This window comes from Coptis chinensis, chromosome 4, assembly GCF_015680905.1.
Source record: "Coptis chinensis isolate HL-2020 chromosome 4, ASM1568090v1, whole genome shotgun sequence".
In the NCBI taxonomy this organism is placed as follows: Eukaryota; Viridiplantae; Streptophyta; class Magnoliopsida; order Ranunculales; family Ranunculaceae; genus Coptis; species Coptis chinensis.
The window spans coordinates 47,907,224-48,051,402 of NC_141459.1; the positions used below are offsets into that span (position 1 = coordinate 47,907,224).

A 144,179-nucleotide genomic window follows, 5' to 3' on the forward strand; every position below is an offset into this window, starting at 1 on the left:
TTCGGACCAACTAATCCGCCGTTGCATTCCATTTGGGAACACAACAATGTGTTATCCTTACGCCATGAACAATCTTGTGGTGGTCATTTTAGTGGTAAGAAAACTGCGGCCAAGGTTCTACAATGTGGTTTTATTGGCCAACACTGTTTAGAGATGCACATGAGCATTGCAAAGCATGCAATCGTTACTTGGCAGGTTAGGTCGCATTATTACTCAACGCAATATGATGCCCTTAAATCCCATTCTAATTGTGGAAATCTTTGATGTATGGGGCATCGACTTCATGGGTCCATTTCCAAATTCTCATGGCTTCCTATACATACTTGTAGCGAGTTGACTATGTGTCAAAATGGATTGAGGCATTGGCATGTCGTGCTAACGATCATAAAGCGGTAGTTTTGTTTGTAAAAGAAAATATTTTTCTCGATTTGGTGTTCCAAAAGCTATAATTAGTGATGGGGAAAACATTTCGCAATAAAATTTTTGAATCATTAATAAAGAAATATGGAGTCACGACAAAGTGGCAACTCAGTATCATCCTCAAACCCGATTGGTCAAGTAGAAGTCTCTAATCGAGAAATAAAATCCATTTTGGAAAACTGTCAATCCATCTAGGAAAGACTGGTCTCTACGATTATCGATGCCTTGTGGGCATCGAAGCGACTTTTAAGACACCTATAGGGATGTCTCCGTTATCGCCTCGTTTTTGGAAAACCTTGCCATCTGCGGTTGAACTTGAGCACCGTGCTCTATGGGCCATCAAAAGCCCCAATTATAACACTAACATGGCAGGCTTAAAAAAGAAAATTGCAGTTAAATGAGCTTGAGGAAATTGGATTGATGCCTATGATCTCCGAAATCCTATAAAGCCAACATGAAAAGAGTGCATGACAAGCACATATTGCGAAAAAGAGTTCAAAATCGGTCAAAAAGTTTTGATGTACAACTTCAAGATTACACATTTTTCGGAAAATTAAAACTTCGATGGTCCGGTCCTTTCATCGTCTCTGTCACCCCTTATGGGGCTATCTCTGAAAAAGCGTAAATGATGGTAGCGAATTCCAAGTAAATGGCGGCGCCTTAAACATTATCATGAGTTGCGCTTTCCGGATGTCGAAGAGACTCTTCTCAATGATCGATCTACACAGACTAATAGATTTCTTTGGTGTACTTCTTTCCATGTATTTAAACAAGGAAAAGTATGCCATTAGGGTAGCAGGCCCTCTTCTATTTTCTTTTCTAAAATTCCCTAGAGTGTGTGGTTTGCAAGCTCGGAACCTTAGTCCACAAAAACTCTAATTCAGAATCGAGTATAAATGTCTTCGATAATGTCGAGCAAAGCGTGCCTCCGGGAAAACAATGGGTACCAAAATTTCAACTCCTTCTTTCTTTCCCTTTTTATTCTCTTCCTCGCGAACTCCAACTCATCATTTGGTCCAAATCTCACCCGTCGAATTGGTAATAGTGCGTAGTACTTTTGCTTTCGAAAGCGTGGCGAAAGGATGGGGTGGTGTATGGTATCAAATTCTTCCACTCCAACATCAACACCTTTCACATACCACCCAACGTCTACCCAATGGATACTACCAATAAAGACCACCCACATCTTTCCCTGCAGATTAATTTAGGGTTGTCCACCACTAAAACTACCGGCCCGCCGAAACCCATGCTTTGCCCTCCAACTACGAAGACAAAGGTAAGGCACCACTGACGAAAGACTCTTCCACCCCACAGGACCGCGATCTTTTTACCTTCATATGGTTAAAATATTCTCCCTTTGGATAATCCCGGATGGCATTACTTTTCAATGGCATAACAGTTTCACTCTAATGGGGAAGATACTTGTGGACAAAACTGGTACAACACTATCAAATGGATCTCACTACAGCTTGGGACCCAATTCGACCAGTTAAATCAATGGTATACCGGGGAGGCCTCTTTGAATTTGTGTTCAGGAACAGGAGGGATACGAGTTCATCCTAGAAAATCAGCCATGGAATCCGGCAAGAACTACTTTACGGTTAAGACCATGGAAGAATTACTCTCTGGATAGAGCATTTCCTAAGCTATCTTACGGATTTATCTTGTAAACCTCCTCACTGCTATTATGACGAACAATCGGTTCATAGTATTCTTGATCAACAAAGCCGGTCCCAAAGTGTGGCGGTTCTTTTTCATTAGCATTCCCTCACCGGAAAGGAAGACGATGCACCACCTCGTTGCATGGTGAAAGCAAAAATTAAAAATAGCGGTGGATAAACCAATAGCAGTTGTGCGACACTCCCATCCACATTTGGTGGTATTTGGGTTGAATATGCATATGAACATCTACCTCAGGTCTGTTTTGATGTGGCATTCCGGGGCACAGCTACAAACAATGCATTGCAAATATACCCTTGGGGCTATCAACGGGTTGACCCTTCCTTGGAACAAAACCTCTCTTCACATCAAACCTCGGTTCAAATTCCAACAAACATCACCACACCCCCACCAATGATCGACACCCTCTCGATCTTCCACAACCCCATGAAAACTGTATGCGGACAGCAAAACATAACTAATAATGCACATCCACGGTAACCGGAAATTCCTCGAACTTGATCAATCCCGTCCCCCCAACCTCAATCAACACTTAGTCAACGCATCATAACCGGAGGCTGTCACGGAACATCCACCTTTACCTACTACCCACTCCACATGTGTAACACTCAAACCACCTGATTTTAGGGTGACATCACATGCACTTCTGCTTCAGGATCTGGGCCAAATCTTACCAATCATGCACCCTCTGCTTTCAAGGATCCGGACACTTTCCCCACACCACCAAACCACTTCGGTCGAGGAAATATAAGCCAAGACTTGCATCCAGAATCTTGAGGGGGCAAACCGATCACACAAAAATCCAAAATCCCACCCCAACTCTCGCCACACAGCCTATCATACCCCACAACTTATCTCTCGAACCAAATCAAACATTTCCACCTTTCCTCGACTTCATCCCCCGACACCCACCTATAGAGATGCAAATGACGGCTCATGTTCACAGCTGTACCCTCATCCATACCTACGTAACCATCACACTCTTTTGTTCAACATCTATTTCCCATCATCCCTCACCTTCACACATCTCACCCACTTCTGATATCGAATTGCTCTTCGAGGCAAATGCCGATACCCATCTTCAAGGCATGAAGAAACGAAACTAGATGCTTCAAAAATCAAGTCATCCTAGATGTTAACCAAGTTCTAGAAAGTTTGTTTTCTTTCAATCATCAAGCCTCAAACGAAAAATTCACTCTCATGAAACTTTCGAGGACAGTTCTACCCAATGCATCGGTCTCCCTTCACGAATCCATGACGATGATACCATTTCGGAGATACCCGAGTGTCTTGAAAGCGGTCTTTGGCGGCTGGCGTAAACAGCCCCCACCCCCAAATGAGTCTCCTCTCATGGAACTGTCTAAGGGTTTGGTCACCCTTGACAAAAAGGATTTTGCTTAAGAAAAATTAAATTTCGGCGGAGATGATTCTTATTGTTGAAACCAGTAAAATCTCCAAAGATATCCCCAAACAATCCAAAGACAAGGGTTTGTGTAAACTACTTTCATGTCCCCTCAAATGGACGATCCGGGTGGAATGAGTTTGTTATGGACAAATAATCTTCGGTGACCATGTCAACCGATTTGGATAATACATGGTTACGCTCATTGTATCGCCACACCAGTTACTTGGACCTTCTTCTCGTATATATGCCCACCCAAAGCATCATGGAAGAAAACTTCAATGGCGACTACTTTTCGGCTATTGGTATACACATCCGAGGGTCCTTGGGCAATATTTGGTGATTTCAATCGTGCTTTCCCGGAAGACAAGATGGGTGGTGTCCCGTTACACTGAAGAAGAGTCGATTCCTCTCCACCGTGACATGCTAGATAATCAGAATCTAATGCGATGCACCTCACGTAAATGCTTCAGTTTGACAAACAAGCGCGATGGACTAAAGCTTCGAGTTGCTCAAACCATTGATCACTTATTTTGTAAATGTGGAATGGCATTCTTTATATCCAAATTCCCAACTTAACTATGTATTCTCTCGTAAATCATATCACAAAGTCTTGGTTTTCACTAGTGTCATAAACCCACTTTCCCATTAAATTTCACCGCGCTTTGAAAATGCATGGCTTTTTACATCATGACAACAAATCCCCAGTACAAAATAACTGGAATCAAAACTTCAAAGGTTCTAGTTCCTATCAACTCTCACAGCGACTAAAACTATGCCAGAAAAACTTCATTCGGTGGAAAGCTGATGTTTTTGGAAATTCNCGCAAAGAAAATATGTGAAATTGAGGAAATACTTATCGATATCCACCCCTCCTTCAAGCCCTTTTCGAACTCACGGACCAACGAGAAAAGGCCTTGGCAAAGATCCTTTGCCAACTTAGTGCTTTCTTGAAGAAAGGCGTGAGCAACAACGGCTTAATACTACACCGCACCAAGATGGCGATGATAATACAAAAATTTCCATATGTCCGTTATCATCAACGAGACAAGCACACGGCATAACCCTTGAATCAAAGACCACCTGGCGCAGGCTATGGCAACATGAAGAAGAAGCCATCTCAAGGTTTTGTGGAACATTTCCACAAATCCTTTGATAAAGTCGGATGATGACCGACAAGCAAAATTTTCAACTCCTTTACATCACGGGTATGCAGACTTTGACAACATTGACATGATCAAAATCCCAAAGGAGGAAGAAATCAAGGTAGCGACTTTCCAAATTGGAGCAAATAAATCGGCAGGACGGACGGTTTATCGAAAGTTCTTTCATACTTAATGGGATACCGCCGGGTCAAGATGTCACTAGCTTCATCCAACAATTCTACATCACTACTCAATTCACTAAACCTCTAAACCACACCAACATCGTCCTTATACCAAAAAACTAAAACCTCGATCATCCATCGCATTTTCCCCTATCGACCTTTGTAATGTGGCTATAAAATCTTGTCCAAAGTAATAGTGAATCGACTTCGCCCCGCTGCAAAGACAAGATTATAGGACCTTTCCAAAGCGCTTTCATTCCCTCTCGGAGCATCCATGATAACATCCAAATTGCAAACGAACTATTTCACCACATCCACACCAGAAACAAAAAAGCTTCGCAAAAATAGGGTGCCAAGATAGACTTATCCAAAGCCTATGATGATCAGATAGGTGGAATTTCCTTAGGAAAATTCTTTCTTCTTTTGGCTTCAATGACCACCGGGTGCAATATGGTGATGTTCGCGGTGCAGTCCGGTATCCTACTCGGTCATCGTCAATGGTAGACCTTGGCGGCTACTGCCATTCAAAGCGAGGTATTCTTCAAGGGGATCATTTGTCCACCATACCCTCTTCATCCTAGGTATGGAAGTCCTCTCCACTCATCTCCTTCATACCCAACGGTCCAATTTGATAAAGGGAATCTCCATTGGCCATGGTGTGCCAACTATAAACCCACCGCTTCTACCATGCCAGATGATCTTGTACTCTTTGGCAACAACGACCTCAATGAAGTAAATGAAACGATTATTTGCCTTGAAACTTTTTGTCAATCCTCGAGGCCATCAAATTAATTTTGAAAAATCTGATATGCTCTTCAGCCCCTCATTCAACGGTAGATTTCAAAGCAATGGCCGATCAGATTTGGCATCAAAAACAGCTACCAATCACAATCTATTTGGGGAGCCCCACTTGCCTCAGCAGAGAGTTACAAGCAAGTCCTTCCACCCAATTCTTCCGAGATTTGCAACAAAAAGACTCGGATTATGGAAGGCATCTACCCTCTCAAGCGGGTAGATCGACACTCATCAACGCGGTTTGCTCCGGCTATTCGAATCACCAAATGGCGGTTTTAAACTACCGGAAATGATCACTTTCAGCCCAATTGATGTCCATCGGGCGCGCATTCCTTCGGGGCCATGACATCAACACTTTCGCAGTGCTTTCGGTTAACCGGGATACTATTGAAAACCAAAGATTGAGGGGAGGTTTGGGAGTCCACAATCTTCAACATACAAATCTCGCCCTTCTAGCAAAAAAAGCATGGGCAGTCATTGCAAGCGGCAAGTCCCTATGGGTTGATATTGTAAAGGCAAAATATCTCCGGAAGCATGATTTCTTAACAGTCTGCCCAAACCCGACTGATTCAAGAGTCTGGAAAGATATCCTCAAAGCTCGCTCAGTCCTACATAAAGGCTTGGGCTGGAAAATAGGTGATGGCACTTCTATAAACCTTTCCACCGACAGCTGGATTCCAGGAAACGAAGGTGTCATCGCTCCAATTTCCTTGACTAACAGCATCAGCCCCCTCTTCGTCTCCGACCTAATTGATAGTACAACGCGAAAATGGCGTTCAAACATCATCTACCACTGCTGGCCGGAAGATATTGCCAAACAGATCATCTCCATCCCACTTTCCCTCAGCGCCAACCCTGACGAAAGAATTTGGACTCTTTCAGTCAATGGGAAATATACTGTCAAATCAGGCTACCACGCCCTCCACTCCACCAACACAACACCTCTCTTTGATTGGAGGATCATTTGGACACTCAAGTGTCCTCCTAGAGTGAAAGTATTCATGTGGAAACTCTCCCGAGATGCTCTGAAATCATCCTCAAATCTATTCCGATTTGGGTTGAACATTAACGCCGACTGCATCTTTGTCAGAACAACCACCGGACACAGCACAACACCTCTTTCATGAATGCCCTTTTACCCGGACCATTATGGCAAACTAGTCCACTTCCCCAAATAGTTTCTGTCCCCTTCAATTTGAGACCCCACAAATTTGGATAACAAAAGATCCAACAGTTTACGCGGGAACGCATGGCACTATCCCTTTGCTATAGAATTATTTGCCATCCTCTGCTGGAGCATCTAGAACAGTCGAAACGAGAGACTGTTTGAGCAAAAAGGGTAACACCACAAGGCACCTTACGGCGAAGTGCGGCATTTTGAGAAGTACAAAGGAAGCCCAAAAGCTACTCCTTAAACCCAAGAGAATGAAACAGCTAGTCCACCCCTGCTGGAAGCCGAATGCACCTCCACACATCACTTTGAACACAGATGGCGCCTGCCATGGAAACCCAGGTCCTTCGGGTTTGGGTTGTGTTATACGGACTTATGACGGGACTTTCATCGCTGCAGCAGTCGATTTTGTCCCTATCTCCACATCATTCATTGCAGAAGCATTGGCAATGAGACTTGGTCTCTCTCTGGCGGCCTCATACAACATCCCACAGCTACACATCCAGAGCGACTCAGAGGCGCTGATTAGCTGCATTAAAGGAAATGACAGGGACACTCCATGGGCGGCAGCTGGAATTATAGAGGATATCCGCAAACTATTTTCCTCCTTCACCAATCTGTCTCTTACTCACATCTACAGGGAGGCAAACGCCACAGCTGATACTCTAGCACAGCATGGAATTTCTTTAGCTCGTTACATGAGCTGGCATGTCAGGCCACCTGCTTTCATTTGTAAAGATCTGTATTACGACAATATCGGCGTATCAACGGCGCGTTTAGTATAATAATATGCAAATCTTTGAGGAAAAAAAAAAAAGTAACAATGCTACAATCTCAATGTGCCCTCTTGCAACAACAAAATGAAGAGGGGAATTGAGACCACCAAATGTAGAGTACTTAGCAAGACATGGATTGAATTCCAGTTGCATCTTCGCTTCCACTAAATCTCCATCTCTCTGCTGATACCAATCTATCTCCTGAAACATAACCTTTCCCTTCACCAGTGCTAGTGTTTTAGTCAATGCGAAAATGAGTTAGTTCGCTTTTGCTGCTTCTTGAAATTGCAACCAACAAGAGCTGAAGTATTGCTTTGATTGAGTATCCTTAAAGGGGCTGTTAAAGGAGTGTACCAGACCAAATTTGGGAGACTACCAACATGAGAAATCAGACAAGCCCCAACAATTTCACCAATAAGAGAAGCGGAATTAAGTGTGTTGTCATTCATTTCATTCATCAAATATTCATGGAGCCTCGTTCTGTACCCAGCAAGTATCATGACCTTCCCGACAAATTGTTCAACATTGATCAATGCCTTTATAGAAAAATCTTGTCCTATGGGGGAGGCTGCTTCTACAATTTCCCTTTCCAAAATCGAACTTCTCACCAATTCAAAAAGTGGGGAGCACACACGGCAAAGTAGAAATGCCACAAACTCTTGCACCAAAGGGTCACCATGCAGAGGATGAATGTGACTTGGAAGGTCTAAAGTTTCCAAATTAATTCTTTCACCATTATCAAGAATCCATTCAGTATTAAGCTCGAAGAAAGGAATTTGCCTCTTAAGACCATACCACATAGATGAGCTCTTATAGTATGAGATAGGTTCCCCTGCCCTGATGAAGAAGTTCTTTCGCCTGAAATTAGACCATTGATTTCTCAGAATCATAAAGTCCCATTTAAGTTTCAGCACGGAGGTACGATTAAGATCTGACAACTTGTGAATATTTATTCCCATTTCTTCAGTCGGATCACAGAGCTTGTGTGAAACAACTATAATCAAAGGCTTTTGGTTTGGATCATCAGTCCAAACAAAGCTACCAATCCCAGTATCCATTTTCTTGAGCAAATGAAAAGGCCATGAATAAATAGAGAAACTAAAGATCAACTGGATATGGATCACAGATTTGACTAGGTGCACTGTTCCCTTCATAAAGAATAAACGCCATTCCCAGCAAGAGAGTTGTGTTCGCACTTTATCAGCTGTTGGCATTGGCATTACTTGAGCTGTAGTTGGATTACCAATATAAATTGGTACACTGAAATACTTCAAAGGAATGGGGCCCACTCTCACACCAAAAGCAGAAATAATTGAGTCTTTACGAATCCCAACTGCTTTACGAATGAGCACTTGGCATATTTTGTCACTAATGATTTGCCCAGATTCGTCTCCATACAGTTGAAAAAGATTCATAAAATCTTTTAAGAGTAGAATAACTCCCATACTAAATACCAACACAGCATTCACATAGAGCCTTTGAGTAGGAGAATTAGCACCAGGTGAATACTTTATTTGAGTAATGAGTGGGTCTTGAGTGAGTCTGGAAAATCCTTTACTCAGGACATCGTCAACAAAACATAAAAGAAGCAAAGGTAAAGGGTCACTTTGAAGAGCTTGAATCCAAGGAACAAAAGTATCACAAAACTCAAAAGCTTGTAGTGTCCTGATAAAAAGACCAATCCAAAGTGCCAAAAGCTTTACTTAATGTGGAAGTTTATGCCCATATTACCTCCATAAGAATTTAGATTTAAACTCTCGAAGCGGCTCCAATACAGTGTAATTGGTTAGCATGATTATGACTTGTACCAGTGATTGCACCTTCTTTCGAAACCATGCAACTATCAATAGAGACAGCCATCAATCTCATCTTACTCATCTGCTCAGCAAACCAAACCCACAACCTTCTTGACGAGAAATAATTGGCCAAAACTACCACTTGATTCAACAATTGTATATTAAGTGCCACCAACAACTTATAATACTCTAAAAGCTCATCTTGCAATGCAGCACACAAAACTTGTCCAACTGTTCCAACATCTTCAGCTAGAAACTTGTTCATTTTCTCAGAAATATAACATTTCCCTTTATCAAACAACCACCTTAATTCACAAAACTTCCAAACCATCATGGTCACTTTAACCGAATCTAAAACAACACCCCCATTTAAATTCTTACAAATTTTCCTGCACTTCCCATCAAATAAAATCGGGAGTCCACAGTTATAGGTCGATGCAAAGCCTAGAATCATATTTCTTCTCATCATTTTGATCTTTACAGACAACTTTAAGTAAACCACCCCATTTGTTTCTAGCAATACCAATTCCATTATTTTTACAGAAAAACTGACATATGAATCTGCAAAAGTTAAAGCATATGATGATATACCTTCGCTGACTAGTTCAATTGATTCTGCAATTGGTGATTCATCGATTGGAATTGATGGTGTTATCATTCCACTAGTTAGATTTCTCTCTGCATATTTTGGTGCTTTTTCTGAGTCGACTCGATGAGTTGGAATTTCAGCTTCAGTGAAGGTCTCTAATGGCGTCTCTGTGTTTGACGAAAGTCCTCCTTCAGCTTGTTTGTCCATTTCTACATACCCCATATCATTTAGCAGCTTAAATAGTTTGTCAAATCGCTCATCCATCCTTTTCTCATAACTCTCCCATGCTTGAGCCTCTCTCTCCACTCTTTCTGCTAGTTGAGAAACCTCGTCTTGTATCTCTGTCATCTTTGCCAAGGATTGAATGCTCTTGATACTATTGTAATATTAGTCCTATTGGGCCTATACTTGGGCCCAACCTATGTACACTGTAACTCTGTTATTATAAATAGAAGATGGGTCTTACTTTGAGACCTAACTTTTCTTTCTCTCTTTCTACATGGTATCGAAAAAAACAGAAGAAGAAGTAAGGAGATCAAACCCTAGTCACCACCCTTAGCCACCACCCTAGCCGCCACCCCTTCCTTCTTCCCTCGGTGCTCGGCGCGACGTATCATACCGACGCGCTGCTGAGTCGCTTCATCCGGCTGACTTATCTTTGCCTCCCTGTTTTCCGGTAGGTTTCGGCGTTTATCACAGTTTTTCCGGTAGGTTTCGGCGTTTATCACATTTTTTCGGCGGGGTTTCGGCGATTATAACTTTTTTTTTTCTCACATCAAGGTACTATTCTTTTGCACTATATCCCTTATCATGACGGATAACGACTCTAAAGGTACGGATGATGTCTCCTTGTTGAATAATTTCTCTTCTTCAAGAAAATTACTACCGCTTCTTCTTAATGGGCGGAATTTCCCTCTTGGGCTCGCTCGTTCGCTTTTTTGGGGGCCAAAGGGAAGATGGATTGGCTTGTTCCCAACAAGATGATTTGTCCAATTAATACAGACTTTACCTACAATAGTTGGTCCATGACCAACCGTATGATTCTAAGTTGGTTGTTCAACTCTATGGAGCGATGTCTATGAGATGTTTACCTTTTATGAGATCGTTGATGGTTTGGGGCTGCTCTCTCTCGAAATGTATGCTACTACTTAACAATGAGGTTGAATTTATGAGCTCACCGTGAGTTGGGTCGCTACACGAGGGGGCTCTTTTCGCCTTAGCTTACTTTGGGTACTTGAAAGTTACGGGAGGAGCTTTCTACTTACACTTCCCTATCCAAGATATCGGTATGACACCTACTATTATGGCCGCTCTTGAAGCGTGAGGAGAAAACAGAGAGTTCATCGGGTTCTTATTGGTCTTCACTCGATTTTGAAGCCATTCGACTCAAGTTACTCAATCGCACCTCTTCCATCTCTTGGTGGTATGCCATTATTGAGAAACATGAGCGCCGTGGTTCGATTACTTCTTCTCCGATTGGTTTCGATGCACCGCCTTCCTCACGATCGGATGGCGTTTGTTACTTACTTTCGACCCGAGTGGGTCTTCGTCATTGGCTTTCGTTCTCTTTGTTCCATCCGAACACTTTCGTGGACGCTTTTGCGATCATTCGCGGCAAAGTGGCCACCTTATTGATAGTTGCTATCGGTTGCATCGAGCTCGTCCCAAGAGGGGGTCGAGGGGCTTAGGAGGCAACAAACCTCAGATATTTATGGCTATTGCCGATATTTCTCGTAGTCATCATTCGTGGGGAGTTTCGAGGATTCGGGACTTTTACCCAAAGACAGATTGATCGCCTTATGCATGCTATGTCTCTACGTGGGGGACATCTAGTACTTCGCCATGATCACGCCGGGTACACTCCATATGCGTTCCATATTCGTTCGTTTCCTTCCATCCGGTTGGGTCGCGATTCGGGCAAATGATCATACGGTGAGTCTAGATTATTGTCGATAGCACACCCTTTTCACATCATGTCCGCTTTGCGGGATGGCTCATACACCACTATTACCCGTAAAGCGGTCTTGTTCGATTATCCCCCGCTATCTCTTTTAGAGTCGGGCCTTTACATGTTCCTCACTTAGCACTTAGCTTTTGTTATCCGGTTAGTCGCCTTGCTAAAGATTATCACCGCTCATTGTTTTCTTACCCCATTCTTGTTATCTTTTAACCCGAAAGTGCTGAAGCAGATTTTTGGCGGGGGGCTATGAGCATCTTGGACTATACTACTTTGGAGATCCCCCTTGTCTTGTCGACTGCACATTTCCACCGATGATCGAGTTTGCATGCTAGTGTGTTGCCGTGGTCGGGCCGTTATTTGTTTTTCACGAAGTCTTTGAAAAGTTGGCATGCTTTCGGTTGGGCCATGTCAACTTCAAGTATCTATGTACTTTATTTCTGAATTAATAAAAGCATGCAAAAATACTCTTTTCATTGTGATACTTGTTCTTTGTCTAAACATGTGCTGCAATTTTATATTCCTCGCCTTTCTAGATCTCCTTGTATGTTTGATGTGATTCATACGGATGTTTGGGGCCCTTCTCTGCGGACTACCCTCTCCGCCATAGTACTACGTGACCTTTATAGATGACCATACTCGGTGTACTTGGATCTATTTACTTCGCAAGAAATCCGGGAAGTTCTCCTATTTTCACTCGGTTTCCAACTCATTAAAACTCGTTCAATATCGTGGTTCGCGGACTTGGTCCGATAACGCGAAGGAGTATGTTTCCAACCGAATTTGTCGCCCGCCTTAACTAATGGGGTATCCTTCAAAGAATCGACCTGCCCTTATACACCGAGCAAAATGGTGTTGCCGAACGAAAAAATCGGAGTCTTATGGATGTAGTTCGGTGTTTGTTGCAAAGGTATGCATGTTCCTCGATCCCATCGGCATTACGCGGTTCTTACATTTGTCTGGTTTTCGAAACCGCGACACCCATAGAGTTCTTAATGGTAAGGCCCCTCGCAAGTTGTATACCCCGCCGTGTTCTCGTTTCCCATTATTCCGGGTGTTTGTTTCGCGGTTTGCTATGTTCATGATAAAAGGCCTACGCGAACCAAATTGGATGATAAATCCATTTGATTGTGTCTTTCTAGTGGTATTCCCCTATGTCCAAGCGGGTATCGTTGTTATCATCCACCTAGTCGTCGCTTCTATCATACCTTGGATGTCACATTTGTCGAAAGCATAGTGCATATTTTGGTCCTTATACATCCGTGCGAGGAATCTTTGTCTTTGCAGGAGGCGTCTTCATTTGTTTATCCTATTCCGCCTTTAATACTCCTTTGGTGGTCCTCCTACTAAACCTTTACAGTGTATACTCGCCGCTTCTCTTCACCCTCGTGCTCATGCTCATGCTCATGCTCATGCTCTTAATCGCCTCGGGTAACATTCCTTCACCTTCTAGTGATCTACCCATCGTGATTGCTCCTACCGTTGACTCTATGATTGCTCCCGTTGATTCTCCCTGTTGTTGAGCCCCCGATTTCCTTCCGGGACCGGGCATCCCCGGACAAATCACGGTTTTCCCTATTAACCATCCTATTGCGCAGCTTTGTCTCTTATCGGTGTATCTGCTTCCTATCGGACATATCGACTTCGGTTTCCTCTGACCGGATACCGCTGATCGGTTTCGAGGCTCTGTCGGATCCGTTGGGTAGCCGTATGCGAGAGATGAGCGACCACTTGGAGCGAATCGGACTTGGGAAATGGTTGCTTTACCTCCCAAGACTACTGCCTGTTGGATCAAATGGGTTTTACAGGTGAAGTACTTGGCGGATGGTACCGGTTGAACGATATAAGGCCGTTTGGTTGCTAAGGGATTTTACATTGTGTACGGGCGTGACTTTGGTGCGACGCTTTGCTCCGGTAGCCAAGTTAAAATCTGTTCGACTTCTTATTTCCCTGGTCTGCCTCTTATGATTGGCCTCTTCATCGGTTGGATGTGAAGAATGCCTTCCTTCGCGGAGATCCGGCCGGCAGACGATTTACATGGATCCCCCACGGGCTTTCGTGGTGGGGAGTATGCTAGGAAAGTTTGTCGACTCGTAAGTCCTTATATGGGCTTAAGCGGTCACCACGAGCCCGGTTCGGTAGATTCAAATGAGGTCAGGCTAAATATGGATTTACGGGTGCCACTCGGACCATACATTGTTTGTTGGGGGAACGGGGGCGACTTATCCGCTTGTATATGTGGACGACATTATTATTACAGAGAGGATCGATCGGGCATTGTACAAATTAAGGAATCCGCGGGAATCTTTCGAGGTTAAAAACTTGGGTCCTGTGACGTTACTTTCTTGGCATCAGATTGCGACGTAGTCGAGGAATCTCTTTATCTCAACGAAAGTATGTTCTAGATCTTCCCGATCTGAGGGGATCTTTGGGTTGTCGACCGGTTTCTACTCCTATGGTGCCTAACACCGGTTAGTTTGGCAGACGATGGACCATTATTGTCGGATCCATCGACTTATCGGTAGCTTTGTTGGACGCCTTATTTATCTAGTTAATACTAGACCCGGACATTATTGCTTATCTTTGTGGCAGTTAGTCGGTTCATGCATGCTCCACGCCAATCTCATATGGATCGCGATTGGGCATATTTCAATTACCTAAAATCTTGCCCCGGCTTAGGTCTCTTCTATGCGGCCGGTTCACGTGGTCCCGCAGAATGCTACAATCGACGATTCGATTATGGAGGTTCTATCGACAAATCGTCCACTACCGAGAACATGTGCTTTTTCGTGGGAATCACCTTATCTCATGGAAAAGCCGAATAAATCTGTTGTCTCGGATCATCTGCTGAAAGTATCGCGGCCCGGCTTTGGGGCACTTGTGAGATTATGTGGTTGCGATCTATTTTTGGGAGAGCTTGGTTTTGCCGATACCTGGATCATCCGTCTTCTTTTGTGACAATCAAGTCGCCATCCATTTAGCTTGATTCACCCTACATGAGCGGACTAAGCACATAGAGATTGATGTGCATTTTCGCGGGGAGAAAGTTAGATCTTTGGGATTGTCTCCCCGCCCTTTGTTAGGACTAAAAGGCAATTCATTCGATACTCTTTACCAAACCAAATGGGACCTGGCGATCTTGGCTCTTCCATTTCGCAAAAATTTCGGGTCTATTGGATATCTTCGCACCACCGGAGGGGAGTATTGTAATATTAGTCCTATTGGGCCTATACTTGGGCCCAACCTATGTACACCTTGTAACTCTGTTATTATAAATGAAGATGGGTCTTACTTTGAGACCTAACTTTTCATGTCTCTTTTCTACGGATACCAATTGTTATAAACTACACCAAGATCGTGAATAGTCGACCGAAGTTCGCGAACCTAGTTCATTGAATAGTAAATGGAAACGACCGAAAATAAAGGATAAACAAAACCATCTCTAATTCAAAAGAATGCAGAGCCCAATCTCGCTTTTCAAACTAGAGCCCGAAGTTCTTAACTATTTTCTCCTTAGCTTTTCTATCATTTTTCATTACATATAAAGACTTTGCTTTCTCTCTCTTCTACAACCTCATGATATCTAGGCCATACACGCGGCATCATCTAGTATCACCTAACTCTAAAAAGATGAAATACTAAACTACCCGGTCAAGATTTAAAGTAAGACACACATAACCTTTGCCATGTCTTGGGACATGACATCCACGAATAGGAGCGAAGGCGTTAACAGGTGGATTAGAGATCTTGATTACTGCTACTCCATCACTTCCAACTTCCATCGTTACACCAACTTTCCACATTCTTTCGATCCGAACCGATAGATTTTTGTAGAGAGAGAAAAGAGAGGTGGACTTCTGTGTGTTAAAGTCGTCGTTGGATCTCCTGTGCCACGTAGGGAGTGATGCGGCGGTTAGGGCAGATGTTGGAAGAGAGATTAGAAAAGAAGATCTGATCTCATGGATCCAGACGTTATGAATGGAAGTAGCATACCAGGTGGGAGTCATTCTTTTTGCCATGTCACAACTTGCTAAAAGACAATGACAACCATTGGATGGAGGCCCCGTGAGGCCCTCACCATTGCTTTTTATTAGATAGATTAGTAACACTTTGGGCTTATAAGTTGCTACAAACATCTACCACTGCATTTTCAACTAGCCACATTGAGGTTGAGGGTTTTAGTTACATGAATTTCTTTTCACCGTCCTCGACCAGTGGTATCGTTAAGGACTTGAACCATTTTTATTGACTAAAGGCTTCTGCAAAATTTCGATATCATGACAAGTGGTATAAGCAATGGGCAGATTCTATACATAACATGCTATCATATTTACATTTCTAGTACTACAGTTGTAGCTCCACTATCTTATATGCAACAGTACCCATCTCTAGTTCATTATGACCACCAAACGTCTGCAGCTCTGTGAATCATAACAGCATCAAACAACATTATAATAAAAAATCTGGCCCAAAGAATACTTCAATGCTCTCTTTGAATGCCCACAGATTGAAGAAGAAAAAGGTCATACAGAATTCCAAATGCAGCTTATGCAACAACTCGAGAGATAATTCCAAACACCTCCTCTTGGAATGCCCATGTAGCAGGGAAGTCTGGTAAGGTGTTAAGAATGCACTTGGAGGAAGAATACAAAGAGACCATAACAGAGAATGGACGATATTCATGAAACTATGTTCCAGAAATGATATAGAAGGCTTAGAAGCTCAGATACTTAAAACCTACGTTTATGCAACTGTGAGCCACTTGTGGACAGAAAGAAACTTCAGACGGTTTAGAAACACAAGCCAACCTTTTATTTTCATCCGTGAAAAGTTATATTTCATTAGCAACAAAAGTGTACAAACAAGATAGCTAGCACTTAGCAAGGAGCTAAGCATGGCTCACTACATTCCGACATGATTCCCAAATACAAAAAAGAGAAGTCAACCTAGCAGCATAGTGAGAGAGAAACTGATCAGTGAAATGGAAACTTACCTGCAAAGCCAAGTATAAGAATTGAAAGACACAATAGAGGAAAGAGTCCTCATGGACAAGATTGGATTACAGGTCAACTACAAGACAAGAAAACCTATCCTTTGTTCATGGATGCTATCAAGATGCTATCAAGATGAACCCGGATGGAGCCATGACAGATACTAGAACTGGAGTTGGAGTAATCAGAAACCCAGAGGGAGAAGTATTACTTTCCCATACAGAAGAAGGGGCATGAGATCAGTCTTATACCAAGAGATTCAGGGGATACTTTATGGTAAACCAGGTGTGTTCTACTAAAAAAAAGAAAGTGGTGTCTGCTAACTCTCAGATAGCTATAAACATCCTGAAGGGGTAATAACAGACACCTTGGTACTATTTGAATACAGGCCTAGAAATCACAAAAAATATACAAGAATGTTGCAAAATTTCTTTCATTCATGTGTACAGAGAAACTAATAGGTAGCTGTCCCAGCTTACGTTGTGTTGAGAAATGAACCTACTTTATACTTCCATTAGACAAGAAACTTATGATGTGTGCATGGATGATAAAGAAGTAAATATAGACCCTAAACTATGAAAGAAAAGAAACGAGGGAGGGGTGTTCATTTATTAACATAACTGATCTTAATGTTTGACCATCATATTTAGACTTGGTAATTTTCATGAGGATGAAGGTTTTTGAGAACACCTTTCATTTATTAACATAACTGATTTTAATGTTTGACATCATATTTAGACTTAGTTTGTTCAGAATATGAGAATAGTAATTCATTGACTTAGTTTATCCAGAATAGTAATTCATTGATGATAACAAACCTACTTGGTTATCCAGATAAGATGACAATAATAATGGTATTATTGTAACATTTTCAAATTTTGGTGCCATTTTTCTGACTCAAATATATTGCCAGCAACGACTACATCAGTCTCAAATTAGCACAATTTGCGAAAACTGCATGTTTAACTCGAATATGATTATCTATACTAATTGCCCTACTTTGCCATTATATGCCTTATCATATGCATTAATTTCATTCAAGTTCTATTCCATTCACCTTATCTAATTTTATCTGTGAGCTATACCCTGAAGTTTCAACTTATCTTATGTAGTCAAACATTTCATTCGAGTTCTATTTCAGTTTCATGCATATTTAATTTTGACACTGCTAAATCCTTGAATAAACGTGTATCAGTAGATATGAAGTTTGGGACAAAAAAAAAATTCAGAAATTGTTACCCATTTCATGTTTTGATGCTCCTTTGAGTTCCTCCTCCTCCACATACAGGTCAGTTGCTTTCACCACTCTGTTTCCATTTTTTTCCCAGTTGTTTCTATGCGTGCATAAATAATAGTGTATTTAGACACCATAGACACATTTGAGCTAACCAACCATAACACCCACTACCATCATCAGCATTTCAGCTCGTGTCAAACTGTCAAATAGCAGTATTAGTTGAAAATTGACTAACAAAAATCTGTGAATCAATAAGCTTAGCAATAGAAATTATTTACCAAGAAAGCAAGAAGAGAAAAGTAAAAGATTTGAAGCAATTGTCGAAACGAAGAAGTGATCATTATTAGATCAATTTACCTTGAATATCCTTGAATTGAGGAACCCGAATGCCGATACAAAGTGAAGTGGAGTTCTTCTGTTGTCATCTGCTTCTTTGACAAGTTCGAGTTTTTTCTCCAGTAATATTTTTGCTATACCTATAAAATGCTGAAGATTTATGAAAAGCAATAGTAGGTAGTCAGAAACATTAGTAGACACCATAGACACATTTGAGCTAACACAAATCTGTGAATCAATAAGCTTAGCAATAGAAATTATTTACCAAGAAAGCAAAAATAGAAAAGTAAAAGATTGAATGCAATTGTCGAAAACGAAGAAGTGATCATTATTAGATCAATTTACCCTCAAAACCGTTGAAACTACATATTATTATCGAATCTCATGGAACACTAAGAACGGTAATGATAAAACAGTGACCAATTTATCTGTATAGTACCACTCTTAAGTTTCAACTTATCTTATGCACTCAACCTGTCAAGCATTTAATTGAATTCTATTTGAGTTTCCTGCATATTTAATTTTGATAACCAAAAAAAAAAAAAACAGAAATTGTTACCTGTTTGCGGCTTTGATGTTCCTTTGAGCTCCTCCTCCTCCACAAAGAGTTCAGTTGCTTTTAAGTAATCTCCTCGTAATCAATGGTGATTTTGGGAACATGGGAAAGGATGCTCCAGTCCCTTCCTTCTCCAAACCGCTCTTTCAGAATAGGACAGTCATTGATTTCCAAATGTTGAAGCATGGTGAGATGGTTCAACTCCTTGAGCTCGAAATCAAGTGTGTCACAACGGTGAAGAATCAATCTTTGAATTCCTTTGAGTTTGTTGAAACCCTTGGGGAGTGACGAGTGCGGTGAAGCGAAGATGTAAACAGTTTTGAGATATGGGTAACTATTGTTGTTGTTGTGGGAGCATTCGACATCACATACAGGTAGTGAGTTTGATAAAAAACCTACATTTCCAGAGAAATTGAGGTACTCAAGGAGTGGAGGAAGGCAAGGCTGGGCCCTTCCAAGTTCTGGACAGTCCATTATTTCAAGTTGTTTCAACGATTGAGAAAACATGTAGTGAGGTATTACTTGTAATTTATCGCATAAGCGAATGGTAAGTTGACGGAGAAGAGGCATAATAACCACTCTGTCTTTCTGGGAAGGCAAATTCGACCCCCGCCACATTCGCAGAACAGTGATTTTCAGATTTTTTAAACTTGGGAATAATACTTCTTTTTCTTCTTTTTGTTGCACCTGTGCAGACCCTCCTCCTGTTGTTTCAGAATTTCCGAAACAGGCAAGAAGACCTCCCATTCGTTTTACCTCTGTGTCCAATTTTGATAAACAGAGACAACCAATACTTCGCAATATATTTCTGAATGTGATTACTCCCTCTTGTGTTGATTCTCCGTCGCCACTGCTTATTGCACCTTCGTCTTCTGTAGAGCAACAACCATTGTGTACATCGTCATCATCTGAAATTCCTAAAAAGTCACCAACCATTGTGTTCTCTATCGTGAGGCTTTCGAGAGATTTTAACTTTCCAAGACCTGGTAATGCCCTCAACACTGGACAATAAGACAATTCAAGCTCGCATAGACAAGGCATTATTGCCGGTGGGGTATCCCCCATGCTGGTTGTTGAAATTGGAAGCTCCCACTCTTCCCACTCTTTCATACTCCAAAATACAAGTTTCTTCAACTTTGGAAATGCTGCTGTTATCACCTCACCACCAGAGCTACTGCTATCAATGCTGTCGACTCCACAAAACTCACTTCCAATTCGTTTCACTGCGTCCAGATTGTAAATGATAAGAAGTTCGAGGGATTGTAGTCTTCCGAGAGCAGGTAGTTTCCTCAACTTTGAACAATCTTCCAGAAGGAGCTCTATCAGCTGTGGCATGACATTTATATCCTTAGAAATTGGAAGATCCCAGTCATCCCATTCAACCATATCACGAAATAAAAGTGACTTCAGCTTTGGGAATGCTACAAAACTACTGCTGCCACCAATGCCAACCCCATAGAACTCACGACCAATGTGTCTCACCGAACCCATTCTGACTATTTCTAGCTTTTCAAGGCATTCCATCTTCCCCATAGCAGCAGGCAATTCTGTAAATGTTCCACATCTGTGAAGTTTTAAACTGACTAGATTCGACCCGCTTGTGATCCAACTAGGGAACTGGAGGCCAGGATACCCCTTTATTTTCAATTCTTCCAAATTTTCATGAGGATGAAGGTTTTTGAGAACACCTTTCATCTTTTCCACATCCGCTTGTTCTAAGTCTCCAAAATTTAGAGTTAGTCCACGAAGGCGGTTCTTCTTCCTCAGTTCTGCTTCAGCCGCTTCATTCATTTCTACCACTCGTTCCAATCCTTCAATCTTCAAATTCCCTTGAAGAAAAGTGAGAAGTTTAAGTTCTCCTAGATTGCATCCCATGCTTGAACCACGCACAATGAACTTACTTAATGTTCGAAGGAAGCGCAGACTCCCAATCCCTTGTGGCAAGTAACCCAAAGCATCAGTTCCTCCAATACCAAGGTGTCTCAAATTAGTTAACTTTCCAATAGTGCTAGGTAGTTTCTGGATCTTTTTGCACTGAGAGAGTTCCAAAGTTTGCAAATTGTACAGATTGCATATAGTCTCGGGCAACTCTGACAAATTGGTACCACATAAATCAAGGTATCTTAGATGCAGTAATCTTCCCACTTCATTTGGTAGTTTGTCGATGTGACTACCACCTAAATCCAGTGCCCTAAGACATGTTAATTCCTGATATAGCTCAACAGGAACCGTATATATTGGTATAATGGGTGTTAACAAGGTTCGCAAGTTCTTCACCTTACATATCATTGCGGAAATCCCCACATTTCCTGTAGTAGCTAAATGACGAACTTTGCTTTCATCAAATTTTGTGTCATATGTCTCCAGAATGCAACATTCACTCTTTGAGAGAAATTGGGCAAAATCATGAACAAGATCATGCATCTTACAGTGTGTAATGTTGCCTTCGGAATCTCTTTCGAAATCCTGAAAAAATGAGCGCATAGCGAGATCATCGTAATATTCATTTCCAATTTTTTCAAGATCTTTGCTTCCTTCTGAACCGAGAAAACCTTGTGCCATCCATAACTTCACCACCGTATCTTTCGAGATTTCCGTATCTTTAGGAAAAATCGCACAATACATGAAACAATGCTTCAAAATTGAGGGCAAAGGGTTATAACTCATGAAGAGAGAAGGTAAAATATTTTTTTCAGTATGTTCCATATCCCATGTTTCACTTGTCAAAACATTGTTCCAATCCGTTTTTGTTTTCTTCTGGCGCATAAGACTTGCTAAAGTCTTGGTAGCAAGAGGGACACCCTTGCATTTCTTTGCAAGTTTCTTACCAATTCCCTCAAACTTGCTAAGATCTTCTTCTCTTCCCTGGAAAGCAATACGACTAAATAACGACCAACAGTCATCCTCAGACAATTCTTCCAACCTATGTTTATATGTAGAGCCCATCATGTTTGCAACTTTTTCATTACGCGTGGTGACCAAAATTTTACTTCCTACAGCACCATCGTCTAGAGAAATTTTCAACAGGTTCCAGTTTTCGGCATCTTCTGTCCAAACATCGTCCAGCACTAGAAGAAACCGTTTTCCCTTGACTGAATCGCGCAGAGACTTATGCAGAGTTTCCCACCCAGAGTCATTTGGGACCTTTTCTCCAGCTTGTTCAGTGATCTCCTTGGCAACCCTTCTAAGATCAAATGGCTCGGAGACACACACCCACATCCTCTTCTCGAAAGCCATCACTTTGTTTTCTTCAAGGACTAGTTTGGCAAGTGTTGTCTTACCAAAACCACCAGTTCCAACTATGGAGATGACTTGAGCGGGTATTTCTTGACGGCTACTTTCATCTAACAATCTATTCAATATAATTTCTTTATCATGATCCGCGACCATATATCTCGGATACATCAACTAGAGAGCTAGTTAGCTGTCTAGGTTCCTCATGATGGGTAGTGACAATGAGATTGTGTTGGTCCTTATTGCGGGCAATCACATCTAGGCCTTGTCATTATTTCTTTTATCCTCTTACCAATGTCGTGGTGTACAACAACTGATTTAAAACAAAAGCAAGGAGAGAGCAAATAAGAAAGAACCTGATTGCGGGTGCCACGATTGACTTGGACATCAGGTCCTTGGTTTTGCGTGATGAGAGTTCTAGTATGCCATTCATCCAGAACATCGTCAGCAGCATAGGCAATGTTTTTGAGCTCCTCCAACCAAACCTTCACTGCTTGCTCCTTAAATTGTTTCTCCTCCGCATCGTAGAGCACAGCTTGCACCATCTTGAGTGTGTTGATCAGCTTTGCAACTTCTTCGCGAACACTTACTACAAGTTCCACCTCTTGCTGGACAAACGAGGCCAATTGCTCCAACACAATGGAAATTAGAGAATCAGCCATTTAGAAAAATAAAGAGATATTAAACAACAAAGGAAGACACCCAACACTCCAACTTGCGAAATTGAATTGGTAATATTAGTTGAAAGTTGAAACAAGTATTGTGACAAAAACAAGATAGTTGAAAAAAGAAAACTGGATCACACTTGAGTGTAACGTTTAATAAAGAGAAGTTTACTCTCTCAACACTCCAACTTATTCGCCTCTCTCAACACTCCAACTTATTCGCCTCTCTCAGAAGTTCACATAGGTATCATATTCCCTATCATTTACAAAACCTTGTTGTGTATCTTTTGAATAAGACATAAACATGCATTTGCATTACCAGCATTTTCAAACGTGGCTTAGACAAGTTTAAAGAAAGCATAAACTTTGATTGCAACTATTACAATGATGAGCTTCGCTTGCAGCTATTGTTCTGGTTATGTGCTTTTCTTTTTCTTTTTTTACAAAAATGTAACTGACTTTGATTATGGTTGAACCTTTGAAGTCACGCTGTTTATGGTAACGGACCTAGACCGGGTTTGAACTCGAAAATTCATATATGTTATGGGTCGGGTCTGGACCTAGGTGTGTCATGTTCAGATCCGACCCATTGACAGCCCTAATTTAATCTATCTCTATTAGTAGAATATACTATAATTAACATGGACATTTAAATTGAACCAACCTTTTTTCTACCATCAAATACCCTTGATAAAATATTTAAATCAATTATTCAATGCCTTTAAGAAGGACTACTTTGTCATTTCAAAATTTAATATCTTTTATACCCTTAAGATTACATAGTCACTTAAGGATGTATGTGTAAATTCAGGTTGGAAATCAAATATACGCTCTTATTCCCTTATTCAATTGTTCGCGGCTTACCTTTTATTCCGAAATTAAATTAAAGAAACCAACCGCTCTCTTCTTCTTCTCTCTCCCAAATCTCCATAATTTGCTCTCCCTTAAACTGAAAACCACAAAAAATTGATCTTATTCCTCTCTTCTCGCTTTCAAGAGACCAAAAGAGTTATGTCTATTCATGTTTGTGCAGTCTATTGGTTTTCTGGGCAAAAACTCCAACTATTGCATCTGCTTGGCTTGCTGTAGCTGTTGGCTTGAAGCCTTTCAACCACTCTGGCTTCCTTGTGAATTTTCAAGTTTGTGGTATACTAGAATTTAAAGAACCGACTTGGAACTCTGCAACTGACTTATTTCTTACGTTTCTGATCTTTTGCTCCTTTGGATGTAATCAAGAAATCTCTCCGCTTATTCAGGTGTTATACATGGTAATACTACCAATTTCTATCTTATTTTGATATTCAAGCGATGCTCTCTCTCTCTCACTACCCTTTTGCATTGGCAAGCGGGAATATCAAATCTTCTTTGGAACAATAGTTTGTTATCATAGGCTTTGTTAGTGCGGATGAAGCCCTATATGGAGATGAGGATTTCTTTGGATGCCATTGTGAAAGGTGTAGTTGATGTGGTATTAGGATCGGATTGGAATGGCGGCGATGTTAAGAAGAAATTGGGGAAGATGAATGTTCAATTATCGAGAGAATGTCTTATTAGAGATCTTTACGGTAGCCGAGGACAACCTTTTAAGGCTTTATTCTTTTTCCGTTGGGTGGAGGAGCACATGGGATATACACACAATCTTTTGTTACTTATAATGGTATTTTAAAGGTTCTTGATAAGCAAAATTCAATTAAAGAGTTTTGGGATGTCGTCAAGGAATTGAAGAGCACCGGTCACGATATAGATAGTGATACATATATAAAGCTCTCAAGAACTTTCCAAAGGAGGATGATGTTGACAAATGCAGTGGAACTTTATGAGTTAATGATGGATGGCCCTTATAAACCTTATGTTTTACATTGTGGTTCACTTTTACGTGCAATCTCATTGGCCAACACCCCAGATTTGGATTTGGCCTTTAGAGTTTTCAATAAGTATGAAGCAACAGGGCATACATTCATTAAGTCTGTATATGACGGGATCCATAGGTCTTTTTGACCTCTGTGGGTAGATTTGATGAAGCTGAAAAGTTTTTGGACAACATGAGAAATGCAGGTTTTGAACCGACCCGACAACATCACTTACAGCAACATAGTGTTTGGGTTCTGTAAAGCAGGGAGGATGTACGTCTTACCATTATTATTGGCGATTTCATTATGGAAAACTCTGTTTCATACCTAATTACTATATTCTCTCATCTTCTCTTGATTTTATGATTTTTTTGTCACAGAGAATAACGATATGAAGCTTTCAAGATCGATATAAGGGATTTTAATGGAATATCCCTGTTTTTGTCTATTTTCTTTGGAAAGTCAGAAGTAACAGGTTAGTTTATCTCATTATCTTCTTCTCCATCCTTTTTTAACTATTAATTTTCCATGTACTCCGCTATTTTGTGAACACCAACTGAATTCTCATACCAAGCAAAAAAAAATATGTAGCTTAATTTCATATTTGGAACAGACAAAAGGTTAATTTTCTTATGAGTGTTCGTCATGTTGTATGTTTAGCAGTATGCACTCTTTTTCTCGAGGTAATATTTATTTAACACTTGAAGTTTTGTTCTTTTTTAATAAGCACATTTCTTCCTATATGTTCACTGCAAAAACTAGAAGAATTTGTCTTGCAAAGCTTTGGTTATGATACAAAATAGTGTTTGAAGGGTCGTGTTGTTGTCTTGGTTTAGGGTCTCACTCACGATGCAACATCCGGAGGTGATATACTAATTAGGAATCAATATAATTAAATGCCTCAACATTAATTGGAATTCAAATTAATATACATAGTTAAAAGCATATTGATATAGCTTCATATAGCTTAGGCGATTGGAAACAAGAGCGCATGAAAGGATGGAAAAAGAAGGCTAGAGAGCACATCTGAAGCTATTATTTTCTTCACTTCTTCTCGCTTGCTTTATCCCCAAATCTCCCCTTTATTTTGGTGCGGACATCGTTTCTAATATCACTGTCTCTCCAAATCTCACTCCCTCTCCCTGCAAGAAGAAGAAAAACTATCTACTTGAACTTTCTCACTATCTTGATTTCAAGAACTTGGTAAGTTTACTTGATTGATAAGCCTCTTTTATTTATTTTCTATGATTTTCTTGAATGGATTTTTTGTTATTGTTCAATTCTATACATGTTTTGTTGTTGTTCTCGATGTTACAATAGGTTTGTGTATTTCTGTTGGTTTTTAGTTTTTTTTTTTAGTTTTTGTTGTTTAAATTATTAGGGGTGCTCTAAATTGGTTTCTCAGATCAGTTTCTGTAATCGGTTTAGTTTTGTTTGTCTCAGAAAATGACTTCATCTTGGGACACGTTGGTAGAGAAAGCAGTATCTAAACTAGATACACTGAATCTACTTCGTTCACTCTGACCCATTTCAGTCTTAACAACAACTACACATGAAAAAGATTTCAAGACTTTCGATGGGTTATAATCATGGGACCGTTCTTGGTTGAAATTCAACTCTCGAATTCACTTTCCGGGGAATGGGTTCATAATGTTCCTAGCTCTAGTAAGTAACCATTCATTCTTTTTTAGATAGTTAGAGTAAATTTTGGGTTGAAAGACAATGGCTCTTGTGATTTTTATAGGAGGTAATGGAAATATGAAACCACCCGGGTCGTTGCGAAAGCTTATTCACTTTTCAGGAAATGATTATCCAGGCTTGAGTTCTCATCCAACGGTCTGTAGGGCGGCTGCAGAGGTATGCTTTTCTTTGTAAATAATTTTTATGTCATTTGTTTAGACATTGTTAACCTTTGTATTCAGGCAGCACTACAACATGGGATGGGTCCAAGAGGTTCTGCATTGATATGTGGATATACAGACTACCATAGACTGCTAGAATCTTGCTTAGCTGATTTAAAGAAAAAGGAGGTACTTCTTTGTTAATAAGTTTATTGACATTATCTTTTCAGTGGTTTAGTCATTGATAAACAAGAGGTAGAATACTTCAATTTAAGGGACATTCTTTAAGGGTGTTTTTTTTGTCTTAAACTTTCTATCCTTAGCAAAAATCATACATACAAATGCATTTTTCTCTCTTATTAAGTTTGTGAACGAATAGACAAGTTTTGTGGTCTTAAAGATCTATAAGGCCATCTCTGAGGAGACTATTTTCTCCCTAAGCCTTTTAGTCCCATGCGGATGCTCATTTGGAGCTTTGTAGCTATGTTTTATTGTCTTTCAATCACATATGAGATCAATGTCGTTCCTGCGATTTAGAAATCTATGAATGTATCCCTCTGTTTGTATTACCTTTTTTAAAATCCTCAATTTGTTCTTTACTTCTTTACTTCATTGTCTATGTACTCACAATCTCACATGCCGCTACTAACATGAAAACATGCATGTCATTGAACTTCTTCATATTTGAGTTAGGTATTATTTGAATTCTAAATATCTACTTATGATAGCAGTGCCTACAGCCCAAAGTTCATATTGTAATAATGTGCTTCTATTGAATTAAATATTTGTATGACAACCAGCCTTATGTCAGAGCCTGGTTGGTGCAGCTTTGGGTTTGAGGTCATAACACTACACTCAACATTAGGTTTTTAAACCCTCAAGCAAAAGAAAAAAGAAAAAAAAAACTTATAACAAGTTTTATTAGTATGGAATCACGTCGGAGGGAATGACGGATGCAATGGCCTTCTGAAGAAAACCTACACATCATTTGCACATTTAGTTGTTCACATTATTTACATGGTATTAGAATTAGCCTTAGTTTATCATTGGTGTGTTGATTGAAGTTGCTTTCGCCTTTAATTCACATCACATATGTTTATGTAGGATATAGAATCAATAAGTATATTACAGCACTAGACTACAAAGTTCTTCCTCTGTGGACATATATTTGCAGCAATGGAAATTTATGTAAAAATGACTCGTGACATACTAATGATATCAAATCGGAAGTATATTAGAGTACAAGACACAAAGACACAAAGTTGTTCACCTGTTAGTATGTTTAAATGCTCCTAAGTTGCCTAAGATGGGAGAGAACATTTTCAATGCATGAATTTGGAACTTTTTAAGTCTCGCAACACGATCTTACCTTACTCTTCTTTGGCTGCATAGCGACCTCATTTACATGAAAGCTTTTAGTACAATTGCTACAACGGCATACATGCTTCCTTTTTAGTGCATCAACACTTTGTAATTTGGCGATCTATAGGTTATTTGTATCTTTCACCATTTAATCGACGACTTTAATTTGCTTGCTTACAAATATGAATGATATTTGTGTAAAGTATTGCATTAGATCCTGTATGGCTTTCTATAAGGGTCTTGCCTTATTATTCACATTACTCGGACTTTGCAATTATATTCTCCCTCTCTTTTGATTTTTCTCCTCAAACAAGTCTTTGCTCACAAATTTGGACTGTATGGATCGTATGTATTTGCAACACCCTATAGGGTGACACTGGGACTATTACTTTTCTGCTACGGAGCATACATTGGAGATTGAGTCATGGGAAGAGCCTGCAAAATTGGAATATGTATGTTCTTCACCTTCTCTGTTGCTTTGCAACATATAAATATCATTATGTCTGACAAAGAGGATAGTTTTGGTGCTTTTTCATCAGGTAAAGCAGCATGGAATATCTGTGTTTCTTATGCCATCAGGGATGCTTGGAACCTTGATGTCTCTGATCGATGTTTTACCTCTCTTTTCAAACTCTGGTTGGGGTCAGAACCGGAACATAGCCTTTTTACAGAAGCACATGGGAGCATCATTTGAAAAACTTGTTAAGCCTTGGATTACAACGATCAATCCAGACAATGTCCATTCCGGTGATTTCCTCGCAGTCTCAAAGATTCGTGGTCGATGGGGTGGATTTGAGACATTAGAGAAATGTGTAAATCGCTTTTCTTTGGGGTCACTTCTTGATCTGTTTAAAGGATGATATGGGGAATCTCTGGGTTGGTGAATCAGGACATGAAAATGAGAAGGTATGCTAATAGCATCTTGCGGGATGCTCATCCTAAGAATTCCTCAGAAGTAGAAGAGTTAGGATTGTAATATTATCTACTCCTTAGTGATTTCGTACTGCATAGTTGCATTAAGATGATACTTCTATAACGAGGCTATTTGAGATTTTTTACTTTCAAAAAGAAAAAGAAGTAAACAGTTCTATTTGTTTCACTAAACTTTTTTTTATATCCTTATGATTTTTTGTCTTTAATGTATAGAAGCATATAAATCATTATAAGTAGAAGTGTGCTTTGGTTATTTGACAGGGACAGGAGATCATAGTGGTAATTCCGTGGGAGGAGTGGTGGGAACTAGCATTGAAGGATAACTCTAATCCATAGGTAGCATTGCTCCCGTTACACCCTGACTTGCGTGCAAAGTTTAACGCCACTGCAGCATGGGCTTATGCTCGGAGCATGACGGGAAAACCTTATGGCTACCATAACATGATATTCAGTTGGATTGATACCATAACTGATAACTGTCCACCTCCTCTGGACTCTCACTTGGTAAGTTGCTATACAGTCTTAGATGTGTCAAGTTTCTCTAGAGGATTTTTGTGTTTATATATGATTCATGAACTACTATATGGATTTTAGACCCTTTTCGTGTTTTTCAGTTTTTCACCCTGTTTAACATATTTTATATTGTGGAGAACATGTATATCTATGACTTAAGGGAAGTTTTAATCTCCATCTATTCAAGCCAGTGTTCCTTTCCTTGGCTGTGGAACAACGGAACTGATTATGTTGTACTATATGCAGTGATATGTCATACAACAACCTCTGATTTTTAAATCCTATAAGGCCATCTCTATGGAGACTATTTTCTCCCTAAGCCTTTCAGTCCCATGCGGATGCTCATTTGGAGCTTTGTAGCTATGTTTTATTGTCTTTCAATCACATATGAGATCAATATCGTTCCTACGATTTAGAAATCTATGAATGTATCCCTCTGTTTGTATTACCTTTTTTAAAATCCTCAATTTGCTATATTTACTTCTTTACTTCATTGTCTATGTACTCAACAATCTCACATGCCGCTACTAACATGAAAACATGCATGTCATTGAACTTCTTCATATTTGATTTAGGTATTATTTGAATTCTAAATATCTACTTATGACAACAGGTGCCTACGATCCAAAGTTCATATTGTAATAATGTGCTTCTATTGAATTAAATATTCGCATGACAACCAGCCTTATGACAGAGCCTGGTTGATGTAGTTTTGGGTTTGAGGTCATAGCACTACACTCAACATTACGTTTTTAAACCCTCAAGCAAAAGAAAAAAAAAAAAAAAAAACTTATAACAAGTTTTATTAGTCTAGAATCACGTCGGAGGGACAGACGGATGCAATGGCCTTCTGAAGAAAACCTACATGTCATTTGCACATTTAGTTGTTCACATTATTTACATGGTAGTCTAACTGGCACATATACTTGCAGGTGGTGAATAAGAACAACCAAACAAAGGGACCAACAAAGATAAGAGAATGCACCAATAGGTTATGGAGTGACGTTGGACTGGCGACACATATGTATATTTTTATAGTGTGAAGCTCCCCAATTAGGAAAGAAGAAGGTGGAAATCGAGCAATACATCTCTGGGTGTGTACACTACTGTTCCATTTGGGACTGCAGGTTTATCTAATGGACTTAGCACAAGTGCTACTTTATTAGACCACCAAATGTTCCTACAACTTCATCACATGACAATTGACAAAGGAAGGACTTCATCGGTTTACTTTTTGAGCATGCTCTTTGTTTTGTATTCGTTGTTGTAAAATGATTGGAGAAAGCATGGACAAACAAATATTTTGCTTTAAAATGGTGATTGTTTTTGTTCTATTTTACCATGTTTGGTTATAAAATTGGCAAAAGCGCATATGCGTAGTGTTTATGCTTTTCGATCTTTCTCAATGGCTCCCAATTGGCTTACAAACAATCAAGTTTCTTAAAGACTCATTCTATTTGCACCCAAAGGGCGTGCTATACATAATATATTATATACATATAAATGTTAAAAAGCTCGAAATGCTTATCAAAAAGTATCCACGTAATAACTAAACCAGTTTTGTCAATTTGAAATTATTATTAATCTTCCCGTCAAATAAAGCACAATAAAAATTTTCTAACGCATGAAAATTCAAACTTTAAACTTTTTACAGAAATGCCAATGTGAATGGTTACTGAGGGTTTTTTTTAAGGGTTTATTTGGTTCTAATCCGTGTCTTCACGCACAATATCATATATACTTAAGTTTATGTACACGAAGGTCTATTACTACTGTTATACTATTTAGTTGAGGTTTCCACCCGTTTTTTGTTTTTCTATTTTTCGATTGTTACGTACTTTGATTCGAATGATATTTCATTTGATTTTTTAGATAATACAACGAAGGTCAACCTAGGTTTACTGGTGAAGTCCTGTTAATGTTAATAAGTAGCAGAGATGCAGGGTAGTTGGCCATAAGCATATTAGGATATGTGTCAACGTCATAACTGAAGAACATCCCAACTCTTCTGTTGTAATTATAGATGTTAAAATGTAACATGAAAAAATTGATTGGGTATTTGGGTGACCGAAAGAATACCCCGAGTCCTACTGCAAGCAGACCTTGGTTTCTGTTTAGCTACTCTTACCATCTCATATAATATGATTTTACACTCAAATTTTCAGTAGATAGTAAACTTAATTGTTTTTAAATTGTAATGAAATAGTCGGTCATACCTCATGAAACCTTTCCACCAACAAGGGCATGGAACTAAAATAAGCCTACACTTCCCCCTTTCGTGTGTGCCAAGTAGGACTATCTAATGCAGGACTGATGATCCTTCAGAAATTGTGTGGGATCCAAAGTACACTGGCTTTGTACAAACCGCACATAGATATTGGAAGATGTAATATATTAATTTAGGATGTAATAGTGTGTTCAAACTATATTCAAGATGTCATACTAATTGTAAGATGTATGCCAATGATGGTGTTTTGTTAACACTTTTTTTATACTTTCTGGTTGTTGTATTGAAATGAATTGGATCTTGGAAAATATTGCACAGATATACAAGTATACACATTTTTAATCTTAGATAATGTGCTTACACACATCAATGTGTTATTTATTTATTGTTTTGGTTAAGATATATTACATCAACGTGTTCTCATTTATAGGAGCTGCAACAAAATAAGCAAATCTATAATGTGAGTTTCCAAGTACGTATCTACTATCTACCTAAAACTATTATATTTGTTGTGCTTCTTATTTACTTTTCAATATTAACCACGTGCTAGCACGTGCATTTTACAAGTACTAGTAATGGACACATGTATTTCATATGTTACCAAGATAGGGAAATTTTTATTTGGAGGGATGTCAATAACGTGTGCTAGAAGCCTAAAAGACACAAAATGTCAGTGAAAATTTTGCAGACAAATTCTAAGTGGGTGCATCATAACCTGAGAAAAAAAATGTTGTATTATTATTCTGTCAAAATATTTATGGTATTTTTCTTACTTTTTTCTGAAATTATTCAACTGGAGGAAATATAAAATATTTTGCAATTGTGTCTTCAAATTGCACTACTATAACAAACAGAAAATGCATCCAAAGTTTTCCAATAGACTTCATTGTACCTAAACCTGGAATGAACTTCAATGTAATAAATATAGATTACATATGGAGATGACAATGTAGAATTCAATTTGAAAAAACATAACAATGCCTTTAGCCAAAACAAAACATCAAATCTCATGTATCATCACAAAGTGAGATATACATGCCAATATCATCTGCACATCTGGGTTAGCAGAGATGTATATACTCGAGCAATTTCTTCTATAGCCAACAAAACAACGATTTTTGGTAGTCCGAGAAGCTAACGGAGGATTGATTATTAAATTTGTTGATATGCATCATGGAGCTTTGTACGTGGGGGGCCTCGATATCGTGTCCAATGTGAAAAAAGTTTCTCTGAAGGATGTCAATAGTAGGTTTGCTGCCTTAGTGACTATCGCGGTGAAAAATCCACTCTCTGTTTCCAAATCAAGTTTTAACCTCAAAATGAACCATTTTTTTTTCACATTACGTGACATGCCTAAGAATCACAAAGAACATATAGTTCATCTGTAAACAAAAAGGTCCTACGAATATGGAGAAGTAGATACTTAAGGAACATAAACAAATAGATAGGTTCATAACTCCTCCGCCTTAGTGTATAAAATCTTGGTCTTCATTTTAATATGACATATCGACAAAACTAAAGTATGAAAAAGTATAAAACTGGAAGTAAAATTACTATCATTACCTATCACAATAGCTGGTTTGACATCAAATACAATGAAACACTTCGACTCATTCATACAACATTGTGACCACCACTACTCTCTCCATTTCTCGCAATGGATAGATTATCACATGCACACTACCAAGCTACCATATGCACATGTAATATTTAATAACCATGTAAATATTAAATAACCACGTCAATATCTACATGCTTGTCATGGTCAGCCGTCAGCCATATGTTGATGAAGCACATACTGACATGGATATGATTCCATAAATCTTTGCTTGATAGCATCTTCAGGAAGAAAGATCCATTCAATATACCCAGGAGAACAATTTGTCCTTGTAAGCTACTAAGCTTCCCTAGCCATGTGGCGTATTTTTCAGCTTCCCATCACTATTAAATTGAACTTTTATTTTCTGACGAGGGGACTCTAATTAATTGTAACATCCATTGTAAAAGAATAGCAGTTTAATTAAATAAAACGAAATAGACTGCTAATACTTTCAAATAGTAATGATCTCACCTTCAGTCTTCAGACTCGTAAGATTGCTCCTCTAAGGTTGGGGTTTGATCTGTAGCAGACTAAATCATAAGGTAAACTGAGAAAAGACTAATCAATATGTGAAATACCCCCGATTGCTTATCTGTCCAATGATTTCTAAATGGTCAATCCAAATTAAGTACTTTTATGAAGATGTTCTAATCATAATCTTCACAAATACCTAATCAGAAGTAGAGTTGGTAGTGATAATGTTTTGAGACAAACACTGAAAACTAAAAATGTATTTTTCATTTCTTACTTTCAATTGTTACATAATACTCTTTATATACTAACTCTTACAAAGTTGTTACAAGTTGTTATCAATACATAGTTGTCAAGATTCTAACTGAATCTTGTTTGTTACACTTGCTGACGTGTCCTCTTTACCCTCCCTCAAGCTGAAGGGAGTTTGTCTCACTAAAAGCTTGGATATAAGAAACTTGAAGCGTGGAGCAGACAAGCCTTTTGTGAAGACATCAGCAAGCTGGTCTCGTGTACATAGATATTGAACATCTAAAAGTTTTTGAATTACCAATTCTCTGATGTAGTGGTAATCAATTTCCACATGTTTCGTTCGACCATAAAACACAGGATTTCTAGCTAACGCTATCGCACTTATGTTATCACAATAAACCAAAGGAGGTGAAGGCAACATATATGATTCTGAGATCCTTGAGAAGATGACAAATCCAATAAATATCAGCTGCTGTATGGGCTAAGGCTCTATATTCAGCTTCAGTAGATAATCTAGCAACTGTATGTTGCTTCTTTGTTGATCAGGATAAAAGATTGTTACCTAAGAATATATGCAAAACCCTGTGATTGACCTTCTATCCATAGAGCAGCCAGCCCAATCCGCATCAGAGAATGCCTGAAGTTTAAGATTAGACTTAATTTGTAAACCAAACACCGTGATCAATAGTACCTTTGAGATACCTCAGAATTTGTTTGACAGCTTGCATATGTGGTAGCTTAGGATTGTGCATGAATTGACAGACCATATTCACAGCAAATAATATATCTAGACGCGTCCAAGTGAGATATTGAAGTGCACCCACAATTGATCTATATTCAGTGGGATTAGGCATTGATTCACCTGAATGAGCATCAAGTCTGCAACTAGTAGAAATAGGCGTACTACATGGTTTTCATCTGACATCTTTGACTTTTGTAAAAGATCAAATATATATTTGCTCTGTGAAAGAAACAAACCTCTGTGATCTCTATGAACTTCCAGGCCAAGAAAGAAGTGTAGTGAGCCCAGATCTTTCATTTCAAATACTGAGTGTAATTGCTTGATGATGGACTGATACACTGAAGCATATATAACTGCTAGTTATTAGAATGCCATCGACATAAACCAAGACATAAGTGATGGAGTTGGGATCCTTCTTAACAAATAAAGAATGATCTGCTTCAGAGCTTTCAAATCCAATAGAAAGTAATACTTGATAGATATAACCTCTCATACCATGCACGAGGAGCCTGTTTCAAGCCATATAAAGATCTCTTTAATCTACATACATGATTCAGTTTATCAGGATTCACAAAACCTTGAGGTTATGTCATAAAAACCTGCTCCTTTAGATAACCATGCTAAAATGCATTTGACACATTGAGTTGTCGAATGTCCCAGCTGAAATGCACTGCAAGAGAGAGAATCAATCTAATAGTAGTAGGCTTAGCTACTGGACTAAAGGTTTCATTATAGTCCAATCCACTCTTTTGATGATACCCTTTAGCCACTAACCTTGCCTTGAACTTGTCAATACTTCCATCTGATTTCTGTTTGAGTCTGAAAACCCATTTGTGATCAACTAAATTCATCAGGTGAGAGAAAGGTACTAGATCCCATATATCATTTTTTATCAGTGCATTAAACTCTTGTACCATAGCTTTCCTCCAGTTTTCATCCTTAATAGCTTGAGAGTAACATGTTGGAGTAGAGGGAAGAGATGACAATGTTGTGTGTAATGCATATGGTATAGGATGATTGGTGGACAAAAGTGCTTTTGGTTTTGTAATACCACTTTTTAGTCTTGTTTGCATGGAGTGAGTATTAGAAACAGACGAGGGAATGGATAACGGTAAAATACTATTCGAGGATGAGGAAGTACTAGAATCAAAGTTAGAACTGGGAGACTGAAGGATTGTGTCAGAATGAATAGATTGCAAAGAAATGTCAGAAGACTCAATTGGAGAAGTAGGTTTATGAATAAAAAAGGTATCTACAAATTGATTATACGGAGAAAAAGAAATTGTTAAAGAAGTAGATGATTTAGACTGATGAAAAGGAAATTCTTGTTCATTAAAAACTACATGCCGAGATAAGTAAACTCTGCCAGTATCAAAATCAAGACATCTGTATCCTTTGTGGTTCAAACCAATGAATATGCAAGGTTTAGTTCTAAACTCAAGTTTGTTGGTTGTGTAAGGCTTTAACCAAGGGTAACATCTACACCCATATGTTTTAAGAAAAGAATAGTCTGGTACTTTGCGGAAAAGCTTCTCCCAAGGTGAGATATTATTTAGAGATGGAGAAGGAAGTTTGTTTATGAGATAGACTGAAGTAGAAAATACTTCAACCCAGTAGCTTTTGGGTAGGTGGGACTGAGAAAATAAAGTTCTAACCTTCTCAACAATATGACGATGTTTTCTTTCTACAATACCACCTTGTTCTGGTGTATGTGGACATATAAATAGATGCATTATGCCACTAGAGGTTAGAAAAGATTTGAAGGTAGTACTTATAAATTCACCACCACCATCAGTATGTATACACTTTATTTTCGAATTGAGATTATTTTCATAAAGAAGTTTAAATTTGACAAAAACAGCTGAAAAATATGATTTTTGATGAATAGGAAAGAACCAACAGTATTGACTAAAATCATCAATGATACTCACATAATATCGAAAACCACTGATAGATTGAATTAGAGAAGGTCCCCACAAATCAATATGTAACAGTTGTAAAGGAACAGTTGATTTACACATTGAACTAGAAAATGGCAGTTTATGCATTTTGCCTAAAGTACAATGAGAACAAAAAGAAGTAGCAACAGGGCCTGCAATGTTTATAGAATTAGCTTGATGAAGCTTTTGAAGTACAGTAGAAGTTGGATGACCCAATATGTTGTGCCAGGTAGAAGCAGAAGCTTTTATTGCAACCAAAGCAATAGAAGGTGAGGAGATCTTGTGTGATGATGTGTTGGAAAGTTGAAGTGGATAAAGACCATTGTCAGTTGGGCCTTGGAAAAGCATCTTCCCCGATGCAATATCCTTAACATGAAAAGAATTTGGTGTGAAAATCAAAACACAGTGATTATCATTTAAAAACTTATGAACTGACAATAGATTGTGAGTGATATGAGGAACATGGAGAATATTATTTAACTGAAATTCATGAGATGATGAGGAAGATTTAAAGGTAGTAGAACCACTATGGAGGATAGGCAAACCTTGTCCATTTCCCACAAACACTTTATCTTGACCTTTGTACTCTGAATGTCTTTGAAAGATTGGATAAGTCTGAAGTAAGATGATTTGTAGCTTTTGTGTCGAAGATACCAATAAGACTCTTTTGGAGCATAGTCGAATGGATGCTTCACGATGCTAGCTAACATGGCTAATTTTGCGAGGGAGGAATGCGAAGTATATCGACCAACATAAGAGTGATTAAGTCGATTATAACAATCAATTTCGGATGCCCAACTTTGTTACAAATTTGGCATTGTGGTCTTCGGATGTATTGCTTCCATAGCTCTCGAGTTTTTGAACCAATATAGTTGCTTGTAGAACCACTTTGTAGTTTTCGAACCATTATAATTTCGAACTATTGAAGTTCCCGGCTGCTACCATTTGAGTTATTGTAGTTTCGAACCATTATAACCATTAGAATTGTTGTTGCCTATATAGTTGCCTCTTCCTCTGCCTCCATTTCTTCCATTTCCTCTATAATTCCCTCTATAATTTTTCTATAATTTCCTCTGTAATTTTCTCTGTAATTTCCTCTGTTGTTACCTCGTAATTCGGAAAATTATAGGAACCGAATTAATTGGTGTTATTATTTTAGCGAGCTGTCATTGAACTCCCTAGTGACGACAAATGCTTGATGAATTTGTTACGAGTGAAGTATATTCTTGTTTTTGTATTCTATCCCGAAGTTCCTCATCGAGTAATAAACCATGAAGTTCTTCCACATGAGCAGGTTCAGATCTCACTTCAATAACAGTGACAAATGCTTCATACTCAAGTGGACAATCCACGAAGTGTTTGATATACCAAGTCCCTTTCATCGATTTTTGCACTGAAGAAAGCAAGACTATCGAGAGTGATTTGATCTTTTGTAAATACTCATTCATGGATAAACTTCCTTTCTTCAAAATCATCGAGTTTTTCCTTCAACTGATTTACATGTGCTATTGAAGCAATAGAAAACCGTTTTCCAAAGCTACCTACAATTCTCACGGATGTTGAGAGACCCACAACATAATAGGGTAATACTTCCATAGATAACGTAGAATTCATCCAGATTAACACAGTTTGATCTCGTTTTGTCCAAGTGACAAAAGCAGGATTAATTTGGCTTGTATTATTTCCCAAATTATCAACTAGAAACTTTGAAGGTGAGAGATCAGTACCTTCAACTAAGCCTTGTAGATCAAAATTCATTAGAGTTGGAAGAAAGACTGCTTCCACATCAAATAATTTCCCCTGGTTAGCTTCAAAGGAACCATGCTTGCAATGTTCTGAAAAGAGAAATTTGTGTTTGAAGGAGGAACAACCATCGGCATACTCATAGCTTGATTCTGGAAAACTGGATGTTGACCTTGAGAATAAAAACCATTATTCCAGAGATTTGGATTCCATATATTTGGATATAATGAATTGAAATTTGGATTTTGATTGATATTCATAGGAATTTGAGTTGATTTCATTGGAATTTGAGATGAATTCATTGGATTTGAAAATAAATTTCCTTAAACTTGAGATGAATTTAGGGTTTCTGGAATTTGAGCATCAGAACCTTGATTTGAAGTTTGAACTTGAGATGAATTTAGGGTTTCTGGAATTTGAGCATCAGACCTTTGAACTTGATTTGACGAAGGAACTTGAACTTGATTTGTTAGTGCCATTTGATTTAAAGAAGAAATGAATAAAAGAAGCTTTGATTGCTTTATTTAATGGTGGATCTTTAAACCGTCTGGTAAAAGCTCCGATACCATGATAATGTTTTGAGACAAACACTGAAAACTAAAAATGTATTTTTCATTTCTTACTTTCAATTGTTACATAATACTCTTTATATACTAACTCTTACAAAGTTGTTACAGGTTGTTATCAATACACATTTGTCAAGATTCTAACTGAATCTTGTTTGTTATATTTGCTGACGTGTCCTCTTTAGGTAGAGCATAGCATTTAGGACTCCGAATTGATTCCTCGCATATATAGCTAGCAATGCGTTAACTTGAAACTGCATTTCTATGCGCGCCTTTTTCTCTTCGTACATTTTAAGTTTCAAATCCTCAACTTGGCTTTGAAGTTCCATTCGTGACCCATGCTCTTTTTCGACCTTTCTCTTGTAAGGTTCTGCAACCATGTGTGTGGTCTTGGAGACACCACAAACCAAGCCTTGTATCGTACCCCTTTTATCAACGCCAAAGACCTGTGTGACAGGGTCATTTCCCAACTATCACAAATAAATATTATTTGGAGATTAATTAAATTAATAGCCAACATCAAACACCTATGTGACATGGTCATTTCCCAAGTCATTATGAATGCTACTCGGGTAACGGGCAATAATTTCATGGAGTTCGTCTGTTAAAAATATGAATAGAACGAAGCAAAAATTTTGTTCTTTGTTAGAAGGACAATAAGTTCAAAAGTTTCAGTTCACTAGCTTTTCACCATTTTCTCTTAAACCTCCTTGGGTACAAACAATCCATTCCTCGGAGTATGAGTAGTCCACATAAGTAGTCAGTGTCGGCTCATCCATTAGGCGACTTAGGCGACCGCCTAAGGCCTCAGATTTAGAAGGCCTCCAAATTTTCTTATTTCTCCTTACATAAATTTGATATTACCATATTTTATAAAGAAAAAAATAAACAAAAAATGATACTAAGAGTCTATTTGTTTTCTCCCCAGGCACTAAATCTCCGGAGTGAATTGGTTTGAATAAAGTTTAATCCAATAGACCATTACACAATTTGTATCTTGTAGCTATAGGATGAATCTAATGGTTGCTGGAGCGTAGTTATCTTAATTTTTGTGGAAGTGTCCTAATTTAGTTAGAAGAAATAGTCCTTTATAATATAAAAGGTAAGAAATTTTAGTTCTATTTGTTTACTTACTATTACTGACGTTTTCAGGTCGCTTGTAAAGAGCATTTGCAATGCAGGTGATAGTTTTCCCCCCTCTATCACCGCCACCTCATCACTTATTCACCCCCTTTTCACCAACCCGGTGAAAAACAAGGTGAAGCTGTGCAATGCAAAGGTGATAAAAAATATCTCGGACGGGATGTTGGATTCCGTCTGGACATAAAAATTGAAAAAACACTCCGGACGGAATGAAACATCCCGTCTGAAATTTAAAAAAAATCGAAAAAAAACCGAAAAATCATGCGAGACGGAATCTAACATCCCGTCCGAAAAAAAAACCCATTTTTAAAAAACACACGAGACGGAATCCAACATCCCGTCCGAAGTTAACAAGTCAGTGATAAACTCGGTGGAAGGTTTCACCTTGTTTTGAACTCGGGAAAACTATCACCGAGTTTATCACCCAGCATTGCACAGCACTTTTAGAGGAAAGTAGGTGATAGTTATCACTTCCCCCCCTCTATCACCTGCATTGCAAATGCTCTAACTGAAAGAATGCTCTTTTGTACGAAGAAGACTTTTGGAATGAACGGTTACAGGAAGAGGAAAATATATTTACTCACCTGAAATTTGTGAAAGCTGGAGTCAAGGGAGTGCAACATGAATTAGGATTTGTACAGTTCATCCTGTTAAATTCATCGGTGCTTGAGAATCTGACTATCAACTGGTGCAAAAATCTTACTGAGGACCATATAGAGAAGATATTGCAATTCACCAGAAGCAAAGGTCTCGTTCTCCAGTGTCCATGCCGAAGTGTTATAAGAACACCATTGAGTATATATATCCACTTTTGGATCTGTGAAAAGAAGTATTCATTCTGTCTGCGTGTGGGCTAATGACCCTTTCTGCAAGGGGAGATACTAACAGTAGGCAGTGGTTTGTACTATGTACCGTGTTAGAGTAACTCTTTCATTGGCAGTGCTAAATATACGCTAAATACTTCATTCCCAACGCATTCTCTTAAATCTTAACTATAAGCTACTTCATCTTACTTGATCACTTTCTCTATGAAGTTATATACTCTTATAAAATACATATAATAATTAGAATTAGAAGAAAGAATTAAAGAAAATATAAAATCCCACAATATATGTTAGAATCTCCACATTCTATGTACATTTTTCACTCTTTCTCAATGTAACTAAATAACTATGTACATATAATTTCACATTCTATGTACATTGATGCGGCTGGTAAAAGAACTAGAGGGAAAGATCCTCATGCAACTTTAAATTTCGACAATGTAAAGAATACTGGTATGTCACTTTTTGGGATCAGGACATTTCCTTCACAAAATTTGTAATCTATACTAACACAAGCTTGTTTTATTCAGGTAGAGGAGGCAATGTTCTGGAAGAGAATGTTAGAATTTCATCTGGAGGTGCTCGCCATGGTTTAGATAGTTCAAGTTCTGCTGGACAGTGCTCTTTCATTGTACGGAGCTTTTCCACAAAATCACACGCTTGTTGCGAATTAATTTACACATTGCATCTTTAGTACAACAGAGGACACATGGTGGTGCAATATAAGTTGAGATAAAGATAAAATACATGTATGCTTTGGAAATTGTTCTAGTTTGGAGTGATTTGGGGGTCCTACTTTTTGGGTGACATATATTCTATTGCAGCTAGATGTTTTCTTATTCTCATTTGCTACTGGCCTCAGAATGAAAATTAAAGGTTTCAATATTAAAAGAAAGAATTAAAAATATATTTTTGGTTTTTTGGATGGTACGCTGAAATGTAGGAGCTCCTTATAGTCAGTGCAACCCATTTGTTATTACATATGTTATAGCTGCACTGATCAAATGTCTATACTTTTACAGGTTAGACGCTTACCCGTTGGCGATGCAATCTGGATCGCTCGGCATAGAGAACTTGGCAGTGAATATGTTCTTGATTTTATTGTCGAAAGGAAGGGAGTTGATGATTTACATTGTTCAATAAAGGATAATCGCTATCGAGATCAGAAATTGAGACTTGTGGTAACTATCCAGTTAATATATTAGTTGCTATCGGTATCAAGAATATGTTGTCACTTGTCAGTTATCTGAGTACTAAAACGGACAATAGTTTTTATAAGTTATAACTGTTGACATGTTTGCGAATATTTGGCTTTGAGCATTTTAGTTGCCCCAATTAATAATACATTCTATTAGTATTTGTTGCCATTGTTCCTCTGTAAGCATGTGATGTAGTAGGTTGATGTGCATTTTTAGTGTTTTCACGCGTCTCCTGGGAATGTTAATTTTGTATTTCCTTTTGTTCCTTGTGCTAGTTTAGTGATTTGTGTTTTCTATTAAGCTATAGATTTCATAAGTTGTTTCATATACCTTAATATCTGCAAAATATGCATTAACCATCTGAGGCAAAGGAATGATGCCACATGTGTAATGGACCGTGTCACTTGCTGCGCTGAATTAGATCAGATATAATGCATTGCTGTTATACTACATTGCATGAAGTACAAAAGTAGTAAGCCTGGTTGAATATGTGTAAATCTAGTCTGTATACTTGTAGTTATTCAGTACTTAAAGGACCATGATCGATCTTTTGCTTGAATGTAACTAGTGTACTCACTTCAATATTTAAGCAAAAACACTTTTCTCGTCCACAAAAACACTTTTCTTGTGCATCAATAGTAAAAGTTTATATGTCTGCAATTGCTGGTTTCTTATATGTATCTCGGTGTACTGCACATTTGAAATACGTTTTGTAGAGGTGTGGACTTCAGAAGCTGATATATGTAGTGGAAGGTGATCCAAATGCTTGTGACGCAGCTGAAACCATCAAAACTGCGTGAGTATACATGGAAGTCCATCTTAGTTAATCAATGCCCCTTTCTTCTTCTTGTTCAAATGTTGAAATAATTCCATCTTAGGCTATGATTACTCGAGTCCCTTCAAATCCCTTCTCACCACTTCAAAGTTTAAACCATGTCTTTGGTGTTTAGAACCTTCAGCGTCTACGTTCTTAATAACTAGGGTTGTTTGCATTCTATGCTGGAGAATTATGTATTTGAGTTTTTCTCTAAATCTGTCACATTCATAAGTCTAGTCACATGCTTGATTTTTTTTTGCTCAACACTTTTTCACGACAGTAAAGTTCTTACTCTTTGCAGTTGTTTTACAACGGAATTTTTAGAAGGATTTGATGTGCAGAGAACGAGCGGGCTAGGTGATACAATAAGGAAATATGGTCATCTCACTTTAGCTATAGCCCATCATTATAGGGCATTGGTCTTTGATGAAAAGGAAACAAGCAGAAGGACCTGTCCTTCTTTTGACGAATTTATAAAGAAGTGTCAAGATATTGAAAAAGTGACGGTGAGTGACGTATTTTCTAGTCAACTTATGCAGGGAGCATCCTCTTTATGAACAGCATATTTGTTTCACAACTTGTGTTATGTCTTTTTCCTTTCAAGAGTATTGGTTGTTTTATTTATACTTTACAACTTTTTGTGGATTAGATGTAGTCAACACTTCTCTAGCTTTTGCAATGCAGGTACCACAGGTTACATAGGAGATTGCTCTGGCTGTTTTGGTTTTGTGCCCTACTGTAGTATCACTTGCTCAAGCGTCCTCTCTTCTTGTAAGTCCTTTTTAAAATCTTCACTGTCATTGATGACTGCGATTAAGTCTTTTTGTGCCAAGGTTAGTATAAATAGAGTAAATTTCTCCTTGTCAACGAAGACACAAAAGCATACAAAATTTGTTTTAGTAAAGACAATAGTGTGGGTTTTCCAAGAGGTGTAATAGTTTTCACAAAGATTCCTACCAACTGCTGAACTCTTCTGATCTTCATCCATTACATTTATGTTGTAATTCCTTGAGTTTATTAGGGTTGGTTTAACTTCCTTTTAAACATTAAGATTCACAGTGTGACTTAATTGTGGGATAATTCACATTGTTGTTGAAGGATGGTGATATCCGCGCACAAGAGGAGATGCTCGTGAGGCAGAGTAACAAATTGATCGGTAGAGGTGCTAGCAAGAACATCTTCAAGTTAGTTTGGGGTGGTTGAAGTATTGGACAGGTTCTGTGTTCTCATGATCACAACAAACGTCGCGTAGATCTGTGTCAATCATCCTTTCTTTTCAGTGCACCATGGAAAAACAATCGCCCACCCAGCGACTTCTATTGTGAATATCTTAGAAACGACTGTAACAGCCATTTTTGTATAAATTCTTTTGCATCCAAGTTCTTCACTTGATATCAGTTTTGATGATTAATGTTGAAATATGGTGACATTTAAGTATCCAAAATCTCCATATTAAAGTTGCAAATGGTATGGAATGCAATTGTTAAGCTCCGGGTTGCAAATGGTATGGAATGCAATTGTTAAGCTCCGGGATCGTACAAAAGTTGATGTTGCCCAATTGTGAGGATTTGACTACTGGTGCAGTGATTTAAGAACCTGAAACACCAAAATCCTGATCAATATAGATCATTGGTTGTGTTGAGAATTCACACCCCCCTGCAGGGAGAATGGGAAAATCGTTCAAGCAGAAATTTGATGGAAACTTTACGGCAAACAAATTGCAACAGCATCTTCCGAACTAGCGCATCTTGGTCTTGCACACTTCAAATTGACTCTTTCTTACTTATTTCTACCAGTTATAAAAATTAATTGGAGCAAACATCAACCTTAAAGTAACTAGTGTAACTAATATTAGAATGATATCAACATTACTGTTTCTGGCAATCATTGCTATTGTCTATTTTTTATTTTATTTTTTGGTTAAGGCATTTTGTCACGGAGGGTACCACAAGACTCGAACCCAATACCTCAAGGTCGGTGAGTACACACCAACTCCCTCTTGGACCAGTTGGGCTCTCATGTTGGGTGTCTATTGTCTATTTATTCGAGAATACGGAACAAACTTGGCTGTCCAGAAAAGAAAATTAATTGCAATCTTACCAGAAGTAATTGTGTATAAATAAGACTATAAGAGTAATCACAAACAAAATATCAATATTTTCCCCATTTCTTCTGATTTTTTCATCAAATTCTAGGACAACCTAATAATATATCCACACGTCCTCACAAGTACCCCCTATGGCTTTCAGTAATATGCTTTACGAGGATTGCCCTGTGTAACCAAAACAAGAATGGATGTTATTATTTTGTTTTGAAACTAAAAACTAGAGAAATTTTGAAGGGGGGAAAGATAAGACAGAATGCTCAAGGCCACGGAATAAAGACGCTCACCAGAGGATTAGGTCTGTAACGATAGCCAAGCATCATTCTCTTCTTATACTGTTCATAGATGTCATCCTCCGGAGTAAACTCACAAGGAGCTTGTGCTCCAACCCCAAGGTTGCTTGTTTTCACATTTCCCGCCATGACTGGATCGGCACGACCGCTCTTCGAACTCCCCAGACCCTCACCTATAATGGTATATTCAAATCGTGGTTACAAACAAAAAAGGCAATCTTGACATGCAGATTGGTAAAATGTAAAAAGAATAAGTACACAGACGCACACACACCCCTCCATCACAAAAAAAGAGTTCTTCTCTTTAGTGGCGTAAGGTATTTGAGAAAATCCACACACTGAAAAAAAACCAAATTAATTTCTTCTAACGAGGTAAGTGTCTTTTACCACAAAAAATACGCAAATCAAACACACGCCAAGTAATTTAGTAGGAACAGACATGTCTTATATAACATAAGTAATACCTTCTTTTTATCCCATTTTGGACAAAAGCTTATGCCCAACATTGTCAGCTTGAATTTTAGATCTCTCTGCAGCCTCCTTAGCAGCCTTCTGTGCAGCAACGTCATTGCAGTTGGCCATAAATTTCTCAAGTTCTTCGAGTGGGATATAATCACCCATATGGTGTCCCTTCTTCCCTGAAGCGGCTACAATGTACAAGAAAAGAAGTATAAGTTCAATATTTTGCGGAAGAGTTGTTAGAACTTAGAACACCTCTAGCTATTCCTCATATGCTTCTCGCAGACATGTGATTCAATCGAACTTTTCCAGAGAAGGGGGAATATAAAAAAGAATTAAATCTGACCATGAAGAGATGCAGGGGGAGGCATCTCGTCTTTTGACTGCTTAGGCTGTCTTCTCCGCTCTTCATGTGCAGCCTTTTTCATGTAAAACTCCATCATAGCTATAGGATCTGAAGCTGATGGTGCGCTGCGCTCACCTGGGTATCACATATCTCCAGTTCAATCTATTGTAACAGACTAAGAAAATAAAATGTAAGCCAGAGTTTGATAAAAGATAACATACACACCGTAAGAGTTACTTCCTGCTTGTGGTGTGTCCTCATTAAACTTCATATAGCGCTGAAGCAGGAGTTTGATAATTAGACTGATTCTTTTGAGAACCATTTGATGCTTTAAAACCAGAGGTGTTTGAGCTCCCTGAAAATGAACATTAATTAGTATCAATTATATTGTACAAAAACTCACAACCAGTGAGAAAAATGAAACACCCAGAGATTTGGGAAACTTGAACTGATAAAGCTTATAAGGTAAGTGTATTCCCTATCCTACAGACTAGCATCTAACGGGTCGAAGACTCACCTATTGCCCCTAAATTAAATGATCCATATGGTAGAAATGGTTAATCACATCAGAAGTATCAACTGAGTAACAAAATGGGTGCAAATGTTCAATGGCAATCAACCCATACTTGGATGCCGTATTCTATCGAGTGATTGGAATGAGTGCAATTTCCATCTATCAGTTGAAACTAAGTTACAAAGACACGGACATGTGTGTCCGTATCTAACGAATGATACATGGGTTAGTTACATTCAATGCCGTGTTCTCGTGAGTGGCAGGTGTGAGTGGAATTTGCATCTATTGTTTGAGTTGATACGGTTTGATTACAATTCACAAATGTGTCATGCAGTTTCCGACACGATTTTTATCATCTAAAATCCCAAATATTTCAAAAAACAAATTAACTTAGAAAACCTGACATTAAAAATAAATTCTTGAATTGGAAGAAAAAGAGCACAAACCACTCCGTGTTTGAAAATCTACAGTAGGCGCAAGAAGTCTTTCTTCTTCAATAAGCCTCGATTCATAGTACTTGTAGTCTGCACAGCCTGTATCAAACAGAAACCTGCACAGCATACGGCGGAAAAATATAAATACACCAGCACAGAGCAAATGTTGCTGAAGTACTAGATTGTACAAACAGAAACATTGATTTTTATCTTTTTCCTACGCAATTAATTGGAAAGAGTAACAGATAGACAAAGTCAAAATATATGATGGCAATCGCTATCCAGACAGGGCGCCACCCACCACCACCCACACACCCACACCCCAACCACCCACACACAAAAAAAACAAAGCAAAGCAAAACAAAACAAACAAACTCAGCTGGAAACCCATACACCTCCTAAAATCCTCCCTGCTACTAATCATCACTAAGTCTCTCTGAGCAAAGTGGTTCAAAACTATGCTTTCTAGACCAGTGCTGCTGAAAATAACTAAAATACACAGAAGGGACACTGTATTGATGAGGGCAAATATAACGTTGTAATAGGTCTATAAGAAACTTACTTAAAAGGTGTATCCCCAGGGTTTCTTTGGCACGTGATATGCTCAAACTGCCTTCCATTTTTAGCCACAAAACTTGCTAGTTTGTCAGCAACCTTCTTCACATCAGGGTCGCTCGGAGAAGATGAGGCTGCATGTCACTTAAATAACTGATTAATACCAAGAGGATGAGCAAGTGCATGCAAATTACACTTGTAACAGGCTTGCACATTTTCATATTCTTTCATTCAACATCTCTTTCCACCAAAGTCGATAGAAACTTAAGGCATAAGCTGCATTCACGAGACAAAAGATTTTCAAGAATTTTTGCTCCCTTCGCCCGTTAAACTTAAGAAGGCATAACTAATGTGAAGAAGATCAGCAAGCTAACTACAGCGGAAAAAAGATCAAATCTTCATAGATAACTTAACAATTATCAACACAGTATTATTAGACTTGATAAAAGATACATCCAGTACCCTTTCTGCTTGAGAGCGTTTCCATACACTCTTCAAATCAGACTGTGCCATGAAGCTCCATACTAATGTAATAATTCCAAGATGTCAATAAACAAGATGAATAAACTCTTTCTTCCACATTTCCCAGAAGGGAAAGTGATATAGGTCTAATTAGCTCTCCTATATAGTTTCAACTTTCAAGGTTTCAATTCCACATTTAAAACTAGACTCAATTATTTACTCGTGTGGATGAGATACAAGGCTTATATATACACTCCAAAAGATCAGCACTGAAAGATGTGGACTTAACCACTGTCAAAATTCCTATAACAGCAACCTTGGGGATTCTCAAATTTTATGCAGATAACACAATAGTTGCCTTGCTCCACAGTCGCTTCTCTATCTATTGTTATATTAATCATATTATTAAAAATAATGGAGAAGAACAAACACAGCATAAATGCCATAATTTAACTTGATTTATTCAAGTCATGTCATGTGCAATAACAACTAAAACCCATAATACTACCGGCTCAGTTTTGCACCAACAATTTTGGTAGTAGTTCACCATGTTTAGGTCAGCTAAGTCTAGTGAAGGACACCCTAAAATAAGTCAGACTACTGTTTGGTTGTCACATGCAACCTTGTTTGAATTTTTGAACTAAAATGAATAAGTCACACTAGTGAACCTTGCCAAACTAGAGTATGGTTGTCACTTATAACCTGTTTATTGATAAGGAATGAAATAACCCACAACAACAAACTTCAGATTCGCAAACAACATCCATAGTTCATACATGCACAAAGGGTTAAACGAGACTATCCATTTTATTGTTTTTCTTTTTTTTCTTTTTTCCTCTTCCTCCCCACTATACTTGCTAGTGAATCCTAGCTATTCGCTATGATAATGATCTACTCGTTTTTTGCGTTCCCGTTCTAAATTTTAGACTATCAATCAAGTAGACTATCTGTAAATATACACTGATCAGTAAAAGACATCAACCATTATACGTTTTTATATATTATTAACACTTTGGGCTTATAAGTTGCTACAAACATCTACCACTGCATTTTCAACTAGCCACATTGAGGTTGAGGGTTTTAGTTACCTGAATTTCTTTTCACCGTCCTTGACCAGTGGTATCGTTAAGGACTTGAACCATTTTATTGACTAAAGGCTTCTGCAAAATTTCGATATCATGACAAGTGGTATAAGCAATGGGCAGATTCTATACATAACATGCTATCATATTTACATTTCTAGTACTGCAGTTGTAGCTCCACTATCTTATATGCAACAGTACCCATCTCTATTTCATTATGACCACCAAACTTCTGCAGCTCTGTGAATCATAACAGCATCAAACAACATTATAATAAAAAATCTGGCCCAAAGAATACTTCAATGCTCTCTTTGAATGCCCATAGATTGAAGAAGAAAAAAGGTCATACAGAATTCCAAATGTAGCTTATGCAACAACTCGAGATAATTCCAAACACCTCCTCTTGGAATGCCCATGTAGCAAGGAAGTCTGGTAAGGTGTTAAGAATGCACTTGGAGGAAGAATACAAAGAGACCATAACAGAGAATGGACGATATTCATGAAACTATGTTCCAGAAATGATATAGAAGGCTTAGAAGCTCAGATACTTAAAACCTACGTTTATGCAACTGTGAACCACTTGTGGACAGAAAGAAACTTCAGAAGGTTTAGAAACACAAGTCAACCTTTTATTTTCATCTGTGAAAAGTTATATTTCATTAGCAATAAAAGTGTACAAACAAGATAGCTAGCACTTAGGAAGGAGCTAAGCATGGCTCACTACATTCCGACATGATTCCCAAATACAAAAAAAGAGAAGTCAACCTAGCAGCATAGTGAGAGAGAAACTGATCAGTGAAATGGAAACTTACCTGCAAAGCCAAGTATAAGAATTGAAAGACACAATAGAGGAAAGGGTCCTCATGGACAAGATTGGACTACAGGTAAACTACAAGCCAAGAAAACCTATCCTTTGTTCATGGATCAAACAAGTAGGATGTTGTCAAGATGAACCCAGATGGAGCCATGACAGATACTAGAACTGAAGTTGGAGTAATCAGAAACTCAGAGGGAGAAGTATTACTTGCCCATACAGAAGAAGGGGGCATGAGATCAGTCTTATAGACTTATACCAAGAGATTCAGGGGATACTTTATGGTAAACCAGGTGTGTTCTACTAGGTAAAAAAAGAAAGTGGTGTCTGCTGACTCTCGGATAGCTATAAACATCCCAAAGGGGTAATAACAGACACCTTGGTACTATTTGAATACAGCCTTAGAAATAAAAAAAAATATACAAGAATGTTGCAAAATTTCTTTCATTCATGTGTACAGAGAAACTAATAGGTAGCTGACCCAGCTTACGTTGTGTTGAGAAATGTACCTACTTTATACTTCCATTAGACAAGAAACTTATGATGTGTGCATGGACGATAAAGAAGTAAATATAGACCCTAAACTATGAAAGAAAAGAAACGAGGGGGTGTTGTTCATTTATTAACATAACTGATTTTAATTTTAATATTTGACATCATAGGTTTTTAGACACCTTTCATTTAGTTTGATTTTCATGTTTGAATATGAGAATAGAATAGTAATTCATTGACTTAGTTTATCCAGAATAGTAATTCATTGATGATAACAAACCTACTTGGTTATCCAGATAAGATGACAATAATAATGGTATTATTGTAACATTTTCAAATTTTGGTGCCATTTTTCTGACTCAAATATATTGCTAGCAACGACTACATCAGTCTTAAATTAGCACAATTTGCGAAAACTGCATGTTTAACTGGAATATGATTATCTATACTAATTGCCCTACTTTGCCATTATAATGCAATGAAACGGATCAATAAACACGATTACCACTCAAGACATGACACAAAAAGTTTGCCAGGCCATGGCTGAGAACTGTGATAGACGACGTCGCCTTCTTCAAAACCACTCTCTTCCCATGTTTCTCTCCACAATGCTTCTTCCAAACCTTCTCCCGGCTAAGAATGAGGGATGAAAATTTTAAATAAAAATTTGGACCTCTTCAATAGTAACCATATAAAAAAGAAACTACTACAAAGATACACTATTCAATCTAAGTATATTAGATGGTCGGATTTGCACTCTTGGGACGTGAACAAAAAAATGAAAAAAGAGAAGGTAAGACATGAAAGGGCCAACTTTGATTTAAAAATTTGGGAACCCCACCCACTCAAAAAAGGAAACAAACTAAAAGAAAATGGTACCCAACATCCAGCACTACCAATATCCTTAAATATATCAATATTGCGCCAAATTATTCTGGGTCAAGGTTATTAAAGCCAAGTACTTTTCTAATTCTGATTTTTTTTTTGCATTGGAAAGCTAAGAAATCTGCATTGGAAAGCTAAGCAGTTTCACCTTATCTTATGCACTAAAACATTTCATTCAAGTTCTATTTCATTCACCTTATCTAATTTTATCTGTGAGCTATACCCTGAAGTTTCAACTTATCTTATGCAGTCAAACATTTCATTCGAGTTCTATTTCAGTTTCATGCATATTTAATTTTGACACTGCTAAATCCTTGAATAAACGTGTATCAGTAGATATGAAGTTTGGGACAAAAAAAAACTTCAAAAATTGTTACCTATTTAGGTGTTTTGATGCTCCTTTGAGTCCTCCTCCTCCACATAGAGGTCAGTTGCTTTCACCACTCTGTTTCCATTTTTTTTCCCAGTTGTTTCTATGCATGCATAAATAATAGTGTATTTAGACACCATAGACACATTTGAGCTAACCAACCATAACACCCACTACCATCATCAGCATTTCAGCTTGTGTCAAACTGTCAAATAGCAGTATTAGTTGAAAATTGACTAACAAAAATCTGTGAATCAATAAGCTTAGCAATAGAAATTATTTACCAAGAAAGCAAGAGGAGAAAAAGTAAAAGATTGGAAGCAATTGTCTAAAAAAGAAGAAGTGATCATTATTAGATCAATTTACCCTCAAAACTGTTGAAACTACATATTATTATCGAATCTCATGGAACACTAAGAGCGGTAATGACAAAACAGTGACCAATTTATCTGTATAGTACCACTCTGAAGTTTCAACTTATCTTATGCACTCAAGCTGTCAAGCATTTAATTCAAATTCTATTTGAGTTTCCTGCATATTTAATTTTGATAACCAAAAAAAAAAAAAAAAAAAAAAAAAAACCTGTTTCAGAAATTGTTACCTGTTTGGGGCTTTGATGCTCCTCCTCCTCCACAAAGAGTTCAGTTGCTTTTCGTAATCTCCTCGCCATCAATGGTGATTTTGGGAACATGGGAAAGGATGCTCCAGTCCCTTCCTTCTCCAAACCGCTCTTTCAGAATAGGACAGTCATTGATATCCAAATCTTGAAGCATGGTGAGATGGTTCAACTCCTTGAGCTCGAAATCAAGTGTGTCACAACGGAAAAGATCCAATCTTTGAATTCCTTTGAGTTTGTTGAAACCCTTGGGGAGTGACGAGTGCGGTGAAGACCAGATGGAAACAGTTTTGAGATATGGGTAACTATTGTTGTTGTTGTGGGAGCATTCGACATCACATACAGGTAGTGAGTTTGATAAAAAACCTACATTTCTATGGAAATCGAGGGACTCAAGGAGTGGAGGAAGGCAAGGCTGGGCCCTTCCAAGTTCTGGACAGCCCCATATTACAAGTTCTTTCAACGATTGAGAAAACATGTAGTGAGGTATTACTTGTAACTTATCGCAGCTTAATGGTAAGTTGACGGAGAAGAGGCATAATAACCACTCTGTCTTTCTGGGAAGGCAAATTCGACCCCGCCACATTGGCAGATCAATGATTACCAGCTTTTTTTTTTTAAACTTGGGAATAATACTTCTTTTTCTTCATCTTGTTGCACCTGTGCAGACCCTCCTCCTGTTGTTTCAGAATTTCCGAAACAGGCAAGAAGACCTCCCATTCGTTTTACCTCTGTGTCCAATTTTGATAAACAGAGACAACCAATACTTCGTAGAGGATTCCCCAATATATTTCTGAATGTGATTACTCCCTCTTGTGTTGATTCTCCGCCGCCACTGCTTATTGCACCTTCTTCTTCTGTAGAGAAACAACCATTGTGTACATCATCATCATCTGAAATTCCCAAAAATTCACCAACCATTGTGTGAACTATCGTGAGGCTTTCGAGAGATTTTAACTTTCCAAGACCTGGTAATGCCCTCAACACTGGACAATTAGACAATTCAAGCTCGCGTAGACAAGGCATTATTGCCGGTGGGGTATCCCCCATGCTGGTTGTTGAAATTGGAAGCTCCCACTCTTCCCACTCGTCCATAGACATAAATACAAGTTTCTTCAACTTTGGAAATGCTGCTGTTATCACCTCACCACCAGAGCTACTGCTATCAATGCTGTCGACTCCACAAAACTCACTTCCAATTCGTTTCACTGCATCCAGTCTTTCGATAATAAGAAGTTCGAGGGATTGTAGTTTTCCGAGAGCAGGTAGGTTGCTCAACTTTGAACAATTTTCCAGACGGAGCTCTATCAGCTGTGGAAAAATCTTCGTTTTCTCTGAAACCCGAAGCTCCCACTCTTCCCACCCTTCCAAATTTGTAAACACAAGTGTCATTAACTTTGGGAATGCCACACCCTCACCAGAGTTACTGCTATCAATGCTGTCGACTCCACAAAACTCACTTCCAATTCGTTTCACTGCATCCAGATGGTTGATGGTAAGAAGTTCGAGGGATTGTAGTTTTCCGAGAGCAGGCAGTTTCCTCAACTTTGAACAATTTACCAGACTGAGCTCTAACAGCTGTGGCATGACATTTATATCCTTAGAAATTGGAAGATCCCAGTCATCCCATTCAACCATATCACGAAATAAAAGCGACTTCAGCTTTGGGAATGCTACAAAACTACTGCTGCCACCAATGCCAACCCCATAGAACTCACGACCAATGTGTCTCACCGAACCCATTCTGACTATTTCTAGCTTTTCAAGGCATTCCATCTTCCCCATAGCAGCAGGCAATTCTGTAAGTGTTCCACATCCGTGAAGTTTTAAACTGACTAGATTCGACCCGCTTGTGATCCAACTAGGGAAACTGGAGGCCAGGATACCCCATTATTTCCAATTCTTCCAAATTTTCATGAGGATGAAGGTTTTGAGAACACCTTTCATCTTTTCCACACCGCTTGTTCTAAGACTCCAAAATTTAGAGTGAGTCCACGAAGGCGGTTCTTCTTCCTCAGTTCTGCTTCAGCAGCCTCATTCATTTCTACCACTCGTTCCAATCCTTCAATCTTCAAATTCCCTTGAAGAAAAGTGAGAAGTTTAAGTTCTCCTAGATTGCATCCCATGCTTGAACCACGCACAATGAACTTACTTAATGTTCGAAGGAAGCGCAAACTCCCAATCCCTTGTGGCAAGTAACCCAGAGCATCAGTTCCTCCAATACCAAGGTGTCTCAAATTAGTTAACTTTCCAATACCGCTAGGTAGTTTCTGGATCTCTTTGCACTGAAAGAGGTCCAAAGTTTGCAAATTGTACAGATTGCATATAGTCTCCGGCAACTCTGACAAATTGGTACCCCTTAAATTAAGATATCTTAGATGCAGTAATCTTCCGACTTCATTTGGTAGTTTGTCGATGTCACTACCACCTAAATCCAGTGTCCTAAGACATGTTAATTCCTGATATAGCTCAACAGGAACCGTCCTAAGACATGTTAATTCTTGATATAGCTCAACACGAACCCTTATTTGTATAGAGGGTGTTAACAAGGTTCGCAAGTTCTTCGCCTTGCATATCATTGAGGAAATCTCCATATCTTCCGTAATAGCTAAATGACGAACTTTGCTTTCTTCAAATTTTGTGTCATTTGTCTCCAGAATGCAACATTCACTCTTTGAGAGAAATTTGGCAAAATCATGAACAAGATCATGCATCTTACAATGTGTGATGTTGCCTTCCGAATCTCTTCTGAAATCTTGAAAAAATGAGCGCATAGCGAGATCATCGTAATATTCATTTCCAATTTTTTCAAGATCTTTGCTTCCTTCTGAACCGAGAAAACCTTGTGCCATCCATAACTTCACCACCGTATCTTTCGAGATTACCGTATCTTTAGAAAAAATCGCACAATACATGAAACAATGCTTCAAAATTGAGGGCAAAGGGTTATAACTCATGAAAAGAGAAGGTAAAATATTTTTTTCAATATGTTCCATATCCCATGTTTCACTTGTCAAAACATTGTTCCAATCCGTTTTTGTTTTCTTGTGGCGCATAAGACTTGCTAAAGTCTTGGTAGCAAGAGGGACACCCTTGCATTTCTTTGCAAGTTTCTTACCAATTTCCTCAAACTTGCTAAGATCTTCTTCTCTTCCCTGGAAAGCAATACGACTGAATAACCACCAACAGTCATCCTCAGACAATTCTCCCAACCTATGTTTATATGTAGAGCCCATCATGTCTGCAACTTTTTCATTACGTGTGGTGACCAAAATTTTACTTCCTACAGCACCACTGTCTAGAGAAATTTTCAACGGGTTCCATTTTTCGGCATCTTCTGTCCAAACATCGTCCAGCACTAGAAGAAACCGTTTTCCCTTGACTGAATCGCGCAGAAACTTATGCAGAGTTTCCCTCCCAGAGTCATTTGGGACCTTTTCTCCAGCTTGTTCAGTGATCTCCTTGGCAACCCTTGTAAAATCAAATGGCTCGGAGACACACACCCACATCCTCTTCTCGAAAGCCATAACTTTGTTTTCTTCAAGGACTAGTTTGGCAAGTGTTGTCTTACCAAAACCACCAGTTCCAACAATGGAGATGACTTGAACGGGTATTTCTTGACGGCTACTTTCATCTAACAATTTATTCAATATAATTTCTTTATCATGATCACGACCATATATCTCGGATAAATCAACTAGAGAGCTAGTTAGCTGTCTAGGTTCCTCATGGGTGGGTAGTGCCAATGAGATTGTGTTGGTCCTTATTATGGAAATCACATCTAGGCCTTGTCGTATTTCTTTTATCCTCTTACCAATGTCGTGGTGTACAACAACTGATTTAAAACAAAAGCAAGGAGAGAGCAAATAAGAAAGAACCTGATTGCGGGTGCCGCGATTGACTTGGACATCAGGTCCCTGGTTTTGCGTGATGAGAGTTTTAGTATGCCATTCATCCAAAACATCGTCCAGCAGCGTGAGGCAATGTTTTTGAGCTCCTCCAACCAAACCTTCACTGCTTGCTCCTTAAATTGTTTCTCCTCCGCATCGTAGAGCACAGCTTGCACCATCTTGAGTGTGTTAATCAGCTTTGCAACTTCTTCGCGAACACTTATGACAAGTTCCACCTCTTGCTGGACAAACGAGGCCAATTGCTCCAACACAATGGAAATTAGAGAATCAGCCATTTAGAAAAATAAAGAGATATTAAACAACAAAGGAAGACACCCAACACTTCAACTTGCGAAATTGAATTGGTAATATTAGTTGAAAGTTGAAACAAGTACTGTGACAAAAACAAGATAGTTGAAAAAAGACAACTGGATCACACTTGAGTGTAACGTTTAAATAAAGAGAAGTTTACTCTCTCAACACTCCAACTTATTCTCCTCTCTCAACACTCCAACTTATTCGCCTCTCTCAGAAGTTCACACACACACCTAACATAGGTATCATATTCCCTATCATTTACAAAACCTTGTTGTGTATCTTTTGAATAAGACATAAACATGCATTTGCATTACCAGCATTTTTAAACATAGCTTAGACAAGTTTAAAGAAAGCATAAACTTCGCTTGCAACTATTGTTCTCGTTATGTGCTATTCTTTTTCTTTTTTTACAAAAATGTAACTGACTTTGATTAACCAACTGTACCCACCCTCTTAATGCTTTAATGAAGGAAGAGACAGAGTCCCCACCCTCTTTGATATTTAAGTTTGCTTGGTCGAAGCTGGCTAAAACTCTTTTTGGCTATTTCATTTAATGAATCCAATAAGACAACGATTTAGATTTTATACCTGTGATGGAACTTCAATACCACGTACCATTTTCAAGATATTTCCCCATTGTAGAAGGTTTGCACTTGTCAGGAGTTGTGCTTCGAGTGATTGGAATTTATAAGCTGATTGGTTAATTAGTTTGGCCCTACGCCAGGTTGCTAGTGTGAGCATAGAGATATTTCTTCGCACGAGGCATTCAGCAATTTTAGCATCCATTTCAAGGCCATGATGAACATGTGGTTCGGTGGTTCTAGTCCTAAAACACTAGAGACAACACGTCCCATCGTATGGTACCCCCCAAATTTCTCTCCCTGGCTCTAATAGGGGCGTTAATTTTAGGATCCTCGGTGCTTCAACAACTAGACCTTTGTCCATGGTTATGTTATTTCAAGTCTAAAAAGAAAAAAATAGGAGCGTTGCTTTGTTTGCTGGACCAAATAATAGATGGTTCATACCTCACACCCCTAGCGAAATGAAAGATCCCATCTACAAGAAATGATAGATCCTCGTCAACAGGTTCACGTTTCCCCGAGATACAAACCAGATCCTCGCGATAGAGATGGGGCATTTCTCAAGGTTTGGGAGAACTAGTTGTAAAAGGTTTTCATTCACTTTAATATCAAAGAGTGTTACTGTGTTAACCCATTTCATACCCTTTAATCTTACATGTCTCTCATTTTCTGTTTCATCTCGAAGAGGAGAAATACTCACTATTTCCTTATCAGCTAAACCCATCTGGGTTGCCTACGTACCCCCGGGGGGATCAAAGCTGTGCCGTAGTTCTCTCTCTCATCTCTCCCGTCTCCTTTTTTCTTTTCCTCCTCTTCCCTCTCTTAGCCGCCCTCTCCCTTTAGGTCAAAGTCCTTGGAACTCATGATCTTAGGCCCATCTATTGGGCCTAATACCATACAAGGTCCACTTCTCTCTTCTTTCCTTTTTTTTTTCTCTAAGTGTTGTACTCTTGGCTCCTTCTACATGTGATCTTAGTAGTCATGAATATGGCTATCACAGTTACATCAATAATTTTCATGTTCTGACATAGCAATTTCTATAGAAAATTGAAGAGACTAAAATTGAAACCGCAAAAGGCTTGAATTAAGTGTGTCAAATTGTGAATTGCCCTCCACTCACGTTATTTAATCACTCCATTTCACACTTCGGTCTAGGCGATCCGGCAAAGATCCCTGCATTGAAGATGTTGGGGCATTTCAATTTGCTCCCAAGTTGAATTCAGACTTCATCATCCGCGAAAGACTCCCCCTAACGCCTTGGAGATGTTAGGGGCGACTCGATTTTCCCCAAATTGATTTCGGACCTCATCGATGCGTGAAGGGCTCACTCCCCGGTGCCTTGGAGATATTGGGGCATTTCGGTTGCTAAGTTGAATTCGGACATCATCGTTCGCGAAGGGCTCATCCCCTCCGTTGTCTCTGCGTACTAGAATAATGTTGTGATATCTTCTGAAATATGATATTGGAAATCTGCCACCTGAAAATTCATTCAGCACTACTACCATAGATGTTATAAAGGCATGATAAGAAAATATGTTAAGGGAATAATATAGTTTGAATGCTTTAGTCACATGGTATCATCTTAAGTAATGTGTTAAGCAAATGACATCATGATACTCAAGCTTGACATGCTCTTAGGATATTAAAAAGGGCCAGTGCCCATACCTTGTCTCAAGAGCGGAAGTGTCAATCTCGAAAAGGATGCAAGATTCACCTTGTATCGACAAAGCAAACATTAAATTATAAAATCCTTCTTACACCGACACCGGAAGGCCAGTTGGTGGCTCGTAGTTGCGGATCTGCGGATGGAACTATTGACCGCGGTAGTGTTACATTCTATTTGATAACGCAGAGCATATCCAACTGCCCCAAGCTTTATCTTTACATGTGGGTATGCGGATGGCTCCTCCCATCCACCCTCCTTCGTATGTGCAAGCTCAGCTAAACCTTGTACTAAGTTATCTTTGTTTGGAAAATACCACTGACACTGAATCATCGGCACCTACAAGAACAAACTTTAATTAAACAAATTTGAATACCATCAAAATACAAACCTTAAACTTACTCTCGTTCGATGATTGGACTCAACAGACAAGGCCTGCTTGTATGTGCTTCCTGTTCGGTTATAGTGACAAAATACACTTTAAATACTATGCAAACACTTAATTGAGGCATCAACTCATGGGCTCCCGACGGTTGCTATTACAAATGGTGGTCCAGTCGACATACATCAGGCATTGAACAATGGTCGTGGCTCATGGACCCCCATGATCAACAATAGCGATAGCGGATGCACTACTCAAGCTCGTTTCGAAAGCAGAATTTGTGGCGGATTAAGGAAGAATGGATGGAAGAATATACATCTGTTTTAATGCTCGGAGCACTGCCGCATGTACCTGACAAGGACTCGCGCCCAAGCCGTGAAGATGCACTACTCAAGCCGTGAAGAATTGTGCCCAAGCGAGAGTTGGGTCTCTTCGCACTTTCGTCCTACACAGCGGACAACTTGCAGTTCTAAGTTTTTTCTTTCACCACACTAGATCTCGACTCGTATTCCCTCTTCTCTCTGTTACGCTTCTTTTCCATGTTCTCTGGAAAGGTGCCACCTTTCTCTGGTTTTCCTAAACCCCAAATAGTATTCACAGCCACATTTTTTCTCACCCCCATCTCTCTACTCATCAATTCCCACAGACGGCGCCATTGTGTTAATCCATTTCATACCCTTTAATCTTACATGTCTCCCCCCTTTGTTTCATCTCAAAGAAGAGAAATACTCACCATTTTCTGATCAGCTGAATCCATCTGGGTTGCCTACGTAACCCCGGGGGGATCAAGATGTGACGTAGTTCTCTCTCTCATCTCTCCCGCCTCCTATTATCTTTTCCTCCTCTTCCCTCTCTTAGCCGCCCCCTCTCTTTCGGTCAAAGTCTTTGGACCTCATGATCTTAGGCCCATTTATTGGGTCCAATACCATACAAGGTCCACTTCTCTCTCCACTTCTCTCTCATTTTTTATTTTTTATTTTTTTTCTCTAAGTGTTGTACTCTTGGTTTTTTCTACATATAATCTCAGTGGTCATGAATATAGCTATCACAGTTACATTAATAATTGTTATGTTCTGACATAGCAATTTCATTCTATAGAAAAATGAAGAGAATAAAAACTGAAACCTGCAAAAAGGTTTGAATTAAGTGTGTCAAATTGTCAAATGCCCTCGACTACGTGATTTAATCACTCCATTTCAGACTTTCAGTCTAGGCAGTCCAGCACTCCAGCCCCTCAATTTCGACTTCAACGGCCATTTGTGAAACCGAAATAATTAAAGATAAAAGTGTCATAATCAACAAACGCAGAGAGGACCATTAAACATTTGAACCCATGGTCCAAAATCTTGTCGCGGTCCTTTTTTCTTCTGCAAAATGGTTATTATTATTTTTTTTTTTATCAGTAGTAATCCATCACATTGATATCGGAGGGTTCCAGTACAAGTAGTCAACAAGATCAGAATTTATTGGATTTATTTCTAGAACAAGTGACAAAACAAGTCAAGTGGATGATCTAGTGAAAGACGACCGTTATCTATGGAACGACCAAAGATTCAATATACACTTACGTATACTTTTAGCCTATATATTATATGTAGCTAGTAGCTACCATTCCTGCCTAGCTGATTGACTGACCAAGATGGGTCAAATTTACTCTACTATTTTCAGTTTTAAAATTTCCCCAGTTGCTGATTTTTCCATTTTTTTTTTTTGGTTAATTGCTGATTTTTCCATAGACAACACTGGCCTTGAGAAAACCTAAGCTATAATTGGATTAACTTAGAAAATTGGAGATGAACTCTCCATTATACATGCAAAATTCACTGGCCTTGAGCAAAACATTGTTTAGGATTTTAGGGGTTTATTCATGTCCTGGTAGTGGCGGAAAAGTTTTGATATACTTGCGTCATATATAACAGTGAATTTTTGGCAGTAAGGCTGCGTACAAACATGCAAACTTAAATAAACCATAGCCTTTTAATAAATGATTGGATTTTCTTTTGCAATCTTTTGTTTTACAACTTGTCAACTTGAATGGGTGGATTCCTAAGAGTGTACTTCACGTTTCCACTCGTGGTCGTTTCTAGTTTCCCACTATTTTGACTCACAGCTGATCCAACCCTGAGTTTGCTCCCCAAAAGTCACTAGCTCGATTCTCTGCTGGGCCACTGGTGAGGCAGTACCTGACTGAATTTCCAACTAAGGTTCCTGGATTAATCGAGATGCTCATAAACTATGCTACCGATTAATCGCATATCACTTTTAAACTAATTAACTTTTTTTACTTATTTTAAAAAAATTCTCACCGACTTGATTTAATCACCGAATTGACCGATTAATCGGCCCAGATAACTGATTTCTCACTAAATTGAAAAGACAAATTACTAAAAATATAGGTTTCCCTCCCAAAAAATATATAATTTTTTTAACAAATTAGATTTTTAAACTGTATAAATAATAATATAACCTCATCAACACACAAAGTTAAGAATTTACTTATGTTTTCGTCTTTAACGAAAGTTAAATATACTAATTATTGTTTTATCTCTCTAATATATATTATCTATTCTTTTTTCTATATTCTTTTAAATATTTAACATAATTGTTATAATTGACATCTCTATAGTACTTCAAAATTAAATTGGTTAAATGTGATTATGAGAATATGATATTTTTTGTTGTATCTTATATAACTATTTAGAAATATTTTATATGATTATATTATATGTATTTTGAAAGTGTCAAATATATATACATCCGATATAACTGATTAAATCCGCATATTGCTCCTCGTTAGTTCCGAAAACCGATTTGTACACCCAGTTAGCCGAAAAAAATAAATAATTGTGATTGGAAACGGTTGACCAATGTGGGGTGTAGACTGGTCTAAGCCAAAGTCATTATCTAAAAGCCAATAACATTATTGACCTGACCATTCGCCATGTTTCTGACCCTTTAGACACGCCTCTTCTTTTTCCACGATTTCGACCCTTTTCCCTGCCTCACCAGGAAAAAATCTTCATAGTTAGTCCATTGACTCCGTTCTCATGCTAATGATTCAGTGCATCTCCTACCAAAAAAAAAAAGATTCAATGCATCTTTATGCACTACATTATTTTAACACCGGAATGCGTTTAACTATTTTTATAGAAGACAGAAGATAACTACGTTCATTTCAAGAATGCCGAATGGAATGGACAAAACATTAGGAGTGTCTCATTCCAAAAAATTATTCACAAATTTTTATTACTTGTATTTAACTTTCTAGACAAAATTCTAATTTATATCTCATGTCTTTTTCTTTTTTTTTTGGCTAAAGGGTGATTATTGATTAATAAATAAAATGAGAAAAAAAATGTTTATAAAAAAATAAAGATTAATAAATAAAATGGGAAAAAGTTACAAATAGTAGCAGTACTTTACAGATACAAAAGTTAAAGATTAGTGAGGTAACATTTTCTCTGCTGCTCCAAGCAAGGCCCAAAATATCGATATCGATGAATATATCGGTGTACCCAAAAACCGATATATATCGGATATATCGGATATTTAGGATATATCCATTTTTGGTAATCAAACCCAAACTATTTAAAATATCGGAAATATCGGATATATCGGAAATATAATATCGGATATATCGGATATATATCGAAAATATATTGGAAATATCGGATTTATATTTTAAAATTGTCAAAAAGTCAACATATATATATATCGATTATATCGAAATATCGATTACATCGGGTGATATAAAGTTTCATATCGGAAATTCGATATATATCGGAAAAAAAAAGAGTTATATTCGGTGGATATATGTCGGAAATATCGATGTCGGTGTACCAAAATACCGATATATATCGGCGATATATCGGATATATCGGCGATATTTTGGTCCATGGCTCCAAGTAGCAGTAACATTGACCCAGACAGCTTGCTCCTTAAGACTCTGCCAAATAGAATTGAACTTCCAATGCACATTGTCACTTCGAAATGATTGTGCCACTGAAGAAGAGTTGGTCTCCACCCAAATACTTCTCCAACCCCTTTCTAGTGCCTTTTTAACTCCTTCCAGAATATCTCATGTCCTATCTTAAATCAATAAAGAAATGTTTTGGTCAACAACATTAGTCTACAAGCTAGTAATATATTAATTATATATTCAATCATTATATGCCAAGACAAAATATAAACTTAGTTGGTCGAATAGCTAAGCATAGGAACATTGAAAATCAAATTTCAAGCACAAATCTCTTGGAAGTTTGGTACGTTTTGCAATGGAGCAACAACAACAAAATGGTGTGGTGTTAGTGATGGTTCCTTTACCAGCACAAGGCCATCTCAACCAATTACTTCACTTAACCAGAATCTTATCTTCAAGAGCCCTACAAGCTCATTTCATTGGTTCAGCAACACACAATAAACAAGCCAAGGATCGTGTTCATGGTTGGGACCCTTCAACCATATCAAATATTCATTTCCATGACTTCACACTTCCTCAATTCATCACTCCTCCAGCTGATCCTAATGCCACAGACAAGTTCCCCAAACATTTACTACCTACCTTTGAAGCATCTGTGCACCTCCGCGAACCTCTTGGTGTGCTTCTTCGCTCCCTCTCTTCTACTCATAGACGAGTTGTCGTTGTGCATGATTCACTCATGGCGTTTGCTGCTGAAGAAGCCTCTTTTGTGCCTAATGCAGAAGCCTATGGTTTTGTCCCTTGTTCTGCTATTGTTGTACTCCTTTATATCTGGGAAGCTCTTGGTAAACCAGCCCATGAAGGTAGCAAGCTCGATTCTTTTTGTTTCCAATGAAAAACTAAAGCATACCCGTACTAGTACTAAGACTATCGTATCTGCAAAATGGGAAGTTTAATATCAATAGAAATTTCATGTATGTATGTGATGACTGACATGATTATAATTAATTGGAATGAATGTATGTTATACTTAGACATTCCATTTAGCTTAAAACAACCTATGTATTGTAAGTTGCTAAATTTAATTAACTAATTTTAATTAATATTTCAACAGAAGGGAGCTTAATTCCACAAGACACACCTTGCATTTCCTTTGAAGATTGCTTCAATGATGAATTCTCAGAGTTCTCTGCTAGAAATACAGAATGGCACAAATGTCGCACTGGGGATATATACAACACATGCGACGCTATAGAAGGAAAGTTCATCAGTGCGGTAGCTAAGTTTCAAGCAGACAAAAAACTTTGGGCTGTTGGGCCACTCAATCCGCTGACGTTGGATGCCACTGGAAGTCCTCGCTGTAAGTGCCTAGAATGGTTAGACAAACAACTTCCAAATTCTGTTATATGTGTTTCATTTGGAACAACGACATCAGTATCCGACGATCAAATTGCTGAGATTGCAATTGGACTAGAACATAGTAAACAAAAATTTGTTTGGGTCCTAAGAGATGCTGATAGAGGTGATATATATGAGGGGGAAGTTAGAAAAGCTCAACTGCCAGATGGTTTTGAGGAAAGAGTAAAAGGAATAGGAATGGTATTAAGGGATTGGGCTCCACAACTTCAAATCCTGGGGCATTCATCAACTGGTGGATTCATGAGTCATTGTGGATGGAATTCAACCATGGAGAGTTTGAGCATGGGTGTACCTATTGCTGCTTGGCCCATGCACTCTGACCAACCTAAAAATGCATTGTTGGTCACTGAAGTACTAAAGGTTGGTGTGTTGGTTCGAGATTGGACACGTCGAGCGGAACTAATTTCTTCGGATACCATTGAAAGCTCAATAAGGAAGTTGATGGCGTCAGAGGAAGGAAGCAAGATGAGGAAAAGAGCGAGTGAATTGGGAGTAGCTATTTGTCAATCGGTGTCAGAAGGTGGCACCTCTACCGCCCAATTGGAGTCTTTCCTCGCTCATATATCCAGATGAGACATCACCAAGAGCATTCATTCAATGACTTTATAATGTAAGATCAGAAAGATTATGTATCAATTGTGGGATTTGGTTTTTGAGTTCTGCATCTGGCAATGAAAATTGTTTACCATCACTGATTCTGGAACTTTGTTTTAGAAAAAATAATAATTATGTACTTGAAGCCGTTTATAACTTTATATGCTATGTTTCGAAAATTGGAATATGTATTCTTTTCATTCTACAAACAATCTAGAAAAGCGTTAAGGATGGTGGGAAAGAATATGAAATATGAGTTTAAGAAAAATCGCAACTTGCCTTTGGTATGAAATGAAAATATCCAACAAAGAAACAGAGAAATGCTATTGCTGTTTATGAAAATATCACCATGGACTAGAAAGTTGAGTGATAAACATTTATCAAACTCGTTACAATGGCCATCTATGTTCCCTGGTAGGGAACTAATGAAAATTGTACTCGAACCTGGATCCTCTTCGTACACGCCAAGTTCCTAACGACTAAAGCTAACTGTGAGACAACAAAAGACTTGATTACAGAACCTGGTATGTTAATATCATATATGCTTGTAGCTCAAGAATTAAGACTGGGGTGCATTTATATAATTTCACTTCCCAAGTTCTGCTCATCAACTAATTATCACACTATCTGGTATACTAAATAGTTGAGGTAACTTCATGTATAACAAGCATTCGTTAAAGAGGCCAGATCTTCTCCGCCCGGGTGGAAAAGTCAAGGTTTTACACCTTACAAAAATATATGAACACGTGTCCAATTATTTCACACCCAACGCGAAGATCTTCTCCGCCCGGGTGGAAAAGTCAAGGTTTTACACCTTACAAAAATATATGAACACGTGTCCAATTATTTCACACCCAACGCGAAGGTGTTATAAAGCTAACAAAAAAAAATAAAAAAAAATCACTGTGTGGGGAAAAGTAATGGTTCACTTATGCCAGGAAGCTTCGTAAAGGTGGAAGTTCATTTACTTTTTTGGTAAAGAAATGACATACCAACTGTAATAAGCCTACAGCCACAACAAGACCCGCAAATTCGACGAACAACCCAAGTTTTATCAATTTTGTAAGTTTTTCCATCTTGAATATTGAAAAAACTAAGTGTCTTGTCCCAAATGGTGGTCGAAGTAAAGGTTTGGAAGAAGTAAAGGTGTTGCATGTGACCTCCATGGTTTACAAATGCAGCTGATGAACTGAACCAGATCATCCGGGTTTAAGAGTTTAGTGATTAATTCTAGAAGGTGGTCTGGAATTTGTGACTAGCGACTTGCCATTGAAGAGATGTTGTGATCTGTGGAGGTAATCTGGTTTGCTGAAATGCTTGAAGAAATGTTGTGAATGTATATAGGAGGATGCACTGATGCAACTCTTTATTGACTTTGGTGGTTGGGCATTTCTAAGTAAAACTAGAACTATTTTCATACTTAATGTTATCAAAGTTTTCTACTCTCGATGCTATTCCAATATAGTTGGAATAGAAAGTTCGTTCCACTTCTAGTTATTTAGAATTCAATATTAACTATGATAATGAGTTCTACCAAAGTCAATGAGAGTACAAATTATATAATTATGCTAACAACGATGGAAAAACTACTAATCAAGATAAGATAATTCAAACTACGAAATTACTAATTTGACAATTTGAGGAGGAATTATGGGGATTTGATTCCACCTTAACTCGACTTAATTTAATAACGAAGAATTGTCGTAATCCGAATTGAAATGCTTTCGCATAGCAATTGGGTCTTCTTAATCCCTAATTGTTCATGGTGATCTCTACCAACTAACAACTAGCATGTGAAATAATCAAACTCATTCTCATGGTGAACTAATTGCTTTCTAGAATGGAATGGAATATTATGACCTATTCTACGCTAACGACAATCAAGCTTCATCAAAGCTTCTTCAAACCCCTCTAATGGAGGTTTTAGCCTTGAATCATTACACTATCATTTCTAACACAAGAACACATAGAACAACCCATTATTGAATAAATGATTAAACTTATAAATCTAATTGAACAATAATAATAATAATTCTAAATAAATTAAAACAAGATTTAAAACTAATTTAGCACTAAGATTATGATTAACTAATTATCAAATTAAAACAAACTAATTATGAATTTAAGACAACTAAACTAAATAAGAATTGAATCAATAAACTAAATTGAAATGAAAACTAATAATTTATTATAAAACTAAATCTGCTTCTAAATAATATTCATTCTTTGTTCTAACTAATCTATTGGAATGAAAACTATTTCTATGAAGTAAAAACTAGATCTAAACTAAGTTCTTTGATAATGGCTAAGTAAAAACTAAAAAATGCTTTAGAGCTAAGTCTTTGTCTCCCATATGGAGGAGACAAGATCCACTTTTTCGTGCATGGTTTTGAGGAGCCATGTTTTGGTAAAAAATCGAGGCCCAAAACTCGATTTCTTCGATCACGTGAGACTTTTTCAGTTAGATTTGACTTCAACAGCCTTTTCGTCCACTTTTGCTCCTCTGATTGGGTCAAGGCTTGGACCATTGGAAAGCTCTTTCCAAGCCGGCCGTTTTGACATAAGGTAGGGCCAATTCCAAGGCCTGAGTCCAAAGATACGGCCTTCGGAAGTTTTGTTGACTTTGACTTTTTAGCTTTGAATGGGCTTTAAATGGGCTTTTTCTCTTTGGATCTTGGCCTTTAATCATAGAACTTCTTAACAATCAACCCTCACTCTATTATCTCACAAAAGAGGCACATTTCTACACATATCCGACTCCAATGCCTGAAATACATAAGAATACGATAAAAAACACTAACTCTTACTTATTAATCACATAATTAGTTAAAAGCGATATTGTTAAAGGGGTTAAAACTACAGTTTTGGGCTCTTATCAAACCACCCCCAAACAGTATTTTGCTTGTCCTTAAGCAAATATGAGAAATTAGCATAAGTGACCAAAAATGGAGTTCTAACTAATCTCGTTTCGTCGAGTGCGATTGCATTGACCATATGCAACAAGACCTTAAACCACTAAGAATTCCCTAAGTGGGCCGAGTTATAGTCATTGAGAGAGTTTTCTAGTGAAGGTACTCACAAACTTCATCTATACTACTGGCGACTACAAAATAAAACTATTGTTTCCTTATTTATGTACCGATTATCTACACATCTCACTGCTTGATGAATCTGAGAATAATCAAATCGAAAACCTAAGCTAATATATGCATAATAATCAATCATCTACGAATAAACATATATACAATGAGTAATACTATGAAATGCACTAACATGTCCGTTTATGAAGCTTTGGAATAACGTCCTTAAGTAGGTCCTCACATAAAAGTCAAGACAAAAATACTCTAATTTTTCCTCGAGTTTAATTTACTCCGATTGTGCAAGTGGGCACACTTTACCTTACAAACTCAATGACACACAAGGAGCCGAAGTCGATCAAACACATCTGCCACTTACTATCACACTAACTATTCCTAATTGAGTTATATGTCTTTATTAGGTGTTGCGGGGATTAGGAGATGGTTTAAGAAGGAAGGAAATGGATATTAAAAAAAAACCAGTCTGAGATAATAGAGTCTTCATATTATGTAACTAGAAAAAACCTTGTTCTTTACTTTTGCTTCTACACTTTGTTTCCATCCTTAGCAATTTCTTTTTCTTTTTCTTTGGCTTTTGACTCATTTGATTATGTTTTTGGAGTTCTAACTCTTTATTTTCTTTTATTTATTTATTTATTTATTTATTTGGATGGAAACTTTCTTTTCTTATTGGAAGCGGCTAACAAATTCTTGATTTCAAAGGTCTTTCTCTTTTCTATTTGTCATCTCTATTCTCAGACTCGTTCAAAGAGTGGGTAGGCTGATTTTTATTTTTATTTTGTTTTGTAAAAGGGTAAAAGATTTGCAGTTTATGAAAGGCTAAAGAAAGGCTCAGAGGGGCGACTAGTGGAAAATTATTTCATAAGGCTTGAATTTCTGGCTATATCGATCCAAGGAGGGCCTAAATTCTCGCTTAGGATATGGTATAGTGATCAAGCAAGTGGACGTGTGATTTCTCTATTCGAAATTTACTTCTCCTTTGTGTCATTTCTCAAATATTTCACTCATATAAGGCTTTATCTTTATATTCTCCTTTGGATTTGTAGAATAAGTACTCTAGCCTAGATTTCAGAAACTTACTGCCAAACAATCATAGATACTCATGTAACATATTTATAGAAAGATGCAAAGATTATTATCTGCATATTAACCTACGTTTCTAAAAACTATTCTAATACATGCAAAAGCTAACATGAAACTTCTAGATTATTAAGAGCATAGGGAAAGAAAACAATACCAATATTCCTAAGTGTATAACATAATTTTTTATGTATTTTTTTAATTTTTGAAATTTTTACTAGAAAACAAGTGCACATTGTACATATCTATATCTTAATAGATGTCTTAATTACACGTGTTTCTATGCCACCCCCAAACAAGAAGCATGCTTTGTCCTCAAAGTACTGAAATAAAAATGGTAGAAAAATACCATGGAAACGCGTGAAATTTTGGAACATCTGCAAAACAAGGTTAAAATATACTAATATAGATAAAGAAAAACAGACGCAACTCTATATGAGTTACACCCGTTATGGAGTTACAAGAATCAAATTGCTTGGGACATAAGCAGACTCGAACAAAAATAAAAACTTACCTTAACTCCATCATTTAAGCATCATCATCCTCTTCCTCATAGGACCACGGTTCTTTTGCGTCCTGCCACGCTATGATAACTTGCCAAGCCCTTCACCGGGTGTAACGCCCGTATGGCTTGGGCCTTGGTTGTTGTTGGGCCCGATTTTAGGTTGTTTTGGTTTGGGCCGGATTCTAGTTTCGGTTCTTGGGCCTTAGCTTGTTTTGTTTGGATGGGCGGATTCGTTTTTTTTTAGTTGGTTTGGTCATTTTTCTTTTAAGTCTTTGGGCGAGAACTTAGATTTGTTTTTGTGGACCCGGTTTAATTTAAAGTTTTTGGCGGTTTAATATTGCTTGGGGCAGTTCATGGGGACTTAAAATAGATCTACTTGGGTCTTTAAATGTTTTAGACTTTCGGGTTAAGGGTTGGAGAAGCAGCTAGTTGGGTCCGAACCATTACCTTGGTCATGAGCCCATGAGCCATGCACCATTGACCTTAGCCATGAACCATGGCTATGACCCTGGACTTGTTGAACATGGAAACGACAGTTTGACTTTGACAATGACGTGTCGACTTTGACTTTGACCATGCCAGTTTGACTTTGACCATGATGGGTTGACTTTGATTTTGACCAGGATAGTTTGACTTTGACCATGACATGTTGACTTTGACTTTGACCGTTGACCTTTGACCGTTGACTTTGACTGTGGAATGTTGACTTTTCCAGTTTTTCACATATTTGATTATATGGATAAATATAGTAATAATATATTGTCGAACATTATATAACATTGTTTGTCATTATCTAATTAAGATTTGGCGTGAGTAGTGTGTGTGTAAAACATATATATATTGGGCTTTGATTGTGGATTGTGAATTTGTTTTAATTGTCTTTGCATTTTATGTTGTAAATTGTATAAATTTGGTGGTCATTATCTAATTAAGATTTGGCGTGGATATTGTAATATTATATAATATGTTGGGATATATATATATAATGCAATATGTTTGGGAGAAATAAATGTATAAACACTCCATTAGTATATATGTGAGATCTACTATGAGGTAGTAGTATTGGTGAATATTTGCCACGGGGAGTGTGGCGTAGTGCAATAATATATTGTACGTGAAAGAATGAAAGTGGTTATGAGATACAATTGAGATATTTTCTAAATATTGTGGCTTAGTGCAATAATGTATTTGACATGCATTGATATAGTGAAATGTTTATGAGTCATAAATGAATGACACTGAATAAATAACGTAAGCGAAAATCCTAGAACGACTACCACAACTCATGTGATTGGCCCTTACGGCGTTTGGTTAATCCGAATGCCGCCTTCGGGGTAAAGTAATGTGATTGGCCCCTTACGGCGTTTGATTAATCCGAATGGCCCGGTAGGCGTAAGTAATGTGATTGGCCTTTACGGCGTTTGATTAATCTGAATGGCCGGTAAGTAATGTGATTGGCCATACGGCGTTTGATTAATCTGAATGGCCTTCGGCGTAAAGTAATGTGATTGGCCCCGGGCGTTTTGATTAATCACGAATGGCCCGAGGCGTAAGTAATGTGATTGGCCTTACGGCGTTTTGAGTTAATCTGAATGGCCTTCAGCGTAAGTAATGTGATTGGCCCTCTGGCGTAGCGAATAGTGGCTTGATTATTCCGTTAAGCAAAATAGAGCGATGACGCGATATTTTATGCGAATAGTGGCGACTTACATAGATTTGGCTTCCGTGTGAGGATTTACGGTGTCGCGGCATCATTTCGGGGGTGGTTCACATACCGGAGTGACTCATTATGTAAGGGGAGGCATGTGGATGTACATGTTGGCGTTGGGTAGCGATTGTGGTAGCCGGGAAACTAGGTAAGACATAGATCTGGACGTGATTTTAGGGACCGCATAAAGAAAGCTGAAATAATATAATTATGGTAATAAGATTGGTTGGTTATTGGTTTAGTTCGAACCTAAGGAGCCTCGATGGAGGAACTACATGCCTTATTTATGATGCGTATAGTTTGTTGTGTGGTTAGTGGGAAGTTAAAGCCTCGATTGGGAGGAACTACCGCCTTAATTATTGTACATAAGGATGTTATATTAGTCGTTAAAAGTTAAAGGCGCCTCGGTGGAGGAACTAAGCGCCTTATTGATTGTGTATATATTTGTATAATTATATGTTGTATTTTAGGGCTACTCACACCGGCATTGTTTATAATTGACCCGATTTTATGTTTGCTTATCGGGTGTGTTCATTCAATGAACATAGTTGATAAGTTTTACGAGTTTAGTGTTGAAGAAGAGTGGTTTGCTTTATGGTTTGCGTTAAGCGTTAAATCTCGGGATTTGTTTTGTTTTCCTTGAGGTGATATAGATTTTTAGTTGAGACAAAGTTATTTGTATTTTCATTTGTAATTTTAAATAAAGAGTTATTGGAAAGAGATTTGTAACTTAATCTTATTTGTGAAGTTTTGTAATGAAGAGGACATTTGTATAATAGAAATTTTTATTGGTTTTAATTATCCGCATATTTTAAACTGTTTATGGGTTTTGGAAGTGGAAGTCGGCGTCACACCTCGGAGATCGAAGAGTAGGGGACAAATAATGTTTTTCCGAATTCTGTCGAAATTCGGGGTGTGACACCGTGTGTCATCCACCCGTGCTAACCTATCTAGTGTGACTCGGTCTGATGGGGTGTAAGGAGCAACCAAATGAGGTTGCACCTGCCATCCTGGCCAAGTCATAATTGGAAATGAACGAACCACGCAATTAGTGGGTCTCATGACTTCAACCCTAACCCAATATGTGAATTGGGTACAGAATACAGGTAAACAACCGCGCATGATGCGGTAAACCAAAACAGGCATAAGAGGATACTTATGCCTCATGATATGTGCTCTCTTTAGACTAACCACTAAAACTCTAGGAATGTCATATAGGCGACGTCCTTCAGCTAAAGCAAGGAAAACATCTCCAGCGGTACTATTTGCAGAAGTAAATTGTCACTCCCCTAAAATATTCATCAGGATGAATAACATGGTGGTGCCTACATTCAGGGATAGGCTACCAAGGGCTATGTTATATCGCCCTTGGTCCATTACACGAAACACCCCTTCCCCATAATACTCATGGAAATACGCATAGTCATAGAGGTATGCATTATCGGTCATATATCCCCACGTGTGTATAGGATCAGGCAAATGCAATCTCGAAACCAACGCTATCAAAGACTTACTAAATTCTAGTGGCATGTCATCAACTACGATGGAGAATTTTTGTTCTCCATCATGGTTACAATAGAAATTAATATTATTGTAGAAATATGTAGTAAGCTAAGGTGAATACGAGTCGTCGTCACTTACCGATAGAATCGCCATCCTAAGCGCAAGATTTGCCGCCGCCAACAAGTCTTGAAGGAAGCTTTCGAGGTATGACCGTAGGAGATGTCATCACAATAATTACTCTCTAGAAGAGCTGCAAACAACCCTGGAACAACTCACAAAAAATCAAAAATTTCCGGGGCTATGAAGTTCGGTAGGGTTAAGCTCGAAATAGCCTTGGTAGGGTGCGGTCGTTTCGCTCAGGTCTAAATCGAGTTACAGTGTTTTCAACGCAAGGTGCGCTCAGTAATAGGGTGTGTTGGGCGCGGGGGTGCTCGTGTATGAAGAAACAGGGAGTGCGATGAAAAACAAGAGGAAAATTTTAAGGTTTAAGGTGAGAGATGAAAGTGAGATGTGTGGGTTTTGAGTGTAGAATGAATGAAGTATATATAGGGTTTTAGTTTCTAAAACGAATTAACAAGTTGCCAAAAAAAAATTAAGGCAATTGCCGGAAACAAAATATTTCCAAAACCTAAAACGAAAACAACCCATATGCATTATTCTAAAACAAACCTAATATCTTTTAGATTGAATTTAGAATAGCAACTTCCTAACTCATTGAAATTTCATCCTACCATAATATCTGTTCTTAGCAATGCTAAAAAAAAACTAATACCACCCCCAAACAATTCGGGAAGGTGGGATTAACGCAAAAATCATCGCATGCGTAGAAAAAAAAAACAGATTAAATTAAATACGAAATTCAAATAACAATTAACTACCGAATTCAAATTTAACTATTGAATTTAACAACTTAACATCCAAACTAATAAAAACAATAAAAACAACATCAAAACAACAAATTTCCTAAATACCCATTTTGTCCCTATGCGTGCAAAATTAAAATTGAAATTCTCGACTCGTTACCGGTCCGATTTTTGCGAATGAGATATGAAAACGATCAGGAGAGAATTTCTAATCTAATGATCCATAAAACACTCTATTCTAACTGTGGTTGATATATAAAAAGTTGGAAAACGCTTCAAAGTGCATGGATTACATAAGTTATGAGAACAAATAAAATCTAAATTCATAAATAAAAGAAACTAGTGTTCATAACCTCCAAATATTACAAACAACCCCATTAAAAGCAGACAATATATAACCAGTAAAAGGACGACCATCAACATCTTGTCATTGGTGCATATAAAATAATCAAAATGAAGAGATTGTAAAATACCTTAATTTCACTTTCAGGGCTTTTAAGGAAACCCCATTGAACAGATTGATGCTCCAAGCACAAAAGGTTTAGTGGGTGTTTGGTTCTCATTTTTTCAAAAAATTATTTTTTATTAAAAAACACTTTTATGAAAAAGTATTTATTCTAAAAACAGTTTTTCAATAAACATGTTTGGTTATGACTTTTCTTAAAAGCTATTTTATCAAATTAGATTTCACACTATGTTTCTCGATATATTTTGGCATATCGTGGCATAAATCACTAAAGTATAAAACAACCGGGGAGTTCATTTGCCTTTAGCACCAAAAGTGTTTCCTTCAAAGAAAAATAGTTTTTTAACTTAAAAAATAAGTTTTACCTAATTATCATAAAACAAGTTTTTGGGACCAAAAAGTGTTTTTTGGATGAAAAACTATTTTTTTTTTTTAAATAGAAACCAAACACATTTATTTTTTCAAAAAATGTTTTTCACTAATAAACACTTTTTGGCAATAAATAAATAGGATCCAAACACCCCCTTAGGTTGAACAGCTTGAACTTATAAGAATTGAAGAAAAAAAAGAATGGAAAATAAAATTGGATTGAAATACGAAGACACAAACAAATGAGAGAAAACAGATCGAGCGAGAGCTTACATTGTCTCCATCCTTAGAGCTCTATAAAAGAAATGCCTTTTACACCAAAATCCAAGAACACCATTTAAAAAAAAAAAAACTTATATCTACAAATAACATTAAAGAAATGAGAGGGTAGTGTACCTCTGTCCTTTAGAAAAGACTAGCTTTCCTCTTCTTCGAGTGATAGATCAGGATGGTAAACATGGTTCGCCTCATTAAACCTAGGTTTTATATTCGAGATTGAGAGAAGCGACATATAATCGAGTAGAAACTGCTCTATTTGGACTTTAATTTCTTTTGGCTTTTGTTTTATTTTCTTTTTTTCTCAGTAAAACATATTAAAAGTTGGGTCAAAAAAATAAATTGGGATATATACTAACAAAAACTTAAAAGTAGCGGATATATCTGTAAGAAAAACGGTAATGAGATATATCCATTAGAAATGAAAAAGCATTGGTGCGTTAGGAATTGACCATCGGTGTAGTGAGTGAGCGAAGATGTCATTGGAAGCGATTTTCTCGATCATACAAAATGCAAAACATCAAGGCGGCTTCAAACAACCGGATCTTCCTAAGTTTGATGAAACGGGGAGGTGACACGAGCGATCTTGTCATGGAATTTAAAAGCAGACTAATTCTCTAGCGTGGAGATGACCCCCTCTTATACAAACTTTTTCCATCGACATTAAAAGAAGAAGCTTTTCGTTGGCTCTCCGGCCTACTAGCTCGTTCTATCACATCATTCCAAGAATTAGCAAGTCAGTTCACATACCGATTCAAGCATAATTGGACACGTCCTAAGGATATCAACATCTTGCTAAATATTAAGCAACAAATAGACGAAACTCTGGCAAAGTTCGTAATTCGTTTCCGCCAAGTGCATGCAAAGGTTACTGATGTCCCTGACTTAATGATCGTTCATGCATTCAAGGAAGGAATACATTTTGATAAAAATGGAATTTACAATTCCCTTGTATGGGACCACCCGCAATCCAAGTCTAATTTGTTTACACGAGCACAACAGTTCATTAACGTCGAAGAAGATGTTATAGCAAAAGCCTCAAGAGACAAAGATTATTTTTGAAGTAAAGATTCAAGCGATGGTAAAGCAAAACATAAACAAAACACTACGGAAGGACAACAACAAAAATCAGACACGATTCACGAAGAAATGAAGCTCACTCCATTAAATGCCAAATATGCAGTAATATATGAGAAGATTAAAGGACGTTACTTACTTTTTTCTTCAATGCCCTTACTTGAAAACACAGAGTCTAGAAGTGACAAAAATCTTTGGTGTCACTTCCATAATGATTTCGGTCATGAAACTGAAGATTGCAGATCCCTCAGGGGAAAGATACAGAGGTTAGTTGAAAAGGGCGGTTAGGCAATTTTTACTTCCAAAGACTATGAAGCAAAATTTAGCAATGACGGGTTACAATGTCATACTAGCTGGTCACGCCAAAATTAATGACATTTCACAAACAAAGCAGAAGTATGAGCAACAAGCCAAGTTTGGTTTCTTATGTGAATTTTATCACGTAAATAACATTGATTTTGCAAAAGGAATTCGTTCAGAAACTACCGAACCCGGTCCCTTATATTTTAGTGATAAAGACCTAATAGGCGTCCACCATCTTCATTATGATGCGGTCATTATCTCTGCTTTCATTGGATTATGGCGAGTTCAGCGCATAATGATAAACACGGGGAGTTCTGTCAGCGTCATTTTTGCAGGTTGCTACAAGAACATGCAACTTTTAGATAATTTGGTGGTTGCAGAAAATAATCTAATAGGCAGTTTCGATGGAACAACAACAACCCTAGTGGGAAGATTTTCTTTACCAGTCACACTCATGGACAAGATGGCAGACATTGAATTCTTTCTGATGAATTGCAAATCCCCTTACAATGCAATCTTAGGAAGGGATTGGCTCCCACATTATGGGGGCGATAGTCTCTACTTTTCATCGGCGATCAAATTCCCATCCCCGGCAAAATTTGTAAGACACACGGGCAACCAAATGGCTTCCCACGGCTGCCACGAAAAGTTTTGGAGGAGTATCGTCAGTTTGATATGTGAGGAAATACAGTTCTCAGCAATTCGCAGGAGGTGTCTAAGTCAGAATCAGTACTACACAATATTTGTACTGCTAGTTCACTAAATGAAGGGCTGCAAACTATAGACCGCTTCTTAGAAGTGCAGATTGGGAATTCAAGCGACAAAATAACTTTCATATCGGCGGAACTGTCAGAAAGCGAACAAGCGGAGATGATTGTCCTCCTAAAAAAACAATACGATATTTGCTTGGTCAATAGAACAAATGCCTGGACTTAGCGCATATATTGCATGCCACACGCTTGACATTGATCCTACAATCAAGCCAATGAGGCAGAAACCTAGGCGTATGACACCAGATAGAAAACTCAAGGTCAAAGAGGATATTGATCGTCTACTCTCAGTCAAACCTAAGAAAGATGGTAAAATGAGAGTGTGCATTGATTTCACAATCCTTAACAAGGCTTGCCCGATTCATCCCTACCCTCTTTCGCGGATATCAGAATGGGTAGATGCCACATCTAGCTACCCGCGATTATCATTTATGGATGTTTCTTCAGGATACCACCAGATTCCGCTATCTATTAAAGACCAAGAAGCAACTGCATTCATAGCTGATCAGGAAATTTTCTGTTACCAGGTCATGCCTTTAGTTTAAAAAACATGGGTGCCACTTATCAGAGGATGATCAACACCATATTTCACTACACCATAAGGGTCATTTTGTAACAGGGCAAAATTTCCATTTGTAACGAATATATCTGTTACAACCTTTCTAACGGACATAAGTGTGAGGTTCTTTGGTATCCGTTAGTATATTTTAATTTATTTTTCCAATTATTATCAAAGAAATATTTTAATCATTTGTAACAATTGTGTCCGTTAGGAAACAAACTAAAATAAAGACCAAAAGGGTATATACGGAACTAACGGAATAAACTGAAGTAAATAAAACAATTGTGCCCTTCCCATGCTCGTCTCTTTCTTTATCAAAAAAAAAAAATGCTCGTCTCTTTCAGGTCTACAAGACTCCATGAAACCCTATCCCATGTATTGTCTCCTCTGTCAAACCCTCATCGACGAAGATGAAAAAACACTAGGTATATATGCTTTCTCTCTTAATCTCTTGATCTATTTTCTCTCTCCTACCCAAAAAACTAGCTAGTCAATTTCTGAGTTTTTTGGTTTAATTGTGCTCCATGAACTGGTCAAATTAGGTTTATTTGTTTCGCTTGCTGATAAATTTAGGTAATTTAAGTTTTGTGTGGAACTGTAACATTGGAATGTAAATTTATATGCTCACGATTGGGACGATTTCGTTGCTTGGCTAATCAAAAATAAAAAACACCTTAACCTGCTCATGATTTAGTCGGTTTTCATGTAAAAAAGTGTTTCTTTTATAGAGCTCTAAGGATGGAGACGAACCAGGTAAGCTCTCGCTCGATCTCTCATCTCTCTCTTCGCATTTGGTTCTCGAGCTCATCTGGAGAAAAAGGCTCTAGCAACAGTACTTTTATTTTTTTTGTTCACCTCTTAAAGTAGTTTCATTGTTCATCTACTTTGTTGAAAATTTTCTATGTTTGCTTGATGTTTCAGCAGATGTGGTACTGGAATTCCCTAATTAAGGGCTTTCATTTTGTGGTTCTCTTGACTGGAGGTTCAGGAATTCGTGATACTCAGGTTTGTTTTCTTCCTGAGAACTTCATTTTTTACCCTGGCTGGCGTAGCACACTCTTATCATCATCATCATTCGTACCTATTGATACCATAAGGTACTTGCTTCAGCTTCCTGTTATAACAGATTATTGTGTACTTTACAGTGTGGGTTTAAGATGTGTACATGGGCTGCTGCTAGGAAACTTTTCACTAACATATGTTTGAAAAGGTACAGAACTATGTGTAACATATTTGCTCAACAACTAACATAGGTTTGTTGCTTTACATTCACATAGAAAATATATCACTTTGATCAAATAGTTTGACTAGCTAAAATTTCAAGGAATTTTGAATACATTAGAAGTCTAACTTGTAGTATCTTGTTGTGTATTGCATCTGTATTGTGGAAACTTTAAAGAATTATGCTGAATGTGATTTAAATGCTAATTGACTTATAATATCGATCAGTGATGGAGATTGACTTTCATGAGATGCAGTCACTATGCGTTTCTTACCTCAACAAAAAGACACTAATCTGTTTGGATTCTGGACTTTGGTTTTTTCATAGTAAATAAGCCTTTCATGTTCTTTCTCAAGCTGTCATGCATGCATTCCATACTAGTTAAATTATATATAACTTATCCCAAAAAAACAGCTTATTGAAGTACTGACGCAAGTTTCAAGCAACACACTCTATGATCTCATTGTTTATATTTTTCACGAGGTTTAACACACTTCGAATCAAACTTGATGACTGAACGAAGACAAATGCATGCTGTTGGCTTTTGCTGGCCTCAATTTTGCTTGGAATGGAGTTGGACTTTACGGGTGGTCAATAAAGCAATAATGTCAAACGGTAGAACAAATATTTTCATAGTAGTTTAGTTTAACACAATTGTTTAAACTTTGAACGCGCGAACTGAAATCTTTATTTCCTTCACCAATTAAGAAGCTGAGTTTGGTGCCTAAAAGTTACACAGATCGATATTATATGCCTACTGAATGTGATTTAAATGCTAATTGACTTATAAGCTGTCTCCTCACTAAATTTAAAGTTGATTGCAGATTTGCAGGTGCTTTGGATTCTTTCAACTCCTCTAAGATGTGCTCCCATTATATTCTATAGCTCCTATTCAACTATATTAGGTCACCCTCCATGACACCATATTTAACACCATGTTGTTTTACTGGTTATTGTTTTCTTTAATGAGTTTTGTTTTTTGCAATCTTTGTAGGTGATGAACGCTAGTCCCTTTCATTAATTGGGGTTTTAGTTATTTTGGGATTCTTTGGACAATGTGGTGCTCTACAGATTAAGGTATCAACTTGCTTATAAATGCTTATTTTTCTGTGAACTAAAAATTGACTTCAATTATGTATTTAGCCTTGCATCTACTATGCTGATTTTACAAAAATAAATCATTTACAAGTTAGGTACTCAATAACAAGTTGATAGCAATTGCCAAGACTTTGATTTGAATTTCAAGTAATTTAGACATCGAGTGCCTTATTAGTGTGAACACAGCTCGAGAGTGTGCGGTAATGGCTCAGTCTTGTCTACTTTCATTTTTTGTACACAAACAACTTAGGAGCGACTTGACTGTATGCTACTAGTTTGTAAGTGAACTATGTCTATGGACCATGTTAGTATGTTACTAGCTAGTCTGGTACTCTGCAATGAATTTAGCAAGTAACAACGTTACATCACTGTCTGTAGACTGAGTCAGTTTCATTTAGCAAGTAACGGGTTTGTATTAATGTCAGTTTCGGGAGTTTCACTAGTTAGTTTTATTTGCAATTTGAATACTTGATATTCCGTCATTATGTATTGTTACTTTTGGTATTCATTTATTATGACCGCATGAATTTCCTTACACTACAATAACTTGTTATGAATGATTTAGTGTGTGTGTGCCTCTAATATTTGTTTTTCTTTCTCTTATTTCATTCTCAAGAGGATGAAGAATTACTAATCGATTTGATTTCCTTATGTTTTAAAGGGTGTGGGAAACAATGATTATTTCGTGATGGATGACAAGGCAAAATTTTAGTTTCGAGTCATCAAATTAGGAAGAATGAAATCCAAAGACATGGTACATTTACTTCTTACGTTGATATAATCTATTCGTCTAGACATGGTAAATTTAGTTTTGAGTCATCGATTTAGAAGAATGAAATCCAAGTTCACCTTCAGGTATTGTTCTTGCTCAAATCTTGGGTGTGTAGCGAAGTTCTTTTAATACCCTTAAAGGTTAGTTTTTTGTGTACTCTTTTTTTTGTCATTAGAAAAAAGAAATTACTTGCCTTACAGAAAGAAATTATTACAAACTAAATTTGTTCTTATGAAGGAAATGGGTTGTTGGTAGTGTTTAGATATTGTTTTTTGCATTTAATTCACTTGGAAAATGGATGACTCATTAGCATTATGGTGTTTGAGTGGTAGTTGTTCTACATTTCTAATACGTTGTGGGAAATCATCGTGGTAAGGACGAGGTGTTGTTAAGGTGTTATAAGAATTGTGTGATAATGTTGAGGTAGTGCTTTTTAGATTAAGTTTTAAGCCTTGGTGAGAGAACCTTTTTGTCTAATTTCTTTTCTACCATGGCAGACTCATGATATGCATGCTGAATCCATGTGATCTTTTAGGGAAGGTGAATCAAGTAAAATAGATTTGGTTATGTGTAGATTAAGCTTACTAAGTGATTGAACAAGGAGATTTATTTTTCACAGTAAAAGTTTAGACATCTGAATTTCGATTGTTTCTTAGGTGCATGAGTTTAATTGCTTGCTTGTATCCTTATTTGTTAGTAATCAACGGATTATTTTATGATGGATAAACACTTCTTTGGCACGTAGGAATTTGAATGCAGACATAGATGTTCTCAAAGCAGCAATGAGAGGTACATTTGATATTCGGCATTGATGCATAATACACTCTGAGATTATCAGAGAAACAGAAGTATGCACATCCTAGTGCCTTCATTGAGGTAATAATATGCCCGTTACGTCATTTTGTGGTATTAAACTACATTTTAGGCTTCAATTTTTTGTGGTTTATTCTTTTATGTGAGAAGTATGAGATTAAAGACATTTTTTGGTAAAAACAGGTATACACATCCAACAATGTAAGGGTGAAGATGGTGGTGCTACTTCTGACTGGTACTCGACAAATTCTCAATGGTCGAGTTGGTAGTTGTGTCAGCTTGTTAGTGTTTTTCAGTTTCTATTATATTGTGTTACAATTGTTGTTGTAACTTTGGATGGATACGATTAGGTTAATTCATTTTTACAAGTGTTTGTTCTGTAAATTTGGATTTGGATTGGTGGTTTTAATTCTATAATATTAACTGAGTCGGGTTTTCTTTTATTCACTTGTTACTTGAGTTGTAATGTAATGTAATATTTTTGTATGTAAGATGGATTGTGGATAATCAGATATACAGGGTGGAAATCTTTTGGCGCTAGAAAAAATATTTTTTTTTGCACTGGATTGTTTTTTAGTAACGGTTATATCTGTTACGCTAAATGTTAGTAATGAAAGGTCCCAAGCTTCACTAACACTTATATCTGTTAGAAATAAAAGATTTCCGTGGACAATCAACGGTTGACTATCTGTTACAAAATAATTACCAACGAATATATCTGTTACTAAATTAATATACGTAACAAATATATCACATTTACTAAATTAATATATCGTAACAAATATATCCGTTACTAAATTTGCCTAAATGACTGTAACACCCCAGAAGTAACGGATATAAGCGTTAGTAAAAATATAAGTAACGATTATAATTGTTGCTAAACACCATTTATGGTGTAGTGTTTGGAGATATGTTAGGCAAGATAATGGAGGCGTACATTGATGACATGATTGTAAAATCCAAGCATAAGGGAGATCACATCTCTGGCTTACAATCAGTTTTTGACAAAATTGAAGAATTCAACATACGACTCAATCCTTCGAAATGCGCTTTTGGGCTAATCTCCAGAAATTTTTTGGGGTATTTGATGACTCGTCGAGGCATCGAAACTAACCCATAGCAGATCCGATCCATTCAGGCCATGTCAGCACCAAAAACAAAAAAGGAGATTCAACAGCTCACCGGACGCTTAGCGACTCTCAACCGGTTCATCTCTAAGTACTTGGAAAGATGTCGTCCTTTCTTTCAGACTTTAAAGGACTCAACAGGGTGAAATGATGACTGTGAAAATGCCTTCCAATCCATCAAGAAATACTTAGTCTCGCCATCAATGTTGGCGAAATTTAGTACGAGGGCAACCTATCGCAGATTAGTCGCGGTATTGTTCATCGATGGAGAAGGCGGTCGTCTAATCTTCTTCATTAGCGGCGCCAAGACCCCTAGGGGGTGGAAACTAGATATACGAGAGTTGAAAAAAATTGTTCTAGCATTGGTTCATCTTTGCCGGACGCCTCAAACCATACTTCCAAGGAAGATTGGTCAAGGTATACATCGAATACCCACTTCGCGAAAAGTTTTCCGAAGTGCTTTCGGGGAATCAAGCGGTGGCTAAATAGGACATCTATTTAAGCTTGTTTACAAAGATTGTCTTTGAACCGGACAATTAGTAGTTTTGGCCAACAGTTCCTTAGAACTGGTTCTTGAAGTAATTTTCTTTTGTTTTTTCAGATTATCACTAATCAATAAATGCATTATTCCACATTTCTTTATTTTCATTCAGTTAGTTAGTCAAAAATAATATATATCAATTACTCAATTACCATTCTTAAAGACAAGCAGTTGATAGAAAAGCTAAACTATAAAAACATATACAAATTCAAAAGTCATGGAGTTTGCGTTTGCAACACCTCTCTCCATGCACCCAAAAGTCGTGGAGTTTGTGTTTTCAACACCTCTCTCTACGCACTAAAAAGTCATGGGGTTTGCGTTTTCAACACCTCTATCCATGCACCAAAAAGTCGTGGAGTTTGCATTTTCAACACCTCTTTCTATGCACCAAAAGTCGTGGAGTTTGCGTTTTCAACACATTTCTCCACGCACCAAAAAGTCATGAGGTTTGCATTTTCAACACCTCTCTCCATGCACCAAAAGTCGTGGAGTTTGCATTTTCAACACCTCTCTTCATGCACCCAAAAAAAAAAAATGTCAAGTAAGCAGTGACAACACCAACAAACACTATGCTTAAAGCACAAATATTATTTATGTAAGAAGCGCGTGAACCAGCATACCCCAGGTTGCAAAGGCAAAAATGTCTTACGGTTCACTAAGCTAGAATCGAGTCATAGCCTCAACCCCCAATCAAATAACCCGCTTCGCAACATAGCGTATCATAAGCAGAGTTTAGTAGTCTTAGCCCACACAAGTACATCCTATCACAAGTCCTTTTTCATCGACTTATATCCCCATAAACAAACATATATTTCTTCTACAACTTGAACCCAATTATCTTTAAAGTGGGTAGTACAGCAACCACCTACGAATTAAGTCTTGTGGTTTCAAACCAATCATAGTTAAATATATACATAAAAGATCTATACTAACTTCATTATACAAGTTATACAAATGGCTTCTTTATCATAAATTATATCAAACAACAAAACAAGGAGTATATATTTGTATATGCAGTTGTTTTACTTTTTGCAATTTGTGTATCCCAGTAATACACATGTCTGAAATATCCTCCACGCCTTTTGCATTATTCGAACTCATCTCTGTTACCATTGTATAATTAAGTATTGTGGTTTCAACGCAATTATAGTTAAATATATACATAAAAACTCTGTACTAACTTTATTATACAAGTTATACAAATGGCTTCTTTATCATAAATTATATCAAACAACAAAACAAGGAGTATATATTTGTATATGCAGTTGTTTTACTTTTTGCAATTTGTGTCTCCCAGTAATACACATGTCTGAAATATCCTCCACGTCTTCCGCATTATTCGAACTCATCTCCGTTACCAATGGATTATTCATATACTCTTCGACCATTTCGGTAGAGAAAACTATATCATTTGTCGGTTTCAGCGCCTCTATCACATCATCATCAAGAAATACAGTGGGAATGTGATCCATGTTGTCGATTGGTATACCATTTGTGGCATACAAGGAGACTCCAGGCACACCATTTTTAGTCCCATCTTCAATATCACGATTGGGGGCGGCTTGGACCCGTTCGATTTCCGTAAACGGTGGCTGCTACTCCATAGTTTCAACGTCCTTTTCGAAAACAAGAATATCAGTAATCATAGCCTCATGGTTTAAAGCAACATGATGTGGCTGATGCTCAACACTCTGGGTAAATTGCCCCTAACCAGCTCCTTTGGCATCAATACCAACACTAGCATTAACAGATGTCATGTCAAACGGGAATTTGCTACTATTAGCTTTGTCATGCACTTGCATGGCAAATATTTCAATCACATTGTTTCATTCTTTTGTAGTAATATTATGTTTAGTCTTCGCTGCAAGAAACGAATTCCATCCGACGAAAAGGGGGTGGTATGTGTACCAGTGTACTCGTACCCCTACGAACGACCATCATTGGGTACTACTATAAGAGCCGCTCACTAATAAGGCATGCTTGCTTGCCCGTTATTGTGGCACTCCCGCTTGCCTACTAGTGAGGCGTGCTTGCTCGCCCGCTACTGTGACATTTCCGTTTGCCTACTAGTAAGGTGTGCTTGCTTGCTCGCTACTGTGGCATTCCCGCTTGCCTACTAGTGTTGCATTCTGACATGCCCACTAGTGAAGCAATGACACTGCCCACTAATATAGCACCCAAATTATATATAACAGGTCCGGAGATATGTCAAGAGATTTTTTCCATATAAAGCTTTTGGAAAGATTTCGTACAAATAAAAAAATATCTCATCAAATAATAAAAAAGTATCTTAGGCAATAAGAAGCTTAACATATTTATTTTCCTATAAATACCCAACAATTATTTCAACAAAGAACTACGTGCATTTTTTAGACTTGATTCTAGATAACGATTTGGATAAGTATACAGCCATTGGTGGTGCAGTCTCTCTCACTTCATATCAACCTCTCTAACAAGATCATTGGTGTGTTTGCGTGAGTTCTCACCCAAACAGTTTTCATTCACTTTAATATCAAAGAGTGTTACATCAATAATTTTCATGTTCTCACATAGCAATTTCTATAGAAAACTGAAGAGACTAAAAACTCAAAACCTGCCAAAAGGCTTGAATTAAAAATGTGTCAAATTGTCAATTGCCCTCCACTACGTGATTTAATCACTCCGTTTCAGACTTTCAGTCTAGGCAGTCCAGCACTCCAGCCCCTCAATTTCGACTTCAACGGCCATTTGTGGAACCGAAATAATTAAAGATAAAAGTGTCATAATCAACGAACGCAGAGAGGACCATTAAACATTTGAACCCATGGTCCAAAATCTTGTCGCGGTCCTTTTTTCTTCTGCAAAATGTTTTTTTTTTTTTCAATAGTAATCCATCACATTGATATCGGAGGGTTCCAGTACAAGTAGTCAACAATATCAGAATTTATTGGATTTATCTCTAGAACAAGTGACACCACAAGTCAAGTGGATGACTGGATGATCTAGTGAAAGACATATCGGAGGGTTCCAGTACAAGTAGTCAACAATATCAGAATTTATTGGATTTATCTCTAGAACAAGTGACACCACAAGTCAAGTGGATGACTGGATGATCTAGTGAAAGACGGCCGTTATCTATGGAACGACTAAAGAATCAATATTTCGTACTACAGAGGCAATGTACACTTAGGGTGTGTTTGTTTAGTGGCAAATGGGGATGGCAAATAAAATTTTCCCACTAGATGCACTATTTGCCAGTGTTTGGCTGCATTTAAGGGTAGTGGCAAACACTATTTGTTATTTGCCGGCAAATGAAATTTTCCCACTAGAAGTGGGAAAATAGAATCCAGCTCCCCCCCTAAACTCTTTTGTCACCCCCTTATTTTTCCCACTAGGGCAATAAAATTTGCCACCATCTCTTCTCTCTCTTTCACACCCCTATGACGCACGGCTCTCCATCTCTCAAGCTCGAACTCAAAAGGTAATTTGTCGCTCTCCTCTCATCTCTCTCTCTTCATCTACTCTCTCTCTCACTTCTCTCTTCATCTCTATCTCTCATTCATTAAAATTTTCGTTTCTCTCAATTTTTTTTTATTGGTAACTTTCGTAAATTGAAGAAGATTGAAGAAGAAATTGCGTCCACGTACAAATTTGATTGTTTTAGATATGTTGGTTTTTTTAGAACTATGTTGGATTTGTTGGGTCATGTTGTGTGAATCATTGTAGAGTTGGCTAAATATTTAAGAAAAACAAGTGTATGAACTGAATTTTTTTGACTTGACCGATCAGGAAGAACAAGTGTTATAGCTAGTATCCAACACAGCTTGGCATATAAACATTGCTAGGAATCGGGTTTTTTTAGTTTTATTAAATGTGTGGAGTTGATTGTACTATGTTTTTAGTTTTATGAACGCGTGGAGTTGATTGTACTATGTTACATCGAAAGGTTTTTGATCGAAACTTCAAAGTTTCTTGATCCATTCATACACAAAGCAAGCTGTCGCTGGTTCCAACGTCTAACCCTTCAAATTGAGAGTGTGTGTCGGACTATTTAATCAATACATCCGGTTTTCAATTTGCCTCCCTTACGACTTATGATAACTACGAGTGTACTTATTACAACGGTTAGTTTTAACTCTTTACAAATATGACTAACCCAAGAACATATATTCTAAGAAAATATTCTACTCTGTCAGAGTATATATTATACACATTCAAGATGTAATCAGTAATTCAGTATAACGTGCTCTGAAACTTAACTGTTATTTATGGCTCTGTTATCATTGTTGTTAGTAATGGCTCATTTGAGTCATTTCCCAAACTAGCTATAACTAGAATCATTAAGCTTGAAAGTATCTTGTCATTGGTCCAAATTACATTCTCAATCATCTCAACATCAGCCTATATATTACTAGGGTTTGCCCGTGCTGTACGGCACTGAACAACTCGTCGCGCCTTCGGTGCCAGAAAACCCAATCAAGGCCAGTCCAATTTCCCATTATCTATAAGCCCACCATGTCAAATTTGGAGGTCCAAGAGTATATGGGCTAGCCCAGCCATAATTGTTGACTTTCTGGATAGATCCGATGGATACTGAGTGTTTTAACAAAATTGCAAAAGTCCCTAAATCACTTGGATTCGCCGTGTCATATTTTATTGAAAAAGATTTTGAACCATCGGATAGGCCCGAAAGATCCCCACACCGTTATGTTTTGTTAGATATTAGGGTATGTCCGTGCCTACGGCCCGCGAGACCTCGACGCGCCTGCGACATTACTCCGACAACTCATGGCGCGCCGTCAAGGCGCATGCATGCGCATCTTAGGCATAAAATATTGGCACAAGACCGGTAAACAACTCAATTTATAAATACAGCCCAAGGCCATCCCATTACCCATTATCTATAAGCCCAAATCAATTGGAGTATTATCGGTTTAGGGGCTAGGCCAACAATTTAAAAGTCCGGTAATTGTTGACTTTTGGTTGATTTTTGGATAGATCCCATAGTATTGATTACACTTGTCAAAATTACACAAACTCTCCAAACACTTAGATCTGCCATGTCACAACTTAGAAAAGACAATGACAACCATTGGATGAAGTCTCTGTAGGCTCCACACCATTGCTTTTTATTAGATAGATTATGTAGCTACCATTCCTGCCTAGCTGATTGAGTGACCAAGATGGATCAAATTTACTCTACTATTTTCAGTTTTAAAATTTCCCAAGTTGCTGATTTTTTCATTGTTTTTTTTTTTTTTTTTTGCTAATTGCTAATTTTTCCATAGACAACACTGGCCTTGAGAAAACCTAAGCTATAATTGGATTAACTTAGAAAATTGGAGATGAACTCTCCATTATACATGCAAAATTCACTGGCCTTGAGCAAAACATTGTTTAGGATTTTAGGGGTGTATTCATGTCCTGGTAGTAGAGGTGGGAATTTGGCCCTAACGACTTTAACCCTACCGACCGACCCAGACCCTAAGCCCCTATAAAGCCCCTCACAACTAAAGCCCTCACGAGTTTTTAGGGCCGCCCTACTTTAATGCCTTCTAGTAGGGCTAGGGGCTAAGATTCTAAAACATAGGCCCGACCCTAATTCAAACCCTCATTAGCCCGACCACAACCAAGCCCCTAACCGCCCCCCGTTTCACACTTTCACTATAAATACACATACCATAATTGTCCAACTCTTTGTTAAATATTTTCAATTAAAATAACATTGTCTTTTGTAATTTATCACTTACACCCAAGGGTGCTTCCAATAACTTGTCTTATATAACAAAAACTTGCCAACTTAATGTACCTATGAAGAACAATGAGCACTAGCTTAATAAAAATAAGACTTTATTCCTTTGATCATCAAGTCAAAGTCCATAACTTATTATTCTCAATTTCTTTTTCTCACTTATTTCTTATAAATTATATTTTTATTCACATCCAAGCCAAGTTTAAAACTAAAGATTTCCTTCCACACCATTAAAGCAAAATACTGAGCGGACATTTGTAACATGTAAAACCAAAACAACCTTTGTCGAGGAAAAATGACATTTGTAATCTCAAACCTTTCTCCATCACTTGTTCAAAAAGCCAATATTTTCATTTCTATATACAAAAGCTTGAATCACTTTTAAATTAGAAGAAAGGTAATATTATATTTGTTTGAATCTATTATAGAAATAATTTATGATATTACAAATAGTTTAACAATTTCCATGACCTTTAACCAAAACTATTATGTTTCTTCTTTGTATTCATTACTTCTTCCTTTAAAATGATAATATAATTATTTGTCATGTATTTCAATTTAAAATGTAATTTTAGTGACGTTTGAGTCTGAGGAAGAACAAATTCGAACTCTCGATGTCTTGATTCATTAGATTGTGGATGTGCATTTTAAATTTTGGACTTATACGGGATTATTACTTAGATTGGTTGGACTTTGAGTTTGTAGATTATTATGCACATTTTTGTAATATAAATGAGTTTTAAAACTGATGTAGTAAAAAAAAAAATATATAGGCCGGCCCTAAAAAGCCTTTAAAGAGGGCTTAGAGTAGGGTAAGGGCTGAAGTTTAGACTTGTGACCGGCCCGACCGACCCTATATGCTGACTTTAGGGGCGACCGCCTGCCCTAATATTTGAAGGGCTTTAAATGTTTTTAGGGCTAAATTTAGCCCGACCCGGCCTATTGCCCACCCCTATCTGGTAGTGGCGGAAAAGTTTTGATATAATTGTGTCATATATGACAGTGAATTTTTGGCAGTAAGGTTGCGTACCAACATGCAAACTTTAAAATAAACCATTTTAATAAATGATTGGATTTTCTTTTGCAATCTTTTGTTTTACTACAACTTGTCAACTTGAATGGGTGGATTCCTAAGAGTGTCTTCATTTTTTATTTTCTGTTTTCCCAAATATATTTTTTTCCGACAAATTATGACATTCTTGTGATTTCAATATTTTTGTGTTTACAGTCTTACAGAGTGGCACATTTTCACCAGAGAACGTTTATAAAACATTCCTAGTACTTCACGTTTCCACTCGTGGTCGTTTCTAGTTCCCCACTATTTTGACTCACAGTTGATGCGACCTTGAGTTTGCTCCCCAAAAGTCACTAGCTCGATTATCTGCTGGGCCACTGATGAGGCAGTACCTAATTAATCGAGGTGCTCGTAAGACCATGCTATCAATATCGGCCGAGATGACCGATTAATCGCATATCACTTGTAAACTAATTAGTTTTATTTACTGATTTTAAAAATTTTCTCACCAACTTGATTTAATCACCGAATTGACCGATTAATCGGCCCATATAACTGATTTCTCACTAAACTGAGAAAACAAATTATTGAAAGCATCGGTTTCCCACCCAAAAAAATACATAAATTTTTTAACAAATTAGATTTTTAAACCGTATAAATAATAATAGAACCTAATCAATGCACAAGGCTAAGAGTTTACTTATTTTTTCGTCCTTAACGAAAGTTAAATATACTAATTATTGTTTTATCTCTCTAATATATATTATCTATTCTCTCTCCCACATTCCTTCAAACATTTAACATAATTTGTTGTATTTGACATCTCTATAGTACTTCAAAATTAAATTGGTTAAATGTGATTATGAGAATCTGATATTTTTTGTTGCATCTCATATAATTATTTAGAAATATTTAATATGATTATATTATTATGTATTTTGAAAGTGTCAAATAAAAAAAAAAAAATATATATATATATATATATATATATATATATATATATATATATATATATATATATATATATATATATATATATATATATATGGCTAAATCTACCTGCTAGAGGGTGGTATGGTCTTATTTGTGAATTCACAACCACTCATACCGTGGGTGCGTGTGTATTGCGTGGTCAAGAAATCTTTGAATCCAAAGGCTCACATTACTTGCATGCGAGACGACAAGCGTCTTGAAGATCAAGACCAAATATATATATATATATATATATATATATATATATATATGGGGTAGGTTCCGTTTACAACAACACTTTTTATATACAACGCGTTTTATACAATACCCCCCACCGGACCCTTCAAGATGTTTTAAGGGGCTAATTTTTTTGTGGATAAGATGTTCTCATGGATGGATATATATATATATATATATATATATATATATATATATATATATATATATATATATATATATATATATATATATATATATATTAAAGACCAAAGTTTACATAAAGTCTATCAGAGTTCAGATTGTTACATAACCAAGGGGTGGGTTGAATCCATTCTGTGAACACGGGATGGGATCTACCCCGCTTCTGCAAGTTTTTGTGAGCAACCTTATTTCCGGATCCGCTCACCTATTTTGTACAATAGCTATTTACAAAGGAGATAACAGATCTAAGGCATCAAAAGTAGTAGTTGAGAAGACCATGATATATTTGCATTCTTCTTCTCCAAAAGATGCTGACACTTTGAGAGTCGGGTTTCCACTTCCAAGTTCTCGTACTTTGAACTTTAAGCTCCATTTGATGCCTTGGAGCACTCCTCTGCATTCTCGCTTCTTTCAATTGCTTTGTCGCCATGTCGGCGCTCCTGGCGACCAAAAACATCCATTAGCGTCCCTTAGAACAAACCCATAACATGAGTCTTTTCCTTGTATGTGCGAGGCGTCAATGTTTAGCTTGACATGATTAATAGCAAAGTGGGCTCCAATGCATTTCCTTCTTGGGATTGTTGTGTTTCCGCAAGTTACGGTTCTCGGTAGAATCAAAGAAAAATTTAACAAGCGGTGAAATTTTGAACAAATTTGGTCTTCTTTTTTCATGAAAAACAGAGCATCTTTCCAACCAAATTTTCCAAGACAAGTACAAAGCGAATTTTGTCCAAATTTTTTTATTTATGGGCCACTTATAAGGTGGATTAAACCACAAGTCTATCCACTGTTTAACCTGCAAGTAGGGGTGTCAAAATGGCCCTCAAACCCTTAGCCCGCCCGTCCCGACCCGGCCCATAGGCCGAAAAAGCCCTCAAAATGAGGCCCTCACACATAGGTTTGGGCCGACCCGGCCCTCAAGCCTTTGAGGGGAGGGTAAGGGCCTAGACTTCGAAACTTAAGCCCTCCCTTAAGCCCGGCCCTCTTTAGGCCCTCAACATTTATTACATATATTTTAATAAAAAGATTTACAATATATTTCATTTTAACATTAATATGCTAAAAATCACTTAAAAAAACGTTTATCTATTAAGTTTGCCAACCTTATAATTTCATTATAATATTTTATGAAATGAATTTAATTGATCTTAATTGACTAATACAACTTTAACAAGTTTTTTTAGTAGTTTGAAGCATGGCCCAAAATATCGCCGAGATATCCGATATCTCGCCGATATATCTCGGTAAATTGGTACACCGATATCGATAATTCCGACATATATCCACCGAATATTGAACCCTTTTTTTTCGAGATATATCGAATTTCCGAGATATGAAAGTTTATATCGCCCGATATAATCGATATTTCCGAGATAATCGATATATATCAGTTGACTTTTTGACCAATTGTTAATAACTTAATATTGAAATTTCTGAAATATCCGATATATCCGAGATATATCGGTGAGATATCCGATATTTTAGAAACTTTGGACTGGTCACAAAAAAATCGAGATATCCGATATATCTCGGATTTTGGTTACACCGATATATTGACCGATATCGAAATTTTGGGCCTTGGTTTGAAGGTTTAATTGTGAAGTGCATTCGATTTTATCATTTTTAACTAATGTTTCTAAATTTATTTTGTAAATCAAATGTATAACATAGTATCCGCCCCTCATGTTTTGGCCTCAAGCCGGCGCCCCTCCGAGGGGGAGGGGCGAGTAAAGGCTTCGAGATTTAAGTGTTGGCCCGACCCGACCCGCCCCGAAGTAAATGAGAGGGGATCGGCGACCCTCAAAGCATGAGGGCTTCATTGTTGAGGGCGGGCCAGCCCCGCCCGCCCCCATTTGACACCACTACACCGCAAGTGACTCCTATATATTTGTGTCTTAACAGACGGTATATGGTATATGGTGTGGCAGCAGAGAAAATGTTACCTCATTAATCTTTACCTTTTGTATCTGTAAAGTATTGTTACTATTTGTAACTTTTTCCCATTTTATTTATTAATATTTTTTTTTATAAACATTTTTTTTCTATTTTATTTATTAATCAATCACCTTTTAGCAAAAAAAAAAAAAACATGAGATATAAATTAGAATTTTATCTAGAAAGTTAAATAAAACTAATAAAATTTTGTGAATAATTTTTTGAAATGAGAAACTCCCAATGTTTTGTCCATTCCATTTGGCATTCTTGAAATGAACTTTGTTATCTTCTATCTTCTATAAAAATGGTTAAACACATTCTGGTGTTAAAATAATGTAGTGCATAAAGATGCACTAAATCTTTTTTTTTTTTTTTTTCCGGTAGGAGATGCACTGAATCATTAGCATGAGAACGGAGTCAATGGACCGACTATGGTGAAGATCTTTTCCTCGTGAGTCAGGGAAAAGGGTTGAAATCGTGGAAAAAGAAGAGGCGTGTATAAAGGGTCAGAGACATGGCGAATTGCCAGTTATATTTAATCAGTTATATCGGATGTATATATATAACTGATTAAATCTGATTAATTACTGATTAATTGAATATTACTCCTCGACCGGTTAGTTCCGAAAACCGATTTGGACACCCAGATATCTAGAAGCCAATAACATTATTGGCGGACCATTCGCATATATATATATATATATATATATATATATATATATATATATATATATATATATATATAGGGGTAGGTTAGGTTACAACACTTTTTATACAACGTTTTATACAATACCCCTTGAAAATATGAATTAAGCATTGATTCCTTGTAGATATGATATTTACACCATGGAGATCATCTCCACAAAAATTCAACTCATTTGAAAACTCCCTAACGATGAGAAAAATTGCTTCTCAACCTATGAATTTTTATCTACGGTTCGAAATATCGATTTTGTAACCATTTTTTTGGCAAACTTAGAAATGTTCAAAGGACCCGATTTTTTATGGAGGTCATATCCATGGTGAGAACATCTTATCCACAAAAAAATTAGCCCTTAAAACATCTTGAAGGGTCCGGTGGGGGTATTGTATAAAACGTTAGATAAAAAGTGTTGTAAACTAAAACCTACCCCATATATATATATGATGATTAACAAAAAAGGATTGTGGTTTTCAATTCTTTTTAGGAATACGGACTTCTCATTCCACCGCATTGTTGTTCCTTTAGCTAAGGTTGCCCCATACTTGGAAGTTGGATAGGCAGTCTGCACTGAAGTTAACTTGTCTCCAAGTAGCAGTAACATTGACCCAGACAGCTTGCTCCTTAAGACTCTGCCAAATAGAATTGAACTTCCAATGCACATTGTCACTTTGAAATGCTTGTGCCACTGAAGAAGAGTCGGTCTCCACCCAAATGCCTCTCCAACCCATTTCTAGAATTCTAGTGCCTTTTTAACTCCTTCCAGAATATCTCATGTCCTTATCTTAAATCAATAAAGAAAATGTTTGGTCAACAACATTAGTCTATAAGTAATATATTAATTATATATTCAATCATTATATACCAAGACAAAATATAAACTTAGTTGGTCGAATAGCTAAGCATAGGAACATTGAAAATCAAATTTCAAGCACAAATCTCTTGGAAGTTTGGTACGTTTTGCAATGGAGCAACAACAACAAAATGGTGTGGTGTTAGTGATGGTTCCTTTACCAGCACAAGGCCATCTCAACCAATTACTTCACTTAACCAGAATCTTATCTTCAAGAGGCCTACAAGCTCATTTCATTGGTTCAGCAACACACAATAAACAAGCCAAGGATCGTGTTCATGGTTGGGACCCTTCAACCATATCAAATATTCATTTCCATGACTTCAAACTTCCTCAATTCATCACTCCTCCAGCTGATCCTAATGCCACAGACAAGTTCCCCAAACATTTATTACCTACCTTTGAAGCATCTGTGCACCTCCGCGAACCTCTTGGTGTGCTTCTTCGCTCCCTCTCTTCTACTCATAGGCGAGTTGTCGTTGTGCATGATGCAGCCATGGCGTTTGCTGCTGAAGAAGCCTCTTTTGTGCCTAATGCAGAAGCCTATAGTTTTGTCCCTTGTTCTGCTATTTATGTACTCCTTTATATCTGGGAAGCTCTTGGTAAACCAGCCCATGAAGGTAGCAAGCTCGATTCTTTTTGTTTCCAATGAAAAACTAAAGCATACCCGTACTAGTACTAAGACTATCGTATCTGCAAAATGGGAAGTTTAATATCAATAGAAAGTTCATGTATGTATGTGATAAGTGATAACTGACATGATTATGATTGAAATGAATGTATGTTATACTTACACATTCCATTTAGCTTAAAACAACCTATGTATTGTAAGTTACTAAATCTAATTAACTAATTTTAATTAATATTTCAACAGAAGGGAGCTTAATTCCACAAGACACACCTTGCATTTCCTTTGAAGATTGCTTCAATGATGAATTCTCAGAGTTCTCTGCTAGAAATACAGAATGGCACAAATGTCGCACTGGGGATATATACAACACATGCGACGCTATAGAAGGAAAGTTCATCAGTGCGGTAGCTAAGTTTCAAGCAGACAAAAAACTTTGGGCTGTTGGGCCACTCAATCCGCTGACGTTGGATGCCACTGGAAGTCCTCGCTGTAAGTGCCTAGAATGGTTAGACAAACAACTTCCAAATTCTGTTATATGTGTTTCATTTGGAACAATGACATCAGTATCCGACGATCAAATTGCTGAGATTGCAATTGGACTAGAACATAGTAAACAAAAATTTGTTTGGGTCCTAAGAGATGCTGATAGAGGTGATATATATGAGGGGGAAGTTAGAAAACCTCAACTGCCAGATGGTTTTGAGGAAAGAGTAAAAGGAATAGGAATGGTATTAAGGGATTGGGCTCCACAACTTCAAATCCTGGAGCATTCATCAACTGGTGGATTCATGAGTCATTGTGGATGGAATTCAACCATGGAGAGTTTGAGCATGGGTGTACCTATTGCTGCTTGGCCTATGCACTCTGACCAACCTAAAAATGCATTGTTGGTCACTGAGGTACTAAAGGTTGGTGTGTTGGTTCGAGATTGGGCACGTCGAGCGGAACTAATTTCTTCGGATACCATTGAAAGCTCAATAAGGAAGTTGATGGTGTCAGAGGAAGGAAGCAAGATGAGGGAAAGAGCGAGTGAATTGGGAGTAGCTATTTGTCAATCGGTGTCAGAAGGTGGCACCTCTACCGCCCAATTGGAGTCTTTCCTCGCTCATATTTCCAGATGAGACATCACCGAAAGCATTCATTCAATGACTTTATAATGTAAGATCAGAAAGATTATGTATCATTTGTGGGATTTTGTTTTTGAGTTCTGCATCTGGCAATGAAAATTGTTTACCATTACTGATTCTGGAACTTTGTTTTAGAAAAAATAATATATAATTATGTACTTTATAAATCGGAATATGTATTCTTTTCATTCTACAAACAATCTAGAAAAGCGTAAGGATGGTGGGAAAGAATATGAAATATGAGTTTAAGAAAAATCGCAACTTGCCTTTGGTATGAAATGAAAATATCCAACAAAGAAACAGAGAAATGCTATTGCTGTTTATGAAAATATCACCATGGACTAGAAAGTTGAGTGATAAACATTTATCAAACTTGTTACAATGGCCATCAATGTTCCCTGGTAGGGAACTAATGAAAATTGTACTCGAACCTGGATCCTCTTCGTACCCCCCAAGTTCCTAACGACTAAAGCTAACAGACCTACCCCTATAATGATTGAAGCACCGAGCTACTGGTTCTGAGTTCTGAAGTTATAAATTCAGCCTTCCATAACATTTCGTCGCGCCTTGTATAACATCACAGAATCATCTCAAATTGAAAGCCCAGAGGAAAACATAAACCTATTAACCTTTTTAAATTATGTTTGACTCATACAGAACAAACTGATCCAGCAACCATATAAGTTAACTTTGCACAGTACATAGTGTTCTGCTTTTTTCTTAGGAAGTTGAGCTCATTCATTCATAAAGACTAGCACAGTGTTTTCTTGTAAACATGTTGCCATATGTTTTAAACAAAAAGATATCACTGTCCCCAAAATCTGTAATTTATTGTGATGACCCATGCTTTTAATTTATGATGATGACCGGTGTTCCAAACTTTCAAATAATTAAGTATACAATGAGGTGAGGTACATGTAATAGAATATATCCATTATTTGACAATGATTCCATGTTCCTAACCTTTATTAAATTTTTAAATGGACTGGACAATTACTTCTGATCATCGTTTCACAACACTCCATTCATAAAATAAGGTGATTATTGGGTAACGTGTCCTTGGCATATTCACTTGGCAAATCCTAAATTTAAACTCCACATACTTAGACGTTATGATCAAAATTAGTTTGAACTCTAATGTCCTTAACGTAAAACCATTAAAGATACGTTAACCTCCATGTGGCTTCATTTGTCATGGTGTATAACTGTACAAGTCGGTCATATTGACAAAACCAAGAAATGTCACCCTCATAAACAATTATCGTTGGGTACCATTATAGTGCCACTCATTACTAGTCACGATGCTCAATATTATGGCATGCCAGCGCCGTCCAAAATTATGGCGTGTCTGTTCTGTCCAAAATTATGGCGTGCCCATTCTGCCCAAAATTATAGCGTGTCTGCCCTGCCCAAAATTATAGCGTGTCTGCCCTACCCAAAATTATGGTGTCATAAGCTAGATTTAGAAAACATATTTGTCAAGATATGCTTCCATATTAAAACTTTACATAATTACATAAGATTTTCTAGCAATTAAAGAAATGATATTTTCATTATTATCCTATAAATACCCCTATTGTTTTGAAACAAAGAACTACATTCATTTTGAGAGACTTGATTTTTTAAAGAACGATTTGGATACGTGAAGCGACCATTGAAGATACAGATCTCAACAATTCTACAACCATCTCCCTAACAAGATCGTTAGTGTGTTCGGGTGAGTTCTTACCCAACCACTTATAAAATCAAGTATAAACACAAGTCTCTTGAAACTCACAACATTTTACATACTTTCCGCAATGGAGCAACATTCAGGTGATGTGGTGGTGGTAGTGGTTCCTATACCAGCACAGGGCCATCTAAACCAGTTACTACACTTGACTAGACTCATAGCTTCAAGAGGTTTACCAGCCTATTTCATTGGCACCGCGACACACAACCGGCAAGCCAAGGATCGTGTCCATGGTTGGGACCCTTCCACCATATCAAACATTCATTTCCAGGATTTTCAAATTCCTGAATACATCACCCCTCCCCCTGAGCCTAATCTCTCTAACAAGTTCCCGAATCATTTAGTACCTACCTTTGAGGCTTCATTAAACCTCCGCGAACCTCTAGGTGTACTTCTCCGTGCTCTATCTACTACTTATAGACGAGTTGTTATTGTGCATGACTCCACCATGTCGTTCGCTGCGGAAGAAGCCTCTTTTCTTTCTAATGCCGAAGCCTATTGTTTCAACCCTTGTGCTGCTTTCAGTATTCACTATTACATCTGGGATGAAGGTATAACCAGATCTATTTGTTCGTAAGGAAGTTTTTTAGAAGAACTGCATTTTATATAACTAGGCGGCTATACACAATTGCTGATCACTTCGTCGCTTATGCTATGGCACTAAAGCAAGCTCACTTGGTCATTTTTTATGCATACTCGTATTACCTTACAGTCGTGAAACAATTATTGAAGAAATATGTCTATGATATTAAGCATATGGTCTCACACACACCGCAAATCTAATGGAAAATCAGAATGATCCTTTATCCCAAGTTTACGTCTTTTACATCAAATTAGGAGCAAATCAGTCCTTGAACTTCAATCTGCTGCCTGACTATGCCAATTATTGTTAATTGCCAATTTCTCCATAAGCTCGATACTTGATCACTAAAGTAGCCTCAACAAAAAGAAAACGAGTTTAAATAGAAAAACTCGTCTACACATTAGTTGGAATGAAAGTCAATTACTAACCCAGAAACCAAAGAACCAAAACTTATCATCTTTCTTTTTTTTTTTTGGGGGGATGGTGGAGGTTGTGGTGGTGGAAAGATATGGGTAGGTGATGGAGTTAGCTCTGATATCAACTAGTTTTGTGTAAAGGCTTGTGTTCGTAATTGAACGAGGCCATATAGAAACAAATATAATAGATATGGAAATAAGATCAAATCAATAATCTTAGATTATCCGTATATTCTCCAACAATTATAGTATGCTCACAGAATGATTTTCTTTTTTTATCATTCCACAGAAAAAAGCCTACTTCAACTAGGCATACCTCGCTTGTCATTTGAGGGTAGCACGACTGAGGAAATGTCAGTGTTTCTTGCTAGAAATAAAGCATGGCGGAGTTTTAGCACTGGTGATCTATATAACACGTGTGATGCACTCGAAGGAAGGTTCATCAATTTAATAGCTCAACGGCAATTAGACAAAAAACTTTGGGCAATTGGGCCACTCAACCCGATCGCATTTGATTCGACTAGAGCTCCTCCTCACAAGTGTTTGGAATGGTTAGACAAACAGCCTCCAAATTCTGTTATTTATGTTTCGTTTGGGACAATGACATCGCTCTCAGATGATCAGATTGCTGAGCTTGCAATTGGCTTAGAACGCAGTGAACAGAAGTTCATTTGGGTGTTGAGATATGCTGATATAGGAGACATTTATAAAGAGAAAGAAGGAAAAGCTCCACTACCAGATGGTTTTGAGGGAGAGTTAAAGGAGTAGGAATGATAGTAAGGGACTGGGCGCCCCAACCTCATATTTTGGCTCATTCGTCAACCGGGGGATTTATGAGCCATTGTGGATGGAACTCATGCATGGAGAGTTTGAGCATGGGTGTTCCTATTGCTGCTTGGTCTATGCATTCCGACCAACCCAGAAACACGTTGTTGGTAACTGAGGTGCTAAAGGTTGGTCTGGTGGTTTGTGAATGGGCACAACGAAAAGAACTGGTTTCTTCCGACACCATTGAAAGCTCAATAAGGAAGTTGATGGTGTCCGAGGAAGGGAATATGATGAGGAAGAAAGCGAGAGAATTAGGTGTAGCTGTTCGTCAATCAGTGTCAGAAGGCGGCTCCTCTACCACCCAGTTGGAATCCTTCATCACTCATATATCTAGATGAGCCCTCAACCATACTGGAAAGATCATATCAATTGTCTGACTCCTGGTTAAAATTCTATATTTGGCTTGCATTTTCTTACATTGGACATTGGAGCTTTGTTTTCGAATTGTGGATGTTTATAAAGTTTAAAATCTGTACGTAAATTCATATTTACATTGATTTTTCATTGGTGTCTACTGTCTAGTATTTGGAACTTTGTTCCTAAGCGTGAAGTAAGGTTGCCAAACAACAGCTATTAAATAACAACAGCCAGTATTCCATTTAGAGACCGCACCATTTATTTCATTTGTCCAGCTTACTTTGCCAAACTCATTTTTGGTAACGGGGGAATGCTCTGCGGGTGATGAAATACATTTTCAGGATCTATAATAGTTTTAGCTCGAACCAGTCGATCATAATTATATAAGAAGTACTTCTCACCCCAAGTTCTAGCCATCTCAATAACATTGGTGGACATAGTTTTGTTAGTCCAATCTAGTTGTCCGAAATCAAGATCCACATAATTTACATAACCAACTCTTGGATTCTTTGACACAAATGGTTCATGTAGTTGTAGAACATCCTAAGCCACTTTATGAAGTCGTCGCTTCTCCAGCCCTCTTCTTTACTCCAAGCAACGACATAATCAATCGTGTAAAGATTTCCAATACGATGAGGGAAAGGAATTGCTTGGCTTGGTATTGTGTTCATTATCCCACCTTGCCCATTCAAAACAATGAATGCATGAGGCTCCTTCTCCATTATCTCCAAAATACTAATTATCCCTTCCAAGGGAATTGGATTCTTGACATAATCAACCTTTACCTTAAAAGGGCTCTTGTCGAAGGACGAAAATCTGTCTTTAAAATCTGTTATGGTGTCGAATTCAGCTAAGTATGCAAATGACTCAATCCAACTCATCTCCTTGCATTTTTCTGCAGCAAATCCCAATTCTGGAAATACTTGAGTCATAGAATAAACAGCTGTTGATGCGTCTCCAAGGTACAAACCAAAGAACTTGAGCATTGGCTGCGACGAATTTCCATCTGCACTAACCATAACTGCCAAGGAGAAATCATCTTCTAACATTGGCGCGGTGAACTGCCATTTGTGTAACAATCTTGAAAGTTCATACGTAGTACCATTTCTTTCGAATTTGAAGGCAGTAACAATTTCGGGAATGGCTAGTAGTTGAATCTTCCAAGCATAAACAGCACCCCAAGAACCTCCACCACCACCTCGAAGTGCCCAAAATACGTCTTCGCCCATCATTTTTCGATCTAATACAAGTCCATTGCTACTAACTAGGAGTGAGTCAACCACGCACATTATCTGCAGCGAGCCCATATTTTCTTGTCATTAGACCAAATCCACCACCACTGAAATGTCCACCAAATCACCAATCCCAACTGTTGGACACCACCCTGCAGGAAAAGAAAGGGAGATACTGGCCTGTGAAATTGCGTAGTACATCTCGCCCAGTGTTGCACCTGACTCAATCCAAGCTGTTTTGGAATCCAAATCAATGGAAACCTGATTTAAGTTCATCATGTCTATAATCACACAAGGTGTATCTGCTATGTGTGATAAGCCTTCAAAACTATGACCACCACTTCTTAATCTAATAGTCCAAGACCCCCTTCGACAACATAGTATTGCATTTGCTAGTTGTTCCTTGCTTTGTGGCAAGATAATAGTTGATGGTTTAACAGTTTAAGGAACGTCACTTTGGAATATATAAGATTTTGCATGGGAAGATAGAGAAAACGGTGGTAATCCGAGGATAGCGACTGAGAGAATGTAGTGAAGTTGTGGATTCCATTTGAATTTAGGCAATAATGGAGGTCATTACCGAAGGTGAAAGTAATATTAGTTAACAATTGAATGATGGCAAAGATGGTCAAGTTCCTCTTATATTTTTCCATGGTAAGCACATACAAAATGAAAATGTTATGTTTCTGTGGCTTTGCTGATGATTTTGACTTGGAAATGAAGTTATGAAGTCCTGTAACTCCAGTCAAGAGTTAATAAATAAGTACTAACCGGCGAAGAGAGAAGTATCTAAGAAATGCGACTAGATGGAGATAAATAGTACAATTATTTGTACAGCAAATGGAATCCAAAATGGTCGGTATCTTCATGGTGTCATATGCAATGTAGCTTAAATTAGTCTGAACACATAGTAGCCAGATAAATAATAAAAGATGTAAGTGCCTTCTAGCTTAGTTGGTAAAACCTTTAGAGTGATGATACCAGAGGTCTGAACCCCAGACACACAATTGAATTACTGATCTCTTTAAAAACAGGCTTGTCCACACATTTGCAGGTGCCGACTAGCAAAATCGATAAAACCTTTGGGTGATGATACCAGAGGCCTGAGCTCGAACCCCGCCAGCATCAAAGAGTTACTGATGCTTGCCAATCAAAAAAAAAAAAACTCCAGGAGTCTAGCACTAACCACAAAAGAAATACATATATATGCAGCCTAGCTCAAAAAAAACACAACGCATTCTTGGAACAGGCTTCAAAGTTATTAATCAAGATCAAGCCAAGGTATATTTGCTAATTTGCCAACCTAGAAAAGTCCCTAGAGATAGAGCCACCAGCCATAGAGGCAAAATTCCAAGAAAAACATTTTGTTTGAACTTTGAACCTCAGAAGGTATTTACCGATATTATTTTCTCAGTAAAATTTCAGAAAATATCGACGGTTTATTCTACAATATATAGGCATTCCTGAAAAAATTGCAACTTCACAACAGTCAGTGAGTTGACTCGGTATGGACTCAACTGGTTTAAGAACACTGAACTCAATCTTCTTCCTACTCCATCACCATCTCTCTTCCAAAGCTTCTCTACTTTGCCCATTTCTATTACCTCAAATCAATAACAAAACGAATAAGCAGCGAATTTTGATCAATCGTTGAATTGAATGAAATCAAGTGAAATGGGAATAGTTCCATAGAACGTTTTTTTTTTCATCGCACACCGGAACCTGATAACATAACAATTCTTATCCAAATCCAAATTATGATATGAATAGTAAATCTTGTGATTGACTGAACAAAAAGAAATATATTATTGGAGGTAGTATGACAGAAGTGGACCAAATTAAATCTTAGGAAAAAGATCTTTTAAACCCCGCCCCCATTTTTGACAATTGAATTCCATAATATCGTAATTTTTTTTTTACTACTACTCTAAATCATATATACCCTATATTGTATTGCATCTATTCTGTTCCAAAATAGCTTATCTGAACCGCCCACACATTGCTTTGGGATAAAAAAAAGCATATTTTGAAAGATAGTCAATGATGACCCTCCATGAATTCCCCTATATAAGCCGCGGCTAAAGTTGCGAAAATAAGAGCTTGAATACCACTTGTAAATAATCCAAGGAACATGACAGGTATAGGAACTACCGAAGGTACTAAAGAAACAAGAACAACAACTACTAATTCATCAGCCAATATATTACCAAAAAGTCGAAAACTAAGCGATAAGGGTTTTGTGAAATCTTCTAGGATGTTAATTGGTAAAAGTATTGGAGTTGGTTGAATATATTTACCGAAATAACCCAATCCTTTTTTGTAAGACCCGCATAAAAATATGCTACTTGGCGTAGGTAAAGCTAAAGCAACAAGATAGTATTTATATCATTCGTGGGTGCGGCCAACTCCCCGTGAGGTAACTGTATGATTTTCCAAGGTAAAAAGAGCCCCACGACCGGTTGGAAACAAAATGAATAAGAACATAGTTCCAATAAAAGGAACCCAAAGACCATATTCTTCTCCAATTTGAGTTTTGCTCAAGTCTCGAATGAATTCAAGGACATATTCAAAAAAATTGACCGCCGGTCGGAATGGTTTAATGGAATTCGAACCGCTATGGTAGCGAGAACCTAATAAGATAGCAATTCTGAACCAAGAAGTAATAAGTACTTGGGCATGGACTTGAAACCCCTATTTGCCAATAGAAATGTTGGCCTACTTCCACACCGGATATATCATATAACCTTTTTATTGTGTTGATGGAACATGGTAGAACATTCATATTGCCCTCGACGAAATAGAACTTAAAAGGAATTTTTTGATTAAACCATCTCTTTATCGCCTACTTTAATTGAATTGTATCGAATACCAAGTAATTACATAATATAAATATACCCGGTAATTTTTATCTCTTTTTTATATTCAGGGATATAGTAACCGATTCCATAAATCTATGGAATTCACGAAGTAGAAGTAATTTACTTATCTTATTATTAATCAACGATTTCTTATATAGCTAGAACGACCCTCACAAATTGCGGATACTAATTTGTTAAGAATTAATCGGATTGAAGCTATAAGCGTCATCATTGTTTGGAATCGAAATATCTGCAAGATCACGGGTCACAATTTGTATCAATTAAACAAATTGTTGGAATTCTAAAGTGACACATTCTCGAAGAGCCGTGATATTATTCTTCTTGCTGATCAACGATGATTACAATATCGGCAACCCCATCATATATTTGATGCCACCCGGATATGTTTGCAAGTGATATAATTGTCTCTTCAACATTGCATTATCTCTTTTAGGAAGACGGCCGAGTCTTCCCATCTTTTGTTCCGCTCTCAAGTCCCTGAACTTATGAAGTCTTGTTTTTGTAGTAGACCAATTCGTTGACATACCGAGCCATTTTTATTAACATAATGACATCGAGCCCTTATTGCAGCCGATGCTCTTGAATCATTTGCTTTATTTTTGTACCAACTATTAAGAATTGTTTTCCCCTACTTGCTGCATCAAAAACTAAATCACAAGCCGATAAAAACGAAAGCGAGTTCTAGTAAGATTTGTAATATGAATACCCTTACGCTTTGCAGGAGATGTAGGGTGCCATTCTAGGATTCCACTTCCTAGTACCATGACCGAAATGAACTCCGCTTCCATCATCTCTTCCAAATTGATGTTCCAATACCTTCTTGTCATTTCTCCCCACACTTCCTCTTTTTTTTTTTTTTTTTGGGTACCCTGAAATAAAAAATTGTTAAACCGGAACTTTCTACCGAAATTGAGCGGTGGTACATGGTCCAAGCCATTAATTCGTTTCTATTCATTATTTTTTATAACAAACGAGCGGTCCGGATAGTTAATAGTTAAAGGTAAATTAAAAGGAAGAATCCATTTGTTCTTAGGAATCCGTGAAATCGTAAATAATTTTTTTTCTAAACGATTGTTCTGATGTATCGTGGAAATTCTTTGGGATGCAAGAATCAAATAATTCTTTGTGGTGGAACAAAATATCTCTCGCGCCCCCCTCGAATAGATTTTGCTTTTCAATTTCCAAAGAAATGTTTTGTGTTGACTTAAACGGTGTACTAATCCTTTGAATCGGTGCAAGCCGGGTATCATACCCCCGAACAACATTCTCTTTCGGGCCTTTCAACCAATCGTCATGACCTCGTAGAGTTTTTGCTAAAACTTCGGCGGTTTCTTGAAAACTCGCTTCAGATATGAAACTTTGAGTATTCAGAGACGCCCTCGTTATTCCCAATAAAGGCGGCTCGGTAACGGATCGCTTCTTCCAAAGCGCCCCGTTCGTTTCATTTCGCAGCAATCCAATCAATTAGCGGGTGAAAAAACATTAGACATTCCATCTTACGAAACCAACACTTTTGATGTTATTTGACGTACAATAATTTCTATATGCCTATTTATGTATCTGTACTCCTCGGGATCGATAAACCTTTTGAATCTTATTAACCAAAGATATACGACTTTGCGCTATGGTTAGTTTCGGTAGCCAATCAAGAATCCCCAGGGAATCCCAAGAATTCTTGTTATACGTTCGTTCCAACCTTCAACCCGTTTTTCTAAGTTCATTGATATTGAATCAATCGAACGAACTTCTAACACTTGTTCTACTTTTGGCGGACCCTGCGTTATATCACCGGATCTCGATTTTCATAGATAAATGTAACTAATGTATCTCCTTAGTAAAGGATTTCCCCATAATGGCCATGAGCGGTTGCTCCTGGAGTAGCCAAATAGGGCTTTGCAGATCTTATTACTAAAGAGTCAACATGAACAATTAGAGCCTGACCCGGTTTTAGATTTGGTCCATATTTAGATATACATAAATTTTCACAAAAAAACTGTCCAAGGCTAATTATTGTCGATGTTTCTTCACAATAATCGTGATGGAGAAAACACCAATTCCAATTGAATGGATTCAAAATCGTGTTACTGCATGGATCGGGATTATAAATCCTCCCATTTTCATCCATTAAAAATATTTAAGTACTTGGAAAGTCTCTTTTAAATTGTCAAGCAGCGAATATTTATTTACCAGGATCTGATTATGAGTTATTAAATAGTAAAAAGAAAAAAAATTCGCAATTTTAGGGACGATTCCTAAAGGACCCAATGAATTCCTAATTGGAAGTAGTGGATCCCTTTTATTTGATTTTTTTGTCACATTGTTATATTTCAAAGCGTTGAATGGACCTATTCGAAACAATTAGATGATGACAAAGTTATCAAAGATTGGCATTCCTTATTTCTATTCAACAACGTCACGAATAGTTCTTTGATACCGGGTAAGTAATTGCTTAATCCTTGCCTTGGAATAAAAAGGATTGAGATTGGTGCGATCTGATCCATTAGCGGGGATCAACCCTGCCCCGCCGGATCATTCCTTTTTCGGGTATACAAAATAGGGGTTTCACTAAATCCATTTTATGAAATATCGAATCATATTATTTACCCTTACCTCAACAAATGACGCATGAACCTCCTCTATAGAAGAACCTTTTTGTCTTGGTCCCAATTCAATACTAAACAAGTTCGAACTAATTATTGAATATTTGTGTGAGAAATTCATGAATTGGTTTTACCATTTCCATAAAGGATATAATTGACAACTCGAAGTTGCACACTATCCCTTTCCTGCGAGGGGATCCGGGGAAAAGCGTTGCTAAATTTATCCCGTTTGCTATTTCATATGTGATTACGGTCGAACCAAAACAAAAAATTTTTTTTTTGGTAGGTGTGATCCGTTGGACATAGATCCAATTTTTCAATTTTTTGAGTCCTTAGAATTTTTTTTTTCCGTTCTGGCGGTATTAGGATGCCACTGTGTGCGGGATATCTTTATCTGTCTCTCCAGGAAAATGGATATCCCCAGAAAATATTTTTAGTTCAACCTTTTTTTTTTTTTTATCCACTCGGACCAATCCACCTACTCGACTTCTTGTATTGAAAGTAATTCGTGTATCTACTCCAATGATACTATTGTTCCGTACCATTATGGAAGAAGATCCGGGTAAGATATGCACTTCCTCGGGAATGAAAAAAAGTCGATCTATTTTCATTTGGGATTTTAGCCTAAATTCTTTTGTTCTTCGATACTCAATAAAATCCTCTTTTTTGACGATTGAATGCACCTCTAAAGTCCCATATTTAGTAATTCCCGAACTCTTTCTTTCTCAGATCGGGATCGTCGAAATAAGCAAGAACATTATTTATAATGAAAAGACCATTTATGGGTATTTCAATCGAGATGCCCGAACGGGGGTATTGCTTTTTCTTGTTCTTGATTAGATTGTAATGGAATGATGAATCCATTTCTTAGCCTCTTTGCCAATAAATAAGAATTATAAATTCGAGAATGGCAGGATATATGAAATTACAATGATCATTACATATGCTTCATTAGGTCCTGAATAATCAAGAGCCCCCTTTTTTTTACCGTAAGGATCCGACCGAAATAATTTGTGTCTCATTTGATCATTAGTCACCGAAAGATTATAAATATATTTTCATTCAAGCATAAAGGGTATAAATATTTATTTGATCTTGATCCTTGTGGAGCGAAAAAGGGACTATATTGGCTTTCACGGAACTCCCGATAATATCCACAAATGACTTGTTTTGGTAAGAGATGAACATTACCATATATATATATATATTCGGGTGCATGGTACACGGCGGTACTCCAGTGCATTTCTCCTCGAGTCAGAATAAATATGTTTTCAAACCTTCTCCTTAAAATTCAAGGTGGATGCTTCGCCGAATCTCGGCAATCACTTGTTACGATTCTACATATTGATCATTTTAACTAAAATAAAACTTTTTGCTGGAATATTCACATTATGTATAATATCTTGACCCTCAATAGTTACATATAGATCTATATAACATAGAAAAGCCGGATATCCATGACGGTAATGCGTGTCGGATAAACCAAATCTTCATTGAATTTTATTTTTCCATTATTAGAGCTCGTGATATGTTCCGCGATATCGCCGGTGAATACTCCACCGGTATGAAAAGTTCTTAATGTTAGTTGAGTCCGGGTTCCCCAATAGATTGGCCCGCAATAATACCGAAATGACTTCTCCCTAATTCAACCAGGTCGCCATGAGTGGAACTCCGCCATAACATAATCGGCGGATCCAAGATGTACTCCGCAAGTAAAGGGGTTCGATAGATATTGGTTGTGCTCGAAAGGTTATGAATCGATTGACAAGTCCAACCCCAATATCTTGATTTCTAATGGCAATGCATCGTGAGTCTATATATATATCGCCCGCTAATACACGACCAATTAATGTTTGGATAAAAATTCTTTCTATTATCATCCCATTTCGAGGACTCACAGAAATACCTCGGGTGGTGCCACAATCTGTTCTATCATTACAACAATGTGTTGAACTACTTCAACAAGTCTGCGCGTGAGGTATCCAAAGATCCGATGTTCGACAAAGAAGATCCACAACCCCTTTGCGAGCTCAGAGTACCTAAATAATATATTACGTTAAAGAGAGTCCTTCCCAGTAAATTGCTTTGAATGGGTAAATCAATCATTTGTCCTTGAGGATCCGACATTAATCCTCTCATACCTACTAATTGATGTACACGAGACGATTTCCCTCGGGCTCCTAAAAAGACATTATATGAACTGGATTAGAAGGATCGGTCATCCTAAAATTAGGATTCATTTCTGGTCGTAAATATTCACTTGTAGGGTACTGGATCTCAATGGATTGACATAATTTTTCTACCGCGGTACATTCCCATAATGGTGGTGTTTTTCTAAAATTAAACTTTGTTGTTCAAAGATCTTGTACTAGCCATCCCTTAGAAGGTATTGTTAAAAGATCATCAATTCCTAATGAAATTGATGCAAGAAGTGGCTTGCCTTGGAAACCCGAGAGTCTTTACTTGATCGAGGGATATGTGATGTATATGCCATTCCAAAGTGATCTATTAATCGGTTAATAAGTCGTTTCATGGCAGTTCCATCTATCGCTTTATTGTGAAAGACTAGATCAGCCCGTTCGCCATAAGTAATTACCTCCCTATTCGGTTGAGTAGGATTCGACAATAGGTTAGAGTCGATTGATTCAAGACTGCCTTTCCTCGATCTTGATTAGCGTAGAAATTAAGGCATTATAATACTAGTTGAGACGGGGAGACAAAAATAAAATTATCACAGGATCCTATTCAGCTTAGATACTCTATGAACAAGCCCGGGAAAACCCTTGTATGGCTTCTTCTATCTCTCGATAAAAAGAAATATGACCAATGGTGGTTCGAATGTCTATACAAAGGATTTCTTTTTTGACATTTCTTACTATTAGATAGTGACCATAAATCTCATTATAGGTACCAAAAGATTCACACTGAACTTCGATAGGAACTTCTCTTGGTGCAATGACGCGTTGATTTAGTCACCACCGAAGCCACAAAGGACTATCTAAATGAATTCGTTTATGCCGATAAGCCCCAAGCGCATCATAGGAACTACAAAAATAGGGTTCTTTTGTATACTTATGTTTATTATCGTCAATTTTTTTATTTTGATAGTTTCTGTGATTCCATGGATTATACCTATTTGCACAAATACCTCGACGATTACCGACCGTTAATACATAGAGTCCCATAAGCATATCTTGAGTTGGTAATGCGAAATGGGATCTCCAATAGCTGGAGACAAGAGATTCATATGAGAAAACATAACTAAACAAGCCTCCGCTTGAGCCTCCAAAGATAAGGGTATATGAACAGCCATTTGATCCCCATCAAAATCCGCGATTGAATCCCTTTACAAACTAATGGATGTAAACAAATAGCACGGCCTTCGACTAAAATGGATTGGAATGCCCTGTATGCCTAATCTATGCAAAGTGGGCTTTATTCAGCAAATCTGAGGATGTCCCCGCGATAACTTCTTGAAGTATTTCCCACACAATTGGTGCTTTTTCCCAAATTTTACTTTTAGCAACTCCTATGTTGGAAGCAACGTGTTGTCCGATTAGACCACTAATTACAAATGTGTGGAAAAGCTCTATTGCTATTTTCATGAGGCAATCCACATCGATGTAATGAAAGCGAAGGGCCCACGACAATGACGGGCAATAGAATAGTCAACCCGTTTACCAAGTAGAGTCTCAAATCTTCCCTCTTTTCCTTCAATTACATCTGAAAACGATTTGTAAACTTTATTATGACCGTCCCTCATTGGCTGTCCGCCGGATCCCATTATCAAGAAGTGTGTCCACGGCTTCTTGTACTAATTTCTCTCGACACATTACTAATTTCCGGGCGAGATCTACTTGTTGTTAATAGATCGGTAAGAGTATTGTTCCGATAGATAACTCTTCGATAGAGTTCATTAATATCCGAACTCATTAGTTTACCCCCATCTATCTGAATGATTGGTCTCAATTCGAGAGGAAGAACCGCAATAGGCACAAAACCATCCGCTCGGGTTCTACGCTTGTTCGAATAAAATGCTTAACTAATTCCATACGCCTAACAAAAAATCTTTTCTTCTTCCAATTTTTCTATCTTCCCATTCATTACCGGTGGGCCCTTCTTCACCTAATTCTTACCATTCTAACAATGAAGAATCTGTAATAAGTCGCAAACCGGATCGGCTAATTGTTTCTCGATAGCACCTGCAGTAGATATTTTCGATTTAGAAATGTATCGAAGCCTTGGGTAGTAAAAAAGTGGGATATCTTGTATTTCCATGATTGGATTTCATATTCAAATGAACCTCGTGAATCGTAAGAAAGTGGGTTTTTAATTACGGGCCTAGCAAAAAGAAAAATTGGGATAGGTTCCTATAGGATTCCCCCTTCAAAACCGGACGTGAAGGTTTCCTCTCATCCGCTCAAGTAGTTACACAAAAAAGATAAACAGAGGGGTTCTCTTTACATTTTTTATATAAAAGACCCCAAAGATCTACTCCTTACTCAAGTTCCCGGTGAGGACCAACCAACATTTCATTGATTCATTCTTCCTTTTAGTTAGATCTTTGATTTAGATTTTCTGAATTCCTTATTCAAAATTCAAATTAATCAATTACTTACATAACATAAATTAAATATGAAATTCTTGAGTAGTCTACTTCCCTTCGAATGAGGAATCCCTTCTTAAAAGAATACCTTAGAACCCACAAGGGATTTACTTGTCCATATATCGTTCCATCTGATCTTTCAGGTCCCTACTTCACCTCGGCGGTTATGTCCTGTTAAAGCCTATATGCGATGGATAGACTCCTGTAACCATGCCATATATATTTACGTTTACTTGAACAGAAAATTTTTTTTTTTCTAAAATAAACGGAATGAATGGTTAATTCCATGGAAGTCTTTTTAACGAGGTACAACTAGCAATTCCTATTTATCTGTTACGGAATCGACCATAGATAAATTCCCCTTATATTTGGAGTATTGAATACACCCATAATTCTGAGCTTCATGTTACTCCTACTAAGAGGCATGTCGAGCTGGGCATCCCAATCAATTGAACGGGATGACAGTTTCTCATTCCGAACCTGTAAAATCAGAATTTAGATCAAATCACACATCGCAATATACAAGGCCTTCTAATTCTTTAAGAGGTTTATCTAAAAGATTCGCGATATAACTAGGAAGACGCTTCAAATACCACACATGAGTTACTGGACACGCGAGTTTGATGTATCCCATTTGATATCTTCGTACCCGAGAATCAACAAATTCGACTCCGCATTGTTCACAAAATTTAGGGTCTTCTTTTTCATCTCCAATTACTCGATAATTTCCACAAGCACAAATTCCACTTTTTATAGGCCCAAAAATTCTTTCACAAAACAACCCATCTTTTTCCGGTTTATTAGTTTTGTAATGAAAAGTATAGGGTTTTGTCACCTCTCCAACCATCTCTCCATTAGGTAAAATTTTCTTGGCCCAGGCACTTATTTGTTGAGGAGAAACTAATCCAATTCAAGTTGTTGATGTTTATATCGGTCGATCATAGAAGAAAAATTCTGATTCATTCCGATCAAGCTTCCTTCCTATTAACTGAAGTTCTTCTCAGACACAAGGAAATGGTTGGCCCCAGAGCCAAAGATCGTAGTTCTCGAACAAGCAATCGAAAAGATTCGGGGAGCATCCCGGGTTAGATATTGTTCCTCTAATGATTGTAGTACCAAGTACTTCCTGACGAGCTCTAATATGATCAGATTTATAAGTAAGCATCTCTTGTAAAATATGAGCAACACCAAATCCCTCTAGAGCCCAAACTTCCATTTCTCTGACCCGTTGTCCCCCTTGCTTGGCCCTTCCTCTAAGGGGTTGTTGTGTAACAAGTGCATAATGTCCACTGGAACGTCTATGGATTTTATCATCAACTTAATGAATTAATTTCAGGATATATGACTTTCCTATTATAACAGGTTGTTCGAAAGGATCTCCCGTTCTTCCATCAAAGATTCTGCTTTTTCCCGGATACTCGGGTTCAAATACCCATGGATTATTTGTTTGCTTATCGGCTTCATATAATTCAGAAAAACACTAGTTTTTCGAAGCCTCTTGCTCATATCTCTCATCAAAGGGTGATATTCGATAATGCCTATCTAGCAGATCCCCGCTAACCCGAAAGCGAAAGCATTCAAATATCTGTCTACATTCATTCGTGAAGGTACTCCTAGTGGGTTGAAGACCATATCAACGGGTGTTCCATCTTGCAAATAGGGCATGTCTTGTCTAGGCAAATTTTTGAAATGATACCTTTATTCCCGTGTCTTCCAACTACCTTATCACCTACTTTTATTTCACGTTTCGCGTGAAATATATACACTAATTGTTTCGGATTATAATTGAACCCCCTTTTCTGGATCCATCTCACATCAATAACTCGCCTATGCCACCTATAGGTAGTTTTAGACAAGTTTCCTTTGCAGTGGATACCTGAATGCCAAGTATGGCTCGTAATAATCTATCTCGGGGGGCATATGATGATTCTTTCGTCATCCGTGGCGTTAATTTACCTACTAAAATATCACCCATTTCTACCCAAGATCCAAGCATCACAATCCCATTTCTGTCTAAATTCGCGGAGTAAATAGGCTTCTAAATGCGGTATTTCATTAGTGATCCTTTTCGGGACCTTGACTTGTCACATGAGTCTGAATTTCATATTTCCGTATGTGAAAAGAAGTATAAATATCTCCATATACCAAACGTTCACTAATAAGTACCGCGATCTTCAAAATTGTATCCCTCCCATGGCATATAAGCTACTAATACGTTTTTCCCAAAGCGAAGCTCGCCACCAACCGTAGCAGCACCGTCCGCTAAAACTTGTCCCTTTTAATACATTTACCCCTGCGAACCAGGGGTTTTGATGCATACAAGTATTTTTGTTGGAACGTTGGTATATAACTAATGGGATGCTTAGAGTGTCCCCATTACCCGATAACATGATCTTGTCGATCGGTATAAACGATCATTCCTCGTGGTTCGGCTATAGCGAAACCCCCAAATCAAGAGCCGCTTGGCATTCCAACCCAGTTCTAACAATGCACTTCTCGGATCGAGAAAGTGGAACCGCTTTGACGTTGCATATTAGAACTCATTAAAGCCCGATTCGCATCATTGTGTTCAATAAAAGGAATGAGCTTAAGCTCCAATAGAAAAATATTGGAAGGGGAAAATGCTCAAGATGAATCTGTTCCCATGCAATAGTCGAATTCTTGACGGTATCGAAATCGAACAACCTGTTCTTCTTGAATACCCCGATTCAACGCCAAAAATTACCCGCCGCTACCATATAGTAATCATCTCTACTTGGTGATAAATAAACCACGCTGCACCTCTTTTGATTTCTCATAAATTTCATAAAAGGTCTTTCTAAAGACCCCCAATGACCAATCCTCGCATGAATTGCTAAATATCCAATGAGTCCAACATTTATTCCTTCAGATGTGTCAATTGGGCAAATACCCATAGTGACTAGGATGGATATCTCAGATCCGAAAAACTAGCGGTTACTCGCCAACCCCCAGACCCAAATAACTCAATTTTCGCCCATGAACTATTTGTGTCAATGGATTCGATTCGATCTAAAACTTGAGATAAGGGGTGTAGGCAAAAAAAACGATTCATAAGTGGTTGTTAATGGAGTGGAAGTTACCAAATTATGAGGAGTCGGTATCAATTTATGCCTAATTGATCCACCTATAGTTACTCGAACCGCATTTTCTAAATGAACCGAGCCAATCCAAATTGATCTTGTAACAGATCCGCCACGAACTAATACATTTATTTTTCAAGTGATTCATATCGCCAAGTGTACCCATTCCAAATTTCATTCTCGATCAAATGATCCGCACTGCCAATACATCTCAGCGGTAACAAAAATGTAATGTTCTCGAGGTATATCAAGATTAAGTCTCCTCGGTTCATATTTCGTTGACCAATCCTTCCTAATTCACAAATTTGTTGAAAAAATTTCTTTTGTAATTCCTTACATAACGGATTCAGAAAATACCGGATCCCTTACACAAGCAAATTGTTGATAAAACTCCAAAATGGCATTTTCTTTTGATCCAATCTTTTTTTTTCTCCTTATCATTCAGAAAGACAGAAAATTTCAGTGGTAGCAAACATTATCTATAATTTCTCTTAGATTCGAACCCATAGCCGATGATGGAACTAGAATAGATACTTTTTGTTTCCTACTCACACGCCCATATCCTTGCTTTTCTATCAATCTCTAATTTGACCTTCCTCCCCAATCTGATATTATGGTACCGTATATATACCAAATTCCGTTATGGTCCAACTCGAACGGTAATAAATACCGGGCTTTGCAATATTTGATTGATCACAGTTTGATATTCCATTTACTATAGAGGTTCCTGGGAATTCATTAGAGGAATGTTTCCAATAAATATGGTTTGTTTCTTGTATCCCTACCGGTTTTCCAAATTAATCCCGCTGGCACATATAATTCAGAAGAATATGTGAGTGATTCATACACAAAGATCTCTTTCTTTTATCAAAGGTTCGACCAATTGATATGTTTCCACAAAATAATTGAAATTCAATTTCTTGATCTGTATCTTCAATTTTGGAAACTTATAAAGTTCTTCCGCCAATCCCCGATCAATGAATCTACAAAAGCCCTCAAATTGTATCCGACTAAACCTGTGTATTGTTGACATTCCCTCATTTCCATCCCGAGCATCTTTAGTTTCCCATTTATCTAAAAAAAATCCCACTCATTTTCCAAGTCTCATTCTTCATCGAACCATATGATATGGATCGATCTAGTAATGATATGGATTGATCTAGCAATGATGGAATGTATATTTTGTTTTCTTGAATCACATGAAATTTTATTTAACTCCATATCATAGATATAATGTATGAAATAATGATGAGCCGAGAAATAAAGAGAATTTTCTATTCAAATTAGAATTTGCAACAGATACAAATGGAAATGAATTCATAAAACATTCCTCAGAATAAAATTCGACGCTTTAGACTTATGGAGCTTTGTATAGAATATCAAAAGTGATCCAACTTCTACCTATTATTATGATATTAGGATCTGGTTAGGTACCAAAAAGTAAATGGATTCAGGATTGGATCTGTTCTCTATGAATGAGATAAAGACGTAAAAGAACCTTGCAGAGTTTACCTTTTTTAGCACTTAACCTTTTCGCTGGATTTCCTTGTTCAAAAACGATTCACGTAAAAAGAGAGTAATTTTTACCCATTTGTTAGTCAATTCAGTAGAATACAATTGAAGTGCCCAAAAGGGTTTTTTTTATTAAGCACACAAAGATATAGCTCAAGATATCGCTTATCCCAGCCCCGCTTTGGGGTAACGCTGGCCGTGCTATATCATAATTTCTATTTGATGATATTCAATGAAAAATTGAAGCACGCTAATTACCTTAATTCCCTATAGGCATATCATATATAAATAAGATCCGGGATTATATATATCTGTGTAACGATTTCTGTTCTAGGGTTTACATATACACATAATTGTTGTTATACTTTTAATTGAAAGAGGTTGATTATTTAATATTATTGATAAACAATTATTATTGGTTGTGTATCAATTGAATTTTCTTATGCCATTAAATTAAGGAAACACAATTTGAGATCCAAGAACTTGTTAATTCATTAACAATCAATAGTTAATGGGTCCAATTTGGACTGAATTTTTTATTGTGTGATTCAAAAAAAAATTTTCTTTCAAAAAGGAGGGAAGTTTTTAGGCCTTGTGTGTTTTGGTATTTGAGATACTATACAATTAAACAATTAATCGAAGGGTATCCACCGGCTCCAATCAAAAATGGAAGGATTTCTTTTAGGTTTATTAGGAAAGGAATAAGGAAAATGGGATTCAAAACGCAAAAAAAAAGATTAAGTCTAAACCTAAAAAAAATAAGATTTCCATCTATTTTTATCGTTTTGGCGGCATGGCCGAGTGGTAAGGCGGGGGACTGCAAATCCTTTTTCCCCAGTTCAAATCCGGGTGTCGCCTGATCAATAAAAAAATTTGAAATACCTTTGCTTGCTGATATATTTATATATTATTATATATATAATATTATATATATAATATCAGTCACCGGTCCTTGTCCTTGCCTAGCATAAACAGAGGAAAGGGGCTCGAGCTTCTGATACTTGCTTGATTTTAATTTAAAAAGCTGGAGGTTCTATAAAAGACTATCAATCCTTGAGCCTCGGATTTAGGGAGGGGAGGGTTTTAGTATAGGAAGGGTGGGGAGTTGGTAGTTGTGTAAAGGGTGGAATAGACTTTGTATATGGGCTCACGAGAATTTATAAGTGCTCAGACATTCAATCAATATTGGATGAATAATTGGCTTCCTTTATAGAATAGATAAAATAAAAAGTTTTTATTTTTCAACTCTTTTATTCTTTTTTTTCGGTAACACCCAGGCAAGAATGTAATAGAAGGTCCCCCGAGTGTCTTTGTGAAATACTCGGGGGTCATAAGGATTAGATCAAACAGTAGATAGAGATATGTGATAGATAGTGCTCTATCTTGATTGTATATTCTTATGCTTTTTTATTATTATAAATGAGATGAAGGGTAACAAAAGAAACAATAAGTCTTACTATTCCTACATGTTCCGTTAAGAGCATCGCCTTGATAATTACAAGAAAGTAACTCAGAGATCTTGCTTGTACTTAATTCTTCCAATTCTAACAAAAATCAAATATAAACTTGTTATGGGTAGGGTTATTGGATTTGTTCATCAATATCCTTCATTCAGCCTTTTTGACTCTGTGCCATTGATTACATTATTATTATTGATCAATAATGGAAGAATTTCTTCATATTTATAGAGACGGGGACATAATTCAAATGGATATAGTAAGTCTTGCTTGGGCTGCTTTTTAATGGTAGTCTTTACATTTTCCTTTCACTTTCGTAGTATGGGGAAGAAGTGGACTTTAGGGTCATTACTAATTTAATTGAGTTGAGTAATCAAACCAAACTGTATCAATAGTTTCATACATCGCTCTACAAAGCTAAAAAAATATCTCCATCTCCGTTTCAAAATTATAACGGGAACTGCAAGAAAAGTAAGTGTAAGTAATGTAATAGATGAAGAATTACCTTTCAATAAAAAAAATATTTCATTCAATGATTCCCATGTTCAGATTTTGAAAGTAAAAAGGAATACACATGATATTCCATTTTTTCCAACCTAACTCTTCGTCCGAAATATTTCGATGAACTAGCTCTTAACAGAATCATATTTATTTGATATCCCCTTTTTTTTTTTTTTTTTCTTTCACTTTTCATTGCTCAAAGAGGAGAGGAAGTCTATCTGTTATTATGTGGATAATGCTTTGGAAACATTGATATAGTATTTGTCCAATGAAGCAATACGATAATAAGATCTTTTAAGTTATGCATGATTTAGCTTTGTTTTTTAGATTCCTAGAAATATATTCTTTATGTTTTATCGACTCACTTTAATATCATGGTTCGCATGTTAGAAATAGGTGGTATCTACTACTTTTTTTTTACAAATCTGAAGAATTTCCCACGGAATTCCTTAAATCTGTCAATCAACGGCAAAATCATTTACTTCTTATCTAAAATGCTAAAAAAAAAAAAGATGACTTGGTTTCTTTTACTCTGCCCATACCTCCGTCCATTGATTTGATTGTTTCGGCGTATCCCAGGACCCATATTGGAAATAAATAATAAGAAAACTAGTAATTAGAAGCGTAAGACATAAGAGTCAAAGTAGGCATTCGATTATATCGTATCGATCGAAATCGGTACAAATAAAATGTCAAATGGATGTAGCCTGAATGTAGCAAAGAACTCGAATTGGGGTACTATTTATATGTATATTACATATATATTGATATTTATATGTTTATATATATATATATATATATATACCTATTACGGAGTGATCCACGCCTATATATATATATATCTTTATACAATACAGTACAACCTTCTAAGTTTATATTTATATAATAATCATATGAGATGTGATAGTGTGGTAGAAAGATTCCTATATTTCTATACTATAAGATCTCATATATCGCTGATTTTAATCAGCTCCTTTCATTTCTTCCATTATTGATAAGAACTTATAAGTTAAGCTTGCTTCAAATTAATTATTTTGGTTGACCGCTTTTACGTAAATGATAAGTAAAAAAAAGTAGGAACTAGAATGAACAAGTGCATTAGCAATAAATGCAGAATATTGACTTCCATAATTTCATCGCTTTTTTATTTCATAATAACTCGGGGATCTAATCCCATAGAGATTTTTAATCTTTTCTCCTGTAAATTCAATGGGAGGAATACATGCCGATGATATTGAATCGGATCAATATCATGAATAACAATATCTGAGCTATCAAATCTATTCATCATCAAGAATGGAATAGTATAACATAGGAAGATCCTTTATCCATACGGAAGAAAAAACCTAATAAAAATTGAATTCCTGATCCAATCAAGAATCCCGTTGAATTTTTCATTCTTTATCCATTCGTCATTTTGTATAACCTACCATCTTCTTTATAGAATCATATAATGAGGTAGCATCTGGCCCATCTTCCACTTCCATTGGTCACAAACCCAAAAAGTAAAAGTGAAACGGAAAAAAGATAAATAAGGACCCCCACTGTGAATTAGACCCTACCCCCCGCCCTCCTTCCCATAAAATAAATAGATGAATTAATGGAGTCATCGGATACTAGGTCGGGACTGACGGGGCTCGAACCTCAGAAGCTTCCGCCTTGACAGCGGTGTGCTCAACCGATTGAACTACAATCCCAAAAAACAAGGTCTACAAAGATACATATTTTTAATGATTTGATTAAAACTATTTCCGTTTAGAATCGCCGTATTGGAGAGAAAAGAGTGATGTATTAATATCCACATGTATATGTTCTTTAGTGAGAACGATACGAACTACTAGTAATCCTATTGTCAAATCGATTAATATTAATAATAAATTTTTCAATGAAAAAATTATATTTTTCTTTAATACTTTCCCTATATTTACGGATCATGATATGAATCTAGATCATTAAAAAAATAAGACAGAATATATGAGAACAAAGATATAAAATATATATTTTTTTCTTTATTCCTACGCTTACGACGCTTTTCGTTTCCGGAGAACAAATTTCTTATATAATCTCATGATGGATCGGCTAATTATTGGGCCGAGCTGGATTTGAACCAGCAGAGACGATTGCCAACTAATTTACAGTCCGTCCCATTAACCACTCGGGCATCGACCGTGAAGAATCGATTCTAGACTTATTGATAATACATGATCAACTTCCTTTCAGAGTACCCTACCCCCAGGGGAAGTCGAATCCCCGCTGCCTCCTTGAAAGAGAGATGTCCTGAACCACTAGATGATGGGGGCATATCCGCCCGATCGACATCATACTATACTCATAGTATGAATAGTTTTTTGTAATTGTCAATATAATGTAATGGTGTGACTAAATCCGAATAGGTTTTCTACCTTTCGTGATTCCAATCTATATGATATGAAATGAAGTAATGTTATAATTATAATGATGAATGAAGTAGAGGACCCAAGGGATTTGTCCGACAGAAAAAGGTTAAACCCCATTCTTCAATTTTCACCCACCGATTCACGCATTGTTAAGATGAGATATGCCTATCTCACATCCAGGAAATTAAGAAACAATAGAAAGTTTATTTTTATTTTTTTATTCCAGATACGAGTTCAAGTTGAATCCTTTCATTACATGATTTGATCACATATCAAATATTTTGTATCTATGTCAAATTGTGTATCAATCAATCGAGTCTCATTGTGATAGGGATCAATAAAAGCAAATAAATTAGATTTTAACCTAAAAAAATTCTTGTTCCCAAATGAGACACTATGAGTTTACTGCGTGCACCTATGTATATAATATATGTACATGTATATGTCTTCACATTGGCTCAATCGTAAGCACCAACAATTACCGAATCTGCCAGTGCTTGACCTTCTCTGAGATTTATGGGACGTAGGTTATATCATACTCTGACAGTTGCACAGACCATTTAACTAGCCTTCCTCACCTGTTTGGTCTTTCCAGAACTGATCATAATTGATATTATGAGATTACTCTGATAGTGTGGGACTGGAAGTACGGTCGTAACTTCTCTACCGCAAAAACGAGGGGTAAAGCGACTCTTTCGAGTTTAGGGTACCTTGTTTCTACCGGTAGGAGTGTTCGACTCAAGAAATAAATAGGTTTTTCAACTTTCTTTTTGTCCACACATATCAGTATAGAACTGATGCCATAGTTAGATGAAGAGAGATAAATACCCAAAACCTCTCCCTCAACTGGCTTGGAAAGGATTGGTGGTGCCCCTAGGTACGTTTTGAGTTGATCAAATGCTTTTTGATACTCTTCTGTCCATGCAAATGAGGTATTTTTTCGTAGTAATTGAAACAGAGGTCTGCACTTATCTAAACTCTTGGAGATAAACCTATTCAGAGCTGCTAACCTGCCTATGATTTTTTGTACCTCTTTCATGTTTTTAGGTGAATGCATCTCTATAAGTGCCTAGATCTGATCTGGGTTTGCCTCGATTCCTCGCTTAGTAACCAGATACCGTAAAAACTTCCCTGATGAGACAACAAAAACACATTTTGCTGGGTTGAGTTTCATGCGATACTCTCGGAGAATGTCAAATGCATTTTCAGGTGGGAGAGGTGATCTCCACGTCTTAAGTTTTTGATCAAGAGATCGTATACATACACCTCCACAATATCACCTATCAACCCCTCAAACATTTTGTTTATGAAACGCTTCAAGACGCGGGTGCATTAAAGATTTTTCACCGAATGACATGACCGATAATGATAGGCCATCCTCAGTTGTCAAACTAGTATGCTTGTGGTATTCCTCATGCAATGGGATCTGGTTGTAGCTAGACGACCCATCTATGAAGGATAACAATTCATGTACAACCGTTGCATTCACCAATTTGTCAATTAGTGGCAGAGGGTAACTGTCTTTTGGACACGCGCAGTTCAGATCTATGAAGTCGATAAAGATTCTCCATGACCCATTCTTCTTATGTACTGGGACAATGATCAAAATCTAGGTGGGGAAATTGATTTCCCTGACAAAATTATCTGTCTTCAGCTTTTTAACTTTGGCTTTCACTGCTTTAGATCTGTCAGCAACTATTTTTCTCAGTTTCTGTTTGAATACTACTGCATCACTGCGGACATTTAGCCGGTGGCATGCCACATGGGGGTCAATTCCTATCATTTCTTCGATTGACTAAGCAAATACAAGGTGCTAATGAAAATGGTTTTGGGTGTGCTTCCTCCCCCGATTTCCACTTCCTCTAACGGCTCCAGTGAGGGGGGGATCCTCCCTCTCTCTTGGGACCAGGTCCAGGAGAAGGGGATCCAACTGTAATTGCTATTTGGTGGGTTGCCACACCTCCATTGGTTCGAAAGGGAGTGGGGACTGTTTTGTCGCTAGAGCATAACATGTTTTGGCAGTGATAAACATAAAAAGATAGTCTTACTAATGAATAAAGCTATGAAATTCTAAACGCAAGTAAAACTATAAACTGAACTGTTACATATCAAAGATATTTGTTTTCTACTCTCGAATCTATTGACGTAGAGTTGGAATAGAAGATTCATTCCACTCCTAGTCCTTTAGCAATCAAGTTTTCTACAATTGACGAGTCTATTTAAAGTCAACGAGAGATTTACGAGGGAATTTATACTATGATATGAATTCAAATAACAAGATACGAATAACGAAATGACAGGATGCTAAGGGTTTGAATCTAGATAAAGAATTATAGGGAATTGAATCCACCTTAACTCGACTTAATCAACTAACAAAGACTCGTCGTGATCCACATTGCAATGCTTCGCATATCAAAATGGTAGTTCTAATCCCTAATTATACATGGCATCTCTACCAATTAATAACTAGCATGTGAGGTCGTCCACCCATTCTCATGGCGAATCAACGACCTTCTAGAGTGGAATAAACTCTCATGACGATTTCTAAATTAACAAAGATCAAGTTTCATCAAGGCTTCTTCAACCCCTCTAATGGAAGTTTAGCCTTGATTCATCAAGCTATCATTTCCCATTGAATTAACACTAGACATAATTTAAAGATTTGAACTTTACTACTTTTGATTAAACAATACTTCAAATCTAATTAATAACTAAGAATTGAATAACAACAAGAATTGAAATTAGATCTACCAATTTAAATGACAAATTCGAAATGAACAAAAATAAACTATTTTATTTATCTTATCAATGAAGAACAATGATTCAAAAAATTAATCTAAAACAAGGAATGAAACTAATTAATTTAACTAATTGAATTCAAAAACTAGATCGACAAGCTATTTTAATGGCTACTTTTTATTTTAAGCTATCTAACTATATATTCCTTAAGAGCTAAGTCTTGTTTTATGTAAAGAAGGAGACCAGATCCACAATTTTGTGCATGGGGTGAGGTCTCATGTTTTGGGCCGGAAAATCGAGCCCAAAGCCCAATTTCTTTAGTCCACAGAGCTCATTTCAGCTGGCTTTGACTTTAGCAGACTTTTTGTCCACTTCTGCTCCTCTGATTAGGTCAAATCTTAGACCATTGGAAAGCTCTTTCCGAGCCGGTTGTTTTGACGTAAGGTAGGCCCAAATCCGAGGCTTGAGTCCAAAGATATGATTTTCGGAAGTTCTGCTGACTTGTGCACTGTTTCTGCCCATGTTGACTTTTCAGCTTTTGATCGGGCTTCATAAAGGCTTTGTCTCCTTGAATCTTGGCCTTTATAACAGAACTTCTTAACAACCAACCCTTTTCTCCTTTATATCGCCAAAGTGGTACATTTCCGCACATAATTGAGTTCCATGCCTGAAATACATAAAAGCACGTAATTAGCATTAACTCTTATTTATTACTCACATAATTGGTCTAAAAGTAGTATTATTAAGGGGTTAAAACTACAGTTTTGGGCTCTTATCAGGCAGCCACTTGATCTCCTATGCTTGTCTTAATTTTTCCATTATGTGGGAATTTTAGACATTGGTGATAGGTGCTGGGAACAACGTTGAATCTATGCAACCAGGTCCTACCCAAGATCATATGATAGGGTGTGTTAGTTTTTACCACAATAAAATTTATGATGAGGGTTACCGGACCAGTAGCTACGGGCAGTTGGACCTCCCCAACTGTTAGGGTTTTGTCTCCACTGAATCCATACTGGTTGGAGTTGGTGGCGACCATCTCTGAGTTAGGAATCTGCAGTTTCTTGAATGCGTCATAGTATAACATATCTACTGAACTTCCTAGATCAACCAATATGCGATGCAAATTGTAGTCTCTAAAAGGAAGTGTAATAACTAGTGCATCCTCATGGGGACTCTAGATGTTGAGATAGTCGACCTCAGTGAACAGGATGAGTGGATTCTTGTGTGGTAATGCATTTACTTGCACACAATCTGTAGTCAATTTGTTGTTCATGATTCTCATTTGTTTGGTGACGCGCATTTGGTATTGCGCTCCCTTTTATGTGACATGTCCATTTCGCTTGCTTGCTTTTCCTGAAATCATGTTTATCTGGACGCACCCATTGAGTAGTTCAGTACCTAGAGGATCCTAAACTGATGTGTTGATTTCCTCAGGCTATACTGCATTCGCCTACTCGTGCGCTACGAATTGCTTCAAGTACCCCCTTTCAATAAGATCCTGTAATTCGTTTTTCAGGGTCCTACAGGCCCTGGTACTGTGACCCTTACTCTTGTGGAACTTGCAGTAAGTTTGCTGGTCTCTAGTACCCAGGGAGCCTGGCATGAATAGAGCTAGCCATTTGAGGTAGCTTTGGTTCTTGATCGAGTCCAGGACCTCGTTTGCCATTTTGTTAAGAGGGGCGAAGTTTCTGTCCATCGAGGGAAGAGCTTCTTCAGCTCTTTCCATCCATGGCTTCTTTTGTGGTTTTCCATCTCTATTGCTGGCTAAATTTTGGTACTACCTTATGGGAATTCGTCCCTTTGATGGGGATTCAGCCCTTTGGCGACCACGATGATGGTCTATCTTTGGCTTTTGAGGTAAAGAGTTTTCATTCCCCTCTCATGGGACCACAGGGGTTGCCCAATTAGTCTTCTTTTCCTCCTGACGTCTGTTCAGGACATCTTCCTCCCACCCTGCATGAGTTTCAACTATGTCTAGGAGTTCCTCCAAATCACGGGGTGGTTTCCTAGAGAGGGACCCGAATAAGGCATTGTTTTTGTCCAACCCTTGTTTGAAATCTATTATAGTAGTTTGTACATTACAAGACTCTATTTAGATTGAAATTCCATAAAATGTTGCATGTAGGACCTCAATGCCTCTCCGTCTTTTTTCTTGATGTTGAACAGTGCATCGATCCATTTTGGTTGGTGCTTGTTACACGAGTATCTGTCGATGAAGGTTCTGAACAGCTCTTCTGAGGACTTGATATGCCACTCAGGTAACCTGTGGTACCACGGGAGCATGGATCCAGACAGGGAAGCTTTGAACTCTTGGCACATGACGTGGTCATACCTTTTATATTGTCCCATGTTGGCACGATATCTGAATACATGATCCACTAGATCTGACTTGCTACTGAAGATACTGAACTTCGGTTGTCTGTAGCCGCCGGGATAGGGCTTTCTCATTACTTGTGATGAGAAAGGAGATCTGCCTGCCCCCATTATAGCAGACTGAACAAGGGAGTCTTACATTTCTCTTCCTTTACCAGTCATCATGTGCAACTAACGGATCAGGTCATTTTTGTCAGTCTCCCATGTGTTTTCTTTGGTAGAAAGTCTCTTGTTCTGACTTTTTTTCGGTGTTGGGGGTTGACATCACGATCCTGGTCAGTTAACTCTGATTTTGATGTCGTATCCGAGTTTTCATCCGAATTACTGTATTCTGATTCTAACGGTTCGCGTCGAACTGGATCCCCACGACTTGGGTTCCTAGCTCGACCGCCCTCTGGAAGGCCGTCATCATCGAGATCGATGATTGGCTCCTTCCCTATATTAGATTGATATAAATGCCTCAGCATCAGTACCTCTCGCTCAAGGTTGCTTCTTTGTTGTTCCAGAGCATGTATCGCCTGGTTTGCTTAAATAGTCTCTGGGTTGGCAAGAGTAGAAATCTCATCGTTTTGGCATTCTCCTTGAGCTTCATTTGTAGGTCCTACACCAGGAGCAACTAGTCTGTTAGTGCTAATTACCTGTCTTTGGATGGGATTATTCTGATCATGATGATTGACATTCACCCCCCCCCCCCTTTAGGCATCTTGTGCTCTTCTTCTCTAACAGCGATGCTACAGGTGGTAGCGCCACCTTTTGTTTTCTTAGTTCATGCCATCACAATGGTAAGAGTTTTTAAACTAAATTTGTCGTTGAAACGAATGTTTACCTGCTTTCATCCCCACAGACGACGCCAAAAGATGTAGGAGATTTTCTGAGTATCCCCTGATCCTCCTCTGTGCGTTGTGATTTAGAAACTTTTCTTGGTTGAGAAGGGATAAAGATAATTTAGTGTTCAGGGTTGAACCGCCTGGCGGTTTCCTACGTATCTCCTTGTTTATTTTGAAGAATCAAACCCTATTTTACATAGTTCCTAAGAGCGAATTCCTATGGTTTATATAGGAAGAGCCTTGAAAGTCCTAGGGTTAGGGTTAGCCTCACCGCTTGTGAGTTCCCTTCCATCTTTAGACTCTGCCTTCCTATTAGGAATCCTCTTCTTATGGAAGTCAGAATCTGGACCATATCTTATTAGAGGTAGGTTCCTTGTTGGTCATATCGCATATGGGAAGATTAGATCTAAAAGGTAACTCTTAAAGATATGTCATTTTGATTCATTCGTTATCATCAAAGATCGCCCTCTCCAGTTTTCTTATGTTCAAGAACTGTCTTTATTAGTTCCTAACGACTTGGAGAACTGGTATATTCAGAGGCGGGTCGTCACGTGAATAGCATATGCTTACGATACACTCGTGATAAACACGAGATAACTTATTCCCAGAACTATTCCAATGGTTCTCGTCTTATTCCAGGTATCCATAGTCCTAGGTCATTTCCCTTCCACATGGCATCTAATCAATGACGGGAAATCCCCCTTACATTGACCTTCATTGATGATGCATCAAGAAAGATATGGGCATATAGTCTGAAGACCAAGGACGAAGTTCTTGGCATTTTCAAGACTTTCCATAGCATGGTGGAAAGAGAGACAGGGAAACCTTTGAAGTGTATTCGTTCAGATAATGAGGGAGAATACATTGGGCCGTTCGAAGAGTATTGTAAGAGTCATGGGATTCGTCATGAGCAGACCGTACCCAAGACTCCACAACAAAATGGTATAGCCGAGAGGATGAACCGTACCATTGTAGAGAGGGTGAGATGCATGATGTCTCACTCTAAGTTACCAAGGAGTTACTAGGTAGAAGTAATATGCACAGCCGTACATATGTTCAACCTATCGCCTTCGAAGCCTCTAAATAGTGATTATCCAAAGAGAGTATGGTCAAGCAGAGATGTTAATTATGGATACTTGAGGGTATTTGGGTACAGAGCATTTGTTCATATTCTCAAGGATGAGAGAACAAAGCTTGATGACAAAGACAAGCAGTGCATTTTTCTGGGTTATGGAGATGAGAAGTTTGGCTACAAACTTTATGATCCGATTAACAAGAAGGTAATCCGAAGTCGAGATGTTGTGTTCTTGGAAGACCAAACAATATCAGACTTTGAGAATGGTGAGAAATTAGAAACTTTCACTAATGATCTTGTTGATTCAGAACCAGAAGTACCTACTGTGGAACGTGCAGAAAGCATTAAGAATGCTGAGAACCAAGGTTTAAAGCTCATGATGATGATCCTATTACTCATGATGGGATAGAACCTATTGATATAGAAGATGCAGAAGAAGTGCATGTACCGCCACCTGAGCAAGGAGAAGTGCATCCTCTTAAGCCACAAGAAGATGAGGTAAGTAGGTCCAAAGCTTCAACCAGGTATCCACACACACGTACGTTTTACTATCTGATGGTGGAGAACCTATGTACTATTAAGAGGCTCTTGAAGGTATAGACAAAGAGAAATGGTTGAAGGCTATGCAAGATGAGATGGATTATTTGCATAAGAATCACACTTATGACTTAGTTGAGAAACCGAAAGAAAGAAAAGTTCTCACGAATAAGTGGATCTTCAAAGTCAAGCATGAGGAGAATAATCCACATCCAAGGCACAAAGCTCGTCTTGTTGTGAAGGGATTCGGTCAAAGGAAAGGTATTGACTTTGATGAAATTTTCTCTCCTATAGTTATGATAACTCCTATCAGGGTGGTATTAGGTTTGACCGCAAGTATGAACCTAGAGGTTGAGCAACTAGATGTCAAGACAACTTTTCTTCATGGAGACCTTGAAGAAGATGTCTACATGGACCAGCCATATGGGTTTGAGGTCAAAGGCAAGGAGCACATGGTATGCAAGCTGAAAAAGAGTTTGTATAGGTTGAAGCAAGTACCGAGACAGTGATACATGAAGTTTGATTCCTGTATGGTGAAACATAGCTACATGAAGCCGCTTCCGATCATTGTGTGTTTGTTCATAAATTTCCAGATGGGGATTATTTCATAGTGCTCTTGTTGTATGTGGATGGTATGTTGATAGTTGGCCAAAACATCAACAAGATATCCAAGCAGAAGAAAGACTTGAGTAAGTCTCTTGACATGAAGGATTTGGGTCAAGCAAAGCAAATACTTGGTATGCGGATCACTCGTGACAGAAATAGTGGGATGTTAAGGCTTTCTCAAGAAAGCTACATATATAGATCAAGCGAAGCCAGTCAGTTGTCCGCTTGGTGGCCATTTCCGCATGACCAAAGATATGTGTCCAAAGGGTGAGCATGAGCAGAATGAAATGCAAACAATTCTTTATGCATCCGCAGTGGGCAGCTTGATGTAAGCAATGGTGCATACAAGACCTGATATTGCTTTCGCCATTGGTGTTGTAAGCCGTTTTCTTTCAAATCCGGGTAAAGAGCATTGGGAAGGTGTTAAGTGGATATTGAGATATCTCAAGGGCACTTCCAAAGATTGTTTGTGTAATGGTGGAAGTAAGACCTTACTTGAAGGCTATATAGATGCAGACATGGCATGTGATGTTGACTCGATGAAGTTGACTTCCGGTTATCTGTTTACTTTTGCAGGGGGAGCAGTTTCTTGGCAATCTAAGTTGCAAAAATGTGTTATCCTCTCCACTACGGAAGCCGAGTATATTGCAGCCACAGAGTGTTGCAAAGAGATGCTATGGATGAAGAGGTTCTTCAATGAACAAGGGCTAAAGCAGAAACAGTTTATAGTTCTATGTGACAGCAGAGCGCCATCCATTTAAGCAAGAATCCGATTTTTCATTCTAGATCCAAGCACATACATGTGCATTATCATTGGATTAGAGAAGTCATCGAAGACAAATAATTGTGTATTGAGAAGATCCATACCGACAAGAACGGGTCGGTTATGATAATCAAAGTCTTACCGAAAGATAAGTTTGATGTTTGTTGTGCTACCGCCGGAATGGTAGTACACTCCTCCTGTTAATTTGGGAATGCTTGGAGGTATCCTCCCTCACTATTTGGGAGGGGCAGATTGTTGGGATTATCCCTCACATGAGGATGACGAAGAATAGAAAAACATGTACTGCTCTTGCGAAGAAGTCAGAGCACGCGCGCGCGCTGATTGGTCTTGACCAAGGTGCGCCCGCACCCTTGCCATGAAAAAGAAGATAGTTTTTTTCAGCTCTTTCGCAAAATAACTCTACTGGAGTTTGGTGTTGGAAAAGAAAGAGAGAAGACGCCGAAGTTGGCCTTTAACCCTCGAAGCCGCCAGCCCATGCCTATACAAACTAGGTTCTCGATTTTTTTTTTATTAAGAACCCGAAATTTCGCAAACGCGCTGAAATTTCAGATTACTATAAAAACAAAAGTTAGGTTTTGGAAAACTAAGTCTTGAATAGAAACCCAATTTTGAGAGCAATCAAAATTGAAAGAAAACCCTTGCAAAGAAAAAAAATTATAAAGAGAGAGGAGTGATCTAGTAAGTTTGGAGAGACTTGAGAGGCTTATTAAAGGATTTACTCTTGTGGAAGTAGGCATCATTAGCCGAACCACGTTACATCTTGTGTTGTGGTATGCTTTACTTTCTTTGCTTTATTATTACTGTTGTGATAGTTGTTGATTGCTTAGGAAGGTTAGTTGGTTGTTGGTTGTAGTGAAAGTTTAGATATTTTATTGGAGTAGTAGATTGTCCAAATGTAACCTTTCTTAGCGGGGATCGATTGGTATTGTTTTCCCCAACAGATGGAATAGCCAACTGATGTTGGTGCAGCCAAAATTTGTGGTTGATATGGGGCTGCTCAACAAATGGTTCATCTGAGATGACTAGTCCTTCAGAGAATCGGCTACTTTGAAGAAGTCGATCCACCTCTCTGCTCATCTTTACGATAAGTTTAGAGTGCTTATGTTGATGATACAAGTTGGCGAAGCATCGAGTACTATTTTCTTCAAATGATTTGTCTAGTACTCCCACTTAGTTTTTTATTGCTTCAACATGTTCTAGCCACACAAAACCTGCTCTCTGGGTCTCCTGCGTTGCCGCTCAGTCCTACTCAGATCTTCCATAATGTCTGTCTCCTTGGCAGTGAGATCTTCGCATTTACTTCGTAGGATATTCATGTTGGTTTGAACACGAAGCTTCCTGAGGAACAGAAGCTAAAACTAATAAGCATTTCCTAAAATTCCCAAAGAATGAAAACAAGTAATTAGGAACTTGGCCCAAAAATACATGAGAGTTGATTTATGTTAACGACAACTATAAAGTATTACAGAGTGTTTTAACTACATATTCCATCACTATGCAACATAGACAATATAGTTATTGTAGTTGATTTCAACATTGTAAATAGCCTTATTTATTCTTGAAAGGAAGTACTTTCATTGAAACTAATGTGCATGTGGGTTGCATGCAAGTAGGTCTTCTTGGTATCAAAATGAAGAATATGAAGAAAATCATAATGCACATTTCTTATGTAAGATTATTTAAACTTATTACTAACTTTATCGTGCATAGAAATAAAGAAATTTAATACCAAACTCATCACACGAAAGGAATAGAAGGCAAGTAATTGTATTCCCATCTTCAAACCAGAAAATTATTTACATAAATATTAATGCATCTATATTATATGCACAAACATACGTCAAAGTCAATAAACATATAACATCTTAAATTGAACCGATATGTAATACAAAAGGTTTATTATCGATTTAAGTAATACAGAGCAACTATTGAGAGATATGTGATTATTATTTATTTGGATTATAACAAAGACGACAAAGAATGTGTAGTGACCCAATTAATGATTGCATAGAGGTCAGCGGTAGAGAGACATGGTAGCAAAACAGTAAAGGGAATGAGGAGCAGGGGATAATGGCCGCGGTTATCGAACTCAGGGTAAGAGAGAGAATGCCCACAAGGCAGGGGATCGATGGATGAGAGCCGTGGATTAAGGGCCGGATGAGCCGCACATCAGATAATCGAGGGACCCGCGTGGTACCGGATAGGACACTAGACTCATAGGTATTGTACGGTAACCCTACACGTGGAGAAAAGAAGGTCGTGAGATAGAGGGACAGATGGAGGGATGGGATGAAAGGGAATAGTGGTATAAAGAGAAAGATGAAGGAGAGAGAGAGGGAGGTTTTTTCATTATACATAGGGGGCTAGGACATAGAGAAGGAGGAGGTCGGTGAGTGTAACCGTTATTGAGATACAACATTTGGCACCATCTGTGGGGAAAGAGATCAAAGCAACTCAGAGATGGCAACCGGAGCAAAGAGAGGGGTGGGTAGACCAAAAAGGGCAGTAGTGCAGGAGCCGACTCCGGAGGTGGTGAGTAATGAAGAGGGAGAGCGAGCAGAGGAGACAATAATGGGGTCAGCAGCAGAAGAGACACGATTTATGCAAGAAGAGATTATAAGATTGAGGGAGGAGATGACGAACTGAGAAGAGAGAAATAAATGGCAGATGAAGAAGCAAGGGTGGAGATAAGTGAGGGGTCTGGCAATGAAGAAGGTGTGCCAGATCTTGTCGAAAACCCGATTACCGGCTTGACGATGGAGCAAGTTCAAGAGATGATAAACAATGATAGGGAGGTGAATCTTCAGCAGGTGAAAGGTCGCGGAGGAGCAGCTATCCAGGTGGTGGCAGGTCTAAATCGTAATCCATTAGCAGACGCCATCTGGGCTTCAGAGGTTCTGAAGCGTTTCAACCAGCCTCGATTTGAGAGATATATGATGGCAAATGAGATCTAACGGATCATGTTCACCATTTCTGGCAACAGATGCCTCTGTGGCAAGAGGCTTGGTACGATGGTCTACTGTGTATGTTGTTCCCGGCTAGTCTTAAAGGAGGGGCGTCGGACTGGTACTATAGATTACTGGCTGGAAGCATAAACAATTTCCAGGAGTTGGAGCAGGCATTCATAGACCATTTCATACATCAAAAAAGGCGAGTGGTGGACATCGTGGCTTTATTCAATGTTAAGCAAAGGTCCACGGAGTCAGTGAGGGACTATTTGTGCAGATTCAAAGTTGAGACGCTGAAGGTGGAAAACATGGATGAGAGGACAGCAGTAATAGTGTTTGAAAGGTGTCTGCGATCGGGAACAGGAGTACATCAGTCCGTGGCTAAGAACAAGATTGCGACCTTGCACAAGCTGTATCCTCGGGTGGAGAAATATATAAGATATGAGGACACCATGCAGAAAGAGTCTAGGAGATCAGGGAAGGCAGTGTTATCTATGGAGAAAGGCAGGGAACACCGGAGAACAGAGACATCTGAAAGAGGGAGTGGGGGGTATCGCGGATACACCTCATGGCCTGAGAGGAGCCGGGAGGGGATACGAAGGGAGAATAAGGAGCGAAAGCCATACCGCCAGATGGAGCAGACACCGCTGAATAAGCCGTTGGGTGAGATTTTGCCCTTGATTAAGAATCTTCAAGGATATGGAGGACTGCGGAGCACACCGACAGAGATACCAAACAAGCCATACTGCGCATATCACAAGGTTCGAAATCACGAGACTAATGACTGTTATGCATTAAAATGGTTGGTTCAAAGGTTGGTAGAGAAAGGGATGATGAGAGAGTTTGTAAGGGGTGCACAGAATGAAGAATAGGTGCCACCCCCGAGCAGGATACTAGGAACCATAAATGTGATTTTTAGCAGAGAGGCTTTGAGTCACAATGCTCATAGAGAAAAAAATAAGGAGAACCGCGAGTATACAGTAGATCAACTAGGCAACAGACAATCCGTGACCAAAGTCATGGTCTGCGGAGGGAGGAGATAGGATTATATTCAGCAATGCGGATCTCAGAGCTATTAATTCTCCCCACGAAGACGCATTGGTCATTACAGTAGCGATGGGCAATTACATGGTTAAGAGGGTGTTAATTGATTGTGGTAGTTCCGTGGACTTATTGTTCAACGGAGCTTTGGAAGAAATGAGAATTGATCCGAGGCAACTGACACTTCTGCGAACCAACTAATATGGGTTCAATGGGAGTATGATGGAGCCCATGGGGGAACTTTTATTACCCGTTACCATGGGACCGGTGACGGTCTTCACTCGATTTATGGTGGTGGATTATAACTCATAGTACAATGCAATTCTATAAAGGCAATGGATCCATGAGATGAAGGCAGTACCATCAACATACTACCAGGTGATACGATTTCCCACTACAACAGGGATGTATGAAGTCCGTGGCGATCAGGTGACGGCCAAGAATAGTCATCAGGGTATAGTGAAGAGATTGGTCTATGGGTTAGAAAGAGATACATCGAACCCTAGGAAGAGGCAAACATAGCAATTACAGTGTGCCTCTGTGGAGGGGGAGGCTAAGTCGTCGGTGGGACTGAAGACCCTCGATGAGATAGAAATAGTGAATTTATGGGAGGGAGAGGAGGAGAAGTTCACGTCAGTAGGTTCTAGTTTGCCTGAGGAGTGGAGGAGTAAGTTGGTACAATTCTTGTCTGAAAATAAGGATGTCTTTGCGTGGGTAATTGAGGATGTCACGAGATTAGACCCCGGATTCGCATGTCACCGGTTGCACATGAAGGAAGATGCTAAGCCTGTGAGACAAAAGATGCGAAGCATTAGGCTGAAATATGCCAAGGGGATTCGCGAGGTTGAAGGGAGCTAGAATATTACGAGAAGTAGCATTCATAGACTGGTTGTCTAACGCCGTCGTGGTACCGAAAATGAATGGCAAGGTCCGTATGTGCATTGATTTTACAGATGTTAATTTAGAGTGTCCCCAAAGACAGCTACCCCATGCCGCGAGTAGATGAATTGGTGGATAGAACTGCAAGATTCAAAATATTTTCGTTCATGGATGCATCTATGGGATACAACCAAGTCGCGATGTACGGACCAGATCAGGAGAAGACGGCCTTTGTGGTGGAAGGCGGTACATATTATTATACGAAGATGCCATTTGGGTTGAAGAATGTCAGGGCTACCTTTCAACGGTTGGGAGAAAAAATGTTTGAAAGCAAGATCCGAAAGGGAATTGAAATATACATAGATGACATGGTGGAGAAGAGTATGTCAAAGGAGGAGCACTTAGAGGGTCTGAAGGAGACATTCAGTATACTGTGAACACATAATTTAAAGCTCAATCCAAAGAAGTGTACATTTGGTGTGACCACGGGAAAGTTCCTGGGTTACATTATTACTCACTGGGGAATAGAGGCTATCCCCGAACAGATAAGATCCTTGGTGGAGATGTTGTTGCCGCAGAATGTCAAAGAAGTACAGTGCCTAGCGAGAAGGGTCGCAGCCTTAAACAGATTCATTTCAAAATCATCGGACAAGTGTAAGATGCTGTATCGATTGCTAAGGAGTACACTAAATTTCTTATGGACAACAGAATGCGAGAAGGCGTTTCAAGAGTTGAAGAGTTATTTGGGCAAGGCCCCTTTGTTGTCGCGGCCATAACATGGAGAGAAATTGTACTTATATCTGGGGGTCATGGAGTATGCGGTTAGCTCAGTTCTCATCCGGGTCATCGACAAGATAGAGAAACCGATTTACTTCTAGAGTAAAACCTTACTAGATGCTGAGACCCAGTACAGTAGAGTTGAGAAGTATGCTCTGGCGTTGGTATTCTCGGCCTTGAAGTTGAAACCCTATTTTGAAGCACACTCGGTGGTGGTGGTCACAAATTTGCCCCTAAAACAAGCGTTAAAAGCATAAAAGTCTGGAAAAATGCTAAAATGGGCAGTGATGCTGAGTTCTTATGAGATACAATACCAGATCAAGACTGCGGAGAAGGCACAGGTGGTGGCAGAATTTGTGGTGGAGTTCCCAGCAGAGGATCCCACTTGGGGGGAAGAGATGGTCGTGGAGCCTGAAAGAAATATTGAGCAGGACTTCTTAAACCCTTCAGACAAGAGAAACGGGTGGAGAGTGTTCGCAAATGGATCTGCCACAACTGCATGCAGTGGAATAGGGGTGGTATTGGTTACACCATATAACAACAGAATAGAACTAACCATGAAGCTGGGATTCACTACATCTAACAATGAATCAGAGTATGAGGCGGTGATAGCGGGTTTGAGAATGGCCGAAGATTTGGGGGTAAGGGAGCTGACGGTGGACTCAGACTTGAATCTGGTGGTGTGTTAGGCGAATGGAGGGTTTGCCAGCCGATGCCCGTGAATGGTGAGGTATTTGGAGGTGTTACATAAAAGGTCCACTAGGTTGTTCATACATTTGGGTCGCGGTGAAAATAGACATGCTGACGCCCGGCCTATGTGGCCACGACAATACCGGGATCTGAGGAAAGGATGACAAAAGTAAGGAAGTTGGAGAAACCAAGCATGGAGGAGGCGACGGAGGTATGCCATACCACAGAAGAAGAGGAGGGTTGGATGGATCCCATCAAGAGCTTTTTATCTGGGAAAGTGGTGACTAATAAAAAAAAAAAGATTGGAACAGACTTCTCAGAGGTACATTCTGTTAGAGGGAGAGTTATATTGAAAGAACTTCAATGGACCCCTGTTGAAATGTCTCGGGCCGAGGTTGGCATTAGAAGTGCTAGCAGAGTTACATGAGGGAGATTGTGGAAGCCATTCAGCGAGAAAAACCATAGCACACCGACTGCTAACACAGGGTTACTTTTAGCCCCATATGAAGAGAGACGTGGTGGAATTTGCTAAGAGATGCGGCAAGTGTCAGAGATTCGCTCAGTTGATTTTCGCACCAACTGAACTACTACATAACATGTCTAGTCCGAGGCCATTCGCAATGTGGGCGATGGATATAGTAGGTATGTTGCCCATGGCCAACAGCAATAGGAGATTCATGCTAGCAACCACTGATTATTTCACCAAGTGGATAGAGGTTGTACCCTTGCAGCAGGTGAAAGAGGCACAGGTGATTAAATTCTTGTGGGAAAACATCATATGTAGATTTGGATTGTCGTATGCCATCATCACAGACAATGGAACTCAATTCACAGGAGCAAAGGTGCAGGATTTCTTGCAAGCATACAAAGTGAAACAGTGGTTCTCGGCCCCGTACAATCCCGAGGGCAATGGACAAGAGGAGTCCTCTAATAAAACCATAATGAACAACCTCGAGAGAAATTTGGAGGACAAGAAAGGGGCGTGGGCCGACGAATTGAATAATGTCCTCTGGTATTACATAAGCACACCACAGACGACCACTAGAGAGACTCCTTTCTCCCTAGCTTTCGGCATCGAGGCCGTGATCCCATCGGAAATGGTGGCAACCACAACCCGAACAAAGGCCATAGAGGAAGGTTTGAACTGGGGCATACTGGCAAGCGACTTGAATTTGGCAGAAGAAAGAAGGGATTCTGCCTGCATCAGGCTAGAGGAGTATCACTGACGTCTCCAGAGACAGTATAACAAGAGGGTCAAGCCGCGGCAGTTCCAAATAAGAGATTTTGTGCTACGCTGAGTGACTCCTAGTACCAATAGGGAGAACGACGAAAAGCTGGGTCCAAGCTGGGAGGGGCCCTATATAATTGCGGACATAGGAGGGGCTAGCACGTATAAGCTGCGAATGGCAGAGGGAAAATTAATAGAAAAGCCATGGAATGTGAAAATGTTAAAAAAGTTCTACACTTGAATGTAATGGAAATCCAGAGAAAAATACTGGAGCTGTTTGTAAATATATAATACAATGGCACTTTTGAGAAGAGAATATCACGTGTTATGAATGGTTTCACAAATCAAACTTGAAATAGCCGAGGGGGGGGGAGCCTTTCCCGAATGAGGGGTCCAAATCAAATTTGGGGCAGGATGAGTTGTCCTAACAAGCTTCATGTGTAGGAACCGTTATGGTCACAGTTTCCAAAACGTGAAAACCATGCGCAACGGAATAAGGGTTCTCACTATTTTGTTAGAAATTATACCTTTGATCAGCTGTGATTTCTCTGAGAATCCAAGCTCTATGAATCAGCAACCTCTTGATCTTCTGTTGTATTTCTATCTTTGGAATAGACGTTGTGTGGGCAACGATCTACCAACCCCCTTTTTTCTCTCTTGGCCTCTCTCACTCACAAAGTTGGAACCGAATTTGGAACTCACTTTTCTTAAGCAATCAACCAGTAATTTCAGCCAGAGAAAGAGGGGTTTCTTTATATAGTCTACAATAGGGACCATGAGGAGAAATTAAGGTTAAGTCTCCTGACGGGATTGGGCCTCATGTTCGCCCAGAACACATGGCCTAAGTCCGTCAACAAATGGCTTATTTCACTAAAGGCCATTATTGCACTACCGCCCTAATCCCAAAATTATGTTTATAGGCTCCATATTATATGCTCGTTGATCTCCCCATATTTAAGATATTAAATTCCCGTTGATTAAGTCAAGTTACTAACAACTACATTAATTAACTTCTTATGATCTTGAGTAGTACCACTCAACCTCATTGTCATGTCAGATTAAATCCACCTGCAGGGTTTACATGACAATCCTTATGAGCTCCTCAAGAGGACATCATCAACCCGACTTCCTGCGGGTCACGGATTTCTTCTATAATCAACAGCACACCTTACATACAATGTCATTACTTAATCCATCGAGTTTGTTGATTCACAAATGAATCTCACTCATTGATGATTTAAAGCAATGTACAATGCACGTAAGTGCCCGTTATTATATCTGGATTAAGAGGAGAAGCATCCATAATAACAAAGGTGTTTGTTCTCTTATATAGTCAATATAGAAAGAAACAACCTCACTTGGTCATGTTCAATACACACAAAGTGTATTAGTGTAATCATGTAGTCAAGATAGACTAATACCAGATTATACTACAACCGTACCAATTGTTTGTCCAAATCCATCTAGGTTGTGAACGTTTACTTATACTTTATAAAGTACTGATGATATGATCTTCTGTGTGCCACCACACACCATATCATCTGCAACATAAAGTATTAGACGCATGCATATAACTAATAACATATATAATATGCATAATATTTACCCATATGATTCTCATTCAAAATATAAAGAATTAGAGTTAATACAAAAGTAATGTTTTTAGTATATAACCCTATCATCATGGCCTACTAGAGCCTGCAGAGTGGGACGAGCCCTTCGTGGATGAGAGGCCCAAATCACACATGGGGGCAAAAAGAGAGCCCCCAGCAGGCTATAAAGCCGCTCAAAGAGAGAGGCAGCAGGGGGAGTGTAGGAACCGTTATTCAGAATGTAAAATTTCTACAAACTGCGAGAACCTACGTGCAGCGGAATCAATGGGATTCACGGTTTTGGATAGAAAGCATACCTTTTCAATCCGGTTTAGATAACTCTGAGAATCCAAGCTTTATGAATCTGAATCAACAATCAATCCTTTAATCTTCTATTGTATTCCTTTAGAATAAATTGGACGTTGTGTGGGCAACGATCTACAAATCCCCTTCTTTCTCACAAAGCTAGATCCAATTTTGGATCTATCTTTACTTGCCTCTTTTTCTAATACAGTGAATAGTGATTTCGGCCAAGAGAAATAGTATTCTATTTATAGGCTACAACCGGGACCATGAGGAGAAATTAGGGTTGGGCCTCTTGACGGGCTTGGGCTTCCCATGTTCGCCCAGTACACACGGCCCAAGTCCGTCAACAAATGGCTTATTCCACTAAAGGCCATTGTTGCACTACTGCCCTAATCCCAAATTACGTGTTAGTGTTTATGGGCTCCATATTATATGCTCGTTGATCTCCCCGTGTTTAAGATATCGAATGTCCGTTGATTAAGTCAAGTTACTGACAACTACATTAATCAACTTCTTATGTCCTTAAGTAGTACCACTCAACCTCATTATCATGTCGGAAAAAATCCACCTGCAGGGTTTACATGACAATCTTTTTAAGCTCCTCAAGGGGACATCATCAACCCGACTTCCTGCGGGTCACGGATTCCTTCTATAATCAACAACACACCTTACATACAATGTCATTACTTAATCCATCGAGTTTGTTGATTCATAAATGAATCTTACTTATTGATGATTTAAAGCAATGTACATTGCATGTAAGTGCCTGTTATTATATCCGGATTAGGAAGACAAGCATCCATAATAACAGAGGCGTTTGTTCTCTTATATAGTCAGTATAAAGAGAAACAAGCTCACTTGGTCCTGTTCAATACACACAAAGTGTACTAGTGTAATCCTATAGTCAAGATAGACTAATACCAGATTATACTACAACCGTACCAATGGTTTGTCCAAATCCATCTAGGTTGTGAACGATTACTTATACTTTATAAGGTATTGATGATATTATCTTTTATGTGTTCACACCATATCATCTACAACATAAAGTATTAGACACATGCATATAACTAATAACATATATAATATGCATAACATTTGCCCATATGATTCTCATTCAAAAAATGAAGAATTAGAGTTAATACAAAAGTAATGCTTTTAGTATATAACCCTATCAGGGAGTAGCCCTTCGCGGACAAGAGGTCCAAAGCAAATCTGGGCCAGGATTGGTTGTCCTAACAGGATTCACGGCCTACTAAAGCCCACAGAGGGGGACGAACCCTTCGCAGATGAGAGGCACAAATCACACATGGGGGCAAAGAGCCCCAGCAAGTTGTAAAGCCACTCAAAGAGAAAGGTAGAGGGGGGGGGGGGCGTCCAAATCAAATTTGGGGCAGGATGAGCTGTCCCAACAGCCTTCATGGCCTACTAGAGCCTACAGAGTGGGACTAGCCCTTCGCGGATGAGAGGTCAATCGAAGAGAGTTGAGATGGAGGGGGAGAACAATGGTATCTAGAATCACTACACTGGCAAGTGCCAAAGGGCAGAGCCACTATATTATACATGAGTGTGTGAGGTTGCAATCAAGATAATAGTTAAAGCAAAGGGAAAGTAGCACAAAGTGGGGAGCAAAATAGTTCAAACAAAGTAAACATCATGAAAATAACAACTGAGTACTACAAGCATCAAAGTTAGTTACAAAACAGATAGGGCAAAGATAAATACAATCTCCAAATCAAAAGAATAGCCAACAGTTGGGCTAATCTAAGTTTTGTCGTGGGATGTCAGCAGGGAGTGTCGGTTCAGGAGATGTCACGACATGTTTAGGAGGAGTATTATCAGCAACAGGGTCCTTGAACAACAAGGGGGAAGTAGTTGGGGTCACGGCATCATGAGTTTCTTTTATGGGATACTGAGGATTTTCTAGGAGGAGGCGACCTTCTTTGGCTAGACGGGCATGCTCTTCACGGAGCTCCTTAGCCACCCGCTTGTTAGCTTGGGCCTTGAAGCTTAGTTGTAGCTACTCCATATCTTTTGTGTGTTATAGAACGAGGGAATTGGTGCTTTCGGTGTGCTGGCTGACAAGGTTATCAAGAGAGTCTTTGCGTTGGAGGAGAAGGGTTTCCCGCTGCTTACTCAAGCGCTCACTTACTCCATCCATTAATTGTTAGTGGGTAGTTTTGGCATTTTTGAGTTCATCTTCCGCTCAGAGTTTAGCCATCGTCACGGCTTCCAAATCTATTTGGAGACGGGCACAGGTGGCCCGCAATCCGCTAGGACCGCCAACCTCTTTCTCTAGCGACTCCATGGTATTCAAAGAGGAGAAGAGGTCATGGATCATATATGACATGTCCAAACTCACCTAGCAATGAAAGGGAGATTAGAATAACGAAGATATGAGGGAGTGACACACAATAAAAGGGTTGGTTACCTTCTCCCTGCCGGTGTAGAGAGAGGTTTGGTGTTGCTCAAAGGTTCCGCTGTCTGTATATGCTAGATCATGGGGAAGATAAGAACCATATAACATGGCAGATGCTACAGCCGGGTTCTCCATAGCAAAATCCGCAACATTGACATGGCAGCCACGCACCTTGAATGTGGGGCAAAAAATCTCAAGAGCGACGATCCCTTGGGATGAATGAGTGGTCTCTTTGCTGGGGCGATGGGGCCGGGAGCCAGGAGAAACGACCACTACGGGTTCCACGGAGGTGGATAGCCAGCTCCGCTTGAGAGAAGGCTCGCCAGATGAAGGCTCCACAACAGCAGGGGCGTCCGCTGGAGTAGAGACAGCTTGGGTGGTGGGAATCTCCGTCACCTCATCGTCAGAGTCACTATCAAATAGTTTTATTTTGGTGATATCCATGGGAGGAGGTGTTGAATATGCGGAGGTGGTGTCGAGAGATATATACTGATCTTCCTAGTCGGAGATGGAGCACAAAGAAGAGGGGTTGTATTTGCAAGACTGAGAAGGAAAATCAGCGGTGGATTTCTAAACTATTTTGGCGAGAGCTTGGGCCTAGGATTTAGACTTGGAAGTTTTGTGGGTGAATCTGCGGCGGTGAGACTGGCCTTGGGAAGGTCAGGGCCTAGATGGTAGAGGGGGAGAAGGCCGAAGCTTTCTTTCTTTAGGGAGTGGAGGGTGGTAGAATGGAGCAGAATACTTGCCTTGTGTGTGCAGAGCTGGGTCAGCCAGCAGGGGAGTCTCGAGAGAGGGATCAATGCCAAGGATGGCAGTTTGATCTGGGCCTAAGCTACGGAGTTTCTCAAAGACCGCGAAGGTAACCCCCTCGTAGAAGTGAGATTTAGAATCGGTCCTCCAACTTGTGCAAAGATAGAGCAAAGGATCATTCAACAGCACATGATACACACAGAAGAAGAGATATGTAAAAACACTTATCGCGGGTCAGAAAAGTGAGGTGGTTAAGAGTCACTTCGGAAGGAATGGCCGCGGACAGGAAATTACTGAAAACATACAGAGGGTAGTGGTGCCAAGTCTTGTCCGAAGTAGTGATTTGAAGGATGAAAGACCATTTACCCGGACATACACAGAAGGAATGATAACCCACACTGACGTCCTTAGTACTCTTTCTAATGTAGTAGTGAGAAATTATGTCGTGGAGGACAATCTTGGGCTCGTAGCTCTTGTTGTAATGGTTCAAGGCATACATTATACGCCAGAAGTTTCCTATGCCTTGACGAGGGGGGATATTGAGTGGTTGCACACCACGACATCTAATAAAGATAGTGGGAACCGTAAGCCAGACACAATTTGGCCGACCGTGGCCACCAGACATCCCGGCCTACTGGGCACTAGATAGGGAAAGTGAGTCACATCGGGCACGTGCTCAATAAGGATGTCATCAGGGATCCCATAACCAACCCTAATTGCCTCTAGATTGCGGGATCGTAGGGGAGGAAGTGGGAGTTTAAATGGCTGCCCAGCAATGGAGGGGGTCGCAGTGGAGCCCACCAGAGGAGGGGACGCTACCATATCAGACCGTGAAGAGGTCGAAGCCTCTATTTGGGAGTTGGACATCCGGGATAGTCAAAAGGAGACGAACCGTCACCACAAAAGAGAAAACAGTATAACTCAATAGGTAAAGGGAAGAAGATGCTAAAGGGAAGAAGATGCTAGATAAAAGAAAGATAAAAAACCAACCTGATGCACGAACCCAAGTGGAGGTATGAGCTCCTAAACAATCAAAGAGAGTGGAAAGTGAAGGGCCAAGGCAACTAGAAACATAAAGTGCAGGTCTAAAAGAAAGAGCAAAAAGAGCGATGAAGGAGTCGAAGGATTTGAAAATGGCGTCTATAGCAAGAAAGAAAAGAGAGTAACGAGTGAATGAGAGAATGAGGGGAATCGAGTGGGATTTGAAGAGTATGGAGGGCAGAAGGGTAAAAGCAAAGCGGCAGAAATTGAGGTGCCATCAATTAGACAAGAGAGAGCAAGACACGTGAGGGTGCAGTAAATGAGGAGACACAGGCCCTGCACGCTTGAGACACGTGTAAAGTGAATAATCCAGGGTGAGACATAAGCCAAAATGAAATGAGAGGTGAATGTAGGTTCTCGACCCCACCAACATCAAGGGGTTCACAGACTCGAGAGGGGGCATTTGCAGTGACCCAATTAATGATTGCACAGAGGTCAGCGGCAGAGGGACATGGTAGCAAAATAGTAAAGGAAATAAAGAGCAGGGGATCATGGTCGCGGGTATCGAACTCAAGGTAAGAGAGAGAATGCCTGCAAGGTAGGGGATTAATGGATGAAAGTTGTGGATTAAGGGCCGGATGAGCCAGACGTCAGATAATCGAGGGACCCGTGTGGTACCGGATAGGACAACGGACTCATAGATATTGTACGGTAACCTACATGTGGAGAAAAGAAGGTCG

At 38.2% G+C, this 144,179-nt stretch overlaps 7 protein-coding genes, 1 long non-coding RNA gene, 1 other non-coding gene and 4 pseudogenes across 17 annotated transcripts; 7 read left to right on the plus strand and 6 right to left on the minus strand.

Annotated features, from left to right (window-relative positions):
* Positions 1 to 17,513: 17,513 nt before the first annotated feature.
* Positions 17,514 to 23,295, minus strand: LOC147503768 (putative disease resistance protein RGA3). Its single transcript, XM_086556996.1, has 3 exons — positions 22,624 to 23,295; positions 18,499 to 18,627; positions 17,514 to 18,340 (listed from the first exon to the last, which is right to left on the minus strand). Exons 1-3 carry the CDS (start codon positions 22,927 to 22,929, stop codon positions 18,326 to 18,328), a joined length of 450 nt encoding a protein of 149 aa, XP_086413122.1. The 5' UTR covers positions 22,930 to 23,295; the 3' UTR covers positions 17,514 to 18,325.
* Positions 19,097 to 22,370, minus strand: LOC147503769 (disease resistance protein RGA2-like). The gene has a single exon (XM_086603697.1). It carries the CDS (start codon positions 22,268 to 22,270, stop codon positions 19,097 to 19,099), a length of 3,174 nt encoding a protein of 1,057 aa, XP_086459823.1. The 5' UTR covers positions 22,271 to 22,370.
* A 4,872-nt stretch (positions 23,296 to 28,167) lies between the features above and the next one.
* Positions 28,168 to 29,709, plus strand: LOC147503770 (uncharacterized; annotated as a pseudogene). The gene is made up of 5 exons (XR_015220959.1): positions 28,168 to 28,204; positions 28,300 to 28,437; positions 28,525 to 28,891; positions 29,180 to 29,422; positions 29,533 to 29,709. The product of XR_015220959.1 is annotated as an uncharacterized LOC147503770 (transcript).
* Positions 29,710 to 41,310: 11,601 nt separating this feature from the next.
* Positions 41,311 to 44,399, plus strand: LOC147503771 (crossover junction endonuclease MUS81-like). The gene is made up of 6 exons (XM_086604956.1): positions 41,311 to 41,392; positions 41,470 to 41,570; positions 41,962 to 42,120; positions 42,855 to 42,934; positions 43,257 to 43,461; positions 44,054 to 44,399. The coding sequence occupies exons 1-6, from the start codon at positions 41,311 to 41,313 to the stop codon at positions 44,156 to 44,158; spliced, it is 732 nt and encodes a 243-aa protein (XP_086461082.1). The 3' UTR covers positions 44,159 to 44,399.
* A 624-nt stretch (positions 44,400 to 45,023) lies between these two features.
* LOC147503772 (SURP and G-patch domain-containing protein 1-like protein) lies at positions 45,024 to 50,860 on the minus strand (annotated as a pseudogene). Its single transcript, XR_015220961.1, has 10 exons — positions 50,791 to 50,860; positions 49,369 to 49,444; positions 49,211 to 49,230; positions 47,668 to 47,794; positions 47,118 to 47,221; positions 46,383 to 46,512; positions 46,158 to 46,292; positions 45,817 to 45,999; positions 45,347 to 45,525; positions 45,024 to 45,227 (listed from the first exon to the last, which is right to left on the minus strand). The product of XR_015220961.1 is annotated as an SURP and G-patch domain-containing protein 1-like protein (transcript).
* A 1,546-nt stretch (positions 50,861 to 52,406) lies between these two features.
* Positions 52,407 to 56,345, minus strand: LOC147503773 (putative disease resistance protein RGA3). The gene is made up of 4 exons (XM_086604957.1): positions 56,330 to 56,345; positions 54,338 to 56,282; positions 52,986 to 54,251; positions 52,407 to 52,890 (listed from the first exon to the last, which is right to left on the minus strand). Exons 1-4 carry the CDS (start codon positions 56,343 to 56,345, stop codon positions 52,407 to 52,409), a joined length of 3,711 nt encoding a protein of 1,236 aa, XP_086461083.1.
* Positions 56,346 to 63,353: 7,008 nt separating this feature from the next.
* Positions 63,354 to 64,413, minus strand: LOC147503774 (uncharacterized). Its single transcript, XR_015192826.1, has 2 exons — positions 64,276 to 64,413; positions 63,354 to 64,070 (listed from the first exon to the last, which is right to left on the minus strand). It is a non-coding gene; the product is annotated as an uncharacterized LOC147503774 (long non-coding RNA).
* On the plus strand, positions 63,490 to 65,308 carry LOC147503775 (zeatin O-glucosyltransferase-like). Its single transcript, XM_086556997.1, has 2 exons — positions 63,490 to 63,997; positions 64,249 to 65,308. The coding sequence occupies exons 1-2, from the start codon at positions 63,490 to 63,492 to the stop codon at positions 65,124 to 65,126; spliced, it is 1,386 nt and encodes a 461-aa protein (XP_086413123.1). The 3' UTR covers positions 65,127 to 65,308.
* A 12,729-nt stretch (positions 65,309 to 78,037) lies between these two features.
* Positions 78,038 to 80,738, plus strand: LOC147503776 (uncharacterized). Of its 6 annotated transcripts, none has more exons than XR_015220252.1 (7): positions 78,038 to 78,152; positions 78,652 to 78,732; positions 78,873 to 78,937; positions 79,473 to 79,564; positions 79,774 to 79,854; positions 79,944 to 80,026; positions 80,709 to 80,738. XR_015220252.1 is itself a non-coding variant. In XM_086603993.1 (6 exons), the coding sequence occupies exons 1-6, from the start codon at positions 78,466 to 78,468 to the stop codon at positions 79,955 to 79,957; spliced, it is 348 nt and encodes a 115-aa protein (XP_086460119.1). In that variant the 5' UTR covers positions 78,050 to 78,465; the 3' UTR covers positions 79,958 to 80,456. The 6 variants fall into 6 exon arrangements, 1 of the variants encoding a protein (XP_086460119.1); XR_015220250.1 differs by having other exon boundaries at positions 78,050 to 78,480; XR_015220251.1 differs by having other exon boundaries at positions 78,050 to 78,152; positions 78,649 to 78,732.
* Positions 80,739 to 94,868: 14,130 nt separating this feature from the next.
* Positions 94,869 to 96,803, plus strand: LOC147503777 (zeatin O-glucosyltransferase-like). The gene is made up of 2 exons (XM_086556998.1): positions 94,869 to 95,546; positions 95,801 to 96,803. The coding sequence occupies exons 1-2, from the start codon at positions 95,039 to 95,041 to the stop codon at positions 96,676 to 96,678; spliced, it is 1,386 nt and encodes a 461-aa protein (XP_086413124.1). The 5' UTR covers positions 94,869 to 95,038; the 3' UTR covers positions 96,679 to 96,803.
* Positions 96,804 to 98,343: 1,540 nt separating this feature from the next.
* On the plus strand, positions 98,344 to 100,755 carry LOC147503778 (zeatin O-glucosyltransferase-like; annotated as a pseudogene). Its single transcript, XR_015192827.1, has 2 exons — positions 98,344 to 98,967; positions 99,705 to 100,755. The product of XR_015192827.1 is annotated as a zeatin O-glucosyltransferase-like (transcript).
* Positions 100,756 to 100,876: 121 nt separating this feature from the next.
* LOC147503779 (reticuline oxidase-like) lies at positions 100,877 to 102,485 on the minus strand (annotated as a pseudogene).
* Positions 102,486 to 117,317: 14,832 nt separating this feature from the next.
* TRNAC-GCA (transfer RNA cysteine (anticodon GCA)) lies at positions 117,318 to 117,388 on the plus strand. The gene has a single exon. It is a non-coding gene; the product is annotated as a tRNA-Cys (tRNA).
* Positions 117,389 to 144,179: the final 26,791 nt, after the last annotated feature.

Bases quoted from the DNA above. Each gene is read 5' to 3' on its own strand.
- LOC147503769 (XM_086603697.1), bottom strand. From the start codon at position 22,270: ATGGCTTTCGAGAAGAGGATGTGGGTGTGTGTCTCCGAGCCATTTGAT.
- LOC147503768 (XM_086556996.1), bottom strand. From the start codon at position 22,929: ATGGCTGATTCTCTAATTTCCATTGTGTTGGAGCAATTGGCCTCGTTT. The intron at 18,628-22,623 runs GTTCTTTCTTAT...ATAAATCTTCAG, and splicing joins ATCGTGGCACCCGCAATCAG to CATTTTATAGGTATAGCAAA.
- LOC147503771 (XM_086604956.1), top strand. From the start codon at position 41,311: ATGTACATTGATGCGGCTGGTAAAAGAACTAGAGGGAAAGATCCTCAT. The intron at 42,121-42,854 runs GTAACTATCCAG...TACGTTTTGTAG, and splicing joins ATCAGAAATTGAGACTTGTG to AGGTGTGGACTTCAGAAGCT. The intron at 42,935-43,256 runs GTGAGTATACAT...TACTCTTTGCAG, and splicing joins GCTGAAACCATCAAAACTGC to TTGTTTTACAACGGAATTTT.
- LOC147503773 (XM_086604957.1), bottom strand. The intron at 54,252-54,337 runs GTGGAAAAGATG...CCTGGCCTCCAG, and splicing joins GGAGTCTTAGAACAAGCGGT to TTTCCCTAGTTGGATCACAA. The intron at 52,891-52,985 runs GTAATCATTGAT...CTTACCATTAAG, and splicing joins AGTTTAAAAAAAAAAAGCTG to CTGCGATAAGTTACAAGTAA.
- LOC147503775 (XM_086556997.1), top strand. From the start codon at position 63,490: ATGGAGCAACAACAACAAAATGGTGTGGTGTTAGTGATGGTTCCTTTA. The intron at 63,998-64,248 runs GTAGCAAGCTCG...ATATTTCAACAG, and splicing joins TGGTAAACCAGCCCATGAAG to AAGGGAGCTTAATTCCACAA.
- LOC147503776 (XM_086603993.1), top strand. The intron at 78,733-78,872 runs GTTTGTTTTCTT...TGTACTTTACAG, and splicing joins CAGGAATTCGTGATACTCAG to TGTGGGTTTAAGATGTGTAC. The intron at 79,565-79,773 runs GTAGAACAAATA...AGTTGATTGCAG, and splicing joins TAAAGCAATAATGTCAAACG to ATTTGCAGGTGCTTTGGATT.
- LOC147503777 (XM_086556998.1), top strand. From the start codon at position 95,039: ATGGAGCAACAACAACAAAATGGTGTGGTGTTAGTGATGGTTCCTTTA. The intron at 95,547-95,800 runs GTAGCAAGCTCG...ATATTTCAACAG, and splicing joins TGGTAAACCAGCCCATGAAG to AAGGGAGCTTAATTCCACAA.